Genomic DNA, 113829 nt, shown 5'->3' with positions numbered 1-113829 from the left:
CTAGTCCTGGTCTCTTATTGTGTAACTCTACTAAACATGGACTGATTGGTACGAAGCCCCCTACTATCCTAAGAATCTGAAACTATATAGACCCAGTGAAAAATGCTGATATGCTTCTCAGCAGGAAATGTAAGCAGGTGGTTGGTGGTCTGTAGAAGGTTCATACGAGATACATCAGAACTGTGAGGTAGAAATTAAGCCCTTCAAAGAACATGTTGAATTTTGTGGATAAGCTCTTAATGTAAAGATTTTCCTACCATTTCAACTGTGAACAAAGCACTAATACCCACTTTGATGACTTCATCTGTCCCATCTCTGTTTACCAGGAGGAAGTGCAGAGAGAACCCTGAATACTCACTCACCTTGGGTGGCATTGAAGGAGGGATTTTCAAATGTTGCAGGACTGTTACAAAAAGCAACCAGATAATACCAGACTGACCCCCTCCCTTCTCCAAACTTCTGCTCTTGGGTTGACCCCTGTGCTCCTGTTCACACGCTCTCCAAGGCGGCTGCCCTTGGCTGGTCACTGGCCCCTTCATTCGGACACCTCTCCATTCTGTCCCAAATCAGGTTTAAAAAGGCACAACATCACCCCCTCCACCACTCCCCTCTGGCCTGGCTACAATGGCACCTACCGGCCCCAACCCCCCCCCCAACATCTGTGAGCACCCCTCTGTCTCCTCATTTTCTCCCTAACCACCCCATTATTGGCTGTCTTTCACTTGTAAATGTGCCCAGCAACAGTGCTGATGAGGCTTTCATCTGCATGGCCAGGGTCAGTCCGGAGTTAGCGGCTGGCTTTAGGGGTGGGACAGAGGATGCAGCAGGCCTTGTGTGGCCCTAAGATGAAAAACAATCAGCGCACAGAGAGGAGTCCTTTTGTGGTGCATTCAGCTGATACGGTTGGCAAAACCAACTTTTGCCTCTATCTGGCTGTGCTCCAGTTATTTGTTGGTGTTTAGTGTGGTTGTGCGTTATAACTACAGAGAGTGGGATATGACCAAATTGAACACTTACTGTCACTGTTAACATTATGTTTGTTATTTTAATATTGGAAACTCATAGTGATACCATCTGCTTGTAAAAACTGTAAAAGATAGTTACATTCTCAAATATAACACATCTTGTCTAATTTATTTCAAAAGAGTCACATATACGTTACATTTACGTCTTTGGGAGTCACTTTTAACCGCAGTGCATTCAAGTTATACATTCTTTTTTCAGTATGTGTGTTCCCTGAGAATCTAACCCATGACCTTGGTGTTGTTTGTACCTTGCTCTAAAAGGTGAGCTAAAGTAACAAGAATATAATACAGAAATATTTCCATCATGCTCTTAAGAGATTACTTCTGGACTGTGTGTCACTTCATCTCTGTTCTCACCCAAACAAAGGGTGGTTAGTGCAGCAATGGAGTCTCCAGGACAACAGGTGAACAAAGGGCAAGAGGAGGGGGAATGTTGGGAGAGGGGTGGAGGGGGCACTGGGGATGCCCTTGGCCTCTGTGTGGTCAGTGGGGAACATGGGCCTCTGGAGGATATATAACATGTCTGTCAAAAATCTGTCCCTCTATGCAGACATAAAATGATTGATAATCCTCTAACTTACTGAGAATCCTAGGACTCAGATACTCGGACTCTGTCACATCTTCCCTCTGGATGATGTATGACCTCATTTGCTTCAAAGTGAGGTAGTTGCAATGATAAGTACAAATACCACTAACTCAGCAGTAATGCACTATAGTTTTTCATATTAACTCAGCAACATTCTCCTCAAACTGAGTCTCTGTGAGCCCAAAGGTATTCAATTGATAGAAGAAACTATGTTGATTTTGTTATTAAATCAAGCAATAACCACTTAAATAAAGAGTTATTAACATTTAACAGATGTATTTTATAATAATAATAATAATAATAATAATAATAATATATATATATATATATATATATATATATATATATATATATATATATATATATATATATATGTATATCCCAAAATCAAACCAGCTCGTCTGGCACCAACAATCATCCATGAAATTGTCTAATCATGGCAATTAGTTAATTATTAATTAATCACTAATGGCAGCAGTGCAGTGGAGAAAATCAAGCAGATACGGGTCAGGAGCTTTAGTTAATGTTCACATCAACCATCAGAATGGGGACAAAATGTGATCTCAATGATTTGGAATGTGGCATGATTGTTGGTGCCAGATGGGCTGGTTTGAATATTTCTGTAACTGCTGATCTCCTGGGATTTTCATGCACAACAGTTTCTAGAATTTACTCAGAATGGTGCCAAAAACAAAAAACATCCAGTGAGCGGCAGTTCTGCAGATGGAAACGCCTTGTTGATGAGAGAGGTCAACAGAGAATGGCCAGACTGGTTCAAACTGACAAAGTCTACGGTAACTCAGATAACCACTCTGTACAATTGTGGTGAGAAGAATATCATCTCAGAATACAATTCTGTGATGCTGGTTGGCGCCGTTTTAGTGGCACGAAGGGGATCTACACGATATTAGGCAGGTGGTTTAAATGTTGTGGCTGATCGGTGCAGTACATATATATATATGAAATCTGAATTTTACTTACACTTAGGTTGAAGTCATTAAACCTCATTTTTTAACCACTCCACAGATTTCATATGAGCAAACTTTTGGCATGTCGTTTGGGACATCTACTTTGTGCATGACATGAGTAATTTTTCCAACAATTGTTTACAGACAGACTGTTTAACTTTTAATTGAATATATCACAATTCCAGTGGGTCAGAAGTTTACATACACTAAGTTAACCGTGCCTTTCAGCAGTTTGGAAAATTCCAGAAAATGATGTCAATCCTTTAGATAATTAGCTAATTAGCTTCTGATAAGAGGTGTACTGAATTGGAGGTGTACCTGTTGATGTATTTTAAGGCCTACCTTCAAACTTAGATTTTGTACATACAGTTGAAGTCAGAAGTTTACATACACTTAGGTTGAAGTAATTAAAACTCATTTTTGAACTACTCCACAGATTTAATATAAGCAAACTATAGTTTTGGCAAACTCTTAGTATTTTAAGGTCTACCTTCAAACTCAGTGCCTCTTTGCTTGACGTCATGGGAAAATCAAAAGAAATCAGCCAAGACCTCAGAAAAAAAAAATTGTGGACCTCCACAAGTCTGGTTCATCCTTGGGAGCAATTTCCAAATGCCTGAAGGTACCACATTCATCTGTACAAACAACAGTACGCAAGTATAAACACCATGGGACCACACAGCCATCATACCGCTCAGGAAGGAGACTCATTCTGTCTCCTACAGATGAATGTAGTTTGGCATGAAAAGTGCAAATCAATCCTAGAACAACAGCAAAGGACATTGTGAAGATGCTGGAGGAAACAGGTAGACAAGTATCTATATCCACAGTAAAATGAGTCCTATATCGACATAACCTGAAAGGCTACTCAGCAAGGAAGAAGCCACTGCTCCAAAACCACCATAAAAAAGCCAGACTACAGTTTGCAAGTGCACATGGGGACAAAGATCTTACTGTCTGGAGAAATGTCCTCTGGTCTAATGAAACAAAAATGTAACTGTTTGGCCATAATGACCATTGATATGTTTGGAGGAAAAAGGGTGAGGCTTGCAAGCTGAAGAACACCATCCCAGCTGCGAAGCATGAAGGTGGCAGCATCGTGCTGTGGGGGTGCTTTGCTGCAAGAGGTACTGGTGCACTTCACAAAATAGATGGCATCATGAGGAAGGAAAATTATGTGAATATATTGAAGCAAAATCTCAAGACATCAGCCAGGAAGTTAAAGCTTGGTCGCAAATGGGTCTTCCAAATGGACAATGACCCCAAGCATACCTCCAAGTTGTGGCAAAATGGCTTAAGGACAACAAAGTCAAGGTATTGGAGTGGCCATCACTAAGCCCTGACCTCAATCCAATAGAAAATTTGTGGACAGAACTGAAAAAGTGTGTGCGAGCAAGGAGGCCTAAAGACCTGACTCAGTTACACCAGTTCTGTCTGGAGGAATGGGCCAAAATTCCAGAAACTTATTGTGAGAAGCTTGTGGAAGGCTACCCAAAATGTTTGACCCAAGTTGAACAATTTAAAGGCAGTGGTACCAAATACTAACAAAGTGTTCCACTGGGAATGTGATGAAAGCAATAAAAGTTGAAATAAATAATTCTCTCTACAATTATTGTGACATTTCACATTCTTAAAATAAAGTAGTGATCCTAACTGACCTAAGACAGGGAATGTTTCCTATGATTAAATGTCAGGAATTGTGAAAAACTGAGTTTAAATGTATTTAGCTAAGGCATATGTAAACTCCTGACTTCAACTGTATGTACTGTATATATATATATATATATATATATATATATATATATATATATATACAGTGTTGGGGAGTAACAGAATACATGTAACGGGATTACGTATTTAAAATACAAAATATAAGTAACTGTATTCTACTACAGTTACAATTTAAATCATTAGTAATTATAGTACAGTTACATTCAAAAAGTATTTTGATTACTGAAGAGATTACTTTGCATTTTATTGTCATTTGTTTCATTTAATATTTAGTCCTTTCAGATGGAAAACATTTATCCATATAAATGATGCGATTCAAAGTGCATTTGAACAGCGGTGAAACACTTTCTTATGATGTGTTACATTCATACGAGCAGACAGAGAAGTACGTTTGAAGTAAGTTTGGAGCACAAGAAATAGAAATAAATTGTCAGCTTTACGCTAAGCTAAAATGCTATTTCTAGCCATTTTACATGCACATTACCAGGCACGATCATATTTTTTTGTCAAGAAAATTCACTTTGGATCATAATTTCTTTTTTCTAGTAAGACCTTTGATATTAGTGCAAAAATCTTATTCTTGATAATAATTTTTGTATTGTTTTCCTGTACAAATATCTAAAAATCCTTAAAACAAGATCAATTTGATTTATCTTGTTTTAGAAACAACACTGCATAAGATATTTAGGTTTTTCAGAGAATGTATTTTTAACATGTGTATTTTGTCTTACTGTACTGGCAGAGTTTTTATAGTCAAAACAAGTGAAAAAATCTACCAGTGCTGAAGAAGTAATCCAAAGTATTTAGAATACGTTACTGACCTTGAGTAATCTAACAGAATACATTACAAATTACATTTTACAGCAAGTATTCTGTAATCTGTAGTGGAATACATTTAAAAAGTAACCCTCACAACCCTGTATATATATATATATATATATATATATATATATATATATATATATATATATATATATATATATATATACTGTATATGTATATATATATATATATATATATATATATATATATATATATATATATATATATATATATATATATATATATATATATATTTTAGAAGTTCTTCAAGAGTACACAAGCAAATTTATTAAAGTTAATGTAGAGTTAAACAAACAAAAAAATAGACAAAGCATCTGCCAGATTAGTAGACACAGGTGAACAGAGCTGTCTATAAACTGTCAATGATAGTGACCAAGACACAGTAACTACTATTAGCTACCTTGAAGTACCTATTAGCTATTATTAGCTGCACACTGATATCATAAGATTGAAGAAGAAGAAAAAAAAAAAACAAGACATTTCTAACACTATGTTAAATATATGTTATTGCTAAGCATAGCATAATATATTTTGAAGTTACTGTAACATGTTTTGGATGTAATCTAATTTTATTACTATGCTATTTAGAAAAAAAATCGTGGTTAAATCTATTTAAGAAAAATGTTTCAAAGGCCCTTCATGAATTTCCCATAGGTATAAACCGCAAATATAGCAGCCCTTAAAAAAACAAAAACGCAGGCCTGTTCAACCAGTTGTAGCAGCTAAACAGGCTATAGGTACTGATCTCATATCTCAGGAAAGTAAAAAAATAATGTTTATTATTATTTATTTAAAAGTAATACAGTATTATGCAAACAATGACAGTTGTGTATTCGTTTAATGCTCTACTCACGTTATAAAGGGATTATTTTAAAACATCAAAAGATCTGATATGTGTATAAAACTAATCTTGTTTAATCCTAATGGATTAACACGCCTTTTCTTTGTTATCCTAAAGTCTGTGCCAGACACCTCATTCATTGGCAATAAATGTGAAAAATAGTGAAAATCCTGTCTGCTCATTAGTAGGGTATATGTTACTTAAAAATCAACTTTGGTACTACGAAAGATTAACTGTAATTAATTTTTCATCAAGTTATATTTTGATAAGGTAGGCTTATTGTAAATATAAGTTGTGGATTAAATGTTTTTTGTTCTGCAGTTATTTTTAAACATAGATAATTATTCAGTAAATCTGGATAATCATAGCTAATTTAATACACTAAATGTGAGCATGTACTTTACATAAGTTTATATAGGCTACATATATATATATATATATATATATATATATATATATATATATATATATATATATATATATATATATAAACAAGGGTGTTTATGTTGTATTTTGTTTGATATGTTACATTTTTATGTTATGTAACTTTAGCAATCCAAACAAACAAACGAAAAATAATCGTTTTTAAAATTAAAATAATTTACAAATAATAATAATAATTATTATTATAATAAATTATATAATATATATTTATTATTTAATAATAAAAAAATAACCTCCAAAATAAAATTATAAAATAAACAAATAATCTATGCCTACATAGTTAATCAAGTGTTTCCGTCTCATGAAGCTAAATTTCGAGCTAAACCGTTTTTTATATTGTTAATTCAACACATTAACAAACCACCACATGACAACGAAAAATACAACAAAACGAATCTATTGAAAAATGATTGCTTTAATAGACTGATGACAGACAATTAAGTAGAACTGTTGGCTTTAACATGACATTTTAAACATCAATTAAACCGTTCGTCAATATTTAATTATAATATTTTTATAATAACAGCAGAATAATAATACATAGATACAATTGATATGATCAGCAGTGCTGATGGGAGACGCGTGGGAACCTCCAGCAACAGATGTCCATGCACAATTCTCGACTTATCGCTTGACATTTCACAAGAATTGCGTTTGGACAATCAGCTGCTTGAGCTCATATTTCCACAAACAGCACCACTGCATGAATATATGCACTGCATGTGTTCAGACGATTCAGGATCCACGCGTTTGTGTGTCCTCGTGTGTTTTCTGCTCTTTGGTGGGAAAAGGCCTTTAGAACCACATTGTTTATAGAGGACAATTTTGGCCTGCTGGCTTTCGATATATCGGCTATTATTTTACATAGGCTATATATATATATATATATATATATATATATATATATATATATATATATATATATATATATATATATATTAACTCTGCGATAAAATTACATAAAACTGTTTCCCGGTCTTCTTTTCGTTAAATGGTAATATTCCACAATAGCACTGAACGAAATTAACGCTAAATACACTGTAGCCATTTACCGTTGCTTTAAGAATGTATGCTATCTTACCAAAACAATACTATATTTCTACAGACTTCTTTAAATGTATTAGTTGTTTTGGTTATTTAAAATAAAATAAACGTTCAATTAAATCAGGTTTTTAACGTGGAAATAAGGTTTAGCTACATTCACCAAATAAATCATAAAAAATATCATCAATAGCCTAAATTAGTTCCAGTGCAACAAATAAATTACCTATAGTCATTTATAAACAATAAAACAAAAAATCTCTTTTTCTCGTGGAGGAAATCAGGCTGGTGGAACTGCTCTGTCGATGTGATCATTATCATTAGGGTTGTGCTGCACCATCATGAGGCACTTTCTTCAGCTGATAGTGTATTCGCCATTTCTGCACCTGTGAGATGCTCAGTTTTCAGATCAAGCTTGGATGACCAAAAACGACCGAAAAAAAAAAAAAAAAAAGAAAAAAGAAACATCCTGATGTGCGTCAAATTCCTCGAGACGTGGTTCCGCGGTGCTTTGACTCACGCGTCTCCAACTTCATGTGTTGAACCAATGCGCAAAATAAAATACAGAAAGTTCTTCCGTGCATATAAGACACGAAGTGTGGCACTCAAAGTCCATGTTAGTGAGGATCGAAACAAGACTCGTATTCACATATCAATAGCCTTTTATCCAAGAGAACTCGCATCCAAAGGACTGTTCTGAATGAGGACCAAAACAGACTGCCAGCATTTCTGTGCAAAGGATGTATACGGAGGCTCGCGAGACAATTGCGCAGCTTCCTACACAAACGGCGAGCGCGAGAGTGGGGTCGGTGGTCGCTTGGTACGACATTTGAATAACACACCACTGAGTGATAAATGGCCATTGTGATGAGAAGGGGATGAGTATCCACTGTCTCAATCGGCGCACTGACCAGCAGCTGCGCTGGGACCAGTCACCTCTTAAAGAAACAAGACTCTATTTTTTTTTTTTTTTTTTTTTTTGTCCATTGCAATTACAGTCCAACAGTGTCTGTACTGTGCCATTACGCATTGTGTCCTCGGTGACGTTTCCGTTTATCATGGGCTCTCAAAGACTCGTGCAAGGGATTACCTGGCACTTCACCACAAAGGAATTGTTCATAAACAGTTCATAAGTAAAGTGTTTTTATAGGCGCAAAATACAGGGTTTAGCCTATAAGAAAATACTGAAAAATATCAGTTATTTTGCAACGTCAACTACATATAGCTCATAATATTAAGGTCCTTCATAAAAGTGCTTGTAAAAGGCTAGGAGAGATGCTGATCCTTCATTCATCCATTACATGTATCCTTCTTCTTTCATTTTAAATTGAAAGCAACTGATGTATGGGCAAATTTGCTGATAAAGTTACAACACTTTTGTTTTCCAATAACTGCAGATACAAAATATCAACCTTTATCATTTTTTCCCCCATGGCTTTATGTAGGCTATTACTTTAAATATTTTTGTAAAACAGGGAAGACCCCCTAGGAGGCTCAGAACATTGCCCTGAATAAATTTGCACTTTTGTATTAGCCTGTGTGTCCAGCCCTGCCAGTGACCTCTGACCTATGTATTGTTAGAGCTGTGAGTGGACTAAGCAATCCTGACCATTCAGAGAAGCTGGGAAAGGTCCATTGTAAAAGACAGCTATAAGGCAATGAAGTGCAACTAGCTGGAATGTTGAAAATCCGCCACAAGTGATATTTTCTTTGAAGTATTTTTCACCCCCCTAATTATAAACATTTTAATTACCATTTGCAATCCTCACACCTAATTAATCAGAAATGAGTGTTATACCGCTATTACATGAGTGGGATCATTTAATATAACAATTGCTCTGTGCCCAATGCAGAATGATAAATGAATATTTCAAAGTTTAAGTTATGAAACAATTTGCCAACACAGCCTATAATAAATAATAACAGACATACAAGCAGAGAGCTGACAGAAAGATATTAAACTCTCCTTCTGCAATGTATTTAAATGGTACATATGTGCTGATGACATGATTGATTCAATATTTCATTAGCATTTGTCAATGCAGTGAAACGATAAAGGTGATTTCTTAATCTCTAAACTACCAAACTTATTTTTCCAAGCAATATAATGTCCTATTTTTTACTGTGTAAGTACTGTGTATAATATATTAATATTAGCAGATAGCCGAATAATAATTATACTTGTCTTACACAGTTGTTTAAAAAGCACTCATTGATGCTCGAGAAGGCAACACACAATTTGAAGACCTAAGAGAACAGGTTAATTTTTAAATTATATAATTAACACACACACACACACACACACACACACACATATATATATATATATATATATATATATATATATATATATATATACACACCGATCAGCCACGACACCACCTGCCTAATATTGTGTAGGTCCCCCTCGTGCTGCCAAAACGGCGGCAACCAGCATCACAGAATTGTATTCTGAGATGATATTCTTCTCACCACAATTGTACAGAGCGGTTATCTGAGTTACTGTAGACTTCGTAAATTCGAACCAGTGTGGCCATTCTCTGTTGACCTCTCTCATCAACAAGGCATTTCCATCTGCAGAACTGCCGTTCACTGGATGTATTTTTTTATTTTATTTTTTTGGCACCATTCTGAGTAAATTATAGAGACTGTTGTGCGTGAAATTCCCAGGAGATCAGCAGTTACAGAAATACTCAAACCAGCCCATCTGGCACCAACAATCATCCATGTGATTATCTAATCAGCCAATTGTGTGGCAGCAATGCAGTGCATAAAATCATGCAGATACAGGTCAGGAGCTTCAGTTAATGTTCACATCAACCATCAAAATGGGAAATAAATGTGATCTCAATGATTTGGACAGTGGCATGATAGTTGGTGCCAGATGGGCTGGTTTGAGTGTTTCTGTAACTGCTGATCTCCTGGGATTTTTGCGCACAACAGTCTATAGAATTTACTCAGAATGGTGCCAAAAACAAAAAACATCCAGTGAGGGGCAGTTCTGCAGATGGAAATGCCTTGTTGATGAGAGAGGTCAACAAAGAATGGCCAGACTGGTTCGAACTGACAAAGTCTACAGTAACTCAGATAACCGCTCTGTACAATTGTGGTGAGAAGAATATAATCTTAGAATGCTATTCTGAGATGCGGGTTGGCGCTGTTTTGGCGGGACGAGGGGCACCTACACAATAGTGGGCAGGTGGTTTTAATGCTGTGGCTGATCGGTGTACAGTTGAAGTCAGAAGTTTACATACACCTTAGCCAAATACATTTAAACTCAGTTTTTCAAAATTCCTGACATTTAATCATAGAAAACATTCCCTGTCTTAGGTCAGTTGGGATCACTACTTTATTTTAAGAATGTGAAATATCAGAATAATAGTAGAGAGAATTATTTATTTCATCTTTTATTTCTTTCATCACATTCCCAGTGGGTCAGAAATTTACATACACATAGTTAGTATTTGGTAGCATTGTGTTTAAACTGTTTAACTTGGGTCAAACATTTTGGGTAGCCTTCCACAAGCTTCTCGCAATAAGTTGCTGGTATTTTGGCCCATTCCTCCAGACAGAACTGGTGTATCTGAGTCAGGTTTGTAGGCCTTCTTGCTCGCACACGGTTTTTCAGTTCTGCCCACAAATTTTCTATCGGATTGAGGTCAGGGCTTTGTGATGGCCACTCCAATACCTTGACTTTGTTGACCTTAAGCCATTTTGACACAACTTGGAGGTATGCTTGGGGTTATTGTCCATTTGGAAGACCCATTTGTGACCGAGCTTTAACTTCCTGGCTGATGTCTTGAGATGTTGCTTCAATATATCTACATAATATTCCTTCCTCATGATGCCATCTATTTTGTGAAGTGCACCAGTCCATCCTGCAGCAAAGCACCCCCACAACATGATGCTGCCACCTCCATGCTTCACGGTTGGGATGGTGTTCTTCGGCATGCAAACCTCACCATTTTCCCTCCAAATATAACGATGGTCATTATGGCCAAACAGTTCAATTTTTGTTTCATCAGACCAGAGGACATTTCTCCACAAAGTAAGATCTTTGTCCCCATGTGCACTTACAAACTGTAGTCTTGCTTTTTGATGGCAGTTTTGGAGCAGTGGCTTCTTCATTGCTGAGCAGCCTTTCAGGTTATATCGATACAGGACTCATTTTACTGTGGATATAGATACTTGTCTACCTGTTTCCTCCAGCATCTTCACAATGTCCTTTGCTGTTGTTCTGGGATTGATTTGCACTTTTCACGCCAAACTACATTCATCTCTAGGAGACAGAATGAGTCTCCTTCCTGAGCAGTATGACGGCTGCATGGTCCCATGGTGTTTATACTTGGTACTATTGTTTGAACAGATGAACGTGGTACCTTCAGGCATTTGGAAATTGCTCCCAAGAATAAACCAGACTTGTGGGGGTCCACAATTTTTTTTTCTTCTGAGGTCCTGGCTGATTTCTTTATATTTTCACATGATGTCAGGCAAAGAGGCACTGAGTTTGATGGTAGGCCTTAAAATACATCCACAGGTACACCTCCAATTCAGTACACCTCCTATAAGAAGCTAATTGCCTAAAGGCTTGATATCATTTTCTGGAAATTTCCAAGCTGCTGAAAGGCACAGTTAATGTATGTAAACTTCTGACCCACTGGAATTGTGATATAGTCAATTAAAAGTGCAACAATCTGTCTGTAAACAGTTGTTGGAAAAATTACTCATGTCATGCACAAAGATGTCCTAAACAACTTGCCAAAACTATAGTTTGCTACTATGAAATCTATGGAGTGGTTAAAAAATTTGTTTTAATGACTTCCACCTAAGTGTATGTAAACTTCTGACTTCAACTGCATATATGCTCTGTAAAAAAAGCTTTATTTTAGCTGAACAAAATACAAAATGAAAGCCATTATTATGAAGATAGACTTTAAAGATTCAGCAAAAAGTATGTACATTTATAAGCAAAACAATGTATATAATATATATATATATATATATATATATATATATATATATATAAATACAGTATATGTACACATTTTTTAAGGCTGTATCAGCATTGACGCAAAGGCAGTTTTTAGAAGGATTTTAAGGTTTCAAAATTGTATCTCTTTTGAGTAGGGAAGGTAGCCTTAAAATTCTAGCATATATTTCTAAACTGAAGAAGTTGTTTGAAGATCAAATTTTAAGTGTTTGGAAATATCTGAATAAATGTAGTAACAGGCTTGAAAGTGTGAAAAAATTTTTAATAAAAAAACAAAACAAAAAAACATACAAACAAAAAAACAATGCTGCAAAGATTAAGTTAAAAGATAATCCAATTATTTGAAATGACAAACCATTACATTATATAGTCAACCTTGTTCATGTTTCAAACCACCACAGATAAACAAATTGGTTGTTGCATCCAAATAAATCTACAGAACTTCAAAAGATGGTAGTGCTGTACTCAATGATGACGCCTCTCACAGATCTTAAACACTGCATCCTAACAAACACAGCTACTTCAGAACAGATAGAGTTATAAAGAACACAATTTATCATATCATGTCAAGTTTGTGTCAAGAGGTGGTCAAAGTGTCCATTTTTTTATCTTGGGTGACACTCTCCTTTCCTCTGTTTGGGATCTAAACATCGCACTATACCAAAACTCAACTCCTTCATAACAGAAACACTGTTATTAAGATATTCTTTATGGTAACAGGAGCTCAGTTCTGTTTCTGCTCTTCTATGACACCCAGAGGAGATGAAAGTGTCCTCTCTTTATTCTTTCGTGACACTCTCCTTCCCTCTGCTGGGGAAGTCTGGGGTTGCGCGTCTGTGAGATATGTCAGCAGGACATCCAAACTTTGCTTCATGACAGAGTCCAGAACTTTTTGTTCCTCTTGTGAAAAACGTCCCAAAACATGACGGTCAACAGATGTTTTACCCGATGGTCGTCCAATACCAATACGCAACCGTGGCATTATCTGCAAACATTCATAGTGCTGCTATTATGAATTTATATAGCAAATGCCAGTTTTGCTCTATAAAAACATTTGCTTACTTACATCAGTATGAAGGCAGTCCACACACGATCTCACACCATTGTGACCCCTGGCAGAAAATGTATGAGGGATGAGATCAGACCAATGGCAAATTAAGATGGAATAATATTAACACAAACTGTATTAATAGAGAAATTTTAATCAGTGTTTTCTTTCACCTTGCACTTCCACCGTGTTTAATGCCAAACTTCCCAAGCGGTTTGTCAAGCTCGTCATGAATCAAGAAAATATGTTTGGGCTGAATAAAATATTTGCTGGCTGGAAAAATTAACAAAAGTTACTAATAATGAGAAAAATAATGGCCATATACACAAATATAAATACACATAAATACATACATAATTTCAGATTTCCACAAAATAACAAGAATGAAAATGAAGTGGGTAAAACTGTAGATTTAATCATCCTGAGGCCAGTTATGCCAATATAAGACAATACAATGTGTCTCACACCTGCTTTTGCAACGCTTATGCCATTGATGTTCATAAGCAACTTGGGCCGGAGAATAACCAACTGGATATCTTGAAGGTCTGTGAGAATGACCTCCCCTGACACTTGTCGGTCTGATCTCCAGCCGTCCAATGCTCCCAAATGTTCAGCTAATGTTGTGAGAAAAGCCATACCAACACTATGTCGAGAGCCATTCATGCCTGGATTTCCCAACCCTACAACCTGAAACACAGAAACAACACATGATGTTATTCAATTATGAGTTCTAAGGCCCTGGTTAGAATAGTTATTCTGTACTGGTACTGTTGTACTTAAATATATGAGTGTTTCTTCAACTTTTTGCACTGTGGACTTCTAGAAAGTAATGTTGTGTTATTTTTTTATTATTTAAAACACACACAATTTTTTATTTTTTTTTATTTGTCTACCAACAATGTCCATGATGCATCACAGGAGATTTATGTTATTTTTTTCTAAAGGTCATGAATATTTCTACCACAGTGTCATTTCCATCACATCAATTCTGTATTGAAAACATTTTTTTATTTATTTTTTGGCCAAACATGTGTGATTTGATAGCTAACATTTTATGTATCATATATATATATATATATATATATATAAATATCTACATACAGCTCTGGGAAAATTTAAGATGCCACTGCAAAATTATCAGTTTCTCTGGATTTACTATTTATAGGTATGTGTTTAAGTAAAATGAACATTTTTGTTTTATTCTATGAAGTGGTCAAAATAACAAAAAAAGATGCAGTGTTTTCTGACCTCGAATAATGCAAAGAAACAAGTTCATATTCATTTTTAAACAACACAATACTCATTTTTTTTTAACTTAGAAAGAGTTCAAAAAACAATATTTGATGGAATAACCGTGATTTTCAATCACAGCTTTGATGCGTCTTGGCATGCTCTCTACCAGTCTTTCACATTGCTGCTGGGTGACTTTATGCCACTCCTGGCACAACAATTCATGCAGCTCGGCTTTGTTTGATGGCTTGTGGCCATCCATCTTCCTCTTGATCACATTCCAGATCATCATATATCCTCCACCTGGTCGTCTAATGGTTAGACGGAGACCTGGAGAGGCTTTCAAGCCACAGTGTCTCGCACCCACTGTGAAATTTGGTGGAGGATCGGTGATGATCTGGGGGTGCTTCAGCAAGGCTGGAATCGGGCAGATTCATCTTTGTGAAGGACGCATGAATCAAGCCACATACAAAGTTATCCTGGAAGAAAATTGTATTCCTTCTGCTCAGACAATGTTCCCCAACTCTGAGGATTGGTTTTTCAGCTGGACAATACTCCATGCCACACAACCAGGTCAATCAAGGTGTGGATGGAGGACCACCGGATCAAGACCCTGTCATGGCCAGCCCAATCTCCAGACCTGAACCCCATTGAAAACCTCTGGAAAATGTTCAAGAGGAAGATGGATGGCCACAAGCCATCAAATAAAGCCGAGCTGCTTGAACTTCTGCGCCAGGAGTGGATTAAAGTCACCCGACAGCAATGTGAAAGACAATCAGGGTTATTCCACCAAATATTATTTTCTGAACTCTTCCTAAGTTAAAAAAATGAGTATTGTGTTATTTAAAAATGAATATGAACTTGTTTTCTTTGCAATATTCGAGGTCTGAAAACACTGCAGCTTTTTTGTTATTTTGACCAGTTAATAAATAAATAAATGCCCTAAATGATAATATTTTTATATGGAATTTGGGAGAAATGTTGTCAGTACTTCATAGAATAAAACTAAAATGTTCATTTTACTCAAACAAATAACTATAAATAGTAAATCCAGAGAAACTAATAATTTTGCAGTGGTCTCTTAATTTTTTCCTGAGCCACACACACACATAATTGTATATGTGTGTATAATTTGGCAAAATTATAGCTTGATTAGAAAAAAATGATGCCTAGTAAAAAATAAAGTGATATTTATCTTGATTTTTCATTGCTTTCTTCAAAAATCACTTCTTTAACAAGCACACTAAAGTTTGAAGAAAAAAAAAAATCATACTTTCTTAAAATTTTGTAATTCTAGAAAAAAAAATATGGAAATAGTTTTCAAAAATAAATATGGATCTAGTTTATGTTTATTGAACTCTTTGTTTAGATGATCATAGTTTCAATCATGTAAAAACTTTAATTTTAAAATGGCTTTTCATAGTTTAATACTGAAAGTCTGAGTCTGGGACAAAGCTAATACAGCCAAATCTATACATAAAAGGCACTTAAAAAGGACCAAAAAATTATGAAAGCCTCGTAAAAGTGTCCAAGTGACTTTTAATGTGACCTTCATATCACATAAAAAAAAATAAAAAATAAATAATAATAATTGAAATCGGTTTGTTTTAACAAAAAAAAAATTTAATAAATACAAAATAAAGAATTCCCTGGCAATGAAAGTGCCTTAAGTCGAAGAAACACCCATACATGATCAGGCTTCACAATTAGTATCAATACGATAATAAAGATAATGCCAAACACGTGTACAAACCAACTCTTATTTAAAACATACCATTTTTCTTCTTTTATTGCCAACTATTGCTTCACCAGCCATCTTTCGAGACGGATGCGCGCCCACCCAGGCTGGATTTATCAGTTTTGTTATGATCCACCGTATGAGCGCCATTGGCAGTTTGAAGGATTGTGTCACAGTCTCCCAGAGCGTCCTCTGCACTATGACGTTACTCATAGTGAGTCATAATGAGTGTAAAGGACAGTTTACAAACCGGTCGGTGTTACATGTTTTCCAACTGATTTACATCAGACACATCTCGATTAGTGGACTTTAATTATTTAATAAGAATCGATTTGAATACGTTTTGTTTTTAATCAGTTTTATTTGTTTGTTTTTATTGCGATTCTTTCACCTGAAACCATGAATCCAACCCCGCTCACCGTAAACCTCCGTCCCACGTGTTTTGATAGCTGTAACGAAATGTTGTGTTGCCAGATTTTGCACCAAAAAAAAAACAAAAAAACCCAGATCCCTCAGCGCTATTGTTCACTTAAGGATATCCAGTCAAGATGTGTGTATTTGATGACATTTGGCAACGCTAGAGCGGCTGACATCATAGAAACGAAAGAGGAGAGTCCTTCCAAACACACACCGCCATCTATCGTACTGGAGTAGAAGTAACATACTTAGGGGCCGTTCACACTGAAACCGTTTATGTGTCAAGAGACTGGAAGCACAACGAGCGCTGTGAGACGCGGGACAATGGCCAAATACATCCGTCTAGCGAATGTTAACATTGGAAAATAATTAAAAAATAACGCGAACAGACGCAGGAACGATTCGGTGTGAACGGCTCTTTATTGTGCACTTTTGCCATAAAAAAAAGCATTGAAACATGGCTGGGAATGTGTGAAATTATGCGTGTGCAATCATGAATGTGTGTTAAATTATGTGTGTACAACCTGGTAAAAGAGGCACTTACACAAGAACACTATAAATGACCATTTTGTACAGTTTTGAATCTAACTGCATAGCCTACCTTGTACTCTTGCGACACACTGTCAATGGTGATTTAGGAGCCGGGTTGTTTAAAAGGAAGATTTTGGTTAAAAGGTCTTTATAGCCTTGTTAACGGCTCTGTGTTCTGTAAGTTGCTGGTTTCGAATTGTTTTGTTATTACGCAAAACTTTCAAATGTTAGGCTACGTAATCTTGAAGCCCTCTTTACAGTTTGCTCTAAAAAATACAAATAAATATAATTCTTTACCTAAAAATTCTATACGTGCCCCTGATAGCACACATACATCACCCAGACGTTTATTTGATGTGTGTGTTTACATCTGGAAGGCGTATGCTTTAGGTTGTTTGCTCATCTGCAAAACGTCTTTAAGACGTTTCCTCTTGGATTTCAATAAGACATAGGCCTACAGCAGGTGACGTTGAGACATTTATGATTTAGATTTAGAGTAATTCTGCTCTTTTTAAGATGTTTAGCCTATGTTGATTAGAATGTTGGACATCTCTGAGATGTATATGTGCTATTTGGGGCCATTATAGAATGAAAACCACTTCCAGTAAATCCCATGAACAGTGCACTATGATGTGATCTTTTGGACTGACTGAGTTCAGTTGAGGAGGCTCATTACATCATATTGGATCAGCTCTTTGGCAATTTGAAGCTCAATTTCAAACCACCCTCTTAATCTAACCTGTGTTATACATTAATGTGATAACTCATACACTTTTTGTAATGCATATTCAATAAACTATGCATGGATCATCAACCTTTTTCTCAGTCAAATCTCGACAAAAACACAATAAGATTGGTTGCACGTACACAGAAATTATGTATTTAATTTATGTCAAAACTCCATTGAACAAGTGATTAATTAGGCTATCCAATTTCATAATAAAAATTGGACAAGTACTAAAGCAGTTTCATCTTGTTCAATTTGTTAAGGAATAACACTAAAGCCCTCCCACTATTCCTGCATTCTCGCTTAAAACTAATTTGTTTGTTAACAGAAAAGTGTTCTTCCAGCATTTTAAAATATGACAGTTAAGAATAAGTAACACTAATAGTTTGAGATGAACAGAGAATGTTATAGTATATACAGCTATGGAAAAAATTAAGAGGCCGCTGCAAAATTTTAAGTTTCTCTGGATTTTCTATTTATAGGTATGTGTTGTTTGTGTCCTCCACCAAATTTCACAGTGGGTGTGAGACATGTGAGACACGTAAGAATCAAGCCACGTTCAAGGTTATTCTGGAAGAAAACTTGCTTCCTTCTGCTCTGACAATGTTCCCCAACTCTGAGGATTGTTTTTCCAGCAGGACAATACTCCATGCCACACAGCCAGGTCAATCAAGGTGTGGATGGAGGACCACCGGATCAAGACCCTGTCATGGCCAGCCCAATCTCCAGACCTGAACCCCATTGAAAATCTCTGGAATGTGATCAAGAGGAAGATGGATGACCACAAGCCATCAAACAAAGCCTAGCTGCTTGTATTTTTGCGCCAGGAGTGGCATAAAGTCACCCAACAGCAATGTGAAAGACTCATAGAGAGCATGCCAAGACACATGTAAGCTGTGACTGAAAATCACTGAACTCTTCCTAAGTTAAAACTTTAGTATTGTGTTGTTTAAAAATGAATATGAACTTGTTTTCTTTGCAATATTTGAGGTCTAAAAACACTGCATCTTTTTTGTTATTTTGACCAGTTGTCATTTTCTGCAAATAACTGCTCTAAATAAAAATATTTTTATATGGAATTTGGGAGAAATGTTGTCAGTACTTCATAGAATAAAACAAAAATGTTCATTTTACTCAAACACATAACTACAATAGTAAATCCAGAGAAACTGGTGATTTTGCCCATCACTCTACACTGTAACACAGTAAACACAGCAACATGTATAAGATGACCATAAGGCAAGAATCAGGAAGAAAACATACAGTATATACAGTATATATACACTACCGGTCAAAAGTTTTGAAACACTTACTCATTGTTTATTATAATTTGTTTCATATTTTTGAATAATAGTAAAGTAATCAATACTATGGAATAACATAAATGGAACTATGGGAATTATGCTGTGACTAAAAATCCAAAATAAATCAAAACTGTGTTATATTTTAGCATCTTCAAAGTAGTCACCCTTTGCCTAGAATTTGCAGAAATATACTCTTGACATTTTCTCAACCAACTTCTTGAGGTATCACCCTGGGATGATTTTTAAACAGTATTGAAGGAGTTCCCATCTATGTTGGGCACTTATTGGCTGCTTTTCTTTATTATTTGGTCCAAGTCATCAATTTCAAAAAAATTTTTTTTAAATTACATTTTACTTTGATAATTAAATAAATTAATATGGTGGCACAATTATATTTTTGTCTACAAAACTAATTTCAAACATTTAAGCATACGCCTTCAGATCAAAAGATTTTTAAGATCATGAGAAACATTTCAGTCAAGTGTTTCAAAACTTTTGACCGGCAGTATATATATATATATATGCAATTGCCGATTATCTAATCAGCCAATTGTGTGGCGGCAGAACAGTGCATAAAATCATGCAGATATGGGCTGGAGCTTCAGTTAATGTTCACATTAACCATCATAATGGGGTAAAAAACGTGATCTCAGTGATTTGGAGCATGGCATGATTGTTGGTGCCAGATGGGCTGGTTTGAGTATTTCTGTAACTGCTGATCTCCTGGGATTTTCACACACAACAGTCTCTAGAATTTACTCTGAATGATGCCAAAACCATAAAACATCCAGTGAGCGGCAGTTCTGTGGACAGAAATACCTTGTTGATGAGAGAGGTCAACAGAGAATGACCAGACTGGTTCGAACTGACAAAGTCTATGGTAACTCAGATAACCACTCTGTACAATTGTGGTGAGAAGAATATAATCTGAGAATGCTATTCTGAGATGCGGGTTGGTGCTGTTTTGGCGGCATGAGTTGTAAACAATATTAGGCAGGTGGTTTTAATGTTGTGGCTGATCGGTGTATTTTATTTACAGGCTTTTTCAAAAAGAGAGCCGCTTGCGAGCAACGCGTCTTTTTAAAGATGTTGTTCCACGAGTGTTCAGAATGCAAGCGGCACATCCCCCCGTAAGAAAGGCATGAGTCTCAGGACGCTTCGCTCAAGCATCACCCTCATTCTGAGGGACGATTCCACCTCTTGCACCCTCCCACTCACCTCCTCTGTGTTAGATCCCAAGAGACGACATGAGGGGGGCACGGCAGGGCTGCGAGGTTGAGCTGGTTGAATATGAGGAGGATCTTGCACGCGCACAAACCCTGCGAGCCCCTCAATCTTCTGACGCAGTGTCTTTGCCAGTACGATATGTGTGTGATGAGCTCCGGCCCTCTGTGGGAACACACGGCCTCATCACGTTCGACGGTTCTGATGATAGGGATGATGCCACGTCTCTCGCAGCCTCAGAATATGGGCGAGTAGTCCACGGAGGATGCTGCCGCCCCTCCCCCCAGTGAGAGCGAGGTGCGAGCACAATCCACTGATAAAAAGCCTATTAGCATCCTCTCAATAGTCCAGCCGCCATCAAATGACTGCATCTCAATGGACAGCGCCATTCTTCCCCGAGATCTGACTTGCATGTTAACTTGTCTCATTAAGTGTTGGCCTTGGAGTCAGAGGACTGCGGTTAAAAAAACAGACGTCGACTCAAGCTGACACGTACCATGACAGAGTCATGGATGTGACAAGAAATTTCATGGTTGCCTCAGAAGGGCGCAAAAAAATCACAGGTGACACAATCTATGTCTCACTGCTCTACTAAACACTGCTCTTAATTAGGTCTCTGTCGCCTCCTTCATTCTGTCATCAGCAAAGTCCGAGAGTACGAGGAAACGGTTATGTTGATATCACCAAAATGGCCCAATCAGTCCTGGTTTCCGGAGATGATAGAGATATTAGACGGCTTCCCATGGGACGTCCTCTCTCAAGCACAGGGCACGATTTGGCATCCTTAGCCAGAGCTGTGGAACCTTCATGTATGGCCCCTGAACGAAGCACATCGAACCAGATGGAATTGGCTCAGTCGGTGATGAACACCATCTTACAGGCTAGAGCACCATCCACATGATGCCTCTGTGCTCTAAAATGTCAGGTGGTTGCAAACTGGTGCTCTTCAAATAGCGAAGACCCAGTGAATTGCTCCAAGAGTGATTAGATGCTGGTCTTACCCCTTCAATGCTTATGTGGTTTATGTGGCGACCATCTCGCCGTTTTATGCCCAAGAGATGGGTTTCTCTATAGGCAGACATGATCTGATCATAAAATTCCTTAGAGGAGTGAGGCGACCGAGGTTACATGTGTAACTGGAGACGTTTTGTGTACTCTTGCAATAGTTTTGAGTGCCTTCGCAATAGTTTTGTGTTCCTTCGCAATAAATTTACAATGGTTTTACAACAGTAACCATATTTTAACCTTAATATTCTTAGTAAAATCATAGTAATAATACAGAAAAATTAAAATTATTGTAATAATCATAATTTTGTGGCTATTATGGTATGAATACAAATACAATGGTATTTAAGCTAAAACAAATCATTAAAATTGTGTAAAACAATTAAAAGAATGTTTAAAATTGAGGTGTTTAAAAAGTATGAAAGAATGTGCTGATAGAAACATTGTATTATGTATATACAGCTCTGGAAAAAAATTAAGAGACCACTGCAAAATTATCCGTTTTTCTGGATTTACTATTGATAGGTATGTGTTTGAGGAAAATGAACATTTTTGTTTTATTCTATAAAGTACTGACAACATTTCTCCCAAATTCCAAATAAAAACATTGTCATTTAGAGCAGTTATTTGCAGAAAATGACAACTGGTCAAAATAACAAAAAAGATGCAGTGTTTTCAGACCTCAAATATTGCAAAGAAAACAAGTTCACATTCATTTTTAAACAACACAATACTAATATTTTAACTTAGGAAGAATTCAGAAATCAACATTTGGTGGAATAACCCTGATTTTTTCAATCACAGTTTTCATGCATCTTGGCATGCTCTCTACCAGTGTTTCACATTGCTGCTGGGTGACTTTATGCCACTCCTGGCGCACAAATTCAAGCAGCTCGGCTTTGTTTGATGGCTTGTGGCCATCCTTCTTCCTCTTGATCACATTTCAGAGGTTTTCAATGGGGTTCAGGTCTGGAGATTGGCTGGCCATGACAGGGTCTTGATCCGGTGGTCCTCCATCCAAACCTTGATTGACCTGGCTGTGTGGCATGGAGTATTGTCCTGCTGGAAAAACCAATCCTCAGAGTTGGGGAACATTGTCAGAGCAGAAGGAAGCAAGTTTTCTTCCAAGATAACCTTGTACATGTCTTGATTCATGCGTCCTTCACGCAGACGGAACTGCCCGATTCCAGCCTTGCTGAAGCACCCCCAGATCATCATATATCCTCCACCTGGTTGTCTAATGGTTAGAAGGAGACCTGGAGAGGCCTTCAAGCCACAATGTCTCACACCCACTGTGAAATTTGGTGGGCACGCACGCATGCACGCACGCACGCACACACACACACACACACACATTAGCCTATAGATATTACTCAGATATTCTGTTCATTATTTTAATAGTTAAAGGGATAGTTCATCCAAAAATGAAAATCTTGTAATAGTACAGGGAAACAAAATCTGCAGCCTAAGATACAGCCTTGAAACTACACTAGGGTAAGTAAATTATGACCGAATTTTCATTTTTGGATAAACTGTCCCTTAAAGTATTTGTAATCCAACCTGTCCAAAGTTGACTGCAACATGTTGTGCTGAGACTGTGAAGATCACAATAGTCAGGTACTCAATTAAATCCTCTCGAGTTTTGAGGAATTTCGGAAACTCTGTGAGCAATGACATCAAATGTTTGTTCATGTACAGATGTAAAGGTGTATACACATAAAAACACATAGCATATGCAAATTTACAACATTGACGCTTACACAAACGCTTGAAATGCATGAATACTGTATGTGTATAGTTGACTTAAAATACTCGCTATACTCCATCTAAAATTATTTTAAATAGCATTTACATTCTTTTATTAATTATTATGCATGTAGCTTATGACTTCATATTGACAGATTTATTGAATATTTGTACTTTAAAAAAAATTTGTCACACCACCAGGTCTTTTAAAATGATCTAATGAAGGTAAGGTAATTAAAAATGTGATTAAAATGGCAAAAAAAAAGAAAAAAGAAAAGAAACCAGGAAAAAAAAAAGAAAAAAAAAAGAAAATAAGAAAAAAGAAATGGTGACCAGTTACAGGACCTAAGATATACACTTTCTGTTTATACATTCATATACCTTTTAACCTACAAAGTCCAAAAAGTCCATGCACACTTTATACATCAATTACCCATGTAGTGACAAGATGATCTTGTACTCACCACAATGATCATTCATTCCAAAACTAATATCCTTGAAAAACTCCTGAATCTCTGTATCTCTCTGAACTGTCTCATCACTTATGTAGTAGATCTTCACCACATCAGAAACAAAACTAAAGAAAGATCTAATCAAGTGACAAATCACCAAATTTATAAAAACTCCTGGTGCCATATTTCTACTTTGGCGCAAATTTGTTTTGTAATCTGTTAATCATTCCCTCCATTAACATGTGAACTTTTATTAAATGTATTTTACCACCAACCTTTTCACTGCTTCCCAGACCATCATGCCATCATCCCTGTAATAGTAGTTAATAGGCACATCAGTTTTGCTGTCCATTCCTCAAGCTTTTATGGCCTCAGGGAAACACATGGACTTATAGGTGAATGTCTTCATGACCTTTTTGATCACATCCTTAAGTGTAGACCCATTTATGCTATTAGTCTTCGGAATATAAGGACTTTAGTGAATTTTCTGCAGTCGGAAATATCACAAATTTGAGTTACGTGCACATGAACGACCTGCAAACCGAAGTCCTAATTACCTGCGGGAAACCCACAATTTTGTATGATAATCAAGTTGTGATGTTGGAAGGGGCGTGTGTCGACAGCAAATACAACAGAATTAAAGGTACTACTAGCTGTATTTCATTGTTTATAATCAGGCTGGAAAGATATCTGGAATCGGTGCAATAGAAACATTGGTTCCTGACTGTTTCCTGAAGTTCTCCTCTCTGTGTCAATAGGCCTGCACCCCCCCCCAGTGGCCCCCCTAAATTGGAGTGCTAGAATGGTAAGAGTGGTATTCTTATTTTCCATCCCACTGAAAGTTCAGTGACCCCACATCATAATAAATATACCAAACAAATTATATTTAAACAAAACATCAATACATTATGAATGCATAATTATATTTAGGGGGGTAATGTTTAATTTAAGTTCAATATTTGTTAAATATTCCCTTGTGGTTCAAAAGAGATTGTCTGAAAAGTCCCCCCCAGTTTCTGTTTTGCATGTCTACGAGTATGCTGGTCCACCAAACCAGCAATGAAAATTCATGCTGGTCTTTTCAGTAGGATATACAAAACGCCATCCTTGGATTTAAATTTTGATAAACCAGTTAAAGTGTTTTACAGTTATGGATCTTGTTTCAGAACCTCTACTTCCGCTTGTAGTGTGAGATCTCTCTCCAGGAAGCCCTTCACCATCCCCTCTGTGACTGGAAACTTGCCTGTTGGAAGTTTTTCGCATTTCCTGATCATGACAGAATTGCAGCCATTTAAGAACTGATTCCCAAACATAAAGTATTTATTCCAGTTTTGCATCACATCCTCTGTTCATACAAAGATATGAATTAAGTCAGTTCTACTGTACTGTTCTGTACTTCCACTTGTACTGATTTTCCATGAGTAATTTTTTTGTATAAGAGAAAGGTAGGGTGGAAAAAATCTGTCTAAGGAAGAAATATTTAAAACCTGGCACAGCGTTCTTGATAATCACATAAATCTTTTTAAAATCAGCAATTTCATCCCAGTTTTCGAACTTGTCCTTGATTTTGTTTAGATACAGATTTGATTTCCTGAAACAGCAAGAATGAATACAATCGGAGAGTGTCTGATAGAGTTTAAAGGAATATTACGGGTTCAATACAAGTTACTTAATAAAAACCGCATAATATATCACAAAGTATTAAAAAAGGATTGAAGAAATGTCCTCAACCTAACTCCCCACCCCATATTCAGATTCTATTTTTTCAGTGGCAGATTCTTACATTTTTGCATATGATTACATCATTGTATATCATTGTTACTCTATCAATAAGAAATCTACTGCACTTGTCTAATTTCCTCCTCTCATTTCATCTCTCCTGTACTCTTTTTTAACAATTTTGAGTTCAAGCATTCCTGAGACATGTTTGAGCTTGTCTGACGAATCTACATTAATTATTAATTAAATCTCTGACATCACGTAGCATGTTTGCATGGAATCGTTTACCTAGATCACTGTTTTAGAGCTAGACGCATCCACTAGCTTTTAATGTTGTCAACAGCAGTCCATCCTATGTGTACTTTCCTAGTACAAACATGACCTGTCCTGATGGTGTGCTTTTTAACAACACTAATATGCCTCACTATCTTGAATGATAAATATAATTAATGTACATGTCATTTTAGCTGATGCGGTACAGTAACCCTGGAGCAGAGAGTTCATGGATGATCCCTTGTGGGGTTTGGACCTACAACCTTTCAAATACCAGCCCAGATTTTTAACAAATACACCACCTCTTCTACACAGTACACATTTGAACTTAAAGAACATCCTGCATTTTCTAGTCAGTACTATATTCTCAAACTCTGAATGGTAAATGAATAAATAAAAGCTATTTTATGAAAACACATGCAGCATGACTGGTTGAGATAATCTATTCTGTGCAGACAGTAGCACAGCACAAAACATCGCCGCCCATCGTAAGAAGCATTGAATAAAAGCCTGCTATGTTTACATCAGAAATAAAATGTGCACACTAAAAACACCACAAAGGCTTAACTTGTATTGAACCTGGAATACTCCTTTAATCATAATCAGCTAGATTTAACTTTCAGCTTTGAATACCCATATGGCTTCATCTTTTATAAGAAGATAGGGATATTCAGGTATAGTTTTAAACAGTATCACAAGACAATGCGTTTTCTCATAATAACATGCACATTTGCAAGGGATACATAAAAGCATGAACACAACTGCACAGAATAATTTTTTCTGAGGGTCTTATGGAAAACTGAGGAGCATTCAATATTAAATTGTGCCTGTGACAGTGACACACATTCCCTTAAACTTACAGTGTGATGAATTTCAGATCAAAGTCAAAATCTTTATCTGTTTCAAACTTTACATCTCGTTGAAGATTTTTGGAATTGTCATCTATGCTCATGGGCAAGTCAGGGCACCAATGTTTCCATCTACAACCAAAAAAAAAAAAGAGAAAACAAAGCCAACATTTATTTTTCAAATACGAATCCAATCTGTCATCAACACACTATTTTTTTTTTTTTTTTTTTTTTTTTTAATGATGCTATTTCTGTGTTGAACACACTAAAGGTGCACTCAGTAATTTTTTACTCATTAAAAAAGGTTTTACTCCTAAAGAAATTAATTGTAATTTTGAAACATATGTATAAACTCATGACTGCTCACATAAGATGAAGACTCTAGTCATAACCTTATAAAAGCTTTTTAATTCTACATGGAGAGGGCCTCCTCATGGTGGCTGCCATGTTAGGATCACATGACCAGACGAATACTTCTCGCTTAATCACAGTAACTGCCTTGATTTTCGATACTTTTACTGATGGATTAAATTAATCACGGCTGACTAGAGAATTTCTACAATGGCATCTGTTACTGAAAAATATTGACTTTGAATGATGCTACATCCACGCCACTAGGTGTCAGTGTAAGTCCAAGAAGATAAACATAAAAGTTACTGAGTGCATCTTTATACTGTAATTGAATTATGCGGCAGAAATAACACACCACATGATTGAATATTGATATGATTGATATTTCCCAAGACTGTAACTGTCACATCAAACCTGAACATTTTTGGAGGGATTCCAGTTCAGCACTTCATTTTTGTCATCCTGTGGCAACCGAGGTAAATGAACACACAAACACAATACATACTTGAAATGGGTACTCGGAAGGAAACATGACATGAATGTACTGTTCGCTATAACAGTTTTGTGGAAGGGCCCTTTTTGTGAACAGACAATTTTTATACTTTTGTTTGGAACGACCCTTTGATTGGCGTCCCCTTCCCGAAGTGCCATTCAAGGGTGCAAAAATGCCATTTGGAAATCACCCAGTATTTATGACATGCTTTTTTCACTACTAAAAATGAAACAAAGTTAGTTACACAAGAGACGAAGCACTTGTATTAAAATTATTATGAGAAATTTGAACGCCCGAAAACTGGATGTAGAAAAGGAAGTCCCGCTTTACAGGTAAAAGAGGCAATAATTTTTTAGATACAGACATCACCTGTAAGTCAACTCGAAAACGCGCAAGCACATTAGCTGGACCAGCCGGAAAAATAGTAGCTGTGTCCAGAATCGCCCTGTAACATCTATTTAGTGCATTGTTCCTGGTGTCGGCTATCTACATCTACATCTCGCAGATGGTCTATGCCTATAATCCACTGCGGGGAGGACTGACAAGCTGGGAGAATAATTGTTCATGAGTCCCTTCTTTGTCCTGAGCTGTGAAGCTGCCCCTTTTCTTAAGAAAAATACTGTACATTCTTTGGTTTCCCAGCATCTTCTGCACATTTGAGTTCTTTCCAGCAGTGGCTAAATGATACAGACATCCAGCTTTTGACACTTAGGACAATCGATGGACATATACACAACTATTACAAAAGGTGCAAACATTAATTGATGCTCGAGAAGGAAACACAAGAATCAAGAACCAAGCAGATGCAAACGTTTGAACAAGTGAAAATGTATATTTTATTTTATATTTTGTTTTTCACTATTTAACCACATTTTAGCTTTTTTTAATTTACAAATTCCACATAGCCTACTCTATCCATATAATTTCATATTGCATGTGTAATTATGTGTAGACTTGTCATGTCAGGTACACATTTTAAAACAAAATTCACAACATTGGAACCTAAAATTCAAAATACAATCCACACATCTCAACATGTAAAGGAATGTTCCGGGTTCAATACAAGTTAGTCTCAATCAACAGCATTTGTGGCATAATACTGATTATCACAAAAATTAATTTCGACTCGTCTCTACTTTTCTTTAAAAAAAAAAAAGCAAAAATCTGTTACAGTGAGGCACTTGCAATGTAAGTGAATGGGGAATGTGAAAGTGAATTTTGCTGGGTTCCCAGACCATCATGCCATCTTGCCCATCCAACAGAAATGTGAAGCTTATCATTTTATAAAAGCAACTGCACTAATTCTTCTGTTAAAACTTGTGTATTATTTGAGCTGTAAAGTTATTTACATTTTCATTTTTACAGTCGTTTTAGGGTTTTAGGGTTTGTTGACATAGTAACAAAGGTGTAAAATTGGCAATAACTTTACACAGAAAAGGTTAGTAAGCAATTTTATCACACTAAAATCATGTTTACATGCATATCCTTTATGTCTTGCAGCTACACTTTGGAAAAAGTGAGTATTTCATTGTTCACAAATTGGCCCCCATTCACTTCCATTTTAAGGACTTTACTGTAACACACCCTTTTTGTCACTGTATGATTTTAGTGTAAATCCATAGATATGAAAAAATATATTAATAATCACATCTGTACTTTTTTAACATATATATACATGAATTGATTTTGGTTAATATTATTTCAATATATACTAATACATTTTTAAAATAAGATGTTGTAGCTATATATTAACATTAGTTAATGCATTAAGAACTAGCATTAACTAAATAATCTATCTTGCTCATTGATAGTTCATGTTACCTAATGCATTTACTAATGTTAACAAATAGACCCTTACTATAGTGTTACTGAAATATCTTTTAATTTTGTTATGTAGTTACCACATTACTCAATACACTTATATTGCAGAATTAAACTAGAAATTGACATGAAATTAACTGAACTTCACATGAAATTCATAATGCCTGTTATATCTGTCTAATGTATATAATCAAGAGGTGTGTGAAGACTTGATGAAAAGGTAATGATGACTTCCTTAATTGTTAATGCATTGTAATACTTTAGAATGTAATACTGTGTTTGTATTGCGTAAAATTAAGAAAATAGGTTAAACAGCCTAATTTATTGATTGAAATAAAAAAAAAAAACATTTTGTTATCAATTTCCATCCATATCACAATGTCCGCATTGTTCATACGAACAGGAAATCTTTCTGGCATGAAGAATTTTAATCATTGAATACCTCTTCCAGGGCCTGAAGGCTCATGGATTTTTACTGTCTCTAAAGTATTTTTAGGAATGAGGAAAGTTCCCTGTCAAGTAGGTCCTACTTACATTCCAGCAATTTCCTTTTTTTTTTTTTTTTTTTTTTTTTGCTTTGGTAGTATTTTCTCAAGTAAGTGGTACATTTTCAAAGCCCTTAGTGCTAATCAGTTTTTTCTCCCTAAAATCTTAAAGCATATTTTCAATAGAATTGAGACAAAATCAGTAACTTCCCCACACAAGTGTTTCATGAACAAATACCTTTCATTTAAATGAATTGCCTTTCACAATGCAACTCATATAACATTTTTCATTTTCTTCAACTCATTAAGTAGAATGAATGAATGCATAAAATAGAATGCATAGAAAGCATATGTGAGTCAACAATTATATGGGCGTCTACTTTTTGACTATATTTTTTACATGAAGTGGTCTTTTGATCTGCCACTCCAGGTATTCATCTATAAAGATGTCCTTGATCATGTAAAGTTCATTGTAAACTGACTTAACATTTAATTTAATATTTTTTCAGCTATGAGCAGTATCCAAGTCGGCTGAATGCATTCTACCCGATCAATTAATAAGATTGAAAAAGTACCTGTAAGATTTGTATTAATTATTTTTACTTAAATAAAATGGTTTTATTGAGGAGCCCCGTGAATCAGTCCTTTTTACTTATTATGAAGCAACATGTAAACATCTCTACTTCATCAGGTAGTTAGTACACTTACAACTAAGTATAATGAAGCTGTTTAATCGGTTGTTTACCCTCTCTAAATCACCCTGCCTGTCATTCTCCTGTGCCTCAGTCTTCTTGCTACTCTTACTGCAAAATAAAACTATATCTATCAGCTATCATTCTCTTTATTTTAAAGATGAAACACTGGGTTACAACTGTACCCTTGCCATAGGAAATATGGTTGCCAATGCTCCTTATAGAGTTTTGTTAGCTTTTATTCAGTCAGAAAGCTTAATTAATTCATTTGTTTTGCTTTCTTATCTAAGATAGACAGACAGACAGATAATAGATTGAAAAGGTAATTGCTAGAGGTGTGGCAAATGGGGTGGCCAAATGTGTCCCCTGATTGTGGTGTGCCAACACAAACAAATGCCAATCAGCCAGCTGATAAAGCTGCTCGGACAACTACCAGACACCTCTTACGGGGCATGAAAGATGGCCCTGGATCCACCTCGCCACTGGAAGGGACTTCTCATTTCTTATTGCCAAAATCCTTTGCCAGGTCCTAACCTATTCTCTTTTATTGCTATATTCAACTCAAAAGCATTGCGTTCATCCATTCTGTGTTTATTCCATTTATTGTTTTCATGTATCGATTCAGTATTTCTTATCTGGTTATTAGTTATTACTCATTAGTACTGCATATTTATTCATTAGTAGCATTCAGTAGTTGTGATATTTACTCTTGCATATCTTGAGTTAATAAAATTAATTTTATTATAATTGTGTCTTTTCTTGTGTTGATGATCAGAGGCTCTACTAGTTATCAATAATCTCACAAATCCTTCAGATAAGTCAGATGACAAAGTCCCTATGTATTTCGTATTTTCTTATTCATCCTCTTGGATCGTTCTTATACTGTTAAGGTGAAATTCCTTAGCTGGTGCCCCAAAGTAAACAGGGAGGGACCATCTGACACTCACACAAACCTAAGTGACGTGTGATCAAAAATCATGCCATAATTGGTTAACCATGTGAAGATCACTACAGAGTTTCTCTTGAATTGAACACGCTTAACTTGTATTTTGAATTTTTAAACTTGTTAAATCTGTAAATTCAACAAATTTCTAGATAAAACAGAAATCACTTGCAAAAATAGCAAAAAAATATTTTATTTTATTTTATTTTTTATAATGAAAGTCTGATTATAATTAATGTGCGGTCTACAAATTAAACCCTGCAATGTAAGTGATCTTCCAGTTTCTACATTTGAAAACAGGTGTGATTGTAGACATTTCGCAGGGATTTTTGGACTTTTTTTTTTTCTAATGACATACTTCGTGAATAATTATATAGTTAGTAAAAACATTTATCTACAGGTAAAAAGATATAACAACAGACGACCTCCAACAAGCTCTCAGACATTGAAAACGGCATTAAATTACTTGCATGAATCAGCAAGTGATACAACATGCCAAAGCAATGAAATGGTTTAAAAGGAATAAAATGATGAGAGAGAGAGAGAGAGAGAGAGAGAGAGAGAGAGAGAGAGAGAGAGAGCGAGAAACCATTTACAAGTCCAGATACAAGTTAAAATGTGTAAAGAGAACTGGCTTCTTTTCTACTGAAGACTGGAATTATTGTTATTTTTGCTGCTGCATCCTGAAGACTAGTTAACAATAAAGTTTGTCACATGCTCTTTTTGTTTTCCTATTTTATAATGAAATATTGTATTGTTAGAGGTTTTTGTTTTTTTACACAAAGACTACTCCCAATCAGTGTGAATTATAGATGTTCTAAACTCATTAAGAAAAAAACAACACTGGTATCGGATCGGGATCAGTATCAATATCAGCCGATACTGATAGTTCAGGTATTGGAATCAATCGGAAGGGAAAAAATTGAATCATTCCATCCCTAGTTCTCAAGCCTAGGGAAGGATATGTGCTCAAGGTTTTGGCATTCTTTTCAAGACTCAGGTTGTTACTTCCATTCGTGTCAGACGAGGCACAGAAACAGCACATGCTATATTCTGTGAGAAGCATGGCCTCCTCCTGGGCATGGGCTATGGGTGTGTCTTTGGAGGACATCTGCTTGGCTGCAGGCTGGGCTTTTCCTAGCACCTTTGCCAGGTTTCACAATTTGGATGTCTCTTCCCTCTCTTCCCAGGTTCTTACAGTGAAGGAGGTTGATTTCTCAATGTTCACTACCCTGCTAGCTAGAGCATTGTATTTTGACTTTCTGTCTCTGAACAGTGTCGTTCTTAGTGCTTTTCAGTGTAAAGAGAAATGTTTAATGTCCTACTACTCTGTTGGCTACTGGCATTATGTAAAGATGTCGGTCATGGACTGTTCTGACCTTTTCCACACCATGGTGTGAATAACTATAGTTCCACGGTGCTTCACTAATAATAAATAATAATACAGTTTATTTATAAGTGCCTTTCATGACACTCAAGGTCACCTTACAAACAGAACACAAAAAAGTCATCCTTGAAAGCATCAACAATAACAAAATTAAGCAAACATTACTATGATATACAATAAGACATTGGAGGATACAAAGTATGAACTCAATGCATGCACAGTCATAAAAAGGCCTGTTTAAATAGGTGAGTTTTAAGACTAGATTTAAAAGTATGAAGACTATCACTGTTATGAATATCCAGAGGAAGGGAATTCCATAAGTGAGGGGCAGTATAACTAAAGGCTCTAGACCCCATAGTGTTCAGACAAATATGTGGTATAACAAGAAGAGCTGACGGACTACCCGGATTGGCTAGTCTCACTACCACCATTTTTACCTTAAATGGTTGAAACTTATTTATCTTTTTCCTTCCTATTTGTCAATATGAAGGGGAAACTCTGTTGATGCCGTTTAACTACCTTCAGGCTAGTAGGCTTTGCTAGTACGTGCAGATAAGTAGCACGGCATGATGGTACACGATTCCCATAGTGTCAGCAGAAGCAGCGTCGAAGTGACCAACTTGAAAGGGAACAGTATGGTTATGACTGCCTGAAAGGAGGGAATGAGATGTTGTATATGCTGGCCGCACTACTGATTTCTCGCTGTTAAAGGAATAGTTCACCCAAAAATGAAAAAATGCTATAATTTATTCAACCTCAGGCCATCCAAGACGTATCTAAGTTACTTTCTTCATCAAAACAGAATTTAAGATTTTTAGGATTTCATTTCAGGCCTCCTCCACTAAACAATGCAAGTGAATGTACTCCATTTTTTGACGGTCCAAAATGCATATTTAGGGTGCATCAAAATAATCCACATGACTCCAGTCGACAAATAAAGTTCTTCTGAACACAAACGATTGATTATTTTTGGAAACAAAACAATACTTATATACTTTTTAACTACAAATGTTCGCTTCCATACATCTCTGTGACGTGCGCTCATGAGGGGGATGACATAAGCTCGTTGGTAAGGTCACGCGTCATGTGGAGGAGGAGGCAGGAAGCGCGTCATTGTTTACAAGAGAAACTTGCACAGACCACAGACCAAGTGCAGTTCACAAACCAAAACCGTCCAAAACTATTTCAAAACAATATAAAATAGAATAAAAAAATAATTTCCAAATAATAATAAAAAAAACATTACTGCAGTAAATAACCATCCTTTATTTCGGAGCAATGCTGTTATCTACTTGTGCTTTTTCTTTAGCAGAAATATATAGGCTATATGACTGTCAGGAATTCAAGCCACACAAGTTGTAGTTAGTGAAACCAAGTGTGAGCGTTTACTGAGATTCACAGGATTTACAGGGTTTACACAGTGAGATCAATGGTACAGGTGATATCACACAGAAGAGAAGCTTCACAAACTTATTTATGCAGGCAGTGATGAGCGAGTGAATTGAGTGTAGGTGCCATGAATTAGAAATCGGGTGAGGAGGAGTGGAGCACTGAGGGAGGTGTGACAATGACAAAGTTTTCACACATATACCTGAGTTCGCTGGAAAAACATCACGGGCACAGCCGATGAATTCAGATATCGACTCTTTGTTTCTTTCGATGGTCTGAAATCATCAGGGGTAAAATGTTCACTGCACACCCTCCAATATTTGAGAGAATGTAGGGGTGTACTGATATCCAGGTTCAGCGCGATAAGCCAGAGCTTCAATTGATCATGATCATGTATAGGCAATCGATGAAAAGTTAATATTTTTCCCGATGTGCATTTTCTTTGGGGTTTCTGAAGGTTGAAGCATCCAGGATAAACACGGCAAATGATCATTTTGAACAATACACTTATACAAATACAAATCTACAGCAAAGACAATTAAACTTTTGTACAGCGCTCCTTCTCTTGTAAACAATGATGCGCTTCCTGCCTCCTCCTCCTCCATGTGACGCGTGACCTTACCAACGAGCTTATGTCATCCCTCTCATGAGCACGTGTCACAGAGATGTACGGAAGCGAACATTTGTAGTTAAAAAGTATATAAGTATTGTTTTGTTTCTAAAAATAATCAATCGTTTGCGTTTGTTGACTGGAGTCGTGTGGATTGTGCGCACGCACACACACACACACACACACACACACACACACACACACACACACGTGAAAGTATACGTTTTATTTTATTTTCCATTTACAACTACTTTAATCACATTAAAGTCTTTTAAAGATGTGGGGAGACAAGTTAATTTTAAAAAGTACAAATGTAATATCCTTTAATGTCACTTGCATGTGAAATAATAGAGTTGTCAAAAATGAAAATTCTCTCATCATTTACTCACCCTCATGCCATTCCAGATGTTTATGACTTTCATTCTTCAGAAGAACACAAATTAAGATTTTTAGAAGAATATCTCAGCTCTGTAGGTCCTTACAATGCAAGTGAATGGTGACCAAAATTTTGAAGCTCCAAAAAGCACATATAGCCATCATACAAGTCTCCAGTGGATTCATTTATGTGTGTAAAAAATAAATAAAAATAGATCAATATTCATGTAGCCAAGTGGAGAAATTTCAAGTAATTTAACTCTAGCTATAAACTGGACATGGCCCCTTTAAGATTTCTGCAACTCTAGCACTCTCTTGTGTTAGAGACATGAAAACATACATTGTGCAAGAGAGCTCCCGGTTTTGTTGGTTGAGAATTCTTTGGGTAAATACAAAATTTTACACAAAATGCGGAAAAATTACATTACATATGTGTTCAGAAGAGTCGTATGTTAAAATTGAATGTTTGTTATGGGTTATTTTTGAAGGATGCATATGGATCGCATGTGTGGAGTTTGACAACATTTTGCATACATGTGAGGACTGGGTAAGTCCATTTTTATTATTCATATCTTATTTAATGATTTATAACCCAGAGTCTTTTACAGTTTAGTGAAAAGGTGTAATACGTGTCATACATGAAAATATGAGTTTTATTGTTTTAAATTGTTATACTTGTCCTTAAAGCCTGGTTAAAAATTCATAAAATGCTGTGAGGGATTTAAGCACATACTGTACTTACATGCATAAAATGTTGTGAATGATATAAGCATGCTTTAATGTAATGTATGCTGAAGCAAATGGGTAGGCTAATGTTAATTGTGTTTCCATTTAACATTAGCCTCTACCATATTTCATTACCATATTTCATTTTCATATTTCATTTTTGTATTTTGTTGTACCTTATTTCAGTTTTTGTATTTTATTTCGTTCTTTTTTTTTTTTTTTTATACAATATGGCCCCATCGACCGCTGTTTTTTAAAAAAAGTTTTTATTTAAACAGCCATCAGATTAAAGTCCCCCAAAAATATTTTTGTATCCTATGTTGTTTCTTTACAACCACCAGCTATGTTTTTGGTACCAGGAGTGGGGTATCTGACAGTTGGGGACCAATAGGTAAATTTTTTGTTGTTTTTGAAATACGGTAGAGGTGAAATTAGGTGCCTGTGGGACACAGAGTGGAGGCTGTCTTCAGTGGTGCTGTGGTCCACTGAAAAGGTGTCGGCCAGAGGTGACATGGTGAGGTGACGAGACTGCTGAACTCAGGGCACCTGATTCCAAGGGGGTACTGTTTGATGAGACACCTATCCAGTGACTTTCTACAAGCAAGAAAAGAAGTATATGATATAGACATTCAGCAACATATCCTTTGGTTTCAACGTTATGGACTGATTAAGAGACTTTTTTTTGCCCACAAGTGAACTGACACCATTTTTTTTACTGAGTTGAACTGTGATAATTTTAACATTTCAAAATGTCACAATCTGAGGATGATAGTCCAGTATTACAAAACACTGATGATGAACATGGTGCAGGTAGTAGTATGCATGATGTTCAGGGACAGATTCAAGAACTCAACAGCAAGCATGACGAGACCATGGCATCTATCGGCAATTTGAGAAGAGAGCCTACCAGGACTTATGTTTATGTGCCAAGAGAACATCACATTCAACCATTCAGTGGATATTTAAGCAAAAATGGGAGATATGCTGATGAGCTCATTGAAGTAGAGAGGATGTTACATGCTAGAAACCAGACCACCGAAGACCAGTTAGACCTCGTTCTCTCCCTCCTAAAGGGTCCAGCCTTAGAAGAGGTCAGATTATGGATGGGGAATGAACTAAAGCGACCATGCGACCTCTTTGTTTACCTGAGAAAAGCTTTTTGAAAAAAGCACAGTGTGTCTCAGTTATTGCAAACATTCTATAGCTGTAAACAAATGAAAGGCGAGGATGTTCGTGCTTACTCTCATGCTTTGTCTCAAATTCTGAGTTCTATCCTGAAACAATCATCAAATGCAATATCAGATGTGAATTTGGCAATCTGAGATCAACTCAATGAGGGGTTTAGGGACGCAGGCCTTAGAAGGAAGCGTCATAAGCTTGTGAGAGACAAGCCACAGTCAACACTAATTGAAGGTCGAAATGAAGCCCTTATGTGGTCTCTAGAAGATCCTAAATATTGGACTTAGACTGTTGGTATAACTGAGAAAAGCCTTGCTACTTTTGAAGAAGTTTTAAAAATTGTAGCAGAACAAGGAAAAGCTATAGGAGAACTAACACAAGCTGTCAAGATACTCACTTTGCAGTCCACTAAGTCAGAACCTGTTGCACATTGTAAATCCAAGATGCAGCCAAGGTTTACAGATGATGCCCAACCAATATGTTTCTGGTGTAATGGTGTAGGACACATAGCTAAGTGGTGTGTGAAGAATAGCAAACAGGCTGTCACAGAGAATGCTAGATCGTCAGTGAAGCAGGGAAACTTGCACCCTCGCCTGCTGTGAGTCAAGCAGTGCGAGGGCAGTCCATAGGCTCAGCCAACTTCGATACTTGTTGTGACCGACTAATCCAGTGTGCTGTGGGAAAACTTCAACTGAACTGAAGGATTTTCAATTGAAAGATCCCACTCTCAGTTCTTTCAGAACCTTTTGAGAACATAAACAAAAGCCCACCACTCATAAGAGATCTGGTCTATCAAAGTCTGTACTGTCACTGATAAAGCAGTGGAAGTGTGTTAGAGAGCTGGATGGCTTGCTTTATCGCATTGTGAATGACCAACATCGTGGTGAATGTCAACAGCTGCTCTTACGCTCATGTCTAAAAGAACAGCTCCTTCAAAGTGTTCATGACATTATGGGACATCAGGGCACTGAGCGCACGCTAAACCTGTTGAGGCAACGATGCTTCTGGGTTGGCATGTATAATGATGTGGAGCGGTGGATCAAAAAGGGTCAGGTGGATCTTAACCAAGATGCCACAGCCAAGGATATATCCTACTATGAAGCCCTTTCTGGCTTCAAGGCCCCTTGAAGTAGTGGCAGTAGGTTTTACTGTGCTTGAACCTGCCTCTGATGACCATGAGAACATCTTAATTGTGACTTATGTTTCAAAAAGTTCACACAGGCATTTTCAACCAAGGATCAGAGGGCTGAGACCACTGCCAAGATCCTTCTGAAAGAGTGGCTCATGAAATGATTGCATTCTGATCAGGGCAGAAATTTTGAAAGCGAGTGTAAGGGGGTTTAGTGGAAAGGAGGAGGCGAGAACTGGCTTGACAACTTAAATAATAATTTAATAAACAATTTAAACAAAACACACAACCAAAAACACACAGTACAGCTGCCTGTAATTCTCTCTCTCTCTGGAACTGTCATCCCCGGCCGCCTTTATCCCTCGCGCGCCCCATCAGGCTGATTGGGGACCGGGTGTGTCTCATTCCAGCCCGGCCCCACCCTCCTCGGCTCTACACTCCTCCCGGCCTTGCCTCAGGCTGGGGAGCCCCCGGCATGACGTACATCCCCCACCCTTCCTCTCCGGGGGGGGGCGTGCCTTACGCCCCGACTGCCGGCGGGTCATCCCCGCCTTCCTCGACCTGGGAGGAGACAGGAGGGGAAAAACAACATAACAAAATGGTGAGGGAAAGGCCAACATGGAGCAACAGAGAGAGAGAGAGGAGAGAGAGAAAAAAGAAACTCACCGGTTCTCTGATGCGCCGTCGCGTGGTCCTCGATCACTACTCCACCCTCTCAGGCGGACTGCAGCCGCTCCTCCCCGGGCGGACCGGAGTCAGACCTCCGACCCCCAGTGGACAGAACGCCCCTCCGCGTTCCCGGCGTCCCGTGGGGACACTCCTCCGTCCCTGGCAGCGGCCCTACCACTCCAGGCGGTCGGGGAGTCGCTTCCCTCCTCCCCCCACGGACGGCGGTCTTCTCTCGACCCCTCCGTGTTCCCGGGGGACGGCGGGGCACTCCTCTGCCCCCGGCAGCGGCTCCCTCGCTCCAGGCGGTCGGGGAGTCCCGTCCCCACTCGCCTCGCGGACGGCGGCCGTTCCCAGCGTCCGGGTGGTCGGGCTACTCCGTCCCCCATCAGATGGCAGCGGCGCTCCCCTGGGTGGACGGCAGTGTCGAGGACTCTGCGACGGGAATCCCTCCTCCTTCCTGGGTTTCGGCACCAGTGTAAGGGATGAAGCGAGAAGCAGTTTTCCTTCTTACGGTGAGGCTTTATTTTTCCCTCTTCGCGACACCACTTTACAGTTTACCTTTAAGCACTCAACTAAACACTAACACACACTGCTTTCACAAATCAACTTTCACTACTAAAAAATCCTTGCTCTGGCTCGGTTCTGTTGTATCCAGTCTCTCTCTCCACTAAGTGCTGTGTCGCTCTATTTATGCCGCTCTCCCCGTGCTCACTGAAATTAGAGACAGGTGTTAGACATAATTTAGCTCAGGTGTAAGCGCCCTTACCGCTTTCTCTCTCTCCGGAGAGATGCTTGACCACGCCCCCGCTGCCACAGCGAGGTAATTGCTGAGCTGTGTAGAATGAATGGTGTAAAGAAATCCCACACCACACCCTATCGGCCTCAGGGCAACATTCAGTGCGAGGGCTTTAACAAAGCGCTCCATGATCTATTACGTACACTTTCTCCTGAGTTGGTTTATGCTTATAATGTAACACCACATGCAACCACTGGATACTCACCACATTACTTGCTGTTTGAAGTCAACCCATATCATACAGTAGATGCACTGCTAGGTCAAGAGCAAACTGTGGGCAGATAACACGATAGGTTAGTGATTCATCAAGACAGGTTGAAAGTAGCTCATGAAAAAGCCAGGGAATATGTGAACACAAGGCTGCTGAGAGACTTGCCCCTTTGAATGACAAGGTCTATTGCCCTGTGATTTATGTGGGTCAGCAGGTATCCTTGCATTACAGACCTTTGGGTAGGGACAAAATACATGATTCATGGGTTCCTACTGTATACAGGGTCATAGATGTAAAGCGCACCACACATACAATTGAGCCCCTTGAGGGTGGTCCTATAAAGAGAGTCCATAGAGTTGACTTGTGCCCTTGTGTTAATTCGGATCCTGAGCCAGAGGTGACTGAAACCCGTTCTCCCACAGCACCACAATCGAGGGGAGAATCTGTTTCTGAGCAGGTTGAGATTGTGCATTCTGATCCTAATTTTTTTTGTGTTAGAAGAGGTCACATATCCTAGTCTGCAGGAGACAGAGAATGTAACCCTGAAAACCCATTTTCAGCCATTGAAGCCCTTATAGGTGAACCTGTACTGATTTCAGGGAACAATAAACAACACGGTTCGGTACCAGAGAGAGTTTAGTCTTGCAGTGACACAACTCCTAGTGTTTGAATCAGAGATGAAAAAGCCTGTACCAGCACCAAGAAGAACTAAATGAGCCAATTATGTTATTCACTCAAAACCCATTTAATGAGCCAAAATCAGCATGCAATGCTGTTTCACTCAGTTCTGAAGTTTTATCTCAGGTGTAAACAAGCCTGGGTAGTGTGTTCTTTAGAGAAGCTGCTAAAGAAGTGAAAAATATGTATTAAGTCATCGGGGACACATGGCCCCTTTAAGAGTTTTGCGACACCTGCTTTCTGGCACTCTCTCATGTTAGAGACGGGAAAACATAGGTTGTGCAAGAGAGCTTATTTTTGTTCATCGGTTGAGAATTTTCTGGGTAAATATAACATTTTACACAAAATGCTGATAAATTACTTTAAATATGTTCAGAAGAGACTTACTGTATGTTAAAATTGAGTGTTTGTTATGGGTTATTTTTGAAGGATGCATATGGATTGCATGTGTGAAATTTGACCACATTTTGCATACATGTGAGGACTAGGTAGGTAAATTTAGTATTAATCATATCTTATTTAAAGACGCAATATGTAATATATTTTCTGTACTAAAGCATAAAATTATCATAATATGTTATCAGAGATTTAGGAAACATGCTAATTTAAAATACTGGCTTCTCCTAAAACAATGCTACATCCAGTATATTCTACTCTGAAATGTCCATTACGGGCTGGAATTTCTTTTTGTGTTTTGGCCTGTGTGATCCCGCCCACTGCCCATTTCCCAGTAGTATTTCAACACCCCGGGTTGCCAGAATTGCAACAAGTTAGCTGGCAAACACAGCACGCTGCAGCCATGGAAGCCAGCAATACATCTAGCTAACATTGACAGAGTTATAAAAAATCCACATGAGCTGGTTTATAATTTGCAAACAATAAGAACATTGCAAACGTATACATTAGCTGATCAACTTACAGAGTAAGGCTCGGCGCTTGCCACTGTCAGCTTGCTCATTTCTATTGCGTTTCCTTAACCTGGCAACACGCTTGAGCTTCGAGTCCGGGAAGGAGGGGGCGGGGGAGACAACTCTCTCCAATATTTTGAATTTGGGCTGCAGTACCCTATTTAAACGCTTGATGTCAATGTTACATATTTCTCCTTTAATGAGTTATAGCCCAGAGTGTTTTCCAGTTTAGTGAATAAGTGTAATATGCGTTATATGTGAAAACATATAATATTTAAATAGTTTTATTGTTTTAAATGGTTATACATTTCCTTAAAGCCTGGTTAAAAATGCATACAATTCTTTGAGTGATTTAAGCATGTGTTAAATGCATAAAATGCTTTGAGTGATTTAAGCAAGTACTTAATGCATAAAATGCTGTTAAAGATATAGTAAGCATATATTAAGGTGATGTATGCTGAAGCATATGGTTAGGCTAATGCCATGTTTGTGTTTCCATTTAACATTAGCCTACCGTATTTCATTTTCATATTTCATTTATCATTCAAGATATTTTTGTATAATTTTTTGTTTCTTTACAACCACCGGCTACATTTAAACGTTTTTTTACTAAAACTGTTAGCTTCCGGCCAGTTGTGGTATGCATGTTCACGAGGTTGGAGTTCAAGCTGCCTCTCGCGTGACGTTAGCGCGTTGACAAGTTCACACGAACACTTACGCATGAAATACGAAAAATACGGAAGCGCAGTGTTGTTTTTAACAGAGGAGGAGGAATGTTATACAGAAGCTGAATTGGTATTGCTATATATTTGAATTTGTATCTGTTTCTTTTTCAAAATGGTGCATGTGCTTATCCTGGATGCCTCAACCTACTGAATTTTTCTTTTAATTACGTCTGCAGGTATCATCGCAAGAGGAAAGACTAACTGAGTGACTGAAGTTATGGCTGCTCGCAGACTCAATACACACTCTGAGTCACTTAAAATATTGAGGGTGTGCAGTGATTGCCGATTTCAGACCAGCTGAGGGATCCGACAATATCGACATGCCAAGGCGCTTATGTCACGCGAGAGGCAGTTTGAACTCCACAATTGTGAACGTACATACCACAGCTATCCAGAAGTGAAGATTTATATATGTTTTCAGTATTAATGTGTTTCTTACACACCTAGAGTTTCGCTTCAGAAGACATTTATTAATCCACTGGAGTAGTTTGATTACTTTTATGATGGCTATATGTGCTTTTTGAAGCTTCAAAATTTTGGTACCCGTTCACTTCCATTGTATGGACCTGAGGTATTCTTCTAAAAATCTTCATTTGTGTTCTGCTAAAGAAAGAAATTCATACACATCTGGGATGGCATGAGGGTGAGTAAATGATGAGAGAAATTTCATTTTTGGGGTGAAAAGTGCAGTCTGTCATAGCTGTCCACATGTGATCTGCCAGGTCCAATTTACCTCCGTGGGTGTTGTAAAAACAAACATTTACAATGACATCAAAACACGTCACTAGCATTTTCACATAGTAAAGAACTTCAGAAGATATCCCCATATCTTCTGAAGCAATAGGATTGGTGTCAGTGAGAAACAGATCAACATTTAAGTCCTTTTTACTATAAATCTCCACCTTTCACCAGCCCCAACCAGTGGTGGCGATATGTACGAAGAATGCAAATCGCCAAAAAACAAAAGAAGAATGTGGAAGTGAAAGTGGAGATTTATAGTAAAAAAAGGACTTAAATGTTGATCTGTTTCTCACCCACACCTATCATATCGCTTCAGCAGATATGGGGATATCTTCTGAAGCCCTTTACTAATTAGTAGTAATTAAATCTTTTATGTTTGTTTCTTTGTTTAGGTAGGCTACTGTTTTAAAAATGGATCATGATAATTGTAAAAATAGTATCAAAGGGGAAAAAAACAACCGAAAACAGTAACGAAAAAAGTTTTTGCTAGATGTCGCTGTTTAATAACACACCGAAGTGGACTTTCAGGGACCCTCTTGAGCAGTTGTTGGTTGCCTGACGTTGCTAAGGAAGTCAAATAAGTTTGCTTCTTCGGCGAACTGGAGGTAACGGAGTGATGTTTCATTTTCAAAATTAGTCATTTTATTCTTCACACAAACGTATTTTAAATAGTTTTATTCCGTTTCAACATTGATATTTTGCCAAGTAAATGCCTTTTTTTTTTTTTTTTTTTTTTTAAAGAGTATTAGTCGCTAATGTATGTGTGACTTTCGTGTGTTATCAGTGAATTTAGCCAGAGACTACTTAGATTTTTCATCGCAACGAATTGCAAGCTTTTATCTAAACACCACTTTAGAGTTTTAGTAGATAAGTATTAGTTAAAGCTGAGTACCAAACAGATAATTACGCTGCAGAAAAATGTTCAGCTCTGTACACTTTATTGTTGATATATATTATTTTTATTATTAGGCCTATTCATAATAATTTCTTGGCTGTCTTTAGTAGAGTAAGTGCACCCATTAAGCCCATTTTCAACTTTTAAGTAAAATAAAATAAAAAGAAACCCTAATTATTATTATTATTATTTTTAGGAATTCAGGGAAATAGTCCAAGGCACTTCATTAAAAATGGTAAAAAAAAAAAAAAGGTGACTGCACACTGATGCATTTCGGCAAACAATTCCTAAACAAATAATAATAATTAGGTCTGTTTTCCGAAATGCTTATTTTTAGTTATTTTTTTTACAATTATTTTACTTGTCCTGATGTGACTAGCCAATTAACAGTAAAGGCTTTTAAAATTTTCTTCCAGAAGAAGTGCCTTGGACTATTTCCCTGAATTCCTGTGATTGAAACCCAACCAAAGAGCACCTTCTGGGTTTGAATGAAAACCAATGGCGTAGCCACGTGTGTGCCAGGGTGTGCAACTGCCACCCAAAATGTAAGCTTGCACACCTTATTGAAATGACAATTATAGTATGTAGGGGTGTAAAATGCATCATTATTATGCTGAAATGTCAATGCACGATTACAAAATGTAATAATCAGTTGACTATAATAATACCCAATGTGTTACAGAGGCTGTCTCAGAATACAGGCACACTCTTGCAACTGAGAAAACAAGTGCACACTTTAAATTAAGAAAGTTTCTGCTACTGAGGATTTATGCCTCATTATTCATAATTGCATGTGTCCATACAAGCAAAATAAGTTCATTGTTGTTCTTTTCTTCCCCAATTATGATATTATGCATATTGTGGAATATTTGGAGAATACATGCATTTTTACTGCGTTTTATTGGTTCAGTATATATTCCTCTGATGATCTGCAAATCTATTGCGCATAATCAGCAGCCTACTTACCGTCTGTTTGCATCATGTCAGACATGGTGTTATCCTTTATTTACTGTATATTGGCTTAATAATTAACACAACAGTTATATTTTTCTTTTTTTTTTTTTTATTATGAACCAAATGTCCCTGTACTCCATAAATACAAAGAAAGTTCAAAAAATGTTTTGAGTCTTCTTACATTTGTGTATTCTTCTCTTCAACACAAGGCATTACTGATTTATTTCTTATTCACAGTTAAGTTTTTAAACCAATGAATGTAACTAAAACCTGGTGTATTTTTGTAATTTTTTCTGTATTGTGCAGAAAAATGTCTTTAGCATATTTTGGAAAATAATGATGACATTTTTTTAATGATGAATCATTAAGCCTCATATTTGTGTATATTAACAGGCCTACCTACTCCATTTAATTTATTTTTTTAAGTCATTTAAACATAACACAGAGCTTAAAAAATTATATCCAAAAAGAAATTGATGCAATGGCTGTTAATGGTGATTTTATTATATTTCACTTAATTGTGCTTTAGTTCTTGCACACCCAGTTTTCTCTTGGCACAGCCAAAGTTTTGTTTCTGGCTACACCACTGATGAGAACAGCAAATTATTTGTGAACATCATGTACTGTTTAAGCCCATCCCAGACTTTTCACATATTTAATGAAATATTTAGATTGAATATTTTAGAAATTGTTGGAATTTACATATAAAACTTCAAATGACAGATTAATCTATAATTTTCTCCATGTTTTTTTTTTTTTTCTCCATGTAATCTACAGAAATGTAAATGAGAAATGTCTGAAAACTGATTTGGATTTTGGGATTTCTGATTTTCGTGGGCTTAATGGGTACACTTGCTCTAGAAGTACTAGTAGTACCCTGCTTAAAATGCCACCTTAAACAAGCCTAAAATGGTTTGGCCAAACTGGTTTTTAGCTGGTCTAGTTGTTCTCCCAGCATGTGCAGGCTTCTGTTCAGATGGTTTAGCTGGCCGGCCAGTAAGAAGCTCACAAGTGCCCCCCCCCCCCCAAATAAAATAAAACCCCCACTGAAAACCTTAAACTAAATCAGCCTGACCAGGAGAAACCATCATGGTAGCTAGCAAAGAATAGAAAATAACTGAGGCTGGATAACGCTGTTTTACATTCAGCTGGGTAGGTGTACTATTGAATGTTGGTAGTTTACATTTCTGTTTAGATGTTTAAGTAGATCTTGTTTCTGTGTTTCTATTTTTGAGTTAAATACAGCTTTAGCACAATAAATCTCCTTGCTGTCTCCACAGAATGTGATCAAATGAGTACCATGGGGCTTGTTTACATCTAAAACCAAGTCCGTCAATAGGATGACTGAGCATGGAGACACTATCATTCCATTTAACCCCACAGACCTTAGTTCAGGAGAACCAGCTTGCAAAACAGATCTTACTGTTGTAAGTCTAGACCAGAGAAAAGAGAAGAGCAACCAAGAGGAGCTCAGAGATGCCAAGAAGCCATATGATGGACCCACTCATCAGAATGAACACAATGACATTAAGCTTAGTCCATATCAACCACAGCCTCCCTCTCTTCCAAAGCCTGTGGGATTGGGAATGGGGGGTAAAAACATCTCATTTGATGAGAAGGTGAGGGGGAGAAGATTGAGGAACAGCCAGGAGAGTCTCACAGACCCGGGTGAGACTGGCTCGTCCACCGATTCCCTTAAAGAAGATGCCTCAGCTCTAGTGTCAAACAGTCCATTGAGTTTCAAGAATGGACAGAGTCTTTCATCAGGATGTCCACTCGACATCCCACCCATTGAGATGCCACCATTCAGGAACTGGACTGGAAGTTTCTCTGAGACTGAAGTGTCCCCACAAGATCTTTGTGATCTGAACAAAGAGCGTTTGAGACCGTCCAAAATAATTCTTTCTCCACTGCAGGCCACGGGCATGTATCCTCCTCTAGAGCACAGTGCAGCCTCCTCGTCCTTAAGGACATCTAATCGGATTGACAGGGATTGTTTGGATTACAGTGTGGTGGGGAGAAGAGGGCGGTCGGAGAGGCTTCAGAGGAATCTGAGCGATAGCCGGCTGTTGGAGACCATGGTGTCAGACAGCACCTCTGTTCACTCCATGAAGTCCACCTATAGTGTACTGAACCCTATCAGACCCAGGGATGTGAGGAACAGGTAAGAGTTTTTATATATATTTTTTATTTATTGCATCTTTTCTGTGCTGTCTATTTACAGTTGAAGTCAGGAGTTTACATATACCTTAGTCAAATACATTTAAACTCAGTTTTTCACAATTCCTGACATTTAATCTTAGAAAACATTCCCTGACTTGGGTCAGTTAGGATCACTACTTTATTTTAAGAATGTGAAATGTCAGAATAATAGTAGAGGATTATTTATTTCAGCTTTTATTTCTTTCATCACATTCCCAGTGGGTCAGAAGTTTACATACACTTGGTTAGTATTTGGTAGCATTGCCTTTAAATTGATTAACTTGGGTCAAAAGTTTTGGGTAGCCTTCCACAAGCTTCTCACAATAAGTTTCTGGAATTTTGGCCCATTCCTCCATACAGAACTGGTGTAACTGAGTCAGGTTTGTAGGCCTCCTTGCTCGCACATGATTTTTCAGTTCTGCCCACAAATTTTCTATCGGATTGAGGTCAGGGCTTTGTGATGGCCACTCAATACCTTGACTTTGTTGTCCTTAAGCCATTTTGCCACAACTTTGGAGATATGCTTGGGGTCATTGTCCATTTGGAAGACCCATTTGTGACCAAGCTTTAACTTCCTAGCTGATGTCTTGAGATGTTGCTTCAATATATTCACATAATTTTCCTTCCTCATGATGCCGTCTATTTTGTGAAGAGCACCAGTCCCTCCTGCAGCAAAGCACCCCAACAACATGATGCTGTCACCCCCATGTTTCATGGTTGGGATGGTGTCCTTTATCCTCCAAGCATAATGATGGTCATTATGGCCAAACAATTAAATTTTTGTTTCATTAGGCCAGAGGACATTTTTCCAGACAGTAAGATCTTTGTCCCCATGTGCACTTGCAAACTGTAGTTTGGTTTTTTTATGGCAGTTTTGGAGCAGTGGCTTCTTCCTTGCTGAGCAGCTTTCAGGTTATATTGATATAGGACTCGTTTTACTGTGGATATAGATACTTGTCTACCTGTTTTCTTCAGCATCTTCACAAGGTCCTTTGCTGATGTTCTGGGATTGATTTGCACTTTTCGCACCAAACACTGTTTGTACAGATGAACGTGGTACCTTCAGGCATTTGGAAATTACTCCCAAGGATGAACCATTTTTTTCTGAGGTCTTGGCTGATTTCTTTTAATTTTCCCATGATGTTAAGCAAAGAGGCACTGAGTTTGAAGGTAGACTTTAAAATACATCCACAGGTACACCTCCAATTGACTCCAATATGCCAATTCGCTTGATATCATTTTCTGTAATTTTCCAAGTTGCTTAAAGGCACAGTTAACTTAGTGAATGTAAACTTCTGACCCACTGGAATTGTGATATAGTCAATTAAAAGTGAAACAATCTGTCTGTAAACAATTGTTGGAAAAATTACTTGTGTCATACACAAAGTAGATGTCCCAAACGACTTGCCAAAACTATAGTTTGCTAATATGAAATCTGTGGAGTGGTTGAGTTTTAATGACTTCAACCTAAGTGTATGTAAACTTCTGACTTTAACTGTGTATTTAGCTTTTAGCATGTATCCATCCTCCGCTTCAAGATAACATGATCACGTGCTGATGTGTCATCTTGCTAAACTCCTTAAGAGTCCAAGTGTCTCTTTGTGTAATACATTTTTTAAATCTTATTAACCTGCACAATACAATTGATAAGTAGCCCATTGTGTTCACAATTACTTCCTTGTGAATTAGATGATCACAAAGAAGTAGATCATGATTATTTCCTGAAGGACTGAGTGCAATGACTGAGTGACTATTAGTTGCTTTTGAAAGAATGACCTGAACAGCTTTAGTTCAAGAGAATGGCGAAGTGAAACTGAGTGTTTATAGAGAGATTGAAGATGAATATAAGGGGATTAGAGCTGGTTCAGTGACATGCCAGTTCAACACCTACTGCAACTGTCAAACTACTTTAGTAACCTGTTCATTCAGATTCAGTTTGTGAGTGTAGCTTTACAGAATGTTCAAAATGTACAAAACTATGTAAGGCCAATATGAAATGCTTGTTTAACCATTAGTTATGCACCTAATGATTACTTTATCTAATTTCAAGTAACATTCCGGGTTTAATACAAGTTAAGCTCAATTAACAGCATTTGTAAAAAAAAAAAAAAAAAAAAAGCATAAATCTGGCTTACAGTGAGGCACTTACAATGAAAGTGATCGGGGCCAATCCGTAAATGTGAAAGTACTCCTTCAAATGTATAGCCACAAGACATAAACAGTATGCTTGTAAACATGATTTAAGTGGGATAAAATTGCTTACTAACCTTTTATGTGTAAAGTTAGAGCCAGTTTTACAACTTCGTTGTAAATGCTGTAAACCCGAAAACGACCATAAAAACGATTTAAACAACTTTACAGCACAACTAAAACATTAGTTTTAAAAGAAGAATTCATGTGCTTTTATAAAATTATAAGCTTCACATTTCTGCCTTTAAACCCTCCAAAAATTGGCCCCATTCACTTCAATTTTAAGTGCCACACTGTATCCTCTGTTAAAATTATTTTTTGTGTGAATCAACATTAGCCACAAATGTGCTGATAGAGCTCAAAGAGATAGTTCACCCAAAAATGTAAATTTAGTCATTGTTTACTCACCCCTGTGTTGTTATAGCCTCATATGACTTTCTCTTTTTTTCATAACACAAAGGGAGCAATTGTGAAAAAATTAGGGCTGCCCACGACCAAAGATTTTCCTAGTCGACTAGTAGACGTTAATTTAAGCCATTAGTCGACTAATTGCACGTTTATGATATTAATTTAATTACTTAAATTGGTACATCAGACCAATGGGGGGGGGCATCAGAAAATGGTTTGAGTTCCAGGGCTGAGAAAGAATAAGTAACATTGCTAACACTGTTCTACATTACAGAGAAATACTAAATCGTAATAATGAGCCTTTAAAATATACATTTTACAAGCGCACGCATGAAGTGACACCGGCATAAGCAGTAATTATTCTGAATGTGTCAGAAAAACCAGCAAGGACACTGTCTGAACATTTAGTTAATTTATAGAGAGAAATGCACATTAGGGTTGTGTCAACAGACGATGATCTCGGGGATCGACGATGGTCAGAGTGATCGCCAATAGCTGATGCCTTTGACGATGTCAAGACGATATTTGGCTCGTTTTCCCATTAATGTATAACATTATTATTATTATTATTATTAGGCTATTATTATTATCAACTTTTATATTATATTACAAATAATTTGCCCGTAGACACACAGACACGTGCTTGAAGAAACACTTTATTATATTATTAAGAACAGATGACAGATAAGCTGTCTGTATGCATATATGACACGCTGTTTGTACAGAGGCGTGCAGTCTCGTGGAACACGCGCATGTAAAAGTTTCTCACTCTTTCTTTGTTTTTGTCTTCTGAATTTTTCGTTTTTGTTTTGCAAGAACAGTATCATCTATAAGTGCTGCAACTGACCTCAGACATCTCCGTTCAGGAGGTGCTTTGAGTTCAGTTCACTTTATTTCCACAGAGCAGTTAATTGTGACCAACTCTGCAGCCTATACATCTGTGATTAAAACATAAAGTAATACAAAAACACATTCACCTCCAACCATGATTTATATTTCAGTGATTATTATCATCATTATAATTATTATTTTTACATTTATTATTGTTTTTATGTCTTCATTTGTGTAAGTAATGTTCCGCCTGCATGTTTAGACGGATTCTTGCCCGACGGCATATGGAAAGGTGTATATATACATTATTCTTTTATCACTTCATTATTTTAATTGCTTTTTCGTTTCGTTTGGAGTGCAATTTGAATTTAGAAATGTATTTGATTTAAGTTTTTCGTTTTTTAAATAAATAAATTAAATTTTCAATGCAAAATCACTAAAGCAAGAATATTCACCGATCCCTCAGCCCAGGGGTTGCCGATGTAATTGGATATTGTGATATAGACTATCGGTCAAAAGTTTTGAAACACTTACTCATTCTATATTATAATTTGTTTTCTTCACATTTTAGAATAATAGTAAAGTCATCAAAACTATGGAATAAATGGAACTATGGGAATTATGTTGTGACTAAACAAAATCCAAAATAAATCAAAACTGTATTATATTTTAGCATCTTCAAAGTAGTCACCCTTTGCCTAGAATGTGCAGACATGTACTCTTGACATTTTCTCAACCAACTTCTTGAGGTATCACCCTGGGATGCTTTTTAAACAGTATTGAATGAGTTCCCATCTATGTTGGGCACTTATTGGCTGCTTTTCTTTATTATTTGGTCCAAGTCATCAATTTCAAAAACTTTTTATTTTTATTTTTATTACATTTTAGTTTTATAATGAAATAAATTAATATGGTGGCACAATTATATTTTTGTCTACAAAACTAATTTCAAATATTTAAGCATACGCCTTCAGATCAAAAGATTTTTTAGATCATGGGAAACATTTCAGGCAAGTGTTTCAAAACTTTTGACCGGTAGTGTATGTGTGTGTGTGTGTGTGTGTATATATATACTTTTTGAAAGATGGTTTTACAACAGTTGTCAACATCTCTCTGGCAAAGAACCTACTTCATCTGTGTATATATATATATATATATCGTGAAGGAGGTGTGTTTATTCACACGTGATGTATTTTCCCGGATAACGAAATACCCATCTGGTAGAGAACGCACAGATGAAGTAGGTTCTTTGCCAGAGAGATGTTGACAACTGTTGTAAAGCCATCTTTCAAAAAGTTGAACAACACACATTTAAATTGCACTTGTTTTTTTGTTTTTTTTTTTCAGTTTCATTGGAATTTTTTTGTTCAAATAAATAAATAAACTAAGTTCAAAGTTTGAAATCAAGGTGTCTTGCTTTATTGTGTAGGGTTAACGAACCCTGCTTAATGAAAATTACCCCATAGTGCCACCTAGCATCCAACCAGCGGTAATACCGGTGTTCGTCAGTTTCCTGTGGAGTTTTTTTTGGCGACCAACAGACCAATCAAAACTTGGTTGACCAAGACTCTTCTCATCAACTAACGTTTGGTCGACTATCAGGGGGCAGCCCTAGAAAAAATGTTGTGCTCAGTCATACAATGTCTGTTTATGGTGACAACCTCTTCAAGCTTCAAAAGTACACAAAAGTATAATTCAGAAGTTAAAAAAAATATTTCTTGAGACTCATGATTGTTCTGAAAGCATACAATAAGTTTTGGTGAGAAACAAACCAAAATTGAACATATTATTTAGTGACACTCTTGACAGATCGTTGCTCTCTTATGCGTGTTCATGACACTGCATGAGAGCAACATTTGCACTGCCCCCTGTTTGTGAGATGGGGCAAACTTTTTTTGTTTATCTAAAAACAGGTCCGCCACAGCAATACTAACAACAGAACACAACACAGCTTCACACAAACCAGAGAATCAAACTTACTAAATGTGTCTTATGAGTTTGAAGTTAGAGAATAGATGCATTTCTTTGCCCAGCCTTATTTGTTAGAAAACGGAGTACTCAATCAAACTAAGAGGGAGTGAGGAGGCTGAGGAAGCCACAGTAACACCGTGTCCTAACCTGACGGCAAACGACAGGCGATTCAAGTTACCTTTTCTATGTTAACCAAAGTTTTTGTCCTAACCAGCCATGATGAATGATGGGACATTCTGTCGAATCAAACTGAGAGGGATAGAGAAGGCAAGAATATCTGTCACCTCATCTTCATTCTGAACCAGTGTGTTTGTGTGACAGACCTCTGCCTGAAGAGAGTGAGACCTCAGCGAAAAACATTCGGTAGGAGTAACATTCTTGGCCAAAATCAAGTAGTTTTTAACTGGCTAGTGAGATGCTGGCTTCAATATACTCATAGCAGACTGGGTTACCCAGTGTGATGACAAAAATAGAAACCAAGTGATCGACAGAATGTCCCTTCATTTGCCATGGCTGGTTTGGACAAAAACTGTTATTAACATATAAAAGAGATACCTTTAATCGCGTGTCGTTTGCCGTCACATTAGGACACGGTGTGACTGGCTTCCTCAGCCTCTTCATTCCCTCTTAATTCGATTGAGTACTCCATTTCAAATAAGTCTGGTTATAGAAATGCATCTATTCTCTGACTACAAACTCATCAGACATGTTTAGTAAGTTCTGTTCTCTGGTTTGTGTGCAGCTGTGTTGTGTTCTGTTGTTAGTATTGATGTGGCGGACCTGTTTTTAGATAAATAAAATGAGTTTTCGCTTGAACGCTTCATCTTGCAAACGGGGGGCTGCGTGATTCCGTTTGTTAATTGATTGGTCTCTGTGAGAATAAAAGTCATACCTTTTTTCTTCGAGCCAAGTTGTATGGAATCTTACTTTTTACAATCTCGTACAAATTATTATGAGTTGTCATGAGACTGTTGTTTAATTACCATTATCCTAAATAATGATTGTCATTGTAGAACAGTTAGTTCCAGTTCTCTAATCTGATTAGACTAGCAGCATTTCAAGAGTGCTTATATTTAGTATAACAGCACTGGGGGTTTCACTGTTTGTGTCACTACACTTTTCTGTGTTCTGCTCATGATTCTTTAACTTTTAGGAGCTTTCTGGAGGGCAGTGTTCTGGGAAACAGTGCCTTGCTGGGGGCGGAAGAGCTCGACCGCTACTTCCCAGAGAGACAGCTTGGTATCTACATTGCCACATGGAACATGCAGGGAGAGAAGGTATGGAATAATAGTATGATGGCAATACAATTTGGTTGTTTAAATGCAGTGCAGCTGTAAGCCTAAAAATTCCCTCTCTGTCTCAGGGTCTTCCATACAACCTAGATGATCTGCTGCTTCCAACCGATACAGACTTTGCACAGGATGTCTATGTTATTGGAGTTCAGGAAGGTTGCCCAGACAGGTAAGATATGGTCTTTTTCCTGTTTTCTCTCTGTTTGTCTTTCTGATACTCTGTACATTTACTCTCTTTGCATTTGTCCACAGGAGGGAGTGGGAGATCCGTCTGCAAGAAACTCTTGGGCCGTATTACGTCATGCTGTACGCAGCAGCCCATGGAGTTCTCTATCTCACTGTATTTGTCCGAAGGGACCTCATATGGTTCTGTTCAGGTAAGACTACAATTTGTTTTTGAATAAACAGTCACTATCAATTATCAATAATATTTCCAAAGTGTGTCTTTTTCTACCCTTACAGAGGTGGAGCATGCCACAGTAACCACCCGAATTATATCTCATATTAAAACTAAAGGAGCTGTGGGTGTTGGCTTTACTTTCTTTGGGACGTCCTTCCTCTTCATCACATCCCATTTCACCTGTAAGTTGAGTATATAATGGAAGATTAAACCAAAGCACAGACACCCCAGTTATAAGTGTGACACTGCCATTTTATTAAATATCTATAATAACTATAACATTAGATTATGGGATGGAAATAGTTTATGGCCAACTACTGTGTATTACAACAAATTGTACTGAAGAAAAAAAACAATAATCATTTTGTTTGTTTCAGCTGGAGATTCTAAAGTATATGAGAGGATCTTAGACTACAACAAGATCATAGAAGCTTTGGCTCTCCCTAGAAACCTTCCTGATACCAACCCTTACCGCTCTACAAACTGTGAGTTTCCCTATGATTATGTTTTAAGGTTTGTACCACAGATATCACTTATATTTTCCTGTTAATGAACACACTTTGCTTGCTCATTCTCAGCTGATGTCACAACCCGCTTTGATGAAGTCTTCTGGTTTGGAGACTTTAACTTTCGCCTGAATAAAGCCAGAGGAGAGGTGGAGGAAATTTTGAATCAGGTTGTAGGTGCAGATATGAGCCCACTGTTACAGCATGACCAGCTGTCTAAAGAGATGAAGGAAGGTAAGTTCAAACAAGATGTAAGAGTTCAGTCATGTGTCATGGAGAATATTGGTAGTCACATAAAGGCAATATTCTTTCTTACATTGTGTTACTGGAACAATCTGTATTCAGCCATAATTTTCCAGGACATTGTCTATTTACAGGTTCCATTTTCAAAGGGTTTCAGGAAGCACCTATTCACTTTCCTCCTACTTACAAGTTTGACATTGGTTGCAATGTCTATGACACCACCACAAAGCAGAGAACACCCTCATATACTGTAAGCATATTAGTCGATTTTGTAAAAGCATCTGTGTGTTTAGTAACTTTAGTGCTATCATTGTTTTTGTTTTTTTTCCTTATGTTTTGATAGGACCGGATTATTTATCGAAACAGACAAGCAGATGACATTAAAGTAGTGAAGTATACTTCTTGCTCATCTATTAAGACATCTGATCACCGGCCTGTCAGTGGCATATTTCAGGTCAAACTTCGTCCTGGTAGAGATAAGTAAGCACCTTTCTACAGTGGCACTCTTTATTAGTCTCACATACATTCTGAGGTTGGAGTGTTGCTCAGTTGTTAACGGTTTTCCATTAATCTATGAAATAAGACAAAAAAAAAATTAAAACAATAGTTTTATATTTTTCCATTGTTTTGAACTCGATTGTCATTCACAATACTTCATGGGATTATAGTTAATTCCCTCATTAAGGTGGTTAAAGTGTTAGTTCACACAAAAATGAAAATTCTCTCATCATTTACTCACCCTCATGCCATCCCAGATGTGTATGACTTTCTTTCTTCTGCAGAACAAAAATTATGATTCTAGAAGAATATCTCAGCTCTGTAGGTCCATACAATGCAAGTGAATGGTGATCAGACCTTTGTAGATCCAAAAGTCACATAAATGCATCATAAAAGTAATCCATACGACTCCAGTGTTTTAATCCATATCTTCAGAAACAGACCAATATTTAAGTCGTTTTTTGCTTGAAATTCTTCTCGCTGCCCAGTAGGGGGCGATATGCATGAAGAATATGAATCACCAAAAACACAAGAAGAAGAATGTAAAAGTGATCTATTTCTCACCCACACTTATATCGCTTCTGAAGGTATTGATTAAAACACTGGAGTCTTATGGATTACTTTTATGCTGCCTTTATGTGATTTTTGGAGCTTCTAAATTTTAGTAACCATTCACTTGAATTTTATGGACCAAAAGAGCTGAGAAATTCTTCTAAAATTTTTCATTTGAGTTCAGCAGAAGAAAGAAAGTCATACACATCTGGGATGGCATAAGGGTGAGTAAATGAAGAGAGAATTTTAGTTTTTGGGTGAACTATTCCTTTAAGTACACAGTCTTGTGCCTTTGTCTTTTTGTCAGATTTTTAAATACTTTCAAGTACTTTTTTTGCTTCAAATCAAAGCTTGTAATGTTTTGATCCACCTCGGAGCTGGTTGGTTTGGTTTATGGCTTAGAACTCTTCTTTTTTACTGAGGATTTTAAGAAAATCTCTACGGAACTAAATGTATGGGGAAAATACTTCCAGAACCAAGACGACTGAACATGTGGCCGGGCATGGTGTGAGTTTGGGGCAGGACTCTGTTTTTTCTGACCAGTGGCAGATAGCCATTGAAAACAGCCATTATTTAGAAATTAAACTCTTCACCATTTAATTTAATTTAAGCTATGCTTATGTTTGATGGGACAGTAGTTATACAGGTTTAATAAATCACTGACATAGTGTGTTATCCTCCTCAGCATTCCTTTGGGTGCTGGGCAGTTTGACAGGAGTCTGTACTTAGAAGGAATCAGAAGAAGAATCTCCAGGGAGCTGAAGAAGAGAGAGGCAGCCATGAAAAACCAGAATAATAGCACAGTTTGCACCATATCCTGATCCGGGACCAGTGCAAAAGAGCCATAGGGTGCTAAAACTGTTCTTTTCAAATATTGAGGTACTGACTTGGAAAGCTGGACTATCAGGACCAAAGGATAACTCCTATGGGTGTCACGGCTCTTATCTGCCTCTATTGAAGTGCATCATGAAGCATCAGTGCACAGTCCAGGGACCAAAAGATAATGCTGTGGCTGGACCCTGAAGTTTAGCAGCTGGTTTTGGAACTATATAATGTTCTTTGACAAAACAGAATACTCTTTATTAATCTATAAATTATACTGACCAGAGTAAATTAAGTGAACTTAAAACACTTGTCTGCACTTTACTGTAAATCCGTTATTCCTTTCTCTTTTGTATTATTGTGTATTTAACGTAACAGAATTTTCATTTGTGAATATTCCCTTTATCATTTACTTACAGGAGAAAATAGGACATTGTAGGATAAATGTAAGCCAACACAGTCTGTTCTGCATCTGGGTTCATGAACTGATAAGTGTTCATTGGCCTTGTTAAAGCATTAGCTTAAATTCCTAAACTGATACTGTAAGCACCTCATTACCAGTACCAGGTGGCTGATTCTGTTAATTTTGATTGGCTCCTGGGTCTCATTTTGGAACAGTTACCTAATATGCTTCACAGTGATACTTCTCTTAAAAAGAGAATTGTACTATAGCATTATTACCAGCAAAATGTGGAAGAAGTGGTGTTTGCATCTGTTTTTACTGATTGTCATTGATATAGGTGAATGTGATCTTGTGGTTAGAAGCTTAAATTGGGTTAAATTGGGAGGCACTGACTATACTTGAGATTATTGCCTTAACATCATTTAATAGAATTAATCTTAATTGATGTCAATTGTGATTTACATATGGGAGTGGGAATTACAATAGTATTGGTATTGCTTGTGCATGGATCTCCGTAACAGTGGTGTAATAGTGAGTCATGCATTCACATAACAAATTTCAGTTCCACTTGTACTGAAAGTGCCTGTGATCTTGCTCATGATTGCCGCAGTGACTTAAAAAAACATTATGCTGTTTAAAACCAAATAGTAGCCTGTAACAGATATGTTTACAATGTGAAGTAATACAAAAATTCTGACTCGTACTCAACTTGGTGTTACTTCTTATGAGTTTAAGTACCTTTTTAACAGCAAAATGATTATTTTTTCAAACACAAACCAAGAAACAAATTACTGCACATTTAAAAATGTTCATTACATAATTAGACATTCAAAGGCAAAAACTACTGGCTATGTTCAGAATGGAATACAAGCATTGTCTGCTCACTGGATACTGCAATATACACTATATTGCCAAAAGTATTCGCTCACCCATCCAAATAATTGAATTCAGGTGTTCCAGTCACTTCCATGGCCACAGGTGTATAAAATGAAGCACCTAGGCATGCAGACTGCTTCTACAAACATTTGTGAAAGAATGGGCCACTCTCAGGAGCTCAGTGAATTCCAGCGTGGTACTGTGATCGGATGCCACCTGTGCAACAAGTCCAGTCGTGAAATTTCCTCGCTACTAAATATTCCACAGTCAACTGTCAGTGGTATTATAACCTCAGTGGAAGCGATTGGGAATGACAGCAACTAAAATGACAGAGCGAGGTCAGCGGATGCTGAGGCGCATAGTGCGCAGAGGTCGCCAACTTTCTGCGGAGTCAATGGCTACAGACCTCCAAAGTTCATGTGGCCTTCAGATTAGCTCAAGAACAGTGCGTAGAGAGCTTCATGGAATGGGTTTCCATGGCCGAGCAGCTGCATCCAAGCCATACATCACCAAGTGCAATGCAAAGCGTCGGATGCAGTGGTGTAAAGCACGCCGCCACTGGACTCTAGAGCAGTGGAGACGCGTTCTCTGGAGTGACGAATCACGCTTCTCCATCTGGCAATCTGATGGACGAGTCTGGGTTTGGCGGTTGCCAGGAGAACGGTACTTGTCTGACTGCATTGTGCCAACTGTGAAGTTTGGTGGAGGGGGATTATGGTGTGGGGTTGTTATTCAGGAGCTGGGCTTGGCCCCTTAGTTCCAGTGAAAGGAACTCTGAATGCTTCAGCATACCAAGAGATTTTGGACAATTCCATGCTCCCAACTTTGTGGGAACAGTTTGGGGATGGCCCCTTCCTGTTCCAACATGACTGCGCACCAGTGCACAAAGCAAGGTTCATAAAGACATGGATGAGCGAGTTTGGTGTGGAAGAACTTGACTGGCCTGCACAGAGTCCTGACCTCAACCCAATAGAGCACCTTTGGGATGAATTAGAGCGAAGACTGCGAGCCAGGCCTTCTCGTCCAACATCAGTGTCTGACCTCACAAATGCGCTTCTGGAAGAATGGTCAAAAATTCCCATAAACACACTCCTAAACCTTGTGGAAAGCCTTCCCAGAAGAGTTGAAGCTGTTATAGCTGCAAAGGGTGGGCCGACGTTATATTAAACCCTATGGATTAAGAATGGGATGTCACTTAAGTTCATATGCGTCTAAAGGCAGATGAGCGAATACTTTTGGCAATATAGTGTATATAAGAATAGCAAGAAAAACAGTAGGCATTATTCCACAATTGTTCCAAACTTGTATGCTTCATTGTCACATGACCTCATCATAATGCATGAGAGGGTAGTGTCCAGTTGTAGACATAGAAATCAAACATCTCAACCTTTGGCAGTTCGATCAAATGTGTAAAAAAGAAAAAAAAAAGAATTTTTTTTTACATGTAATGTTAAAGGTGCACTCAGTCATTTTTTCCCTCATTAAAAAGTTTTACTCCTAAAGAAATTAATTATAATTTTGAAACATATGTATAAAATCATGACCACTCACATGAGATGAGGACTTCAGTCATATCAGTGACCTTATTGAAGCTGTTTTATTGTACATGGGGCAGGGGCGCCCTCATGGGGGCTGCCATTTTAGAATCACATGACCAGCTGAATACTGCTCTTTTAAACTCACTAACCGTCTTGTTCTTGGACACTTTCACTGTTGGATTAAATTAATCATGGTTGAATGTGAATAGTGAATTTCTACAATGGCATCTGTAACTGAAAACTATTGATTTTGAATGATGCTGCATCCACACCACTAGGTTATGGCTTATTTTTTTTTATTCAGTTGTACATAGCATCAAAATTTATTTTTGAATATGAAAAATGTACCGAGGTCTGGACCTCAGTGACCTCATAGCTAGTTACGGCCATGTTCAGACACATAAGCTGTGTCTAGACTGGTTTTAAGAGATTTAGGAAGTCTTGAGATATGGAGTAAAGACCACATGAAAATAATATAAGACAATACAATCTGGAACTACACACAGAACTGCCAGGAGCCAGATCTTAAAGGGGTCATGACATGAGGAATCAAATTTTCCTTGATCTTTTAACATATAAGATGTCATTGTACTATAAAAACATACTCTAATAATGAAGAAACAGGTTCAAAAGAGAGGGAGGAAATTTCACACCATTTTGGCACATAAGCACAAAAGTAAAACTGTCATATCAGTAACCTTATAAAAGCTGTTTTATTCTACATGGTGCAGAGGCGCCTTCATGGGGGCTGCCATTTTAGAATCACATGACCAGCCAAATACTACTCGCTTAATCTCAGTAACCATCTTGTTAGTGGACACTTTCACACTTGGATTGAATTAATCATGGCTGATTGTGTGCTGACTACCAGTCGCAAGTTCGAATCCAGGGTGTGCTGAGTGAATCCAGCCAGGTCTCCTAAGCAACCAAATTGTCCCGGTTGCTAGGGAGGATAGAGTCACAAGGGGTAACCTCCTCATGGTCGCGATTGGTGGTTCTCGTTCTCAATGGGGCGCGTGGATCGCAGAGAGTAGCATGAGCCTCCACACGTGGTGTCTCCGCTGTGTCATACACAACGAGCCACGAGATAAGATGCGCAGATTGACTGTCTCAGAAGCGGAGGCAACTGAGACTTGTCCTCTGCCACCTGGATTGATGTGAGTAACCGCACCACCACGAGCACCTACTAAGTAGTGGGAATTGGGCATTCAAAATTGGGAGAAAAGGCGATAAAAAATGATATATATATTTTTTTAATCATGGCTGATTGTGAATAGTGAATTTCTACAATGGCATCTGTAACTGAAAACTATTGATTTTTAATGATGCTGCATCCACACCACTAGGTGTCACTGTAAGTCCAAGATGACACAAGCAAAAAGTTACTGAGTGCACCTTTAATGTAATTATTTTGAGTTCATCACACTGGAAACAAAGAGTCAAGCAAGTTGAGTGCTTTATGGAATACAGTATTCAGTGAAGTTTGCTTTATTTTGGCAAATGTAGTAGGTTAACCAGGTACTCTATCCATCCAGAAAATTTTCATTTAGTGCACTGTGCACAGCATATATAGTAAATACTGCTGAAATATTAAGTAGAATGCTAGTATGCTACTCCAAACAGAGGCACTAAGTTTTAATTTAAAGAACTTCACAGAATCAAACCTTTATTTTTCAGGGGAATATGAGGGTTTTACTCATGACAGATCCACCCATTGAATAACCTACAACAGAGAATTATTCACTAAAACAGTAAGCAGACAGACACAGTCACTGAAAAAAGGGCAAGATAATAAATATGACAAACTGGTGGGATAAACTAGCAAAAATGGATGTTGATATTCATGAGGTGGTTCATGATTACAGTTATTTCAGTATACAATACAGTCAAATCAACAGACTATAGCATAAGAATACATTTAAGACCCATCATCCTGTTCCATGTTTGTTTTTTCTGCTGTAGTAAATGGAAGGTGAACAGTATTAGTCATTCTGCTTAGATAATGTAATACATTACTATTTTAATTATATCTAATGAATAATGTATGTCTGGGAGTTCTTTATAGAGCTAGTTTGTGAAATATTCTAAGCACAATGTAATGTACTGAATATCTTTCTGGTTTATGTTAACCAGATGTATAAACTGCAACGCAGAAGTGTAAAAAATAGCATTTTTGGCCTAACACAATCAGCAAGACCATTTTGCTAATTCAACAGGAAATGTCAAAAGTGACAATGTTATTTCACTTTTAAAACATAGGTTAAACAAAATCATGCAAAATTTAAGTACACACCAGCCTCTCAGGAGAGAAACTGAACTCAGCCCCTTTACTTGTCATATAAAAGTTATCAACCCAGCATTTAAATTGAAATTCTAAACACTGTATAGGTGACATGCAACCACAGTCCTTCTAAGCATTGCACTTAAGTTCCAGTCAGTAAAAGAATAGTATTTGTGGGTTCAGTCCTCATATTTGCCTCTAGATGGTGCCAGCCGTTGATCTATTGGAACAGGCGGTATATGCGAGACAGGCGTCCATCTTTACTAGTGAGTGCTGCTTGAATGTCTTCATAAGAGGGCATCTCCGTCAGATCTCCCAGTGCAGCTACTGCAGGCTTACTACGGAGCATTTTTGTTGTAACTCTCTTGATGTCATCGGCTGTAACATTACCTAAAACAAAGAGACAGGAAAAAAGTCTGTAAATGAATTTCTTTAGGAATAGTTCACCTGAAAATTTAAATTCTCCCATCATTTACTCACCCTCATGACATCCCAGATGTGCATGTGTTCAGTTCTTCTACTGAACACAATATTTTTAGAAGAATATCTCAGCTCTATTGGTCCATCCAATGCAACACTGCAATTGAATGGTGGCTAGAACTTTGAAGCACCAAAAATCACAATTTAAAGGCATGAAAGTAATCCATAAGACTCCAGTGGTAAAATACATATCTTCTATGGATTAGGTGTAGGTGAAAAACAGATCAATATTTAAGTCCTTTTTAACTATTAATCTCATTCTCCACATTTGAACAGCCCCAACCAGTAGGTGGATGAATGTGAAATTAAAAGTTAAAAAAAAAAGACATAAATATTAATCTGTTTCTCAACCACACCTATTATATAGCTTCTGTAGACATGGATTTAACCACTAGAGTCATATGGATTACTTTTGCGCCGCTTTTGTGATTTTTGGACCTTGTGAGTTCTGGTCACCATTTATTTGCATTGTGAGGACCAACAGAGCTGAGATATTCTTCTAAAAGTCTTTGTTTGTGTTCAGCAGAAGAAAGAAAGTCATACACATCTGGGATGGCATGAAGGTGAGTAAATGATGAGAGAATTTTTATTTTTGGGTGAACTATTCTTTAAAGTCAACAAATTGATTAAACATTTCTAAAGATACTTCAAAACCATTTTAATGCATTTAGGATGCATAAAGAATAGCACCTCCAGGAAAAAATACAATGATAAAGGGGTAATATCATAATTTAAGAGAATAATGTATATGTAATGCAATTGTAAATATATTAGCTAAATAAAGCATTCAGTGACATGTACACTTTAAAAATGTCATCAGTACTTACTGATGAGCTCACAAAGCTCATGTGGGAGTTTCCTTTTGCCTGTCGCAAGTACTTGTCGACCAACGTCTTCAAAAATGACCGGTCGTGATTCCAGGTTCATCATGAGCATGGACTTCAGCTGTGTCTTGGCTCGTTCCAGCTCCACCTACAGAAAACAAAGAGATTTCATGTTCTGACTGCTGTATCTCAACAAACTACAAAGAAAAAGAAAAAAAAAAGGAATCAGTCTTACTTCTGCTGTCCCAGTCATCTGAATGAACTCCCGTGTAATAATCTCCACCATTTCCCGCACCTAAAAGTAATTGACGACAGTCAAATAACTCAACTGATTCAAATTTACATGTATTTTAGGTATGTTTTATCCCTAAATATAACTTGTATACCTGTCTAGGGTCTGCACTTGCATGGATACACAGCAAACCACCGTCTTCATAACTGTGATGGAAAGAGGTAGCATTGTACATCCAGTGATGCCTGTACAAAAGACAACACGTTGCTATAAACCTTTCCTTGCTTATATACAGTGCATCCGGAAAGTATTCACAGCGCTTCACTTTTCCACATTTTGTTATGTTACAGCCTTATTCCAAAATGGATTAAATTCATTATTTTCCTCAAAATTCTACAAACAATACCCCATAATGACAACGTGAAAGAAATTTGTTTGAAATCTTTGAAAATGTATTAAAAATAAAAAACGAAAAACATCACGTACATAAGTATTCACAGCTTTTGCTAAGACACTCAAAATTGAGCTCAGGTGCATCCCGTTTCCACTGATCATCCTTGAGATGTTTCTACAACTTGATTGGAGTCCACCTGTGGTAAATTCAGCTGATTGGACATGATTTGGGAAGGCACACACCTGTCTATATAAGGTCCCACAGTTAACAGTGCATGTCAGAGCACAAACCAAGCCATGAAGTCCAAGGAATTGTCTGTAGACCTCCGAGACAGGATTGTATCGAGGCACAGATCTGGGGAAGGGTACAGAAAACTTTCTGCAGCATTGAAGGTCCCAATGAGCACAGTGGCCTCCATCATCCATAAATGGAAGAAGTTTGGAACCACCAGGACTCTTCCTAGAGCTGGGCGCCTGGCCAAACTGAGCAATCGGGGAGAAGGGCCTTAGTCAGGGAGGTGACCAAGAACCCGATGGTCACTCTGACAGAGCTCCAGCATTTCTCTGTGGAGAGAGGAGAACCTTCCAGAAGAACAACCATCTCTGCAGCACTCCACCAATCAGGCCTGTATGGTAGAGTGGCCAGATGGAAGCCACTCCTCAGTAAAAGGCACATGACAGCCCGCCTGGAGTTTGCCAAAAGGCACCTGAAGGACTCTCGGACCATGAGAAACAAAGATTGAACTCTTTGGCCTGAATGGCAAGCATCATATCTGGAGGAAACCAGGCACTGCTCATCACCTGGCCAATACCATCCCTACAGTGAAGCATGGTGGTGGCAGCATCATGCTGTGGGGATGTTTTTCAGCGGCAGGAACTGGGAGACTAGTCAGGATCGAGGGAAAGATGAATGCAGCAATGTACAGAGACATCCTTGATGAAAACCCGCTCCAGAGCGGTCTTGACCTCAGACTGGGGCGAAGGTTCATCTTACAACAGGACAATGACCCTAAGCACACAGCCAAGATAACAAAGGAGTGGCTACGGGACAACTCTGTGAATGTCCTTGAGTGGCCCAGCAAGACCCAGACTTGAACCCGATTGAACATCTCTGGAGAGATCTGAAAATGGCTGTGCACCGACGGTCCCCATCCAACCTGATGGAGCTTGAGAGGTCATGCAAAGAAGAATGGGAGAAACTGCCCAAAAATAGGTGTGCCAAGCTTGTAGCATCATACTCAAAAAGACTTGAGGCTGTAATTGGTGCCAAAGGTGCTTCAACAAAGTATTGAGCAAAGGCTGTGAATACTTATGTACATGTGATTTTTTTTTTCGTTTTTTATTTTTAATAAATTTGCAAAGATTTCAAACAAACTTCTTTAACGTTGTCATCGTGGGGTATTGTTTGTAGAATTTTGAGGAAAATAAGTAATTTAATCCATTTTGGAATAAGGCTGTAACATAACAAAATGTGGAAAAAGTGAAGTGCTGTGAATACTTTCCGGATGCACTGTAGCAGTGCAATTCAATGCCACAGGGAAAATTCAATTCTGGCATTATTTACTCACTTTTATGTTGTTCCAAACCTTGATTTTATTATGTGGAACACAAAAGGAGATCATTTTTTAAAATGTTACAATCCCTGATTTCCATGCAATGGCAGTTGATGGGGACTCCCTTGAAAGGGTTAGTTCACCCAAAAATTAAAATTCTCTCATGATTTACTTACCTTTAAGCCATCCCAGATGTGTATGACAGAACCAAAGTGAAGTTTTTTATAAGCAGGTTTCAGCTCAGTTTGTCCATACAATGCATGTTAATGGATGCCATCAGGCTGCTGGCTGTTTGATGGTCCAAAAGGCATATTTAGGCAGCATAAAAGTAATCCACATGACTACAGTCGATCAATGTCTTCTGTAGCAAACCGAAAGGTTTGTGTAAGAAACAAATCAATAATTAAAAAGATTTTTAACTTTAAATTGTTGCTTCCGCCCAGCACTGTATTGCTGTTTGAAATGAACTAACTCTCGCATGACGTTCTTTCTTCTGTTGTAAACAAAGCATGTGCTTCCGACTTTTTGCGTGAGTGCGTCATTGCACTTACGTCACTGATGTGTTGACTGCTGGCAGGAAGTGATTTTAAAAGTTACAAGTTTTAATTTTCTATTTATTTTTTACACAAACCTATCGATTTGCAACAGAAGACATTAACTGATCAACTGGAGTCGTGTGGATTACTTTTATGCTGCCTAAATATGCCTTTTGGACCGTCAAACAGCCAGCAGCCTGATGGCATCGGTTTACATGCACTGTATGGACAAACTGAGTTGAAATCTGCTTATAAAAATCTTTACTTCATTTCTGCTGAAGAAGGAAAGTCATACACCTCAGGGATGGCTTAAAGGTAAGTAAATCATAAGGATTTTAATTTGTGGGTGAACTAATCCTTTAAAGCTTGAAAAAAGGACCCAAAAGCATCATTAAAATAGTCCATGCAACTTATGCATCAAATTCCAAATATTCTGAAGGCATACAATAACCTCTCCTTTGCTTGTCATGAATGCATGAGAGAAACCTGTTCACAATGGCTCACACCTAAACCTCGCGAAAGCCAAAACAATAATAAATAAAGCTATTAGGAACGAGCTTCTCTCATGCACTACTTAACATGCAGAGAGCGAGTTTCTCTGTTAAATTACATTTCGGTTCATTTCTCGCCAAAACCTGGAATATGACGCTCATGTCGCATGGACAGCTTTTATAACTTTTGGATCCTTCAGGGTTTAAAGTGAGTCACTATTAATTGCTTTTCTGTGAAAATCAGGGAAGAAAAATATAAATCAAATCAAATTTTGTGCTCAGCATAATGATGATAAATATTTAAAGATGATGCCACACCTGTTGAGCACATTAAGGTAGAGACGAGTGAACATGCCTTTTCCTGGACCTCCAGCAGAGAAAGACCCTCCACCTCCCATCATCACATTGAGGACGGCAAAGGGAATGAAGTCATCCTCCTGTCAGTCACAAACAAAAAGGGTTACATCAGCTCAAAACACTTCTAGCAAGTGTGCCAAAAATAGATATGGCTGACAAATATTCATTATAATGAACACTGTGCATTGTGTAACCAACCAAGAAGGAGCAGCTCTCCAAACCAATCATGATGTGGGTTAGTTCAGGAATGGGAGTGGGACCCAAGCTCACATCTGACATGTCCTTCACCATCTAAGGTGAGACAAATAGCTTAAGTCAAGTCATTTTGGGACCTTTAAAATAAAACACGTTGTCTGCTGGCCATCCAAGCTTTACTCAACTTAACAATGCCACCTGTGTACTGTGCTACAGACAAGTCAACGTTGGCAGGTGTGCTCACTCCCCAAACTGGTTTAACATCTAGCAGATACTTTCTGGCACATTCGACAAGCTGCTCATGTTCAATGCCGACCCCGGCCAACACCATGCGCTCTGGGCAGTAATAGTTCTGTAGATACTCATGAAGCAGCTTCTTGTCAATCTTCTCAATGTTATTAACAGGGCAGAAGCGAGGCAGGCCCACCGTGTTTCCTCTGTATGCTGCCTAAACAGTGGAGAGACATAATATGAAATAATCTGTTTAAATGATCGACAGCCAAAAATGGACATTACACTTTTGTGGTATTTGAATATATCCTTTACCAGGACTCAACTATAAGGATCAAATAAGCAGTGTCATAAATTAACTTTTCCATTAAGGAGCAATATTTGACCCCCCGCCCTTCGAATTTGATTTTCAAGGGCAGGTTGTTTTGCTTTTTGTTTCCAAGCAATAATATGTATACCTAGGCCTAGAACAGAATATTAAGAAACGCATCAGATTTTACAAACAAAACACAGAAAAACTTATTATGGGGGCATTTTTTCACCCCCAGATTTTGAATTTTGGGGGCATGTGTCACTTTTGCTGTCATTTTTACCCCAAAGTTCTGAGCCTGTTAATAAGGGATTTTTTATTATCATCTATAATAGTTAATATAATTGTAACATTATAAATATTAGACATTTATAATGTTTATACTACAATTGTTATAATATATATTTTTATAGGAGTCAAAAAAAAAGAAAACTATATTTTTTGTATTCAAGATTTTTCATTTTTTAACTTTCATTATAACATATTTAATTTAATGTAGATAATGTAGTGTTAATTTGCAATAATAGCTGGAAATTATTCAGCTTTAAAATGTAACTCTGTGACAGCTATACACTTCATAAACACTTCTGATGGAAAATTATGGCATGCAAAACCTTGCTGATTTGTTTCAAATTTAACTCATTCTAAATGATGCCTCAAAGACTGGCACTATAATTCACTCTCAAACTTTAAAAAAAAAATGTCATCTATGTCAGCTAACTTTACCTTGTTCAATTCAAAACTTCACAGAAAACCAAATGTTTAAGCTTGCAAGGCATTAAAACACATATACCTGTTCAACAAATGCAAGATTATTGGCATGGGGTCATGTGACAGTTCTGTCAACTATGCAGAAACTCTCACACTGGTCCTGGGCCAAACTTATTGCCAAGCCCTGTTTACATGTAAAAACTGAGCCAACTCACAGCATGTATCATTTCTGTTAGTAAAGGCTCCGGATCAGGTCTCATGTTCAGATCCTCCAACTCGAACCGAACAGCCATTCTGGTCATCTCTATCTCCTCGTCTGCAAAAGGGTAGCTGACATTACATTTCAAGAAGTGCCCGTAGTGTGATATGCTACACTTCATAAACGTTTAAACAAAGTTATTATTATTATTACATATGCAGATTTATGAGCTCAAATTAATTAAGGGACTGTGTGGAATATTAGTACTTGACAAAATTTATTTGATCACAATTAAAAGTAGGGCTGGGACGATTCATCGACGTAATCGATTACAGAAATACGTTGATTTGCATAACATGCGTCGGCTCGTCGCAATGGAGTAATTATAATGGCAGCACCCAGTTTAAGTATGGATTCCCCCAAAGAACAAGCTGCAGCTAAAAAAAAACGTGTGGTGCTGTGTAAGCTATGCAAATTGGAAATGGCTTATCACAGCAGTACAACTGCCATGAACGAACACTTGAAGCGAAAGCATCCCAGAGCGCTTTGTCAAGACGGCAGCAAGGCAGCACTGTAAGTCCTGTTTACTTTTTGTCTCCACCCAAGCATGACATATTAGTATTACAACACGTGTTTCTGTTAGTAGTAGTCACTTAAAATGTATTTTCTAAATGTTTCCTCATTGCCCCCATGTTAAAAGTAATTTCTGCACCGCTGCTAACGTTGGGTGACCATACGTCCTCTTTTTCCCGGACATGTCCTCTTTTTCGGACCTTAAAAAAGCATCCAGCCGGGATTTCTAAATTTGCGAAAATGTCTGGGATTCGGCTTTAGTTGCATTATGATGTGCATCTGGTCTAATAGTGTGCGCGTGCGCATATTTGCATTGCTTTAACCCCTCTTTGTAAGTCCCACCTTCTTGCACACTAATTGGTCAATTATAAGAGGCTCGCTTTTGGCCAAATTCCTGCCTGTCAATCTCTTCGTGAACGCGTGAAGTGCTGTTGTGTTCTGCATCAAACAGTTGCTTGACAGTAGCAGCAAATGACAGCTGAATGGAAACAATGCCCAAACGAAAGTGCAAATTTACAGAAGATTTGCACAAAAAATGTCCATGCCAGGTCGAGATCCGTGGGAAGCAGAATGACATGTAAAGCTGGCACTTATGTGTCAGTTGCTAATAAAGGTGCAAGTGATTTAGAAGCACACATTAGCTCTGCGAAGCATAAAGGGTCAGCAGAAGGTGAAAGTTCATCAGGTAAATTAACAGACTACTTTTTGCGACCAGGTAAAATTGTTATTACATTGCTTCATTTTCCATGGCCATTCAAAATAATAGTAATAGTAAATTAAGGTACACTCATGGCATCAAATATTTTATTTTAGTACATGGACATTCAAAAGAATGTTGGAATTTTCTATTTATTTATATAAATTTATGTTATGCTAATAGAGTGTCTTTTTCACTGTATTAAAGTTTGCATTCATAGTAACACTGTTTTGAACCATTATTCCAACCCCCTCACCCCCCCGGCAAAAAAAAATAGGTGTCCTCTTTTTGGAAAACCAATATCCTCTTTCCTCCTGAAAGTGACTTGAATTTTACATTTGTTTCATTTATTTTGTTGTTGGATTGCTAAATGTAAATTGCACTTTCCTTTTACTTGAATTGAACAAGTTCTTTTATTTTGGAGAGATTTTATGTTGGACTGTAAAATGGAGATTACCAGTTAAGACAGGGCTATTTTTGTTGCAGAATAATGCCGTGCAGTGCACACTTTGTTTCCTGTACATTTGTTTGTGTTTAAGAGAAGATGATTTAATAAAATATTGAAATATTAATGAGACAATTTTTTTTTTTTTTATTTTGGGTTAATTAATTGTTATATTAATCAAGTAATAATTATAAAAAAATCTTTAGAATAATCTACAAATTAGTTGTTTAATCGACTAATCAGAAAATGAATCGTTAGATTAATCGATAAAAAATTATAATCGTTAGGTGCAGCCCTACTTAAAAAGTGATTAAAAATGGTGGAAACTCTTGACCAGTCACAGCACTTCAAATATACACTTTCCCTTATACCCTCATATAAATATTAACCTAAATTCTTATTTTTGTAAAAAGTTAATGTCTATGTTACCTGTCAACTAGCCAGAATCATATGACTGCTTGATCTTTGATTGGCTGTTTAGAAGATTTAATGACAAACCCCATCATTAGTTTTGCAGGTGCTCACCTAATAAACGGGGCTGTAGAACAGCATCTGACAGGAGGTTCACTACAGTATCCAGACCTTTCACTTCAGCTGAAACAGCATACATTGTTGTATCCCTGTAAATGGCAGAACAACAATTTTGCACAATGCAAGTATAATAAAATGTTAAGATCAAACTGAAGAGCATTGAAAAAGATCATTCATTAGGGATATCAGATGTTTTAATGCAAGTCATGAAAATAAGCCAAGATATATTGTGTATTGAAGTAAATGTGACTGCTTTGGAATAAATTATGTAATAATAAAAAAAATAATAATAATTAAAACCTGGATGTTTGGCAGTCACAGATGCCTCCATGTTTCTCAAGAGTCAGGAGAATTTCATCTTTACTTCCAAACTGGGCTGTAGACTTAACGTATGATAGAATAATTGCTTGGTTAGGGCATTTTAAAAACAGAACAACTGTTTCAAAGCAATTCTGAAACTGTCAAAATGTACTGTTATTCCACAGAATTAGTTTAGGGTTTTTACAAAATCTCTAAACAAAGAACAAAATTTAACAAGAGTGACTTCTCCCACAGACTTCAAGCTACATCCACCAAACATGGCATAGATATTCAGATTGTTCTGACTTAGTGCGCTATGTTTTTTCTAACTGATCAGATGGAATGTTCAAATGGGCCAACAGAATGCTTGTTAATTTGAACTCCAACAGTCAATTTTTTTAATGCAAACAAACATACAAGGCCCTTAATCTTCTATCTAACTACAGTTGAAGTCAGAAGTTTACATACACTTAGGTTGAAGTCATTCACTCATTTTTAACCACTCCACAGATTTCATGTTAGCAAACTATAGTTTAGGACATCTACTTTGTGCATGACACAAGTAATTTTTTCAACAATTGTTTACAGACAGATTGTTTCACTATTAATTGACTATATCACAATTCCAGTGAGTCAGAGGTTTACATACACTAAGTTAACCGTGCCTTTTAGCAGCTTGGAAAATTCCAGAAAATGATGTCAAGCCTTTAGACGATTAGCCAATTAGCTTCTGATAGGAAGTGTACTGAATTGGAAGTGTACCTGTGGATGTATTTTAAGGCCTACCTTCAAACTCAGTGCCTCTTTGCTTGACATCATGGGGAAATCAAAAGAAATCAACCAAGAACTCAGAAAAAGAAATTGTGGACCTCCACAAGTCTGGTTCATCCTTGGGAGCAATTTCCAAATGCCTGAAGGTACCACGTTCATTTGTACAAACAACAGTACGCAAGTATAAACACCATGGGACCACGCAGCCGTCATACCGCTCAGGAAGGAGACACATTCTGTCTCCTAGAGATGAACATAGTTTGGTGCATAAAGTGCAAATCAATCCCAGAACAACAGCAAAGGACCTTGTGAAGATGCTGGAGGAAACAGGTAGACAAGTATCTATATCCACAGTAAAACGAGTCCTAAATCGACATAACCTGAAAGGCTGCTCAGCAAGGAAGAAGTCACTGCTCCAAAACCACCATAAAAAACCCAGACTATAGTTTGCAAGTGCACACAAAAATCTTACTTTTTGGAGAAATGTCCTCTGGTCTGATGAAACAAAAATTGAACCGTTATGGCCATAATGACCATCGTTATGTTTGGAGGAAAAAGGGTGAGGCTTGCAAGCCGAAGAACACCATCCCAACCGTGAAGCATGGGGGTTGCAGCATCATCTTGTGGGGGTGCTTTGCTGCAGGAGGGACTGGTGCACTTCACAAAATAGATGGCATCATGAGGAAGGAAACATCTCAACAACATACATTGAAGCAACATCTCAAGACATCAGCCAGGAAGTTAAAGCTCAGTCGAAAATGGGTCTTCCAAATGGACAATGACCCCAAGCATACCTCCAAAGTTGTGGCAAAATGGCTTAAGGACAACAAAGTCAAGGTACTGGAGAGGCCATCACAAAGCCCTGACCTCAATCCGATAGAAAATTTGTGGGCAGAACTGAAAAAGCGTGTGCAAGCAAGGAGGCCTACAAACCTGACTCAGTTACACCAGTTCTGTCAGGAGGAATGGGACAAACTTCCAGCAACTTATTGTGAGAAGCTTGTGGAAGGCTACCCAAAACGTTTGACCTAAGTTAAACAATTTAAAGGTGATGCTACCAAATACTAACAAAGTGTATGTAAACATCTGACCCACTGGGAATGTGATGAAAGAAATACAAGCTGAAATAAATCATTCTCTCTACTGTTATTATGACATTTCACATTCTTAAAATAAAGTAGTGATCCTAACTGACCTAAAACAGGGAATGTTTTCTATGATTAAATGTCAGAAATTGTGGAAAAAATGAGTTTAAATGTATTTGGCTAAAGTGTATGTAAACTTCTGACTTCAACTGTATCACTTTAAGGTCTGTTTGTAAACTTTTGTGTAAACCTTCAAACCTCAAGCTTTTTAAAACTTTCAGGCCAGTCTTTGTTAAGCCAACATCAAACTTTAAATATCTATAGTTTGAAAATATAATAAATGTACTTACAGAAAATGAAAGCTTTTCCAAAAAGTGTGCAATTCCACTTGGATATTTCGCTTCATGACGTGAGCCTGAGTTTACTAAAACTAAAAACAACCATGTCAAGTAAGAACAGTCGGTATTTGGTTCAACTAATTCTATCATTCATTTACACCACAGCAGAATACCTGCTTCTGGCAGTATCATACTTACTTCCAACAGTACAAAATTGACCAAATTTGTTCTGAGATGCAACTTTAAGTCCATTTTCCAATGTGGTGATTTTTGTCTCGTTTTTCTCATGGCCACCCACAGAGGCAAAGACAGGTTTGGGAATCCCGGGTAATGGTGTGGACAGAGACATGCTGGGATACGCACCGCCACTGCTGTACTGCCTACATACTGCAATGCCATACCTGAATTACAAGAAAGCATCAGTACAAATCAACAACAATAACTGCGAGAGTTCGCTTATAGAGGCAACTCTCACATAAACAAGCATGTGCACCTTGTCAACAGTAAAATTCTGACAAATACACAGCAATAACAACACAGCTTCTTCACTTTAATTGTTCAAAGTAGGGCATCGCTTATATATACACAGTACTGTGCAAAAGTTTTAGGCACTTGAGTAAAATGTTGCTTGGTGAGGATGTCTTCAGAAATAATGCCATAAATAATTTTCATTTATCAATTAACATCATACAAGTCCAGAAACATAAAAAAATAAAAAATAAAAAATAAAAAAAGCTAAATCAATATTTGGTGTGACAACATTTGCCTTCAAAACAGCACCAATTCTCCTAGGTACACTTGGACACAGTTTTTCTTGGTTGTTGGCAGATAGGATGTTCAAAGCTTCTTGGAGAATTCACCACAGTTCTTCTATCTATTTAGGCTGTCTCAATTGCCTCTGTCCCTTCATGTAATCCTAAACTGACTTGATGATGTTGAGCTCTGTGGGGGCCATACCATCTGTTGTAGGGCTCCATGTTCTTCTTCTATTGAATTCTATTTGCAAAGGTAATGTTGAGATCTAAAATTGATATTTCCTACTCATACACTAAAAGTATAAATATTTATATAAATATAAAGCGCCTAAGACTTTTGCACAGTACTGTATATATTAATAACCGATGCATACGCGAAACTTTGTTGAACTTTATCACATGTACACAGTAACAAGCCACTTTCATAAGTAGAGACGATTTCAAATGTATATTCATACATATATGTTCTCCATTAAAGCCAAGGCAAACATCCTTTTTCTTTGGCTTTATATAAATGCGACACACGTCCACACAGCTCGTAAATAAAGCAGACATTAGATCAAACCTCTGCACTCGACTCCAACCCCTCAATCTTGACATGTGAGCAGCCATGTTGGATTCTATTTGAACAGGAACGTCGCCCGGAAATGCCTTGTCACGGTGCTCTGCTGTTGCCTGGAAACCATAAAAACGTTTCAAGCAAGTCGAAGAAGAACCCCGCGAAAATGTGTGCTCGTGCACTTGTGTTAGTTTTTCTTGGTAGTTTACTTTTCTACAATTATATATATATATATATATATATATATATATATATATATATATATATATATATATATATATATATATGATCGTTGTATTATGGTTAATTTAGTATTAATGCAAAAAATAAAACACAAAATGCCAGGGGTATGCACAGTAAAACATTTAATTGCATATTATAAAAGTATATATAAAGATTACAGAGATGATAAAATTCATGAAGCCACATAAGTGAAATGTTCATGACAAAAGCTGTCTCGTTTGGAAGACTGCATGCTAGGTAGGACGCGTCCTTTGAAGGCTGCTGTATACCGAGTGTCCTCCTTTAAACAAGCCTCGTTTAAACGAGACGGCCTTCGTAGGACAAATGAAAACGGAACGTAACATGGTTGCTATGACAGCACGCCACTCTTTAACAAGCGCGAGCACTTTGAGTGAGATGGCAACACAGTCCCTTTAGAAGGGAATGTATGAGGTACATTTTAGAAGAGTTATAATGATGTAGAGAGAAAAGAAAATAGATTTTACAGGTGTACTTTTAGTCTAATACTTTAATTATATATGAATATAATTATATATATTATATACTCTGCACCCATCTACTGAGGTACTTCAACTTGGGAATTAACATTACTTGCGTTTGAACATCAAATTTACGGGCAAACTGGCATCATTTTTTTAGACATTTCCGTTGAAGCAAAGAATTGTGGGTTTTGAGAACCCACAAAGGATACACCTCATGCATCCTCCGAATCCCCGTGAAAGAAGGTCGCATTCAGAAAAAAAATGAAGAAAAAATTATATGTGAAATAATAAATCTCTCTGGAAATTGCAATTTAGATCAAGAAGGGAAAAATAAATTATTACAATTACAATTAGATTTAGATAAAATATATGAATATAAAGCAAAGAGTGCCTTTATTAGATCAAGGAAGAAATGGTTAGAGGAAGGAGAAAAAAGTACCAAATATTTTTTTAACATGGAAAAAAGAAATGTAGAACTCACATCTATGGTCAAACTGAATATTAATGGACAGTTAACAGAAAATATTATGGAAATATCAAGATATGTGGCAAAATTTTATGAGAAATTGTATTCTTATGACGACAAATTGAGTAATGCACAGTCATTCTTGGATTCTATTAAAGAGGATGCTAAAAAGATAAGTGAGTCTTCTATGAAAATGTGTGACCAAGAGATATCTCTAAATGAAGTACTTCATTGTATTAACAAACTTAAAGACAATAAGTCACCCGGGAATGATGGTTTAATTAGTGAATTTTATAAATATTCCAAAACGAGTTGTCACCTTTTTTGTTAGCTGTATTTAGAGAGGCTATACAATACGGTTATTTACCAAGTTCACTGAGACAAGGTTTGATAACTTTATTACCAAAGCCCAATAAAAATGTATTACTTTTAGAAAATTGGCGCCCGATTACATTGATTAATAATGATGCAAAAATTTTCACAAGGATATTTGCTGAAAGACTGAAGGATTGTATTGATCCCATTATTGATGATTGTCAGTCAGGATTTATGAAAGGTCGACACATTTGTAATAATATAAGGCTCATTTTGGATTTAATTGATTACAACGATTTTATTACAGATAATAGTTTTATTTTGTTTGTTGATTTTTTTAAAGCATTTGATACTATTGATCATAATTTCATGTTGGAGACCTTAAATTTTTTTGGTTTTGGAGAATTCTTTAAACGAGCTATTCAAACATTATATAATGACTGTAACAGTTCAATTAAGTTGCCATATGGAACAACATCAAGGTTTAAAATCAACAGAGGCATACGACAGGGCTGCCCAATCTCACCCTTTCTTTTTTTACTTGTAACACAAACTATGTCCATACATATTAAAAGAGATACATTTTGCGGTATTACACTTTTGAAGAAAGAAATAAAATGCTCCCAATTATCGGACGATACTACCCTTATTTTGCTAAATGAAATTGAAATAAAAAAAGCTATTGATTGTCTTCATACTTTCTCATCTGTATCTGGTTTATTTTTAAACATCGAAAAATGTGTTTTGTTTCCTTTGAGAACTTGTAACCTTGATAACATACATGGTATACCAGTGAAGGAGGTGGTAGATTATTTAGGTATCAAGATCTGTAAAGATCAGAAGGAGAGAAATAATTTGAATTTTACACCAATTATTGGGAAAATTAAACAAAAATTAAATTCATGGTTAATGAGAGATCTATCATTGAAAGGTAGAATATTATTATCTAAAACTGAAGGGTTATCGCGCTTAGTTTATACAGCTCTTGCATTAGACGTTCCACAATCAGTTATAAAAGAAGTAGATACTGTTTTGTTTAATTTCATCTGGAAGAACAGACCGCACTATTTAAAAAAGACGATTCTATGCAATCCAGTTGAAGGTGGTCTGAATGTACTTGATTTTAATACTGCTAATTGCAAATTTAAGAATAAATGGATAAAGAATTATTTATGCTTTAAAGACAAAATATGGAACATTATCCCTGACCTGATTTTTGGAAAGTTGGGAGGTTTCGAATTTTTTTTTAGATGTCATTTTGATGTAAACAAGGTTCCGATAAAGCTATCTTGTTTTCATAGAGAGGCTTTTTTGTTATGGATGCTCATTTATAAACATAACTTCTCTCCACACAAATCTGTAATATAATAACAAGAATATTGTGTTTAAAAACAAATCTTTATTATTTAGAAACTGGTATGATAACGGTATTGTACTGGTGAGACAGTTATTTAAGAGTAATGGACAACTTTTTAATTACTGTGAATTCCTTAATTACTATAAGATTCCGGTGACTGCTAAAGAGTTTGCAATAGTTTTTGATGCCATTCCTGGTGGCCTTATTCAACTCTTATCGGGTGATATATCCTCTGAGTGTATTTCTGTATATAATACTCAGATAAGTATTAATGGTGTGGAGATTTTAGATAAAAAATGTAACAACTTCTTTATAAAAACAATATGCAGAAATACATCGTTACCTAAATGCAAACCATATTGGAATTCATTGTATAATCAGATTGAATGGAAAAAGGTCTGGAAGTTACCTAGTAAATACTGTCTCACCAATAAAGTTAAAGAAGTCACATATAAAATTATTCATTTCATTTACCCAGTGAGACAAGTAGTCTCAAGATTTTTTAGAGACACGAAGACTGCATGTGTTTTTTGTAACTTAGAGGAAGAATCCATAAAACACTTATTCTTTGAATGTGTGTTTACCCAACTTTTTTGGATTGATATTGAATATTTAATACTTAAACACACAAAATTAAAGATTCGACTAACTGGTAAAGATATATTTTTATTATTTAAGAATAAACAAAATTTGGTGATAAATCTGTTAATTATATCTGGAAAATACCATATACACAAACAAAAATGGGCAAACAATAAACCTAACATCATACCATTTAAAACTGAACTGATGCATTATATTGAGACTCTAAAAGATACAAGAAATAAAAAAAGGCAAAACGAATGTATAGAATACTTGAAACCTTTTCTCTTGTTAATTCATTTTAAGTTATCCCCTGGTTTTATTTGGTTAATTATTATTATTTGTTATTGTTTTTTCTTTCTTTATAATTTTACTTTTTGCTGCTACTATAATTGTATCAGAGTTCATTGTGATCATTGTATGTATATTTTGTTGTAAGTGTTCTTGTTCTGTAATAATAATTACAAAAAAAAGAAGGTCGCATTCAAAGTGTCCTACTGGCTTTTCTGAAACGAGACAGCTTTAATGACGTATGCGGCTGACAAATGCGACCTCCGGAGGAGGCAGCCTTCCAAACGATACACAGTCAAAATTATTGATGGGTTGTTCATGAACGATTCATTCATTTTGAACGAATCTTTTATGTGACTCAGAAGAACGAGTAATCTCAGAGAGTGATTCGTTAATTTTGTGTTGGCCGCGCATGTGCATTGCGCAACCTCCGTTCGTTTGTTACGTGAAAACCGTATAGGTGCTGTACAGGAAACAGAAATGATTAGTTCACCTCTCTAGTCTTTTGGTCCGAGTTGTTTGTTCTTTTGTCACGTGACAGCCTATAGTGCACTCACTGCCATTCACTATATAGGAAATAGTGAATGAGTGAACAACTGGGCAATTTCAGACACAGCCCAAAGTCTCTCTAGAAAGTCAGTCCACTGTTGGCCATGTTTGTAAAGCTCTCGGAGACTATTTCCAGTCTTGCCAGTGCAGCTCCAATCTACTTGAATGGAGAAAGAGTGAAATCTCAAAAATGACTGGTCAAGATTACGATCAAAGAACATGTTTCAAATCAGCAATAAAATCTGACAATACTGATATCATAAATTATGATTCTTTACCTCATATTCCTTGGTTGAGCGTTCCAATGTCTCCCATTAATTTCAATAGAAGTGGCCCATCTCTGCTAAATAATCTTTGGCTGTATTCAAACTACATCATCCCTAGATATATTTGGCTCGTTTGAGATGCCAAACGCCTCACCTTGAAAGTAGATGAGAGTGGATGGCTGCAGTCAGGGAGGAGTGAAATATGAGCTGTAAAGTCGGACATTTCTCACTTCTCATAGTGGATCAGGCACCTTCGAGATCAAAAGCAGATATCGCGGGATTCACATTCATGTGATGTTGCTGATAAAGTGGATATAATTACAATTCTGTTGCTTTACATTGAAAATAAATATGATGAAAAAGAAATTTCGCTATTAAGACGTGTCTTTCCATCCATTTTTAGTTTAATAAAGACACGCATTTTAGATAGGCCTTTTTCAGAAATATGATACCAATCACATATCCCATTCAAAGATCGCACTGTCATAGTGTTGGGAATATTCACATATAATTTATACACATAAAACATGGTATTAGAGATAAAAAAATTTTTAAAAAAATAAATAAATAAATAATAATAATAAAAAAAAATCAAACATTTTAGAAGAGAACGAAACATCACATCATAGTTTTTGTATTTTTTTTATTCTTTTATTTATTTATTTTATTATTCGTTCAATGCCATATGAACAAAAAGTAGCCTATTTATACACAGTCACCATAATAATATGTTACATGGCCAGACACAATATTTTACCTACGTTTTAGTTCTTTTAAAACTATACAGGTTTTCAGTGCTTTTTGGTTATTTGTTTTTCATCAGAGTTGTTTAAGCCAATGAGTCATTTCCCATCATGCTTTCAGTTTGCGCAGCTGTAAAAAGCAAGTGCGTGCGCCTCACTCTTACTCGACTTTTTTTGGCATACATCACCATGACATCACAGCAAGTCAGATTTCTAACCGGCATGCACCTGCCGCTAATCACCGGTGATCGGTTCTGCCCAGAACTTGCTCCTCTCAAATGAGCCTATTGACCTGTTCCATGTGACGTCACTGTATGACGTGCTGCGCTGTGAGATGCGACAAAAACCTTCTTCAGTTTAGCAAAAAAATAACTCCATTTCTATTAGAGGCTTTTAGGGAGAGCATAGAGAAAACATGTCTACCACCCTCTTTATGCCAAAGGGTAATCACTTTAATTCCAAAATTAAAGACCCCCTTCTTATAGACAATTTGCATCCAATTACTTTATTAAACAACGACTTCAAAATAATAGGTTTAGTTCTGGCAAAAAGATTAAAACGTGTTCTGAATTCCATTATTGATGAAACACAGACAAGGTTTCTGCAAAACAGACATATATCAAATATAGGGTGACCATATTCTGGTTTTCCAAAAAGAGGACACCTTTTTTTTTTTTCGAATTGGGGTGGGGTGGAATAATAGGGTTCAAAACAGTGTTACTATGAATGCAAACTTTAATACAGTGAAAAAGACACTCTATTAGAATAACATAAATATATATAAATAATTAAAATTGACACAAACCATTTACTTGAATATACCTCTTCTATGATGAGCATAGGCTACTGCATTTTCAATTCCTTAGTTTAAAGTTATATTGATAATTTTTCTGGGGTTTAAAGTAAAAATGTGGTGTCCAGAGACAGTAAAAAAAAAAGTAAAAGTCTCATTAAAAGCTGAAATTCCTGAAAAAGGAAATGTTGGCATGACTAGTGCAGTACTAGTGTACACAAGGTGCAAAGAAAGTATTATAATATATTTTACTTGATATTTATAACAAATATTTTTTACCTAGAAAAATGTTTTTGAAAACATTTTTGAAATTAATGACGAAGTTGTTAAAACTCTCATGTACTCAGGGTGCAAAGAAAGTATTATAATATATTTTACTAGATTGTTACACCACATGACAATTTTAAAGTTTACTTTTTTTTTTTTTTAGAAAATGCTATAATTTATGAAACCAAATTTGACACAAAGATCACATTTCTAAGAACCAAACTTGACACAGATGTTTTAAACTAGATTTTTAAAAAGATTTTTCATTTTAAAGCCTCGGACAACCTTATTTGTCAATAACCCATAAGCATTATGGTCACAAATCAACCTTATTTTGTTTTCGATCCAATACCAATAATTTCAAATACAATATTGTCGATATCGATACCAATAATGATACTTGTGATTTCTTGAGATAAAATGGATAATTTAAAATATTATTAAAGAATTATTAGTCATAATTCAAGTCATTTTTTTTTTTTTACATTAGTAAGCCTAAACAGAAAATTATTAGACTTCTTTTTTGTTTACCCTTACAAAAATTAACCATGGATTCAATACAGTAACTACAGTTTAACCATGGTATTTAGTTAAAACATTGTTACCACACAATTAACCATAAGTACAATATTATTGTAGTAAAACCATGGTTAACTATTTTTTTTAATTACTTATTAACAACAGTTACACACAATTATAAGAAATAAGAAATGTCACCTTTAGATATGTTGTTATTTTAGCATGAATTTACTCCAGAAGCAGTGGTGTAGTAGGGTCTGAAGAGGTGGACATATTGTGAATTTATGAAAGACCCCCCATAAAAAAACAAAACAAACAAACAAACAAACAAACAAAAAAAACACATGCACCCGATCTCTAAAATTCATTTACATTTATATACAGTACATATGTAAAAAGTGTAAGAAATAAATGTTTTCCATTAAAGAGGCCCTATTATGCTTTTTGGGATTTAACCTTTCGTTTAGTGTGTTATATAGCTCTATAAAGTCCATGCAAAAGGGAGTTATTCTCTCCCACAGACAACACTGCTCAAGAACTACAAGAAACGTGCTGTTTTTAGTCCAGCCACTTCTTCCGTAAAGTATCTACGTCACTATGTATCACATTTGCATAATGCCCCCCAAAGGGCTACTTTGGCCCACCCTCAAACAAATATAGTTATAGCCGAGGCCAGGATGAGTTGGGTTAGTGTTGTTGCCATGTCGAGAAGACGCTGTTTTCTTCACTGCAAAAGCAAAACCTCTTTGTTTAGACTTCCAAAGGCAGACAAATTTAGGAATCAGTGGTTCAAATGTATTTTTTACCACTATTCCTCAGTACTATAACCACAAACAATACAGTATTTTCAAGATGGTTACTCCTGAAAGATGGTGCATTTCCCACTTTGTTGGGACAATCTGGTGCTTCAGGATCACAACCTGTAAGTATGCTTGATTATTTGTGGATTTATCTGCTACCGAGAGTTCAAATGCTAACCTGCTAGCTAATGTTATTGTGCTTAAATATTTTTGCTAATCAGCTGCGGGCCCACTTTTACCTACAATTGTGTAGAATTATGCAGATTGTTTGTCGTTCTTACTATCATGAACAGTGATCAAGTGTGGAGATGGATTTATTTTTACAAACGGTAATTTTACGTATGCAATCCACGGTAGTGCTCGGCTAACTTGCTATTTAATGTTATTGTTTTGGAAAGGGTTTTCTGTTCAGCTGTGGGCCAGCTTTTACCTAAAACTGTGTAACAAAATGGTCGATCTCAAGAGTCTTATGCAATTATATAATTACAAGCTGTAATGTTATGGCCGCTATCCATGCTTGTCCACGGCTAACTTGCTCACTAACCGGGAGTAAGCCTCTGTTCTCCGTTCATATCTCAGGCGAAAAAAGTTCGGCTACACCCATTCCAGCAAAAGATGACTAACTTAGATGCGCTATGTGTCTTTTACTTGAAGCTTTGTTAGGTTCACAATAATCAACAGTATACTTGTAAGAAAGCTACAAAATTAAAACTTACCACTGTGAAACGTCCTGCTCAAGCCGTGCTTGCGAAGGTGGTTTGGGTCGATCAGCTTGTTCTTCCAAACTTTCATTATTTCATTCATTATCAGACTCTGGCTCGAACTGGTACGGCAAAAACCGACGCCACTCTTACCATAGTTACAGTTGTGTTTACAGCTGTCAAGGAAGCCTGAAACTCGGTTATGGTAAGCGGCGTTACATTTCCGACACATGCTTTTCGCGGTTGACCAATCATAACAGACTAGGCCAGCTGACCAATCAGAGCAGACTGGGCTTTTCGGAAAGGGGGGCTTTAAAGAGACAGGAGTTAAATCAGAGCATTTGAGCCAGAGGATGAAGAGAGGGGAAAAGAAATATACAGTATGAGAAAAATAATGTGTTTTTTGAACATTAAAGCATGTAAACCTATTCTAGTAGACCCCCAAAATAAAAATATGAACCTGTAAATTAGCATAATATGGGCTACATAAGAATGAATGGTTATGTTTTATTTGTGTACTATAATGTGCTTTTCTGTGAATAGCGAAATTGTTTTCCTACTTAGAAATATAAATTGAAAATATAGCTGCAAGCAGCGATGACGGGCCCAAGCACAACTAGTCTATTTCCACCTGGTGGCTTTCGGAAAACAAAGCAAAGTGGACACATGCATTTGGCATTTGACATTATTCTAAACAATTTTGAAGCAATTTGAGTAAATATAAGAGGACTATTTTAAAGTCTGTTGTAAGAGCCACACTTCCTGCTGCCTCCCCAACTCTGATGTGTGTGCAAAATTTCATGAAATTTTAAGCATGCCAAGTGCCTCAAAAACACCCAAATATAGGAAGAAAGGAATAATAACAATTAATGTGTTGCCATGACAACAGTATTTAAGATATCAAATATCCCTTTACAATTTTACATCAGCAGTGTCTTGACAATATTCTAAAGAATTTTGAATATATATTTTCAAAATATCATAAATTTAACAATTTATCATCTACAATGTCTTGGCATGATGTTGCACAAATTTGGTGCCACTCACATGAATCCCATAGGAGGAGTATTTAAAAATTCAGAGCCTGCGATTTTCAGAAAATCCAAAATGGCCGACTTCCTGTTGGGCGGAGCTAATGACTGTGAATATGAAAGTTGTCTGGCTCGGTGAGAACTATATATGTACCAATTTTGGTGACTGTAGGTGAAAATGGGGGTGCTACAAAGCCCCGCCTGCATGACCCCCCCCCCCCCACCAGCCCTAATGGCTGACGACTCTGAAGTGTGTGCAAAATTTCAACTTTTTTACGCATGTTAAGTATCCCAAAAGTCTTGAAAAAATAATAATCCTTAGAAGAACAATAGGGTCTCCACACTTTCAGAGCTTGTTCCCTAATAATAATCCTTAAAAGAACAATAGGGCCTCCACACTTTCAGTGCTTGGGCCCTAAAAATCCTTAGAAGAACAATAGGGTCTCTGCACTTTCAGTGCTTGGGCCCTAATAATTATAATAATCCTTAGAAGAACAATAGGTCCTCTGCACTTTCAGTGTTTGGGCCCTAATAATAATCCTTAGAAGAACAATAGGGTCTCCACACTTTCAGTGCTTGGGCCCTAATAATTTGATATCATGAGAAAAAGGCATCACTGACAGCAGTAAAAGGCAAAAAAAGACCATCAAAAACTAGCACAGGGGCAATAACATGCAGTATTTTCACAAAGTTTAATTGCATAAGTTAAATTTAAATGTATATACATATATTTACATTTAAATGGAAGTAAATGAGAACAATTTATTCACTGACAAACCATTGTTTTTGAACGAAACACCACTAGTTCATAACCAGTGTATGAGTGTACACTATAAAAAAAAATCCTATTAAATTTACAGTAAAAATCTGGCAGCTGTGGTTAAACTGTAAAAAATATGGTAATCACGCTCCAGGCTTTACAGGATGTAATTTTGATGCCTGTATATTTTATGGTGCATTACCGTTTATATTATTAAATGATATCAACTTAATACTTTAACCTTCTGAAACTTTACAAATCTTTTCACTTTATAATGTATTGTTACTCACTGTATTATTTACAGAAAGGTACATGATGACATGAAGTTCATCAGTAGTGGCCTTTCCAAGAGCAATGACCAATAAACATGTAGAGACAGTGCTCAGTGTCACTCACACAAACACTAAACACCATCAGGGTAACACATGTGAAATTAAAATAATACAATAAACATTAACTAAACTACATCAAATATAACACAGAACACCCCAATGTAGATAAGTGATATTAAAAATAAGAAGTAACAACTATTCCCATAAAATATAATGAAATTTGATGGCTAACGCAAGGAATTCTGGGAACGCCCGATTATTTTTATTATTTTTTTTACCGTAATTTTAACAATAATTTACTGTAAAAAGTATGTACTCTTGTTAAACATAATATACGTTTTTACCATTAATTATATGGTAAAATCATACTTTTTACATGTAAAATTTTTATTTTTACAACATTGTACTGTAAAATTACATGTATTGACTTTTTAAATATATTATAATTTTTTACCGTACATTTTAAGGTAACTGCCCGTTTACCAATTAACATTTTTTTACTGTAGCATTTTTACAATCTTTTACCGTTACAATTACAGACATTTTTTATAGTGCAGAGAGTGGTTACTGTAAACTTGAAGCTTTGGCTTCTTTTGGAACTATTTTCTGTGGTGTAGAAGAAATGCATGAACTAACTGGCCAGTTTTTGTCTCAAAAACATTTATTTTATATTGTTTACTTGAGCTGTTGGAAGAAAGCAATGTGTATATTAATGAATTACAATATCTGTTGGCCAAAGCAATACATTTTCTATTTGATGTTTTACTAGTTTGCCATTTTGAGCATGCATTGTGTTTCAAAATAGATTTACTGTTTAAATGTTGGTGAAAAGCATTAAATACCCAGCCTATAATGTAGTCAGTGGTGGGCCACGCATTTAAAGTCTAGGCCTTCAGTGTGATTCATGCCATTAAGAAAACACAGTTTCACAATGAATAAGACACCCTATGCATTTGGGCATCATACATTATGTCACAGCTAACAAGTAATACCAATGACATTTTAAAAACACATCCACGCACGAAAGCCAGAACTTGAAATGACACTTAATGCTCAAGCAAGCCTAATTTTAACTGCAGCATGACTGTTTTGTGAAATGAACATCTCGTGAACAGAAATAACAAAATCATAATTTTTCATATGAATCTACCAAGGAGGTCTATAATACCTGGAAAAATATATCTAATAATATTTGCGATTTAAATGTTGCTTGCAAAAAATTTCGTTTCGTCAGGGTACACGGTTATGCTGCATTCCATTCAAGTTGGATTAGGGATATTCCTACTTGATATCTCTGACCATAAATGCATTCCATTCCCTGATATTCGGAAGATAACGTTTAAGGAAACAAAATTGCAATGCTCCCGTTAGCTTAGCAGGTGTTTGACTCTCATTAGAGATGTCTCCTAGCAACCCAACTGATAAACAGTGCTGCAGCGCTAGCATTTGTGCTTCAGGTGTACGATTATCAAAAGAGATTTATTTACCATGTTTTATACACCTGTTTCTGCAGGCATTTGTTAAACAAGCTTTAATATCATGTAATGTGGAAACGAACTCATTTATCGATTATTACTTAATAAAGTGAATGTTTATCACTTACTTTGTATATCTCCCTGAGTGTCGACATATTTGTGTGACATCATGCCCCTGCATCTCGGCGAAATCGGAGTTGAGAATTTCTGCACAAGCCTACAAATTGTAATTCTGACTTAAAGATGCATTCCATTGCACTTTTCCTAGTAGGAAGTTGTAAAATCTGACTTTACTAGTTGAATGGACCGCAGCACTACTTTTCAAAACTTGATCCGACACTGAATGCTCAAGCAGCCTAATTTACACTTAAAAAAACTCCTGATGTTGCTATAACAATGCAAAAAGCATTTACCAATTTACTTGAAGTTAAAATCTGCCCTCATTTCCTGTTTAATAAATTAAGCAATTGCATGATCATGCAGAACATCTCGTGTTTTTAAATCCATAAGGATCTCATTCTCAATGGTGATAGCCAGTGATGACAGCCGACTCGTTAGCAAGATCTCACGCTCTTCGCTTTCAAATTACGTCACTTAAAGCGTGATTGCGTCACTCAAGGCCAGCTGGAAGACCTTGACTGGGACATATCCTAAAGATCAAACCCACCAAGAACAAATAAATCAAATCTGATTGGCTGATGAATCTGACAATCTGACTTTAGTTGCTCATTCATTTGCACTGTTGAGGGATTCTGTGGAAATTCTGAAGGCCTGAGGGGGTGGAGCTCAGACTCACGCGCTGCTTTGGGCATGTGATATGTGAAACAGTCATCACACTTTGCTTGTAAGCATCAAGGAATAAATTCTGACTGGATAAACTTTGTTTTTCTCTATTTGTTTGTAGATTAATTAAGAGTGGAAAGCGATTAAAAATACATAGGCAAAAAGGTGATTGAGAATGAAAGGATGAAAAATATTTATTTATTTGGCATGTTAGGCCAGCAGAGAAGGCTTTGCTGGCCTGAGAAATCGCCACTGAATGTAGTCTGTGTATGTTTACAGATTTGTGCTAGTTTAGAGGAGCTGCACATCTATACAGAATAATGCAGTGGCGTAACTTGGATCTTGAGGGCCCCAGTGTAAACAAACTGTCAGGCCCCCTCCTTGGGGGGCCTTGGTAGTTTTTCATCACCCCTCAGGCAAGGGCAGACTGGGAAGAAAATTCGGCCTGGGATTTTACATAGAAACTGGTCCAAAAGTTGTTAAGTCCTGTCCTTTTCTGCATATCACTGCCCCCTTCCACGTATCGCAGCGCTGTTTGTGGCGCGTTCTGCATAACGCGGCGGCCCCGTTTTGCGACCGGCCCTCCGGGAAAAGTCCCGGTTCTCCCAATGGCCAGTCCTCCACTGCCCTCAGGCCTGTGGTCATTTTTATGGTTTCTTTTGGTCGACCGTTGCGGGCCTCCTCTCACCCCAGGCCCTAGGAGGCTGCCCACCCTGCCCTCCCTGTAGTTACGCCCCTGGAATAATGTGTACTTGCAGCTGGTATTGCAACCAAAATAAATGGTGCATAAGAATCAGATTGACTTCTAAATGCAGGCATCAGCTCTAAGAGCTTGATGTTCATGGGTGTGTGGGCCACACAAGAATCAGATTACTGAAAGAGTTGTGCAACAGATTATACATTCAAATCATTTAGATAATGTTGTTTCTAACGCATCTGGTGGTTGTTTTGTTGACCATGCCTTTAATACCACAAATATGCTTTTCATATAAGCTTCAAAATACAATTCATACTCTTGAGAGATGAGAGTGCATACCTACATCACAGACTGAAGAACCTCACTCAGACTCTGCGGGAACTGAGAAAATTGCTTTTGGACCACTCAAATGGTGAGAATAATATATTTTTATCACACAAGTCATTTTGCATTGGCAAATCAAATAAATCATTAGACCTTTTATAATAAATTTTGAAAGTGTATATTTTCAAATTTTTATACTTGATTTAAAGAGTTTACATTTGCACAGAGTCTACTGTCGATCATGATAGTGACCTGTTGCATGCCTGGAATGAATGGATTAAGAATGGTAAATATACTTCATAATAATATGAAAAGCTTTCTCTTGTTATGTTGCCATGTATAATGAATTAATATGTTCCATACACTGAACTGTCTTTAATACTTTTTTCGGACATAATATATAGTGAGTGAAATACATAGGTATGGGATGACAAACTGTTTAGTTAAGTGATCCTGAGCATGCATAACAGTATTGTAAACTTTTAATTAAATCAGACTGTTTCTGACTGTATACATTACAAACTGAGATGCTATGTGATGTTTTTGTCTCTTCTTTTTCAGGTATCAGCACAGAGACGCATCGCATGTTAGAACAAGCTTTCTGTTTGCCAGATCTTCATGCTGGGGCTAACTCATATTTCCTAGAACAAATTCTTCTTCTGTTAGGTTTTATTTGGATTGGGTATTGGGTTCCTTCTCACATAGACACTGACATTACAGTATGTCACTCTACTTTAAATTCTGATGCCAGATTCAAAAGCAAAGCCCAGTCGAAGTCATAATTTGCAATTCAAGTCCATAGAATAGAATCTGTAAAAACAGATAGCCTACTTTAACACTTGACATAGTTCCCTCAACTAAATTTCATTGATTACTCTACTGCTGGCTTAGGTTGTAATTTAGTTGCACTTGGCCAGGCTTTAAGTTCTTTTGATATCAACTTTTAACATTGTGTCTGTTTATGCCACAGAACTTGGATTCTGTTAAATGTAATAATTTTATTTTACTTTTTTTCTGGGTATACTTTTTAATTTGATACTGTAGCAACCAAACATAAGGAATTTCAATACATGTGACAGCATGTGTTTTATTGTATCCTTTATTTGTTGTATATATGGATTTCAGATAATTTAAGAAAATTTCTGTCTTTAAAATGTAAATAAATAAAAATAAAAATAAAAAAATCACATCTGGTCATGAAAAGATTTTCTCTGTTGATTCTGTTTCAGCACATCAAGAGATAGCTTCTCATTGATAATTACTGTAGTGACATGAAAGGATTTCAAGCCATTTCCCATTTGCAGATTTTGTGTGTTTGATGTTCCACACTGCAAATATCACATTAACCAACAATTGGCCTTTATTCAGTTAATTAAAATCACCCTCATGCATAGATTACAAATCAGGCTATTTGTACTTTAATTTACATCTGATTGTGCTGAATTGATAAAAGAATTCAAGTCAATTTACACTGACAAAGACTTACCACATGTTGTCTCTGAAAAGAAGACCTGTGTTGATAGTAAAATGTTTAATGTTGTGAAACACCCAGCTCTGTAATAGTAATATTCCCACTGTTAAAACTTATATGGTAACACTTTACAATAAGTAACATTAGTTAACATGAACTAATAATGAACAATACTTTTACAGCATTTATTAACCTTGGTTAATGTTAATTTCAACATGTACTTGTAAATTTTTTTAATCAAAAGTTCCATTTGTTAACATTAGTTAATGCATTATGAACTAACATGAACTAACAATGAACAATTGTATTTTTATTAACTAACATTAACAAAGATTAATAAAAGCTGTAAAAAATACAGTATATGTTAATTGTTTGTTCACTATACTGTTTGAATTAACTAATGTTAACAAATGGAACCTTATTGTAAAGTGTTACCAATTATGGTATATATTATACATACTCTTATGTCACTAATTTTAAATATAATTCAGAAATGGCTTCACTGCAGCCGAGCCTTAAATGGTTAAAAAATGCCCTAGATTGAAACCTCATTTTACCAGATTGACTAGCAAATGAGGGATGGTTATTGGATTGTACACACTGTGTGTCAGCACTTTGAGTCCTAAAATGTCACCATGTTTTTTTGATTTTTTTCACCAGTTTAGTTTTGGTCTCATTCATTTTGCACGGTGTGGAAATGGGGTCTGAACACATGCAGAGTGGTGCTTCAGTCCTCTCATATTGTTCCTGGTTGTGGAGGGGTGGTGCTCTGCTCTCCAGGTTATGAGACAGAGCCCATCTGAGTGTGTGTGTGTGTGTGTGTGTATTGCTCCATCATTAGATCACGCCTGTCACTTTGATAAAGCAGAAGAGATTCTGCACTGAGGCTTAACATTTCTGCTCTTCTTGTGTAAGTACAGTTATTATTATTTTTATCATTATTATTAGTAGTAGTGTTTTTTTTTAATTTATTTATTTTATAAAAAAAAAAAAAAAAAAAAAAGGTAAAACACGTACATTAATGTTATGACCCTACATATGCAGTTGTACAATAGTACATTCAATATATTTCTGCCTCTGTTTGGAACTATATTTGATTTTGTGCAATGGTGAGCAAATGTTGCAGATGCAAGTGGTGTTTTGATCAAAGCTGAAAGAAATGATTTGCAATGAATACATTAGAGTAGCAGTACAGTCAGTCTTCTTTTTATATATGTAATCATGCAACATTTGGATGTACCACTACAGAATCAACATACACGCACGCATGCATTTTACAGCCATACTCTAAAAAATATACAACTCCTTCTCTGGAGTCCTTAAATTGTATTTGCATTACAAGTCTAATGCATGAGTGAAAAATTCTGTAAACATAAATGTTTCTAGACCTCTGGATTTAGTTAAACAGCTAATCTCTCAGATGTTAGAATATTATTATAACAGTTACAGTTATAATATAATATTATAATATAAAAAGTTTATTTTTTATTCTTACCTCAGTTTGTCAAAAAAATCAAACTTTTCCACCATACAATCATGTGACTAGTGCCAAACAAATTAAACTCATCCTGTGGAGTGCTTAAATTGTATTTCTAAGGGGAGCAAATATTCAATACCTTAATTAATCGCTAAACTGCTTCTTCATTTAATGGGGTGTTGTTTGGCTAAAGCAAACACACCCACGGCTGCTGGCATTAGATCCCATTAGCTCACCCACCCGCTGTCAGTGGCCAATGCCAGATGAGTTATAGGTCTGAAGTACTCATTCATGGGATTTCTGTTCACATAAGAGGACTCACCTGCACCTCCTACACTGTAAAATTTAAAAGATACTTGAGGCACCAATTGGGATCCCATGCCATGGCGGAACCCTCTGGAGATCCTTTAAAGGAGCCTCAAATATCCTATTTTAAGAACTTCAAAATATATTTCAAGAGCCGTCTTATGATGGCGCTACTAAAGTAACCGTTGACAGTCTTAATGTTCTTTAGAGTTCTTGCAGAGAACTGAAAGGGTGACTAGAGGATCTGCAGAAGGCTCTGTCGGTGTGGCAGCTAAGGAAATCTTACATTTTTTACAGCGTAAAGTAATATATTACAAGATGGTATACTGTCATATTGCAGGCTACGTGTTATAAAAAATAATAATGGATGAATTTCACCCATACATGTCCAGGTCACATTTAATGTGCACATCCACAATTATATTCTGCATAAAGAAAATTAAGCTTTTTTTTTAGTATCAGTATAATTTCAGTGTTGTTGTCATGATTCACTGTTGTTTGCCTTGTGTTTCTCCCCTGTCATCTTTTCCTACCGGACTACATTTCCCATAATCCCCTGCCCTCATCACTGCCAGTTGTCCTTGATTGTTTTCACCTATCTTCCATTAAGTCATTCTCCATTGTGTATATAATGCCCTGTTGTTTGCTTGTTCTTTGTCAGTTATGTGTTTTGACCTCCTGTTTATTTACCTGTTCCCATCGTGGATGTTTCTTTTGTTCCTGTGTTTAACCTTTTACATTGTACTTTGTTTATCTTATTAAATACAGTTTCGCTCCAACCTAGATCTAGCTCTTGTACTTCCTTCCAATACGTGACAGTTGTAATCAAGACCAGCTCATCCGAGTCCAGTTCCAGGCCAAGACCAGAGTAGGTCGAGTTTGAGTCAAGACAGAGTCAAGACCAAGACCGGAGAGGGCTGAATCCAAGTCTCGAGACCGAGACCAGAAAAGGCTGAGTCTGAGACAAGACTGTTAATGAATGTATTAAATATATAGTTTAAACAACTATTAATTCTAGGCTCATTTATCAAATATACCTCATTTATTATATGCTTAAGCTTATGTTGCTTAAACAATATTACAATTTGAGAAGAAAAATGAAATAAATGCCACATCCTAGGTTAAGTAAACACAATTTTGTTACAATTACAACATGTCAGTGTTAACAAAATGTCAGTAAAAACTCAAATTAAAGGTACAAAGTGGCTTTGCATTGCAATACAAACTACTAGCTTCTGTTTACTATTATATTCCATTCAAGTCAAGTAAACATTTCTGCTATACAAAATAGAGTATTATAATATGTACTACAACTAAAATATGGCTAGTATCAGGTCTGTGTGTGCAATTCACCCCATTCACCCCTTTGAAAAGACTCGAAGATTTACTGAACGTACAGTATATCACCTGTAGGCTAATTTAGAATGATGATTTAAAGGGATCAATTTATATTAAAAATATGTAATCATAAACAAATAACTGTAATCTGAGTATTTTGAAATGTAATTAAATTACAATTGATTTTTGTAATCTGATTATGTAATCCAGATTAATCCGTTGTACAGTATGTGCAATATATATATGTAGTACGCAGCATAAATGAGTACACTCCTTCTGAAACCTAATAAGTTCAGCTCTTTCTCTTTACAAATAAGACATATTTGGCGTTCATGTATAATGTAATGTTTAGACAACTCTTGTTTATCAGATACTATTGCAATATATCAATACTAAACAAGAAAAATGACCTTCTTATCAAAATGATAAAAGGCCATGTTGCAAAAATGAGTGCACCCTCCTGAAAGTTACAAGATAAAACTTTAGATGTTTTCTGGAGTTAGTTGAGGGACATTTATCGGCAGATTATTCTTTTGAACCATCACACTCAAATAGATGTAATTAGTTAAAGTGTGAAAGTGTTACTTAACCCATTGAATCACTCTCAGATTCAATGCTGACAACAAATGGACCACATGGGAGAGAACTGTCAAGTAAATGAAGAAAGGAAATCATTTAAATGCACAAAAGGGGACAATGGTACAAAAGTATTAGCAAATCATTGTTATTGAGTAAAAATACAGTAGCAAAAGTGACACAGAAATTCAAGTAGGATGGACTTTGTGACAAGATTCCTGAAATGTTCAGACCATTTTTGCTAACAATCGCCAAGCACATGTCTCAGAGCTGGCAAAAGCTGTAGGAAACCAAACTGGAGTGACTGTTTCAACTCACACAGTAAGACACACTCTGCAAAGAAGTGGAATGCATGGTTGTTATCCACACTTGAAGGCACTGCTGAACCCAAAGCATAAAAAAGCTTGTTTAACCTTTGCTAAGGCCCATTTTGATAAAGGTGCAGACCTTTGAGAATCTATAAGCTGGTCTCATGAGTCCAAAGTCTTTTTATTTTTTGTATCTGATGGAATCCAAAATGCATGGTACCCACAGTGATGTACAGTGGTAGTAAAGTTCTTATATGGGGATTTATAAGGTCTGAAGGTTTGGGGGAATTGCACTTCATCAATGGCATCATGAATTCAGATGTTCTGCAAAATCTTAAAAGAGAAGGTGCAACTCTTTCTCCCCACCCTGAGCAGTCGGACACGTTTTATACCATGATAATGACCCTAAAATTTTTCCAAAAGCCACTGCATTCTTATGGATAAACAAGAGAGTATGTCACCCAACCTCAACCCTATTTGAGCACCTGTGGGGTGCAAGTCAAGCATCACTCCCCATTAAACATCAAAGTACTCAAGAAGGTCATCCTCCAGGAGTGGAACAGGACAGACATGACCATATGTCATAAACTTGTACACTTGATGTCAAGAAGGGTCAGAGCAGTATTTAAAAGTTATGAAGGACTTTCTAAGTACTAAAAAATGTTGCACACTATGTGAATTTTGTCAAGGGTGTACTCATGGTCATGTGTCTGTCTGCGGGAGAGGGAAAGCGGTAATGCTCGTCACCTGGGCTGAGGGAGACCTGATAAGGTTCGCCAGAGGAGAGAGAGGGAGTGAGTGGCTCAGAGCAGTGGTGGATGAGAGACCTGCAGCTAAAGCCAGAGACTGTGTTCATTCAAAGCCCTATTTGAGTTGGCCGCTAAGAGCCGTTTCTTTGCTTTTACTTTGTGAAGCTAAAGTGTGTGTGAATAAACACTCAGCTGTTCACTGTCTCCTGACGACTCCATTGCCCCCGAACTTAGCCTTATCACAGGAAACTACCAACAGCCTCTACCAGCTCCAAAACAAGACCATCCACCTCAGCACACAACAAATTCAACAGCTCTGCTCTGCTGCCAGACAGCTGGAGGAGAACAACCAGGAGCTGCAAGAGGAGCTGAGGAGGGTGAGAGAGGAGCTGGTCAAGAGAGATCAATACAACAATATGCTAGCTACACACAAGCAATGAACACATCAACCACAGAACAACAGCAACAGTATGCCAGGACACAAACACTCCTGAACACATAACAAACACAACACCAGCAGTGTGTCAACACACAAACACACACCATCCCATCCCCTGCAACCCCTCAGGTCTCTCAAGCTTCTCAGAAATTCAAGAAGAAAGAAAGCAGCACCAGACAGAGACATCCAGAGGTCACAACAACATCCAACAGAGAACAGAAGAGACAACACAACATCATCAACCTCTGTGACTCTAACAGCAACCACCTGGACCAGAGATGACTGTTCCTCGGAGGACTTAGTGAGAGAACTAAGGAGAACTGTGAGGAAACTCTGGTGTCCCACCTTCCACTCTTTGCCAAGCAGCTTTGAAGCTGCTGAGAGAGGATGTTTTGGGAACACCATCACACATCATACTACACACTGGGACAAATGACCTCAGCACCAGGAGAGTCGATGTCACCAAAGCTCTTATCAGTGTGGTGAAATCAGCTAGAGGAATCTACCAAATGCCAAAGTCATCATCTCTACACTTCTGCCTCGCAGAGACGTTCCACAAAACAACGTCAATACCATTAATGCAGATGTTTGTGCACTCATGCCGAATGTACATATAGCAAATCATCAGTGTATCACTCATGAGCACCTTTATGACCGTCTCCATATTCATCAAGGGGGCATGAGAGTATTTGCTAAAACAATCAAGGATGTAACACTGAAAAGCTCTGAGAACACACCCCTTGACTCTGAGGAGAGGGTGAGACGGCATGCCGGCAGACAGGCAGACAGCTATGTTGTTGCTGTGACAGGAAGAGGTATTGCAGACACAAGCGACTTAAAAAGATTAAAAACATGATTAATTCAGATTAAAAACATGCTGAAACTTTTATGTGAAAATGTATTAGGTTGATTAGCAACAGCTTAATTTTAGTTAAGCATATTGTAATGGTTCAGGATGGGCAAGGAGGAGGCGGGAACCGGCAGAACAGTCAACATAACTTTAATGACGAAACTGAACTTAAAACAACATAAAACAAACATAAACACACACACACACATCGGCCGCATGTCTCTCTCTCTCTCTCTCTCTCCGAACTGGCGTCTCTGGCTCCCCATTATCTCTCTCTTGCTGATTACGAGGCTCAGCGCCAGTTGTGCACCCTCACGGCCTGGCCACGCCCTCCTCCTCATCACACATATTAATGATTTTTTTAATATATATTTATTTTACTGTACCTTCTCTTTTTGTTATACAGTTGATATTCTAAGGCACTTCATTTAATTCAGTATATTTCATAACATGATTGGGTCAGGAATCATACATTCTTATTTCTGGTAAAATGACAATGTCATCACTTAAAATCACAAATCTAAAACCTACACTCCTTTAAACTACAGAGCATTATACCATATACCATCAGTGAAAACACCCACATGTTAAAAATGGAAGTGATTCAGGAGGAATTATTGTAAGGTTTAAAGAACATTTTGTACAGATGAGGATATTTACCTGTGTGCCACCTACATCCCTCCACATGTAATAAAGAGGAGATCTTTAATACATCACAATCTGAGATCATTCAGTTTCAGTCTCTTGGCTCAGTCCTGATAATGGGGGATCTGAATGCAAGAAATGGAAAGGTACCAGATTATATTGGTTCAGTTGGTGTTAAGTACATTATTAACAACACAAATATACATCAAAATAAACGTTTCACTTAACCACGTCAGAACTATGTTTCCATAAACAGAAATGGAAAACAAGTTCTGCAGCTCTGTAAAAGCCTAGGTCTCTACATAGTAAATGGCAGAACAAAGGTGGTTCTCTGGGTCGATTTACCTACTGCTCTTCTTTAGGTAGTAGCACAGTGGACTATGCCATCACAGATCTAGACCAAAACAAGATCAACTACTTCACAGTGATGCCACAACTACCTCTCTCAGACCACTGTCACATTGCCATTAGTCTGAACAAGTCAGCCAGTCTTCTACCATCTTCAAATCAGAAGCCTAAACTATATCCCCTCCCAACCAGATTCTTCTGGAGAAAGAACAGTCCAGCCCAGTATGAAGCTGAACTCCACAGCACTCAGGTTGAGAACATGATAGATGTGTTTCTCCTATCCACATTTGGAAAAGATGAGAAAAGCGTTTGGCAACAAAACAGTTAACTAAATGATTTTTCACTGTTGCCAGCAAATCATTGAAAAAATACAACTGAACAGGAGAAAACAGGAAATCCCTAAAGCGGACTGGTTTGATAAAGAATGTCAAATGTTAAGGAAAGAACTACGATTGTTATCAAATAAAAAACAGAGACCCCACAAATCAACTAACACGTGCCATCCACCAACAAACTCTTAAAAGATACAAGTCACTACTAAAAAGCAAAAAAGCCAAACATATGACAAAAAAGCTCAACAAAATAGAGGAAGCAATTGATCCAAATTCATTCTGGGAATGAACTTTCTGAAGTCCAAAAAAGAACAAATTACTATATGTGACCCAAATACCTGGACAGAACATTTTGGAATCCTTTATACACAAAACCCTACCCAAAAAATTCTGACCTCCCAACTACATAACCTGGAATGCACAATAAAGGGTCAATTAAATCATTAGGACACCCCCATTTCAATGAAGGAACTCACTGAAAAGATCAAATCCCTCAAAAATAAAAAGTCTAGTGGATCAGTTGGAATATGCAATGAGATGTTGAAACATAGCAGCTCAAATATGAGAGAGGCCATTCTCAAATTATTTAATTTGCTTTTAAAATCAGGATACTTTCCTGAGAATTGGAAAGAAAATCAAATTACCCCAATCTTCAAACAAGGTGACAAATTTAACCCAAACAACTACAGGGGCATTACAGTGAGCAGCAATCTTGGCAAACTATTCTGTTGCATTACAAATGACAGATTACTCCAAGAACACAAGATTTTACATAATTGTCAAAATGGATTCCTGTCAAAACAGAGAACAACTGATCATATATACACACTGCACACACTTGTACACAAACATGTCCACCAAATAAAGCAGGGGAAGATATTTGGTTGTTTCATTGATTTAAAAAGGCATTTGATTCGGGTTGGCATAATGGGCTATTCCTAAAACTGATTCAGAGTGGAATAGGAGGAAAGGTTTATGATTTAATAAAGGATGTGTACAAAGACAACCAATGCTGCATTAAAATAAATAACAGAAGAAGTGAATATTTCAGACAAAATAAGGGAGTTCGTCAAGGCTGCAGCCTAAGTCCAGCTTTATTTAATATTTACATAAATGAATTGGCTAAAATGCATCAAATCTCATCTAGCCCTGGACTCATTCTAGGAGACAGAGAAATCAAATGTCTTCTATATGCAGATGACCTGCTCTCACCTACTGAAGAGGGATTACATGAAAGGCTCTCAATTCTTGAAAATTACTGCAGCAGTTGGACATTACCAATCAACATGGACAAGTCAAAAGTGATAATTCTTCAAAAGAAAAATCATCTTGAGGACAAAAAATATATTTTTACACTCGGGGGAACAAATCTTAGTTATGTTATTATTTTTAATTATCTAGGTCTGACAATTTCGGCCTCTGGACAATCTGACCTAGCTGTAAAAGACTTAACAGACAAGGCATAAGAAAATATATATTTACATTTATTCTCCCTATTAAATTGTGCCTGAAAATCTTTGACAGCATCATCAAACCCATCCTTCTGTATGGCAGTGAAACCTGGGGCCCCAAATATAAACAGAATTATGAGACCTTGAGAAAAAAATTCCAGTTGAAATCTTCCACTTTGAATTTTGTAAAAATATCCTGGGAGTTCAAAGAAGTGCTTCTAACCTGGGCTGTAGGGCAGAACTGGGCAGATTTCCTCTTTTGACTGACATTCAGAAGAGAGCCATTAAGTTCTGGTTCCACCTGTTAGACTCTTCCCCAGAAAATCATCACCACTGTGCATTTATACACAGAGCAGCACACCCAGAGAGCGACCCTTTAAAGTATTTAGTGGACAAACATCAGCTAAATGTATCAATTCAATTCAGGCAGGCAAAATTAAAACAAATATAAAACACAACCCAAGAAGAATACATTCATCATTGGAAAAGCAAGCTCAAAGAAATAAACAAATTATCCTGTTTCCAAAAAATTAAGACTTAATTAAGACTAAAATTAAGAATATAAATTGGCATCATGTCTGATCAAAATTAAAGACTACGGTCACAGGAAGCTTCTGACGAAGTATCGTGTGAGTGAGCACAGTCTGGCTGTAGAGACGGGTCGGCACAGGCAGAACTGGAGACCCAGATAGGACAGACTGTGTTCACACTGCACTCAAGAAGTCATAGAGGACAAATTTTAAACTCATAGGACAGATACTGCCTGAATTCAGCAGAGTGAGCAATGTGGAGAAACTTTCATATGTTGTAGGAGAGAAAGCTGAATGTATAGATTTAGCAGTAGAGTATGTGTCTCCTTGTCATGATCTGAGGAAGAGAGGGTGACCCCTTACTAAAGACTGAAAGTGACTGAAAGTTTAATTTACTGTTACTTATTGTTCTCTGTAGTTACTTTTCCTTTACATTTTGTGCACTTGTACTGTATTCTTATTATTATTGTTATTATTATTATTAATAATATTTTATGGTTTGAATTTTTTATGTATGTAATACATGTTTTGTTTGTTTGTTTGTTTGTTAATGAATGCTTTGGCAACATTTGACATTGTATACATTCATGCCAATAAAGCTCATCTGAACTAAACTGGTGGGGGGAAAGAAAGAGGGAGAGAGAGAGAGAGAGAGAGAGAGAGAGAGAGAGAGAGAGAGAGAGAGAGAGAGAGAGAGAGAGCAACTCTGTATGTGATACAGTTTTATTTCCAATAAGTAATACTACAACTCTTAGTCTCAAAACTAGTGCATATCATATAGCGTTAGGATAACTCATTTCTGGCCATGTACTGGCCAAATTAGGAAAATATTAAACTAAGACTGCCCGGCATGGACACAGTAGCAATAATAATAATAAAAAAAGCTTATGTGATCAGTTACAAACCTTTCCTTACAAGCTTTCTAATTGATCCTTTATGTACAAAGGAACCCTGCTCTTTTCATGTCACAATCAGTAAATGTAGGGTTAGTTGCTGTGTGGTGTAAAGTGGCCAGTGCATTGATGCAAGTAAAGAGGTCTATAGTGTACAAAGCGTGGCTGTGATAATAGTGGTAATGAAACACAACCAAAATAGGAATACGCCATGAGAGAGGTACTGCTTCACTGTGTGAGAGTTAGTAATTTGTGTTATCTCATAATTTGAAGGCACACTCACACCAATAAATGAAGCATACAGCAGAACAAGTTTGAGTGTTGTAAAATAGTTAAGGATATACTTTATGACTTCAAAAGATATTATGTATGGAAAATGGTAAATGCTTTCTGTTTATCTAATCATAACTTGATAATTATTATGACAAACAGCAGTTACATGCATTATGACAATATTGCAGATTCAGATATCATTGTATATGAGAACACGATTGGACTATTTATTTTACAGTGCATGCATCGGGGCACATGAAGAATGATGCTAGGACCATTATCTTCATATGAAAGGCACAGATGAAGAGGGCTACCATGACTTGTTCTGTATGGAGCTCACTTCAGATGCCCTGTTCTTTCTGGATTCTCCTTGGATTAATCCCAGTTTGTCTGACTTAGGTGAATATATAGAGTGCATTTGTGGATGCTTTGTGATTTTATTTTGCTTGACTGATAAGATCCATATACAGTACCTGCATGTGTGCTATGCAAATGTTTTTACACGCATAATTTGACAAAAGGCTTGCCAAAACATTGTGCTGCTTCATGTGTAACCTAGTAACTGTGGACTTCAAACTACCCCTATCTCTGAATCAACCTGAATACATTTGGTTAAATCAACAAAACTAATTTTTAGGGTTAGATCATCTAGAAATAGCTCTTAAAGTTAACAATTGGAGGCCACCGCTTTTTACAGTGTATAATTCTTAGACATATATACTGTAGATCTAATAATTATACCTTTACTAATATAAATTGTCTCACTAATTTCTCACAAAATATGACTATGTAAAATGAGAGAAAACATTAGGTAATACATCAGTTGATAATGTTTTACACAGTAAAAAGGGTTTTGTCAGGTAACCTAAAAATGTGCTTCATTTATCAGTTAATTTAAATAACAGTTTTGAAGCAAGTCAAAAAAATATTTACCATGATTGGATCAACATTACTAAATAAGGATACAAAAGGTAATTTTTAAGGGGATAGTTCACCCAAAAATTAAATTGAATAAAAAAAAAAATGAGAAAAATGAAATGAAATGAAAATGAATTTACTCACCCTTGTTGTTTCAAATTGACTTTCTTCTGTAGAACAGATCAGGAGTTGTTGTATATACATTTTACCTTTTTTACCTCTTTACACTGAAAGAGAATGGAGACTGAGGCTGTCACTCTGCCTAACTTCATCTGTGTTCCATGTAAGAAAAAAAAGTCATACAGGTTTGGAACAACATGAGAGTAAATCATGACAGAATTTAAATTAAATTAATTAAACTACCCTTTTAAGCCTCAGAGCAGGTCTGAAACTTAAAGGTCAGAGCAACTGCTTAAACAACTGTTAAGCACTTTGTAATAAATCATGCACTATATGCATTTTATTTCCATGCACACTTTCTCTTTTGCTTAGTATTTTCAACCATACCTGAAGATGGAATTGGACTTTTAAATGGCTCACTGATGCTTCACTGTGCAGTGGTTGACTCTGGCGTAAAGGCTGTGCTACCAGTGAAATTTCAGAGAGATACTGGTGGCCTGGACAGCAGGATTCATAAAATGGCCAATGGCTCACTTTCCTTTCCCCACCAGAACCAGACTTCGGAAACTATACATGCAGCGCAAAGAGAAGCTACAAACGAATTCAGACCACTGTCATGGTCAGCAAAGCTCGTTTGTACTGTGTATATTTCCTATATATTAGTTCATTTAGTATGCTATTATCTTAATTATTATAAAGGGAATAAGAGAAATGATGTGGGTAGTTAAAATATGTAACAAAAGTACCCACGTGAGGCATCTGCATCAACCTCCAATTGTCATTTAGATTTTCATTTGTGTTTGTTTGTTTGTAGGCTTGGAAGATGTGTTCTTTCACCCACAGTCCCTGACCACTAAAGAGGGATGTGACATTTTCTTCCAATGTGTCTCTGATGATAGTTCTCCTCATGCACAGATTGAATGGTTAAAGAATGGCAGAGTTCTCACTAAAGGAAAGCAAATTCAGGTACATAATGTCAAAGGACATAGTACACAGACTGTCAGCCCAATAAATAGTATTGAAATAGCCTTTAATCTCACAGTACAACTGGGTGAATCTCATGAAAACATATCCAGGTCACAAAATCTACAATGCCATTTGGGGGTTTGGTTAGGATTATTAAAACGGCTCATGATTCGTTAAATTCTACATATAAGACCAGGGACAGTTTGGAGGAGGGAGCCAAAGGAAAACTTCAGGCACCTTGCACATGGCTATCATCACCAAAACAGACCAAGGAATTTATGTCTGCATCACCCATAATCTCCTGCTGAACATTAGCAAGGAAAGCCATGCAGCAACTCTGACAGTGCAAGGTAATATTGCTACACAGCGAAACCACTTTGGCCATGTACTTTATGTAATATGCTGAAATTAACTCTTTTTTGTACTTGCACAGGTTCCAATGTGGACATAAAGATTATTAAGGGCCCACAAAATGTCACTGTACCCGTTGAAATGCATGCTGCACTGCACTGCGTGGTTGAAGGATTCCCCATTCCTACAGTGCAGTGGTTTAAATATGGACAACCATTACCCAATACCTCCAGATGGGATCTGCAGAAGAATGGACAGCTGCTGGTTTTTCAGTGAGATATTTTCATGGTTGATTTTGAATACCTTTGGCATGCACACAGACAGTGGTTAAATCTCCAGAGGCCAGTTTGCCATTCTCTTGTTTTCTAGTAGGCATTCCTACTTCAGGCGGCAGATAAAATGAGGTAGTCGCTGCATCGCATAGCGATGTTGAACTAAACTTTGTTGTATTGCCAACTGTCCTTAATTGCCAACTCTCATTGAAAATGAATGACTTATGGTCACTTTGTCACTGCAAATCACTGTCAGTGTGAACACCCCTGTCCATAAAATTTAGTGTTTGTAATGTTTTTGATGTAAAAATATATTCCCTATGCCAGCAGAGTGGTCAGACAACTATAAGTAGGCAATTTGTTGGTTGATTTGTCCCAAAAATGAAACACTGTGGTGCTTTTAAAACTTTACTCTGTTTGAACATCCCAACCATCCTGACACAGCAACATGGCTTAGCTATCTGTTTGGGTGACCAGTGACAGGGTGTTCAGGAATTCATTTTGAAAGGTTAATATTTTTACAATTCTATGCAGAAATTACACACTTCACCTTATTCAACAATAAAATATGATTTATTTTTTTTTTTTTAATTAGCAGGTTCAGTAAAATACAATCCAATTAAATATATGGTCAGAAAGCCTAATTTCATCCTTTCTTCATTCAAAAAAAGAACTCTTTGGCTGAACTTGATTTGAAGTGAGTTTTCCTATCTTTAAATTACTTTGTAATCTCAAATCAAATACTTTGTGAAGAGAGAACATAATTGAACTGGGTAAAACCAACAAAATTAGACATGTCAAAGTAATTCAAATTAACATTTTATTTCTTTATAAACTAGCAAGTGACACTGAATGTTATCAGCATACTAAATGCTAGTGGGAAGCATTACAGAGTGCAGCTTGGTAACTGTGCTATGGTTAGCACAGAAATTGCTTAATAAAGAGAACAGTAAATGTCATGCACCACATGTTCCTCTCCTCATTCTGAGCTCAAGCTCCACTCTTCATCACAATGTAAACCCCCAAAACTTAAAAGATTAGACCTATTAAAAAAGTTTTACTCGTAAAGAAATGAATTGTAATTTTGAAACATATGTATAAAGTCATGAGCACTTACCTGAGATGAGGACTCTAGTCATATAAGTAACCTTATAAAAGCTGTTTTATTCTACATGGGGCAGGGATGCCCGCATGGGGGCTGCCATTTTAGAATCACATGACCAGCTGAATACTACTCACTTAATCTCAGTATCCATCTTGTTATTTGACACTTTCACTCTTGGATTAAATCAATCATGGCTGATTGTGAATAGTGAATTTCTACATTGGCATCTGTAACTGAAAACTATTGATTCTGAATAATGCTGCATCCACACCACTAGGTGTCACTGTAAATCCAAGATGACACTAACAAAAAGTTACTGAGCACACCTTTAACAAAAGGCGTGTCTCGATCAGCTCCCTAGCTCATATGTCATGAATCAGTATATCGTAAACACGAATTCAGGCACTGGCAAGGGTGTTCATCCACTAAACGTGGGACACTTATGACTCAATCAACTGCGACACGTTAACGAGTTTGCGCATTCAAGTGCAGCTGTCATTAATCAGCACTATCACAGTATAAATGGACACTATTGTTCATTTTTGTTGAAGATATTCAAATGTACAGTTTATTATAGCAGAAACGACATAGAGAAATTAAAATATAAAGGAGTGTATTTTTTAAACCTTTTACAAATTCTAATATTTAAAAGATTTTTTCCCCTTTCATTGTTGATGACAAACAACATCTCTTTTAAAGTGAACATAAGTGTCAAAGAATGTTGAGGGAGGACCCATATGCAGAGGCAGTTAAAGGGCTTTATTTTAAAGAACAAAAATACAACTCAAAACTCCCAGAAGGGGTAAAAACTGAAAAATATTTTTCAAAAATCAGAATAAACAAGAAAACCGACAGACAGGAACCAACCAACAGGGAAATCACACAAAACAATCTGGCAGAGACATCAGGGAAGAGGGCACAATAGATAGGCAGGAAGGCACATGAGGAGCAGGTGGAACTAATTAACATAAAAAGGACTAAATGAGGGAGAGTGAGGAGGCGGAGTCAGGGAAGCACATGGCAAGACAAGCACAAAGCCATGTGCTAGCATACAAGACAAACTGATACAAGTGCACATGGCGATGAGGAATCATCACAGCCATGTGCACTCACACAACACACAAGACTGACAGAAGAGCGCATGGCAAGAGAACCAAACCGAACCCGAAGCCATGCGCACACAAAGATGAGACATGGAGCACGAGTGTCTGGATCCCGACTCAGAACAGAAGCCGAACTAGGCTGAAGAATCAGGACCCAGACACCATGCTCCAAACACGAAAACACAAACACAGATCATGGGTGTCAGGGTCCTTTCACAGCAATAAACATGACTGACAAAGTGACAGGATCATGACAAAAAGGCTTTGGCATCATATATTTACACTTGTGCTCATCTTCTAACAACTTGAGAGACTTCTGAAGACATAACAATGTTTCTGATAAAGGGAACACAACATAGTGAGCAATGATGCTCCTTGGTTTTTATGGTGCATTGTGGTATTTTTTAGGGATCGAATGTTTCAGTGCCCTGGAACGATTTTTTGAATGAGACAGCCCTAAAAATGGCTGACTCACTGATCAGTGCCCTGACTACTGAACTAGGGAACTTATTGAGACACACCCATAAACTCTTCATAATCTCAAGAAAACAAAACATTAAACACTAACATGTTTCCCCACTTTGTAATCATCTTACACAAAAAACACAAAATAACTTAATAACTTCATCAAGTCCCATGCAAAGCATGCTGAGAAACAGAAATTAAACAAAAAATATTAAAGGGGTCATGACATGAGGAATACATTTTTTTCTGTTTTTTTTTTTTACATACACAAGGCCGTTGTACTATAAAACATACTGTAAGTTTGAGAACTCAAAACTTCCTCCTCACTGCAAAAAGAGCATTTGTTGAAAACAAGCTGCCAGAATGACTCATTCGCTGCTTCCACCACATTGTGATGTCACACTGTGGTAGACATTTGCATATGACCACCTCCACAACAGCATATCAAATCCTACTTTACCTTATCACTTCTGTAGCCCCACCCTGTAGCGGTGAGCAGTGGGATGGCAAGGAGAGAGCAGGTCAGTCAAGAGCAGACAGAGTCTATCATAACAGTGGGTGTTTACTGTCTTAAAGGAGAAGCAGCGCCAAAACTAACCACTTCTAACAGAGGTTCAGAATGAGGGTGGAAAATGTGCAAAAAACTTTACTAATATTATAAGTGAACCTCGAGGAACATTTTAAAATAATAAAAAAGGCATGTCATGACCCCTTTAATGTCTTCAAACACAAATGGATTAAAGATTCAATAAACCTTTTATTGCATACTAGATGAAAAGTAAGTTCTCTTATCTTCTTCTTAGGAGAGTTTTGTCAGAAGATGAGGGGTTGTATTACTGTGAAGCCAGCAATGAGAGAGAGAGAAAGTGATATCCCAACCAGCCTATCTCCTTCCTGCAGGTACTGTACCTCCTTTTCAGAATAATCTCCTTTCATTCCAAGTATGCAAGTGGTCTTCTATAATCTATTTAGCATTTCCTTTCATCTCCTTCTTACACAGTTATGGACTGGACCTTTATTTTCTAACCTGCCAACCTAACAGCGTGGAAGGGTGATTCTGCAACTCTTCCCTGTAGGCCTCCACACAGCAGTCCCCAAGCATAAGTGTACTGGTTTAAGAACACCAACTCCTCCAGCCAGGACTGCACTATGTTACTGGCCCTAATGGAGACCTGCTTTTCCACAGGTGAACTGTGTGTATTTGTTTGTTTACTGCAATGTCTTCTTACTTGAACACTTATTCGACCTTACATCCCGACTGAAGAAAAAAAACCGTAAACCATCCCTAAGCTGGTTTGCTGGTTTTAGCTGGTTTAAGATGGTCTGTTTTATATATGTTTTTATAAATATATTTTTTTCAGAAGGGCTGTGATGTTTGTGCATATTTGTATTTATACATGTTGTCCATATTTTTACTTGCAAAGTGCTGTCTGTAAATTTTCCACCATCTTCCATGAAATCCTAAAATATTTGACAAAATTAAAAACATACTTTTCTATATGATCATTTTAACTGTGAGAATCTCTGTGTACCAGTGTAAAACAGACAGACAGTGGATTTTATTTCTTGGTAAGGAATTATTAGACCGTCTTAAAACATGTTTTAACATACAGAATACACCAACAGTATTAGATCCATATTTTGGTTTTATCTGAAAAACAAAAACAAGGTTTGTCTGCAACTATGAAATTATAGACATTTCATTGCATACCTATACCAGAGGTTGCCAAAATGTATTGCCCACTGAAACGCAGTGACAAGGCCAAGGCAGAATCTGAAAATGTTTTTGCATTTTTGCACTGATTTTGTGGGGAAATTATTTTAAATATAGTGAAATAGATTAAACTGGGCAGAAAGTACTTAAATTAGCCAAAATATTTAATAAGTGAACATGCATGGGCTGTGTAGAACTGTGTAAATAAAGAGCATTAATATTTTATATTAACATTTATTTACTTTTCTATTTTTGTATGTAAGATTACAGAAAAGTCTCATATTTATTTTGTATATTTTTCATATTTTATTTGAACCATTTTTATTTGTTTAAATGTGGCATTAGCTTAACACAATTTCCTGAACCTCTGCAGTTGCATTATGAACCTTTGAGGGGGGTTTGTTTGTGAAACCTTGGTTGAGAAACCCTGACCTAGAGGGTGTTCATGTGCGATGCTGTGCTCTCAGTTATTTTAATCCAGTTTCCATTATTAAATTCTTTTCTATGGTCATTCTGGACTGATTTTTTCAGAACCTCCATCTGTTACTATCTGTCCGAGTGTGGTGATGTTTCCTGTTGGAGCTGAGGTGGCGATTCACTGCCAGGTGTTAGGACACCCTGCTACTTTAATGAAATGGTCAAAGCAGGGCCAGTCAGTCCAAAATGGAGGCAAAATTTTCATGGGGTAAGTTTTGCATGATGGATTTATTAATAAATAATTGTGGTAAATGTTTAACAGGTGCTGCTTGTGAATTTTGTTTCCAGGGTAAGAAACAATACTCTCTACATTTCATCAGTGAGAGATTATGATGAAGGCCTTTACACCTGTACAGCCTCCAACACAGTGGGTCATGATGAGAAAACCATGACCCTTTGAGTTGCTGGTAAACCCCCCTTTGCAAAAATATCAGAGCTGTGTATTTATACTAACTAAATAGTACCCAGGTTTTTTGAACACATACCATGGTATTCTTTTAAGTAAAAATGACCATAGTATTACCATATAAATCCATGTTACCACCATAGAACTTTTATGTAAGGGTATTTGTGGTGTCTTTTCAGTTTAAAACCCTCAGCAGAACTGCAGCAGATTGCAGCTTCTTCTTGGTTTCAGTAAAACCAATTATTGTTTCCACTGTTGCCGCGATCACTGTCTCAGAAGGATCTCCTGTTAGTCTCCCTTGTCGAGCTGTGGGAGATTTTCCTGTGATTTACACTTGGATTTGAACCACCTTGATCCGAAAAGCATGTGAACTGCCTGGTCCGAAAACTATATCACTCCCACAACAGATACAAAATGACGGTTTGTTTGATATTGAACAGAATGTGGACAGGGTCCAAAAATCACTTTTTTCCACACCTGTGAGTGGTGAGTGAATTGGGAAAATGTATTGACCTATTAGTGACAAACATTACAGGTCATTGTGTCACTCACAAAGGACAAATCATGATTATATCGTTGTTGCTCATTTTCCTGTTTTGGTGACTTAGTGCTTCACCCAAAAATTTAAATTCTCTCACCATTTTACCCTCATGCCATCTCAGATGTGTATGACTTTCTTTGTTCTGCAGAACACAAAAAAAAAAAAATTTTTTTTTTTTAAGAATATTTCAGCTCTGTAAGGCCAAACAATGCAAGTGGAATGTGATCAGAACTTTAAAGCTCAGAAAAGCACATAAAGGAAGCATAAAAGTAATGATATGATATGATTCCAGTGGTTAAATCCATGTCTTCAGAAGCGATCTGGTAGGTGTGGGTGAGAAACAGATCAATATAAATGTCTTTATTTAACTATAAATCTCCAATTTCACTTTTACTTTCACATTCTTCTTCTTCTTCTTCTTCTTCTTCTTCTTCTTCTTCTTTTTTTGGCAATTCACATTCTTTGTGCATTTCACCACCTGGGCAAAGTGGAAAATTTATAGTTATTGACCTACAAAGCTGAAATATTCTTCTAAAAATCTTCATTTGTCATACATAAAGTCATACATATCTGGGATGGCTTGAGGGTGAGTAATTCATGAGAGTATTTTCATTTTTGGGTGAACTATCCATTTAATGCAAGGTATGTTCAACATATGTGTCGCCAAATGAAGTTCTGCAGAAAAACTAACTTTAGCAATCCTAGATAAACGTAAATTATACTTTTTATAGATACATTGGATTAAATTTAAACAATTTAAACAGTCACGAGTGGTCATGATGTTTTTAGTAGCTTCTTATGTATTTTATTTGAATCCCTCACGGCACTTACATTATAACAGTTTAACAATTTGACTTAAACTATTTAATGCTGAAATTCCTAATAAAGTTATTGGCCACTGCTGAGTAACTTTGGATTTACTCACCAAATTTCATTTTTACCTCAATTTGTCATATGAAAAATGTTATTTTTGGACCCTGGTTGAATATATGATGTAGGTTCTCCCACACACGGGGCATTTACTGTATGTTTTGAAAAGTAACATTTAATTTCACAGATAATGGGACATCAGTCATCTCCCACATCCATTGGTCTGATTCAGGAGAGTACCACTGTACTGCAGAAAACAGAGTCTGTCAAGTTATGAGATGTGGCATCATAATGGTAACTGGTGAGCAAATTCTGTGGGAACTGACAGTAGATCAGTTCTCTTTCATACATGAATATACATAATTATGTTGCATGTTTGCACCTTGTGGTTTTATCTAATCAGCCAAATCTTTTAACCTGAAGCTGAACCCGATGTCCGATCTGATAAGGAAGCAATGAGTAAAAAGATTATACCCACTGTGAGTAATGCAGTGTGCAGAGATAGATGTACTTGTTCCGGTCGTGACATCTGCCTCTATTAATATTGTAATTGTGACTGTTTGGTTGTTTTATTAATATTTACATTCATATTCATATTCATGCACATCTTCCACATCATTTTTGACTATTTTGGATATTTGAGATTCTTCCTTGTACACTTGTAAGTCATTAATCTAGGAAAAATCATGGATCTGAGTTTGTTTGCTTGTCCCTTATTTTGCAGGTTCCAGAGATTGTGCGAGAGCTACTTACAAATTCCTATGATTCAAAGCGCTCAAGTAATACAGAGATAAATGAATTCTTCCAACAGACAACTAAGGACTATACAAAAATATCCTGTAAGATATGTTATCGAAGCTAAGCCTTCTTAAGTGGAAAATTAAAGGGCAAGTTCACACAAACATGAAAATTCTGTTAGGATTTACTCAGTCTCATGTCTATTGAAACTCATATGACATTCTTTCTTCTGTGAAACCCAACAGGAGTTATTTATAGCAGAATGTCCAAGCTGCTCTTTTCCATACAATGAAAGTAATTGGTGACCATGGCTGTCAAGCAAGATTTCCTGTGAATGAAAACTTAAAATCAATCTGTTCTGCACAAACGTAAAAGCTATTGTGTGGTGTCAGAAGACTACTTTTATGATATTTTTATGGCACATTTTTGTTCTTTTTTGTAACTTGACATCCCCTGGTTACCATCCACTTTTTGTATGGAAGAGAGCAGTGTGAACATTCTTCAAAACTTCTCCTTTTGCATTCTATGTAAGAAAAACAGTTATATGGTTTTAAAATGACATGAGGGTGAGAAAATGATGACAGAATTTATTTTTTGGGTGAACTGTACCTAATGCATTGCATACCTTGGGTCTTTAGTGACCCGGGACCTCATTCCACCCACTGTACCTCATCATTTTCTTTGATGTTATGCCCACACCTCTTTAGTAATCCTCAACCTTTCTCTTCTGAAGAGTGTGAAAAATAGAAAAAAAAGTAAAAGCTGCAAAAAAATATTTGTTTATAACTGCTTGATTACCAAAAGTGCATATGGTCATTAAAGATAACTGTAATAGTGTCGCTTTTTTTGCACTTCCATAAATTATATTTGTATCAAATCAAATCAAATCCCTTTATTGTCACTTAACCATATACACAAGTGCAACAGTGGGTGAAAGTCTTGGGTGCAGTTCCAAGCAACATAGCAGTATGACAATTACAATAAACATCTGATTTACACATAACACAGTTAACACATCTGTTACACAACACAATATACACCGAATAATATACAATATACAATATACAGTATACATAAAATAAGAAGAATGTATACAATAGTCCCCCCCACCATGTAATGATTGTTGATTATGATTATTATAATTATTTAATATCATATAAGATTCCTATCACAGGATATGTATTTCTTTGTTTATTACAACTTAAACTATATACTTACAAATATTACTTACTATATTCATACAAATGACTACTATATCACTTTGATTTTCTGTGTGGCAATGGTGAATTATCAGTGAATTATCAGTATGCATGTCCACATACTTTATATATTATACATGCTATTTCTTACTCATCTGGGCATTTTGTAGATCCATTTGTGATAGATATACTGTAAGTGCCGGGTTTCTAAAGCCTAGAGGTATGTTGCAAAACACCCATGCATAAGGGTTAATGTACCTTGGGGGATTTTTATCTCCTTTTTCTTGCACAATGAAAAATGAATATTTTTGTTCTAATTGTTCTGTTTTTTGTCCAATTTTAAATACTTTTGTGGAGGACTCACCAACACACTCCATCACTACATTTATTCAAGACACTACAGAGAAGCCAAGTGGAACAAGCCTAGGAAATAATGAGTATATCAAAGTGTCCATCCAAACTCAAAAACCAACAGTTGTGCCCATCAAACTTATAACTTTTTCCAATGTCAAAGAGACTTTTATACAGTATACACACCCACATATCCAACCAACAGTCCAGTCTACTAAACCTCCAGCAATTAATCCAAACACAAACAAATAATCACTAGCTGACTCCTATTCCTATACCCAGCTAAAAAAACATTCAGAGCTTTTCCCAGAAAAGCACTCAGTCTTTTTGTGCGCAAACTCAGACTTCGGGCTTTACTTTATTGGAAGTGGAAAATTTCACCACTTCAACCCCTGTGGAAAAAACAGAAAACCAGAGCCAAATAATCAGCAACAATCACAAGCAATCTACTATATCACATTGATTTTCTGTGTGGTTATGGTGAATTATCAGTGAATTATCAGTATGTGTGTACACATACTTTATATATTATAAATGCTATTTCTTACTCATCTGGGCATTTTGTAGATCCATTTGTGATAGATATACTGTAAGTGCCGGGTTGCTAAAGCCTAGAGGTATGTTGCGAAACACCCATGCATTTAAGGGTTAATGTACCTTGGGGGATTTTTATCTCCTTTTTTCTTGCACAATGAAAAATGAATATTTTTGTTCTAATTGTTCTGTTTTTTGTCCAGTTTTAAATACTTTTGTGGAGGACTCACCAACACACTCCATCACTACATTTACTCAAGACACTACAGAGAAGCCAAGTGGAATAAGCCTAGGAAATAACGAGTATATCAAAGTGTCCATCCAAACTCAAAAACCAACAGTTGTGCCCATCAAACTTATAACTTTTTCCAATGTCAAAGAGACTTTTATACAGTATACACACCCACATATCCAACCAACAGTCCAGTCTACTAAACCTCCAGCAATTAATCCAAACACAAACAAATAATCACTAGCTGACTCCTATTCCTATACCCAGCTAAAAAAACATTCAGAGCTTTTCCCAGAAAAGCACTCAGTCTTTTTGTGCGCAAACTCAGACTTCGGGCTTTACTTTATTGGAAGTGGAAAATTTCACCACCTCAACCCCTGTGGAAAAAACAGAAAATCAGAGCCAAATAATCAGCAACAATCACAAGCAATCTACTATATCACATTGATTTTCTGTGTGGTAATGGTGAATTATCAGTGAATTATCAGTATGTGTGTACACATACTTTATATATTATAAATGCTATTTCTTACTCAAGGTGATGCTGATGTTTCGGTGATTGACTTGATTTATTTTTGACATTGTTATTTGACAAAGAAGCAATGTGGAAACTATAGCAAGTGTAACACATGAACAGTATGATTTGGCTATTGTTATTTGTGTGTACTACTGAAATTATTTATGTTCTGCATCTATTTAGACTCAAAAAGTGCCTGAGAAAATACATGCTTTTCTGTATCTTAGGTGTTATGTGTAGCTCAATATGTGTTTTACAGCCAGTTGCGTCTCATGAAATTTCAGTGTGGGAGTAATGAATCCTGTTCTATATTTCTTGCATCATCTCTTTGATTTATGAAAAATAAAACATCAAAATACAGTACTGTGCAAAAGTTTTAGGCACTTATGAAAAATATTTCATAGTTAGGATGTCTTCAAAAATAATGGCATAAATAGTTTTCATTTATCAATTAACGTAATACAAGTCCAGTAAACATAAAAAAAAAGCTAAATCAATACTTGGAGTGACAACCTTTGCTTTCAAAACAGCACCAATTCTCCTAGGTACACCTGGTCACAGTTTTTCTTTGTTTTTGTCAGATAGGATGTTCTAAGCTTCTTGGAGAACTTGCCACAGTTCTTTTATCTATTTAGGCTGTCTCAGTTGTTTCTGTCCCCTTATGTAATCCCAGACTGACTCGATGTTAAGATCCGGGCTCTGTGGTGGCCATAGGACTCCT

General features: G+C 36.8%; 3 protein-coding genes and 1 pseudogene across 6 annotated transcripts; 1 reads left to right on the top strand and 3 right to left on the bottom strand.

The window, feature by feature from the left end:
* Positions 1-12710: 12710 nt before the first annotated feature.
* LOC127439235 (probable peptidyl-tRNA hydrolase) lies at positions 12711-17071 on the bottom strand. The gene is made up of 5 exons (XM_051695417.1): positions 16522-17071; positions 13985-14204; positions 13691-13790; positions 13536-13581; positions 12711-13454 (listed from the first exon to the last, which is right to left on the bottom strand). Exons 1-5 carry the CDS (start codon positions 16696-16698, stop codon positions 13194-13196), a joined length of 804 nt encoding a protein of 267 aa, XP_051551377.1. The 5' UTR covers positions 16699-17071; the 3' UTR covers positions 12711-13193.
* Positions 17072-23232: 6161 nt separating this feature from the next.
* Positions 23233-25165, bottom strand: LOC127439713 (polyunsaturated fatty acid 5-lipoxygenase-like; annotated as a pseudogene).
* Positions 25166-43598: 18433 nt separating this feature from the next.
* On the top strand, positions 43599-58155 carry LOC127439976 (phosphatidylinositol polyphosphate 5-phosphatase type IV-like). 3 transcript variants are annotated; one of them, XM_051696302.1, is made up of 12 exons: positions 43606-43644; positions 44351-44479; positions 46169-47052; positions 53644-53767; positions 53854-53951; positions 54035-54159; positions 54245-54364; positions 54560-54667; positions 54761-54922; positions 55066-55181; positions 55275-55411; positions 56667-58155. In XM_051696302.1, the coding sequence occupies exons 3-12, from the start codon at positions 46229-46231 to the stop codon at positions 56800-56802; spliced, it is 1950 nt and encodes a 649-aa protein (XP_051552262.1). In that variant the 5' UTR covers positions 43606-43644; positions 44351-44479; positions 46169-46228; the 3' UTR covers positions 56803-58155. The 3 variants fall into 3 exon arrangements, with proteins under 3 accessions (XP_051552264.1, XP_051552262.1, XP_051552263.1); XM_051696304.1 differs by lacking the exon at positions 44351-44479 and having other exon boundaries at positions 43599-43644; XM_051696303.1 differs by lacking the exons at positions 43606-43644; positions 44351-44479 and adding an exon at positions 45902-46040.
* A 3100-nt stretch (positions 58156-61255) lies between these two features.
* Positions 61256-74538, bottom strand: LOC127439439 (mitochondrial-processing peptidase subunit alpha-like). Of its 2 annotated transcripts, none has more exons than XM_051695650.1 (13): positions 74474-74538; positions 73352-73554; positions 73166-73245; positions 70960-71042; positions 70654-70748; positions 68430-68530; positions 67149-67410; positions 66966-67060; positions 66729-66847; positions 63592-63682; positions 63441-63500; positions 63209-63353; positions 61256-62291 (listed from the first exon to the last, which is right to left on the bottom strand). In XM_051695650.1, exons 1-13 carry the CDS (start codon positions 74518-74520, stop codon positions 62122-62124), a joined length of 1551 nt encoding a protein of 516 aa, XP_051551610.1. In that variant the 5' UTR covers positions 74521-74538; the 3' UTR covers positions 61256-62121. The 2 variants fall into 2 exon arrangements, with proteins under 2 accessions (XP_051551610.1, XP_051551615.1); XM_051695655.1 differs by having other exon boundaries at positions 74367-74476.
* Between the last annotated feature and the right edge of the window lie 39291 nt (positions 74539-113829).

Source organism: Myxocyprinus asiaticus, chromosome 4 (assembly GCF_019703515.2).
Source record: "Myxocyprinus asiaticus isolate MX2 ecotype Aquarium Trade chromosome 4, UBuf_Myxa_2, whole genome shotgun sequence".
In the NCBI taxonomy this organism is placed as follows: domain Eukaryota; kingdom Metazoa; phylum Chordata; class Actinopteri; order Cypriniformes; family Catostomidae; genus Myxocyprinus; species Myxocyprinus asiaticus.
This window is presented reverse-complemented; position numbering and strand designations above follow the sequence as displayed.

Bases quoted from the DNA above. Each gene is read 5' to 3' on its own strand.
- LOC127439439 (XM_051695650.1), bottom strand. From the start codon at position 74,520: ATGGCTGCTCACATGTCAAGATTGAGGGGTTGGAGTCGAGTGCAGAG. The intron at 68,531-70,653 runs GTGAGCACCTGC...ACCCTTTTGCAG, and splicing joins TCTACAGCCCCGTTTATTAG to ACGAGGAGATAGAGATGACC. The intron at 67,061-67,148 runs AGTTGAGTAAAG...TTGTCTCACCTT, and splicing joins GTACACAGGTGGCATTGTTA to AGATGGTGAAGGACATGTCA.
- LOC127439235 (XM_051695417.1), bottom strand. From the start codon at position 16,698: ATGAGTAACGTCATAGTGCAGAGGACGCTCTGGGAGACTGTGACACAA. The intron at 13,582-13,690 runs GTGAAAGAAAAC...ATTTTCTGCCAG, and splicing joins AAACACGGTGGAAGTGCAAG to GGGTCACAATGGTGTGAGAT. The intron at 13,455-13,535 runs GTAAGTAAGCAA...GAATGTTTGCAG, and splicing joins TGGACTGCCTTCATACTGAT to ATAATGCCACGGTTGCGTAT.
- LOC127439976 (XM_051696304.1), top strand. From the start codon at position 46,229: ATGACTGAGCATGGAGACACTATCATTCCATTTAACCCCACAGACCTT. The intron at 54,160-54,244 runs GTAAGACTACAA...CTACCCTTACAG, and splicing joins CCTCATATGGTTCTGTTCAG to AGGTGGAGCATGCCACAGTA. The intron at 54,365-54,559 runs GTAAGTTGAGTA...TGTTTGTTTCAG, and splicing joins CATCACATCCCATTTCACCT to CTGGAGATTCTAAAGTATAT.